The 144,179-nt window shown below is 39.2% G+C and overlaps 4 protein-coding genes and 1 pseudogene across 7 annotated transcripts; 2 read left to right on the top strand and 3 right to left on the bottom strand.

Moving 5' to 3' along the window:
• Positions 1 to 747: 747 nt before the first annotated feature.
• PLEKHD1 (pleckstrin homology and coiled-coil domain containing D1) lies at positions 748 to 45,127 on the bottom strand. Its single transcript, XM_043988432.1, has 13 exons — positions 44,494 to 45,127; positions 34,106 to 34,199; positions 33,467 to 33,556; positions 32,509 to 32,585; positions 30,989 to 31,080; positions 29,973 to 30,025; positions 19,226 to 19,320; positions 12,132 to 12,225; positions 10,635 to 10,813; positions 10,085 to 10,217; positions 8,947 to 9,091; positions 7,679 to 7,828; positions 748 to 7,181 (listed from the first exon to the last, which is right to left on the bottom strand). The coding sequence occupies exons 1-13, from the start codon at positions 44,640 to 44,642 to the stop codon at positions 7,012 to 7,014; spliced, it is 1,521 nt and encodes a 506-aa protein (XP_043844367.1). The 5' UTR covers positions 44,643 to 45,127; the 3' UTR covers positions 748 to 7,011.
• A 17,659-nt stretch (positions 45,128 to 62,786) lies between these two features.
• Positions 62,787 to 108,815, bottom strand: SLC39A9 (solute carrier family 39 member 9). Of its 2 annotated transcripts, XM_043986108.1 has the most exons (7): positions 108,085 to 108,815; positions 83,169 to 83,277; positions 78,766 to 78,963; positions 72,097 to 72,165; positions 71,250 to 71,335; positions 70,164 to 70,298; positions 62,787 to 66,835 (listed from the first exon to the last, which is right to left on the bottom strand). In XM_043986108.1, the coding sequence occupies exons 1-7, from the start codon at positions 108,178 to 108,180 to the stop codon at positions 66,605 to 66,607; spliced, it is 924 nt and encodes a 307-aa protein (XP_043842043.1). In that variant the 5' UTR covers positions 108,181 to 108,815; the 3' UTR covers positions 62,787 to 66,604. The 2 variants fall into 2 exon arrangements, with proteins under 2 accessions (XP_043842043.1, XP_043842044.1); XM_043986109.1 differs by lacking the exon at positions 108,085 to 108,815 and having other exon boundaries at positions 83,152 to 83,277.
• A 186-nt stretch (positions 108,816 to 109,001) lies between these two features.
• On the top strand, positions 109,002 to 125,611 carry ERH (ERH mRNA splicing and mitosis factor). Of its 3 annotated transcripts, XM_043986110.1 has the most exons (5): positions 109,259 to 109,396; positions 114,559 to 114,614; positions 116,488 to 116,575; positions 120,456 to 120,576; positions 125,133 to 125,611. In XM_043986110.1, the coding sequence occupies exons 1-5, from the start codon at positions 109,264 to 109,266 to the stop codon at positions 125,233 to 125,235; spliced, it is 501 nt and encodes a 166-aa protein (XP_043842045.1). In that variant the 5' UTR covers positions 109,259 to 109,263; the 3' UTR covers positions 125,236 to 125,611. The 3 variants fall into 3 exon arrangements, with proteins under 3 accessions (XP_043842047.1, XP_043842045.1, XP_043842048.1); XM_043986112.1 differs by lacking the exons at positions 109,259 to 109,396; positions 114,559 to 114,614 and adding an exon at positions 109,002 to 109,244; XM_043986113.1 differs by lacking the exon at positions 114,559 to 114,614 and having other exon boundaries at positions 109,278 to 109,396.
• A 4,670-nt stretch (positions 125,612 to 130,281) lies between these two features.
• LOC122743468 lies at positions 130,282 to 133,072 on the top strand (annotated as a pseudogene).
• Positions 133,073 to 133,955: 883 nt separating this feature from the next.
• LOC122744328 (40S ribosomal protein S23-like) lies at positions 133,956 to 134,330 on the bottom strand. Its single transcript, XM_043989779.1, has one exon. The coding sequence runs from the start codon at positions 134,328 to 134,330 to the stop codon at positions 133,956 to 133,958; it is 375 nt and encodes a 124-aa protein (XP_043845714.1).
• Between the last annotated feature and the right edge of the window lie 9,849 nt (positions 134,331 to 144,179).

The raw sequence follows: 144,179 nt of genomic DNA, 5'->3' as shown, positions 1-144,179 counted from the left end.
AAGTGTTAAGTGTCTGAGGCTGGATTTGAACTCAGGTCCTCCTGAATCCAGAGCCGGTGCTCTATCCACTGCGCCACCTAGCTGCCCCTTTCAAGGACTTCTCACTCCTAGTCTAATACCTTGGATTGATTGGTTGATTCAATAGAAGTGTTCTCGCTTAAGGTAGTTTCTTTAAATGGGATGGAGTGATTGCTAGTGATTCATATGAACCCTACCATTATATTTACACCAGTAAAATCACAGTTCTGGACTAGAAAAAATAAAATAAAATAAAAAGAAACTTTCCTATCCCATCTAGGATAATTTGTCCTGTGGAATTTTAGTCCATCAACTCCTGCTCAAGCCTTTGAAATCTGCTAGATCTTTTGAAATTTGGAAAGGTCAACACTGACCATTACTACAAACAAGTAAATTTGCTCAGTTGCTATTTACAATGAAATGAATTAATTCCAAGTATTGTCATAATATTTTAGTCACTAAGTCCCTGATGAATGCTTTGTTTGTCCATTTGCGGTGTTATTGTTGACTCACTAAGTTTTCCTCTTGTATTGAGGCAGAGTGGGACAATGGAAAGAGAGCTGAATTTAGAATCAAAAGACTCTACCAGTTACTATAGGGCAAATCATTTAAGCTCTCTAAGTCTTCATTTTCTCATCTACCAGTCAATCAATAAACACTAATTAACATGTGCCAGGCACACTGTCAAATGAGGAGACTGGGTTAGATGACCTCTAAAGTCCCTTCTGGGTCAGTTAGCTGACACTCTGGATAGAGTGCCTGGCCTGGAGTCAGGAAGACTCATCTTCCTGAGTTCAAATCTGGCCTCAGATACTGTGAGCCTGGGCAAGTCACAGTTTCCTCATTATACTTTTCCCAGATAAGTCTCATTTTCCCTCCTGACTGGAATTAAAAAAAAAAATCTAGAGAAGTAAATGGCAAACCACTCCAATACCTTTGCCAAGAAAACCCCAATAGAACCACAAAGAATTGAATACAACTGAACAACGACAAAGTCCCTTCTAGCTCTAAATCTGTATAGTCATCCTTAGCATATCACATTCCATCTCTCATCTCCCAGCATTCCCAGCTTCTCTGAGGGCCAGAGTGCAGATTCCTACAAGAGTCCTTGCCTCTTCCCACCCATTGCTTGTGCCCTTTTCCAGCTTTCTCCCCAGTTACTTTATATAGATTTTGTATTGATCAGTGTATTGATCCTTCCCTCTCCCACAGTAGTAAGCCCTTGTGGGCAGAGACTGTTTCATTTCTTCTTTGCATCTCATGTCTAGTACATCATAAGCACTTGATGATTATTGAATGACTGAATAAAAAAAAAAGCTAATGGGCTCTTTAAAGGAAAAGGTTCTTTCTGCCTTGTTGCCATTGAAACATTTATGAACCAGTGACCCTCTTTTCTCTGGTCTCTAAAGTATTTAAGCACCTCTGGTGTGAGGGCTTACTGAGAGCTTTTCAGGTCTGCTCATCCACCTTTGGTATCTGTGTACTGCCCAGCTTTCACCTGTGGCTCCAAGAAACAGTAACTTGCACAGTGGTCACACACCAGTAAAACCCTCTCAGCAGATGGGTTAAACCAGGTTGAGGGTAACCAACAGGCCTCAAACCAGTTGGTGAGTTAGGGAGATGTCTACCCCGAGCGTGTGAACACTTATCCAAATGGAAAGGGCAGATGAAAACAATTTGTTCAAAGGCCATGAAGGCTGCTGAAGCAGGCGCTATGGAGCACTTAGAGCTTGGTCAAACATAGAAGACACCAAAGAAGACACATTGCATCCTGGGCCATCACCAGTCTTCTTGATTCTTGTCTTGCCACTGGCTTTGATAACTTGGAAAGGGAGAGGGAGGCTGATGAATTTGTGCAACTCAGCGTAACTTAAATCCAATTCACTGGAAAGTCCAGCTATCACCTGTGATGTCATTGATCCTCTTTGAAAACAGAGGACAAACAACAACCAAGCTACAGTCAAATTCAAGCTAACGCAATGGAAATAGACCTCTGGGCTTGATTTCAAGGCTTAGAGAACCTACTATTGAGCATATTTTTTATTGTCAGGATAACAGAGGCAGCTGGGACTTTGTATGGGAGGCAAGCACAAGATTCTCCTGGGAAGACAGAGACAGAGCTGAGGGGCATGGCAATAAGTCTGATATGCATGTGCAGTGAGCCCCCATATGCTTCTCCCTGTGAGCTTAGAGGAGATAGGCTGGCATTTTGATGTATGCACCTGCTCACTAATGCTGGGCTTTTTGCAAAGAGATTATCAAGCTGTGTCAGCTGCCTTCAGGAGTTGGCTGGGAAGAGCTCCTTGCCATCCCATAAAGCCTTGGATCACCCAAACCTCTCTTGGCTAACCATTAGATAACACTGGACAGTGCTACTATATCCAGAGTTAGAATGCAGAACAACATCTAAAATAATAAATATTTATTAAGTGCCAAATTTTTCATACAGAGTTCTATAGTGACATTAATTAATTTGGCCCCTAACCAGGTTTCCTGGGTTTTGGCAAGGGTGGGTAAGAGGTGCATGGGGAAGGGAGGGGCTTCCTGAGCTATACCCTGATACCTTTATATCAACAGAATGGAAGAATGGGGACTGCGGTTAGATTTGGAACAACAGAGCTGGCAAAGTTGTGTAGGAGTGGAACAGCCAAGCAACCAGCATTTGGTCAAATTGATCACAGATAGATTACTTCCTACTAATATGCTCATGACTTTTTTTTAAAAAAATTTCTGATTTTGGTAACCTAATATGAGAGCCAGTTTTAGGGAAGAGAGCAGGAAGAGGGGATATGAAGAAGATCAGTAATGCCAGGATGAAAAGTTTGTAACTGCATTACTTCCACAGTCCCCCAGTCCATTGAAAATATTGCATGACAAGGATTTTTCCCATTGAGGTCATTCCCAGGAAGATAATAGAGCTCCACTGGGAAATGGGAGGGTGGGGTGGAAGGGACGGGAGGTTAGCTTCTACCTATACTTGGAAATGCAGCCATTGAACCCTAGGGGTTTCAGTGTCTCTCTGTTTAGCTAGATTAAGCCTTTCTCCAAACTGTGCTGCTCTCCAGTGGCCAAACAAAGCAAAGCCAAGATAATAGCTGAATTGTGACTCTACATTGGAGAAGGTGCACCCAGAATCACGTGCACTTCTGTCTCTGTCTGTCTGTCTGTCTCTCTCTCTCTCTTCCCCTTTAGATGTCATATTTTGATTTACAGACTTAGAGCAAGAAGGGACTGTAGAGATGATCTAGCCCAGCCCCCTCATTTGACAGATGAGAGATTACTCACACCACAACAGCCAGTGAGAGAACTGAGTTGCAAAGATACAGTTTAACCCTCACTTTTGGAGGCAGAAAAAGTCATTACAATTCCCTCAGAAGAGCAGCTTGAGAGCATGTTAATGCCACTTTGTGATTATATCCCATCTTTCTTAAGGGTTCCCTATGCATTACAGTTCCATTACTTCATTCAGGTGGGGAAAGAGAGGGAGGCAAATACCAGTGACTATTTCCCCATGTTCAGGGTAATGCAAATCAGAGGCAAACATTCCACACCCCTGGTAGAAATGGGAAGAGAATTCCACTCCTGACATTTTCCACTGTCAGTTTTCCCTATCTATATTTTATTTGTAGAGTTGTTTGCATATTGTTTTCCCTTTTAGACTGTTAGCCCCTTGGGAGCAGGGGCTGTCTTTTGCTTTTTTTTTTTTTTTATCCCCAGTACTTAGCACCATGCCTAGCACATGGAAGGTATTTTAATAAATACTGTTGACTTGTTCACTTATCAGAACAGGTTAAAATAGGGAATTGAAATATCAATGGCTAAAAAAGCATACCTCTGCAAAGTCTGAACCATTCTGGGCTAGAGCCAGCTCCTGAAAGAACAAAGAGGACAACAGTCCCTCTCCCACTGAGGATGGAAAGATCCCAAATTTGGGTATTCTCTGTTTTCTATAGTGAATGTCTCTTTATGCCAGGTGGACACCAGTGGTGCTCAGATACCATGCTGACAGATAGGTCAAACCTTTCCCTCTGGCCTTCTCCCTCATTGGGAAAGATCCCTGCTGGGTACCCTTCCTGCACAGGGACATCTGGGACCTCAGGGACTGGGCACAGATAATGAAACTAGTGGGAAGATTAAATGAGACAGAGTTCAAAAAAGAGAAAGTGCCAAGGGGCCAGCCCAGCACTGGACTATAAAATATAGGCATGGACTTCTGAGAGATATTTGGGAGGGCCAGGTTTGCGTGTAGCCTGCAGAGAGAACCATTCTTCAAGCAATCATCTGACCATTTTTTAGTACTGCTTTTTTGGCCAAGAAATATTGTTGCTTTTAAAAGTTAAAAATCAGTCCAGAATGCTCTAACTAGAAAATTTTTTCCCCAGAGAGGTTGATTTTTGCTCTGTTCCCATAAATACATGTAGGTAAGTTGATTGACTGAACAGAAGAATTCCTGTCTGACTTGGACAATGGAAAACACACACTGCACATAAAAAAATAGGGTAGAAAAATAAGTAATAAGGCTGGTTCCCAAGCACAGACAAATTCTTTCATTTCCCTTTATGCCCTTATTGCTCTCTTGCTCAGAAAAAAAAATTCATGGGGAAATTTCCAAAAAGTATACCCCTATGAGCATTTATTTAACTTTTTCAAAATTTACCCCCCTTTTTCTCTATTAAAAAAACCAAAACCCAAAACAACAAAACAATATCCTTGCCACCACCATTTTCAAAGCCCACTCACCTTGAATGGGACATGTGACAATTTCAGGTATGTGCAGGTTTAAATCTTACATATAGATTCTTTCCAATACTCTTTGTTCAGTTTATTTCTAAGCTAACCCCTGCCAGGAATTCAAAGAGGCTGGCTAACTCCCCATCACAAAGAGAGAACTGTTTGAGTTAGCCTAACCAATTAACACTGAACAAAGGAGAGAAGGAGCCAGATACCCTGGGCTTTATCTAGACCAATGGTGGACATGTATATGTGACCGGAAAGTTGGTTTTCTGATGGAGGAAAGATTCTGAGATTTTCTTGAAGAATAAGAAAATAGATCTACGTTGTCTGTTTTGGCTGTTATAGTACCAAGGTCTGACTCCTTGGCATTCAGCACATAAAATACTAACTCCTCACTCAGTGATTCTCAATACCAGAGATTCTGTACCTAGACTATCATCTATCTTCCTGATTTCTTGGGTCCTACTTTATTTGAGGGACAAGTACAGTGGCTGCAGACAAATAATTTGGAGGGTGATCTTTGAAAAGAAGGAGCAGGACAGAGTTTCCTATACAAAGATGGAAGAAATGAGCCCAAATACTTTGTTTAATGCTGGAACTGCTTCTGGGTAGGTAGTATCATGCAATGGAATCTGTAATATCAGGCTTTAGACTCTTTTGGACAACAAATGACACATTCTGGCCAAGGACCTTTGTCACTGGCATAGTCTCCCTGTCTTCAAGGGCTGATAGGATCATTTTTATGGGACCAGTCTTTATGAGCCAGAATCTATAAGGAAAAGAGTCCCTACAGTTTGGGTTATATTGCAGCACACTGGAAAAGATCATTGGCTCTAGAGTCTGGGGACCTAGGTTCAAATCCCACCTCCAATACACAACAGTGTGGCCTTGGACAACTGACTTAACATCCTGGTACTCAGTTGGACTAGTTGCCCTCTGAGGTCACTTCCAGCTTTATAGTTATGATCCCATGAGTCAAAAAGGCATAAGCAGGCAGAGAGAGAAGTCCTTGTGATCCACATAGACCTGGCAGTTTAGACAGCTGATCCAATGGAATCCATGGCCCCAAGGAGTTTCTTCAGAGACCAGCCTTTACAATTCAACTTTCCAGTCACTTTACTCAGAGGCAATGAAGGGGATACTTCCTCCTGCCTCCTGGGTCTAACTTCCTCTTATAGGGGCCCCTTTTGCTGTTTCTGTATTCAACGAGAACATTGCTGCCCCCTCAGTGTACGAGGTCAAGCACTGGTTCCCCTGGTCATATCATCCTGTGGAACTCAGACCACTCTAGAGAGCAATAGTCTAGGAAGTATCCTGCTGGGCTCAGCTGGTGAGTCAAGTAACACAGGAACCACCATGGAGGACCAACTACCTACCTGTAATCCTTGAGTATTTAGTGAGAAATGATTCTATGCCTGAGGACATGGGAATGAGCTGAGATCCTCAGAGGCCCCTTTTTGGCATTTATGGCTTAGAGTGAGGGACCAAGGGCTACAGGACAGTCAGCCCCTGGGTAGGATGGGGTGTTCCCCATCTAGCACCAGGAAGCATTAAAAGTGGCAGGGAGCCCTCACTGAGTTAGAGACAAGGGATAGAGCCTGGGACAGAAGCAAAACATGGACACAGCATGAGAAGGACAGCATGAAGAGAGACAGAGGAAAGGAGAGGGAGAGGAAAGAGGACACAGGAAGGGTATATGTACAGTACAGAGAAAGTATAGGAATAGCAAGCTCCTGCATGCCTGATTGAATATATCTGAGCAGCATGGAGGCACCATGGGGCTTCACTGAGCATAGTGGGGAGGTAGACAGCTGATAATGGTACAATTCCTTCACTTTTAGTCAGCAAGTGGAGGAAAAGGGAACATAGACATATATATGTGCATGTATACATACATGCACACACATGTACATGTTTATATGTATATCAAGCCAACCATCCTTACCAAGGCTACCTACCAGCTAATGTGTAGATTGGTGCCCTTAGGGAAAGAGTTAGTAGGGGTAGAAATCAGATCAACTAATCCAAGATCAGAAAAACTGACCTGGGGGTAGGAAAGACTTGGGGGATGACACACATGTATACCATTGTCCTTTGTGGGGAAGAGTGACGTTACTGATGTAGAGATTTCCCCACAAAGAGAGAAAGGGGCTCCTGAACAAAGTGGAGCAAGGAGGCTGCCCTTCCTGCCCCGACTTCCACTCCTGGGGTGGGAGGTGGCAATAAGGGGGATGGGATGCCAGGAAGGAAGACAAGCGATCACTTCCCTCCCCGGGGAAGGGCAGGAGCGGGTCCGGGCTGTGACGCCATAATATGGTAGATGGACTCCCGGAAGCGCTGGTCTCGACTCAGCCTCTTGGCCACCTCCTTGAGCTCCTCGATACTGTTGGCCTCCAGCTGGGATGTCATGAAGGACTGGGAAGGTTTCACTGAAAAGATGGCAAGACCCGTTCAACCTCACTCTTGCCAATATATTCTTCTTCATTGATTCTACTCACTATTCCTACGTTTGTTTCTTTCAATTTAAGATAATTATGCCGGCATTGTAATTGCATCTGTATTGGAGAGCTCAATTCAAACCTACATGTGAAGGCCACCTCTGAATTCTGAGTCTGAAAAAGCACTCTTCTAGGAATCCTTTTGTCTGGGACAAAAACAGTGTGTGAGGGGGTGAGGGGTGAGGAGGAGGACGGGGAGGGGAGGTGCTCTGGGAGACAGGGCAACCTTCAAAATGTTAGGGATTTGAGGGGGAGGCAGTTCTATGAGAGGGATGCCAAAGTGACAAGACCGTTGGGGTGGGTTGGAGTGAGAAGGCAAGGTGTTTCCCCATACTATATCACTGAAGGCCAAAATATGATTGAGCCTTCTCTCTTCTTCCACCCCCACCCCTGCCCAAACCCAACAGAGGGATCTAGAAGGTGCTTACTATCATTCCAGGATGTGCTAGATCTCCTGCGGTGGAAGCGACAGCTTTTGATACGGCGGGTAGCGGCCTTGTGAATGTACACAGAGTTCTTCATGATGACCGGCATCTTGGCTTCCAGCTCAGCATTCCGTATACACTCCTCAAAGAACCCTGTGGGGAAAGGGCAATGGCAGAAATTGATGAGACATCCCAATACCCAGAGCCTCCTAAAGAATTCCAGGTTAGTCAGATTAGAAAATCAAGGGTTTAGGGGAAGCTAGGTGGCACAGTGGATAAAGCACCTGGCCTGGATTTAGGAGGACCTGAGTTCAAATCCGATCTCAGACACTTGACACTTACTAGCTGTGTGACCCTAGGCAAGTCACTTAACCCTTATTGCCCTGTTTAAAAAATTGTTTTTGTTTTTTTTTTAAATCAAGGGATTCCACTCCCCACTCCCCTAAAAAATTCCCCCAAATAAGAATGAAAAACCCCAATAATACAGAGAACTAGGGGAGTCAGTGGTTGGTGATATAGATAATGGCACTGGGTGCTTTGGAAAGAGGAAAATAGGAGGCAGTTAGGTGGCACAGTGGATAAAGCATTGGCCCTGGATTCAGGAAGACCTGAGTTCAAATCCAGCCTCAGACACTTAACACTTACTAGCTGTGTGACTCTGGGCAAGTCACTTAACCCTCATTGCCCCACCGGAAAAAAGAAAAAAAAAGTAGGAAAGAGGAAAATGGTTCAATCCTACCCTCTACCTTATCAGAAGGAGGAAGAAAAGACAAAACTCTCCCAAAGAGCAAATCTTTGATCAGGACACAGCAGAAGGGGGAGGAGGAAAAGGGGAGGCAGCAAAAGAGGGAAAGGAGAAGGAGGAATGGGATGAGAAGCAAAAGAAGGGGAGGAAGAGAGCAAGAAGGGAGGAAGAGTTAGAGGAGGAGGAGGAGAGGTAGGAGAAAAAAAGAGGGAGAAGCGAGCCAACATGTATTTACACAGGGACGTAAGTTTTCCAAAGCACTTCACATACATAATTTCATTTGATCCTCACCATAGCCCCATGAGATAGGTGCTTACAAGTATTATTCTCATTTCATAGATTAGGGAACTGAGGTTCAGCCAGCGACTCTTGGAGGTGGAATTTGAAACCTGGCTCATCCTGACTCCAAGGTCGGTCAGTGCTTTTTCAACTTACCCTACCAGGTTCTAAAAGGAACTACCTAGTGTTTCTTCTGGTCAGGTTTGGGATCTGGGTTAGCCTCAGGGTAGAAGGAAAGGAGACCTACTTTTCAGATGGCTGACATCAGCCCTCATCTTCTCTTCTTTTTCTTTGTTTCGAACCTTGGAGTTGAGCCCTTGTTCCAGGCTCCGCAGGGCTCCTTCTGCCTCCCGAAGCCTCCTCTCAAGGTCCATTCGAACTTTGACCTCAGCCTGAAGTGTGGGATTTGGGAAGTAGGAGAGAAACAGGTGTTGAGGAAGCACATCCTACCTCTTCCATGAAAACTTCTCTACTCTCCCTTGCTGGAAATGATACCTCTTTCCTGAATTCCTCTAGCCATTATTATCTGTGCTTATATGTGATACATCCCTTACTGCTGTGTTGCCATTTGTAAATATTCCTCATTTCCCTTACTAGACTTTAAGCTTCTGCATGGTCACCAAGCCTTGTATACAGAGGGTATTCATGAAATATATGCAGCTGATTAAGGCAGGATGCTTACTGAATTTGCTAACAGAGATGGAATCTCCTCCCCACACTGTCAAATAACCGTAGTTAGGAGGTGGGGCATTTTCTGTCATCATCCTAGACAAACACAGGTTAGTTCCTCTGCTCAAGAACCTTCAGCAGTCCCCTGTTGTCTCTAGGATAAAATATAAATTCCTCAGCTTGGCATTTAAAGTACTTCACAATCTGGTGCTGGCACACCTTTCTAGGTTTATTTCATATTATTCCTCTTCAGACATTTTATGTTCCAGCCAAATTGATCCACTTTTTACTCCTTAAACTTCCCATTCCATCTCCTACCACCATCCTTTTGCACAGGCTGTGCTCCTTGTCAGCTCTCCCTTTTACACTCCTTAGCTTCCTCCAAGGCTCAGCTGAGGTGCCACTTCCAAGGAAGCCTTTTCTGATTCCCTTAGTTATCGGTGTTCTCTCCATACTCTAATGATTAGGTATATCCATGTCTTCTTATATTGTCCCCCACTCTTGTAGGATGTAAGCTCCTTGAGGGCAAGAGCTCTCATTTCATTTTTGTATCCCCAGTACCTTGCGTATAGTGTACAACAAATCTTTTTAGATTGGTTTGGGTTGAGATGGGGAAACCCACATGGGGAGAAAGGAACACGAGAGAAAGGTCTAGTACACACATATCCCAAAGATAATTTGGGTGAAAAAAGGCACCTGTGGCCAGGGCTTAGCACCTTGAGGTCCCTCTCAGTCTGCTGCTTCTCCTCTGTCAGCTCCTGCAGAGAGTTCTGCAGGGCCTGTGACTGGGTGGAGTAGAATTCCCGCTCCTCCTCCAATGCCCGAGATCTTTCTTCATTTTCCTTCATCCTGTCCCAAGGAGGAGAGGCTTATGACTATCTCTACTCACCCAGTTCACTCCTCCAGGAAGGGAGTTAGGGAGGGCACTTCAGGAAATGACCCAGTCAGAGCACAGCCCTGGAAGGGTATGGGTGTGTTTGGGGGGAGGGAGGGGAGGAAGAGGTGTCAGAAAATGTTCCCAATCCTTTGCACACCTGCTTGGAGAAGCTCTATGACCCATAGATGACTTCAGCACCACAATCTTCTATTCCACATTAACTGTCAACTAGTGGAGACTATTTTTACCTCCATTTTATTGGTTGGGAAACTGACTCAGGGAGTAAGGAAAGTTACTCATCCATTTAGCAGTATAACTCAAGTGTCCTATTTTCCAGCTGAAAGAAACTCTGATTCCCAGATCCCCTTGCCAATCTTGTATTCTTTTACCTCTTCTCTGCAAGGAGTTTCTCCTCCAGAAGTTGTTGCATCTTCTCCTCAATTTGCCGCAGGTTGCAATGGAGGCCCCCATTGGGGTGTGGCTGCTCACTCTGATTGGCCAGAGCATCTGACTGGTTCTCATTCTCCTGCAGCATCTCCAAGGTTCTTTTCTTCTCTAAGGAGAGTTCCTAGGGTGGGAATGGAGGGGAAGGAACATAAATGAGGCACAACCCTTAGACTGCTAAGTAGTGTAGTGGAGAGAGAGCTAACAATGGAGTCAAGAAAACCCAAGTTTCAGATTCATTTGGGCAAGTCATTTAACCCTGCCTAACTCAGATTCCTTATCAGCAAAATAATGGTAATAATACGACCTACCTCCCAGGGCTGTTGTGAGGATAAAATGAGATAATATTTATAAAGAACTTTGCTCTCCTTTCTCAATATCATTTAAAGTCTCTTCTTTTTTTCCATAGAAGAAACTATTTCATCCTAAATGCCTTTTTTTCACAACCATCCAAAGTTTAATGATTTATGGAATTGGGGCAGCTAGGTGGCGCAGTGGATAGAGCACTGGCCCTGGATTCAGGAGGACCTGAGTTCAAATCCAGCCTCAGACACTTAACACTTACTAGCTGTGTGACCCTGGGCAAGTCACTTAACCCCAATTGCCTCACCAAAAAAAAATTTTTAAAGTCATCTAGTCTAACCCTCTCATTTTATCAATGAGAGAAATTAAACAATTTGCCCAAAGTCACATAGGTAGTAAGTAGCAGAGCTGCGCTTTGAACCTGTGACTCACATTAATCATACGTTCCACTGCCTCCATCAAGGACCATTTCAGGGAAGGGGTTTTGCATATTGTTCCATACAGTTTCAGGGGAATGAAAGATATTCTCCTTAATCACAACCCTTTCCCCCAGATTTCAGTGCTCACTTGGAGAAAACAAGGAGCAATAGAAGTATGGTCAGAGGGTAAGATTTTAGCTAGGACTTGAAGAAAGCCAAGGAAACCAGGAGGTAGAGCTAAGGAGGGAGGTCATTCCATGTGTTTGGAACAGCTGGTAAAAATGCCAGGAGTTGGGACATGAAGTGTCTTACACAAAGAACAGAATACTTTGCAGAATACCGGTGGTGGGGTTACCGCTTAACTTCTCTTGATGCACAAGTTACTTTGAGGGAATGTATGTCAGGAGGAAAGTGACCAGCAGACTTTTATCACTTTTATCCCCACTTAGTCTATTGGATTTTTGGATTTCTACTAAACAATATCATAACCAAGGCTGTTGTCCATTTCTACAAATTCAGAATTTGTAATAATAAGTGGATAGCTCCATGGGTTCCAGGAAGTGGAGTAAGCCAGTATTTTGGGCCCTGTTGGCTGGCAAGGGTTCCTGCAGGCCAATGTTCAAGAAGAGCTCTCAGAGCAAAGGCCTTTTCTTCTCCCAGTCCCCCTCACCTATTTAAATGTCCAAGTCTCAGTTTCTAGGATACCAGCCCCTTACTTACTTCCAATGTCTGCTGTAAGGACTCAGTGAGGTTCCTCAGTTCTTTCTTCTCTTGCTCCACTCCCTTGAGGCATCTTGCCGTCAGCTCCAACTCCCTAATGAGACAGATAATTTTATATCAGTAACCAAAAACTTAAACAAATATAACAACCAACTCAAAGTGTAAGTTTCCTGAGGGCAGATGGCATGTGTTTTACTTTTTTCTCTTTCTTCCTGGAATACCAAGTATTATGGTGCCATTTATACAACTCACAGAACCCATTTTGTAGCATCTTGAGAAACTTTATGCATGATCTGAAACTTCAGAGACACCTCCAGTATAAATTTATATGCAAATACCCAGCTTGTTCCCATACAGTTCTTTTTTTTTTTTTTTTTTTTTGGTGAGGCAATTGGGGTTAAGTGACTTGCTTCGGGTCACATAGCTAGTAAGTGTTAAGTGTCTGAGGCTGCATTTGAACTCAGGTCCTCCTGAATCCAGGGTCAGTGCTTTATCCACTGCGCCACCTAGCTGCCCCGGCCCCATACAGTTCTAAAATATGGCAAATCAGTGATCAGCTAGAGCAAATCAATATTCTGGAAGATCTTCTGTTTCCACATCCAAATGCTTTCAATCTTTCAATATAACAAATATTTGTTCAACATCTACTTAAGGGTTTACGAGATCAAGATCGTAGGTTTCGTTAAATTTAAGATGCTTAAAAAACACACTGTACCTAACAGAAATTCACAGTTCTTTAAAAAAAAATACAATCATATTTTTATATATTGAAATGTTTGAACTTATTGATAACTGTCAAGTTCACAATGCTCCGTATTCAATGTATTGATCACAATAATATGATCTTGTCAATTTGGGAATTCCCCTGAAGATGCACATGGCAACCTGTTCATCCTGCACAACTCTCATCCATATCCTTTCAAAAGTTGGCCACTGGGGGTCAGCCCAACATATTGAAACATTTTCTTCTGACATCAAAAGGATACCAGTGGAGCACTCTGACCATACTTCTATTGCTCCTTGTTTTCTCCAAGTGAGCACATTATTTTCTCTTTTTGTCAAAGTTGCTTGATAATATCTTTTACTTAGTCTTGTTATTCTCCAGAGTTTCTCATTTATTATATGTTGCAGCCTATCCACAGCCACTACACGGCTTTCCATTGGCCTCTCTGTAATATTCATCTTTAATTCTTTATAGACAGTGCTAGTCCATGTCTCTCTGCCATCCAGCGATACTGGTAAAATGTTTGTATTGAAAAGATGGCATTTTGATGTTATGGGAAGTTGTTGCGCCGTTTCAGTTGTGTCCAGCTCTCTGTAACCCCATTTGGGGTTTTCTTGGCAGAGATACTGGAGAGGTTTGCCATTTCCTTCTCCAGCTCATTCAACAGATGAGGAATTTAGGCAAACTGGATTAAATGACTTGCCCCGGGTCCCAGAGCTAGGAAATGTCTGAGGCTGGATTCAAACACATGAAAGATGAGTCTTCCTGATTGTGCTACCTAGCTGGGAAGTTAGGAGCCAGGTAAAAGTGCCTTTAAAAAATATTTCCTGAAAGAAATCTATCCAGCTCCCCTAGTCATTTTCAACTCTGGATCCAGCTTACTGTCAATACATATTGTCTGTTCCATATCTATATCTATATCTAAATCTATATCTATATCTATATCTTTATCTTTTTGGATAAGTTCTATTGGGTGTCCATTCATCTTCATGTTGAAATCTGGGCAATAGACATTCTTCACCCATTTGATCTTTCCTGTGTAGAAGAACAAGCTAAACTCCTTTGAGTGATTACATATCTTTTCCAGGAAGCTCTGCAATTCTTTAAGACTGGCCACAATCAACATGATGCTGTCTATAAAAAGGAAAATCTAGAGAATTACCATTCATAGGGAATTCTTCTTCAACCTGAACTCAGCACTGAGTCTCCTCTATCATAGTGGCAAATACTTTTAGCAGGCATACATCTCCATGTTTTATGCCTCATCTGACATTTATTATCAGAGGGTCATTGAAGATAATTACTTCTGAGAAATCCTAAATTATCCTGATATATGCAGACTTTATGAGTCTGTAAGGCAGTGTTTTATTTTACTGAGTCTAAAGCTTTTTTATAATAGATGAACAATTAACACAATAGGATCTTATATTTTCTACATCTTTTAGTCAGCAGTGAGATAATAACACTGTGGTCCATTTGCTTAATAATATTGCTTGGGAAAGCCTACTTGTTCCCTGCCAATGTCCTCTGTTCATGTATAGGTGATCCTCATAAATATTTTGTATGGATGGAAAAGTAGGTAGATAGATAGATAGATAGATAGTTATTGATGTTCTTTAGGTTGCTTTTTTATATAAAGGGAGGGGCGTCATTTTCTAAGTGTTCTTTTTTAACCAGGGCACACTAAAATTTCTCTAGGGGTCCCTGCAGCATAGGAAATCCCCTTAGAGGGCCACACATTTTATATGGGTCCTTATTACAAAGATCACCTGAAATTTCCCCATAATGAATCCCTGCCCCTGCAAGGGCAGTCCTCCTGGAATTCTAAATTACTCAATAACAGGACATTTAGGCTGAATTGGAGAAAATAGGAAAACAAAGTCAAGCAAGCCCAAAGATGGGCTGAGCTTCAGATAAAAGGAACTAAACACTAAGAATTGGTTACTTAGGGTTTCTAGGCACACAAAGCAAATCTTATCCTATGGACTTGCTGGGCACATAGTTTTTACAATAAATAAGTATTTTGTTGTTGTTTAATCATTTTTTAGTCATGTCTGACTTCATGACTCCTTTTTTGAGTTTTCTTCACAGAGATACTGTTTGCCATTGCCTTTCTGGCTGATTTTACAGCTGAGAAAACTAAGGCAAATAGTATTACATGACTAGCCTGGGGTCACACAACTAGTAAGTGTCTGAGGCTGGATTTGAACTCAGGTCTTCCTGGCTCCAGACCCAGAACTCTATCCATTGTGCCACCTAGCTGCTCCCAAAATAAGCATTTTAGATTTATTTAAATTAAGCAAGAAAACATGAGCATCTGAGCAGGCACCAGCATTTTATGATTCAAATGCTATACTTATCAGTAAGTAGCAATACTTAATTATTGAACAAATCAACAAATGAAAAATTGAGCAAAATCATCTCAAATGGGGCTGACTTGCAGGAGAACACATAGCAGAAAAACCAATTTTAAAACTATAGTCTTTTTAAAGAAATTGACAATCTCCCTAGGATTTTGTAAATTGAAATATCCAAAAAATGAAAGCCAGGATTAGAGAATCTCTATAGGGGTCCCCCAAATGTGAATGACTCAATTTCATTTCAAATGAGACACCACATTTAGCAAGGGTGCTCTGGGCCACTCGCCCAGATTCAGGTAGATATATTAACCCCTCAGTTCCCTCAGGGTTGGGGGTATCTCTTTTCTATTGCCATCAGCTACAGCCTCAACAAGGCAAGAATAAAGTAGAAACTTCACCCCCTACCCTAACTCCTAAGGATACTCTGTTTCCTATACCACCTTTATCTCTAGGAAGAGCAGGCTCACTTAGTACAATTTTTTTTTTTTGTGGGGCAGTAGGGGTTAAGTGACTTGCCCAGGGTCACACAGCTAGTAAGTGTCAAGTGTCTGAGACTGGCTTTGAACTCAGGTCCTCCTGAATCCAGGGCCGGTGCTTTATCCACTGCACTACCTAGCTGCCCCTCACTTAGTACAATTCTTACAGAATATTGGTTCCACCAAGTTCTTATCTAGACCTTCAGCTTTTCTACTTATCCAGACATTCCAAAGGTAAGCCATATTGTTCTTACATTGGTATTAATAACATTTGAGATTTTTCCATATTTTTGGTATGTTCCCCTCCTTTTGTATCCATCTTTCAATTGCATGGCCTCCAGTATATCCACTTGGAAGTATATACTTTTTCCAGGCTTTGTTCTCTTTAGTGCTATTTCTACTTACTCTATAAACACCTCAGGGAATGTAAAGTCAGAGTCCAAATGTGGTGGTTCCATTATCCTTGATGGAGAAAACAATTGGTTGAAATGGATTTTGCCAATCTTTTCCATTTTTCTTCTGTTTAATATTCTACTTTCCATTTTCATCCTTGGATGCCCTTCAGATGACTTGATTTACTTAGCTATCTTGCCACCCTTTCTTTAAACTAGTTTCATCTTCCACTATTTCTGCTTTATGAGAAAATATTGTTTATCACTATCAATTATCCTTCTTTATAAGATTTTTGTTCAGTCTCTTTTCAGTCTTTGTGACCCTATTCGGAATTTTCTTGGCAAAGATATCAGAGTGGTTTGCCATTTCCTTCTCCAGATCATTTTACAGATAAGAAACATGAAGCAAACAGGGTTAAGTGACTTGCTCAAGGTCACACAGGTAATAAGTATCTGAGGCCAGATTTGAACTAAGTTGAGTCTTCCTGCCTCCAAGGCCTGACACTCTATCCACTGCACCCTAGATTTTACATATGAGTCGATATTCTAACCCAGTGTTGTCTTTGGCAGCCATCTCTACATTCAACAAGTGGTCAGTTGTTTACTAAGGTGCTCTTTGAGCTCCCTGGGTCTTCCTGTTGTAACAATTAATTTACATTTGTTCAATTTATGGATGAAATTATGATCCTAGGTGTAGATGTCATTTCTATTATCTGTTTCCCATTTTAAAATTTTCAATAGTTTGTCTAAATGATTCAAAGGTAAATGTTAACTATGTGGGTTTATCTTTTTTCTCACAACTGACCTTTTTCTTTCTTTCTTTCTTTTTTTTTTGTGAGGCAATTGGGGTTAAGTGACTTGCCCAGGGTCACACAGCTAGTAATCCACCTAGCTGCCCCACAACTGACCTTTTTCATCATTTATTTCAAATTCTGACCTCACTGTTGATAAACTGATGTTCTGTCTAGAGACAGCTGACTCAGGGATAACTCCTTGGCAATATTAAGTCTTTTCCTGTCTTTTAAAATATTAATTTCATCCTTTATGATGTTATTTGGTACTCACCACGTCTAGTACCTTACTGATTTTTTAAAAGAAAATATTCATGATATAGAGATCTGAAGCTTCTGTATAAGCTGTGTCTTTGACTTTTCTCTCTTATTTTTCCTGATCCATACATTTCTACCCAGGTGTATGCTGGCAAATATTTAATAACCAGACAATTATTAAGTCCAGGTGGTCCTGGTTTGTAGCAATTGCTTCTCTCCTAGGTATAAATGCTCATACTGAAAATGTTAACTACCTGCTCTGAAAGCCGACTGGAGTCGGCTCCAGCACACTCCTGTTTCTACCTAGCTTCACCTTTTCCCACATTTGCATTGAAGTCATCAGTCTATGTTGTTTTAATATGGAGGGTCTCATCATGGAATTTCTCTACTGTCCCATCTTCAGCAACTGATGGTGATCTAGAAGCTGCAATTATTTTCATTGTGGTCTCTTTGTAAATACTTACCATTAGCAGGGGTGTAGGGAATAAATATTTATTAAGGACCTACTATGTGCCAGGTACTATGCTAAGCACTACAATTATGAACTCATTTGATCCTCACAGTAGCCTCTCAAGGTAGGTGCTGTTATGATACCCCATTTTACATTTGAAGAAACTGTGGCAGACAGAGGCTAAATTTTTGCCCAGGGTCCCAAAGCTAGTAAGTATCTGAGGTGTGATTTGAAGTCAGGTTTACCCATTGCACCACCAACTGCCTATAGGTGATCAAATACCCCCTGGCAGATAGAGATGAATGAGTAGTACTCTTTAAAACACATTTATTGTTTTTTTATTTTATTATTATTATTATTATTTTGGCGAGGCAACGGGGGTTAAGTGACTTGCCCAGGGTTACACAGCTAGTAAGTGTCAAGTGTCTGAGGCTGGCTTTGAACTCAGGTCCTCCTGAATCCAGGGCCGGTGCTTTATCCACTGCACCACCTAGCTGCCCCACTTTTATCGTTTTTAAAGCAAAGATTAGAAATTCTCCCAATGGTTCCTGGGCATAAGATTAAGTGTAATGGACCAACTAGGTGGCTCAGTGGATAGAGCACCAGCCCTAGAGTCAGGAGGACCTGAGTTCAAAGCCAGCCTCAGACACTTAACACTTACTGGCTGTGTGACCCTGGGCAAGTCACTTAACCCCAATTGCCTCACCAAAAAAAAAAAAAAGATTAAGTCTATAAACATTGTTCAGGTATGGGATCGAATAATGGATTTTTTTGTTATTAAATAAGTTTGATTGATGCCTATTGTTTTAAAAAAGTACCTGGGTTTGAATTTCTACCTGCTATTCACTACTTGTGAAACCTTGGGGAAGCCTCTTAACTTCTGTGGGCCTTAGTTTCCTCTTTTGTAATATGAGGGAGATGAGGGGGTGATCACTAAGGCTACTTCCATCTCTGAGTCCTACGAACTTACCAGCTCAGCCCTGGGTATTGTCAAATTGGGGCAATGCCCCAGTATAGTTATGAATTAACGTATTGTTCTTGCTACTATTTTTTTTTTTTAGTGATGCAATTGGGGTTAAGTGACTTGCCCAGGGTCACACAGCTAGTAAGTGTTAAGTGTCTGAGGCCAGATTTGAACCCAGGTACTCCTGACTCCAGGGCTGGTGCTCTATCCACTGCGCCACCTAGCTGCCCCCTTTTGCTACTTTTTTTTTTTTTTTTTTTTGCAGGGCAAAGGGGGTTAAGTGACTTGCCTGGGGTCACACAGCTAGTAAGTGTCGAGTGTATGAGGCCAGATTTGAACTCAGGTACTCCTGACTCCAGGGCTGGTGCTTTAGCCACTATGCTACCTAGCCGCCCCACATCTTGCTACTATTTTTAAGGCAGATAATTAAAAAATGGAAGATACTCAGCTATGTCAAATAGGCCCTTCTCAATACCCATCTATAAAATGAGGAGCTTGCCCCAGAGGATCACCAAGGAACCTTCCAACTCTAGCCATCTGTGAAGCCATAGGGAACTAGGCCAGTTCTGTCTAGAGTCTGAATGCTTTAGGTCATTCAGGGGTGGGGACCTGTCTCTCGCTCCCTCCTCCCATCCAGGCAGGTTCTTCCTCCATCCCCTTGGGCACTACTGTGAGTACCTCTTGATTTGCTCCTGCTCCATCCTCAACTCCTGAACTACTTCCTCAAACTGTTGCTTCTCAGCCTCCAGAATCTGGTTGAGCCGCTCGAGTTCCTGAAGGGAAACAAAGAGAGAAAGGGGAGTTTCTCAGCAAGTTCTTGCGGTCAAGTTCTTGCTTTCCTTGATCCACTACAAGGAGGAGATGAGCTCTCTCTGTAGTATCACCAACTCAGGAGCTGTGGAACCTTCTATGAACGGGAATGATACTGCCAGGATTGGCTTGTCATCAAGTTGGGCCATTCCTTCTTGGTCTCTGTCTCTCAGTCAATTGGTTAAATAGCATCTATTAAAAACCCACCATGATACATGCCAGAACAACATCATATGCAGATTCTACCTTTGTTACAGAAGAAAAATAGTTAATAAAAATCAATACAAGATTCTGTCTGAATAGTTAGTCTCCTGCCTCTCTGTTGAGAGAAAGGAAATAAATGTTTTAATATCTGTTCTTCTGTATCATTTTTCAGTTTTTCAGAGTTCAGCTTCTTAGAGAGGTGGAAGGGGACTTAGAGATCATCTAATCTAACTCCATTTTATTTATATATTTTTTAAATAAGAAAAATTAATTAACAAAACCCAACTTTCTCTCTTCCAGTTCTCCATAAGAGGGGGTGGAGGTGCGGTAGGCCAGAGGGAATATAAGAAAAATGAAACCCTTAAAAAGATATGCATCAATTCCTTCATTTTTAGAGGAACTAATGGAATCCCAGAGAAGCAAAGTGACCTTGCTTAAGGTCACACAGCTAGGACACTGTAAGGGCTGAGCCAGGCTTTAAAGTCCTCTGACTCTAAATCTAGAACTCCTCTTCACCATACTCCCCTTACAAACAGCCTGTACTCTCATTTGCTATTGTTCTTACTCTGGCCTCTGGCCTTACAGAACAGTGCAACATGTGTTTTTTGTTTGTTTTTTTAAATAACCATTAGAGTGTTTTGTATACAATTTCTCATGTAAGTAGTTAAAAGGAAATACTAATCCAAATGTCAGAGACCCTCCAAAGACATCAAAAAAGGAATAAGCCAAAAAGACCTCTTAGGATCTCAGCTTTCATGTTCTTTTTGTTTTAGTGAGGCAATTGGGGTTAAGTGACTTGCCCAGGGTCACACAGCTAGTAAGTGTTAAGTGTCTGAGGCCGGATTTGAACTCAGGTACTCCTGATTCCAGGGCCGGTGCTCTATCCACTACGCCACCTAGCTGCCCCTGCTTTCATGTTCTTTTGCACAGAAGAAGCTTGTTCTGAAGCAAAGGGGAATTAGAAGATCTAGAACTGGTGACTAAAGAGAGCCTGAGCAGTAACTTCAACTATATCAATTAATCAATGGGTGGCGTCATAGCGCACAGAATGTTGGTTTTGGAGTTAGGAAGATTCATCATCCTGAGTTCAAATCTGGCTTCAGACAGTTACCAATTATGAGACCCTGGGAAAATGATTTAACCTTGTCTGCCTCAGTTTGTCATCTGTAAAATGAGCTAGAGAAAGAAATGGCAAATCAATCCAGGATCTTTGTTAAGAAAAATGGGGTCATGGGGGCAGCTAGGTAGGACAGTGGATAAAGCACTGGCCCTGGATTCAGGAGGACCTGAGTTCAAATTCGGCCTCAGACACTTGACACTTACTAGCTGTGTGACCCTGGGCAAGTCACTTAACCCTCATTGCCCCGCAAAAAAAGAAAAAAGAAAGAAAAAGGGGGTCACAAAGAGTAGGATACAACTGAAACAACTGAACAACATTTATTGAGGATCCCCATGTGTTCAGTTGTGTGTTCTCTAAAGCAGCAGGTCCTCAAAGTGTGGTCTACCTAACACCCTTTCAGGGGATCCGGGAGGTTAAAACTATTTTTGTAACAATACTAAGATGTTATTTGACTATTAAAATACTCTTCCCTTTTCTAACTACCTATCTTTGTGAGGCCGGATTTTCTTCATAGACTTCAGCCAAAACAACATATCACAACAGATTAAATGCAGAAGCAGATATGGGAATCCAGTTATCTTCTATTAAGACATCCATTAAAGAAATTTGCAAAAATATGTAAAACAATGCCACTCTTCTCACTGAATGTTATTGTTTTGGAAAATATAGCTATTTCTCATTAAATGTTATTAATGTTGACATGTAATAGGAGCATTATCATTTTTTTAAATGAATAAATAAATATTTTTACATTTTTTATCCATTTTAATTTTTAATACAATAATTATTGATAGATATTGCTCACATAAACAAAAGCTATTTAGGGTTATTTATAATTTTTAAGAGTGTAAAGGAGTCCTGAGACCAAAAAAGGTTGGACATGGCTCAACCAGAATAAGGGAAATCCAGAGGAAACTTGAGGGAAGCTTTATAGGAACACAGACCCAGAGCTGGACAGGACCTTAAAGGTAATCTATTCCAAAGGTCTTACTGTGCAAATGAAGAATCTGAGGCCCAGAAAGAAATGAATTGTCCGAGTTCACATGGGTATTAAGTAGCCATGCAGAGAGTCAAACCACAGTGTCCTGACTCTCAATCCAGCATGCCTTCCACCATGCCGTCCCTCTGTGTAGTGTTCTGAGGCATTCTGTAGGGATTATTAGGCATTCTGTTTTTGTAAAAAGGCTTCTTTTTAAAATTACCAGTATGTATATTGTTATTTCTGAATTCAACTCCATTTCTTCTAGCTTTAAATTGTGCTTATTTTTAGCCTCTAGCAGGATATTCCTTCCCCAAGGTATTTTAAAAGGCCTTTGCTAGAGAGAAAAAAGTATAAATTTTACCACTTGATAAGGAGAAACAGAAGTAAGGCTGAGGCCTGGAAAATTGACTTATAAAGTTGTTTCCTGTTTAGGTTGAAGGCTTTAAGGTTAGGAGACAAGGAAATATAAAGAAAATTTAAAGAAAAAGTCCTTTTATATGTAAAGCAAATATTCCACACCTTAGAAAAAGTCTGAAGTCTGAATATCTCAATTACATATGATGAAGTCAACAAGAGAATGTACTTTTCCCAGGACACAGACAACTTTAAAACCTCAGTTGCCAACCAATCATCTGCATAAGACCCATGAAGAATCTGGGAAGTAGAACTTGACTGATTATGGTAAGTAAAAGCAGACTCCCATTTCTGAGAAAAACCACCTTTGAACCCGGAAGCACTATACAACAAAAGAGGCTAAACCTCTCCTAGGTCCTCCTTGAAGGTGACAAAGCTCTAAGACAGGGCTTCTAAAATTTTTTCTACTCATGACCCTCTTTTTACCTGAAAAATTTTTACGCAACCCTAGGTATATAGGTATATACATAACCCTTTATTGTTTATTTTACTTTATTTTAATTTTTAGTGAGGCAATTGGGGTTAAGTGACTTGCCCAGGGTCACACAGCTAGTAAGTGTCAAGTGTCTGAGGACAGATTTGAACTCAGGTCCTCCTGAATCTGTGGCTGGTGCTTTATCCACTGCGCCACCTAGCTGCCCCCATAACCCTTTACTGTTGCCAATTTTTTCAATACCTCCACATTCAATTCCTTGACCCCATATGGCATTGCAACCCACAGTTTAAGAAGCTAGGCTCTAAGAAACTAAAAGAGGAGAGGCTTCTGCCATTCCTAGGTGAAAGGAGTGCTATAATAGTTGCCATGAAAAGGGCCAGGGGATGAAGATGGTAAGGACTGCCCACCAAAAAATGATCCCAGGAAATCCAGCAGGATGACTCATCTCTTAGAGAAACAATGCCTTGAGAAGAGCAATCTGGGGCAGGGCAACTTATCTGCCTGGTCCAGTCTGGCAATGGTCCAGTGGCTAAGCAACCTGCCAAATCCAGTTCATTAGCTGCTTACCCTGGTGAGGAAATGCTTTATAACTATTGTTCTTGCTATAGCATTTGAGTAAATGCTTTATACTAAAGAACTACTTGGATCTACAGGGTGATTCTTTTTGTTTGTTTGTTTGTTTGTTTGTTTTAGTGAGGCAATTGGGGTTAAGTGACTTGCCCAGGGTCACACAGCTAGTAAGTGTTAAGTGTCTGAGGCCGGACTTGAACTCAGGTATTCCTGACTCCAGGGCCGGTGCTCTATCCACTGTGCTACCTAGCTGCCCTGGATCTACAGGGTGATTCTTAAAGGAAAGCACACCAGTTGGGGCTAATGAGCAATAGTGTTAATGGGATAGCCACACAAGGTTATTTCTAGGACCCTTGAGAGTAATGGCATCTACCTTCTAGAGACCCAACTGAACAGTCCAAGTGCCAGGGGGCAGGTAGGTGGTGAAGTAGATAGAGCATTGACCCTGAAGTTGGGAGGACCTGAGTTAAAATCTCACCTTGGACACTTACTAGCTGTGTGACCCTGGACAAGTCACTTAATCCCAATTGCCTTAAACATCTAGGGCCATCTCCAGTCATCTTGATATATAGCTTGCTATTGGACCCAGATGTCTCTGGAGGAGAGAGTGAGGTTGGTGACCTTAAACAGCCATCCTTCACTTAAATCCAATTCACTGCAAAGTTATGACATCACCCTGATGTCATAGTCCTCTTCAAGAATGAAGGACAGGGGGGCAGCTAGGTGGTGCAGTGGATAGAGCACCGGCCCTGGAGTCAGGAGGACCTGAGTTCAAATCCGGCCTCAGACACTTAACACTCACTAGCTGTGTGACCCTGGGCAAGTCACTTAACCCCAATTGCCTCCAAAAAAAAAAAAAAGAATGAAGGACAAACAACCAGTGCTGGGATAGCCCTGAGAAAGCATTACACACATAAAAGGGAGAGAAATTTCATGAGAAATCCTCCAATTTCCATCTTCAACATTGCTGTCCTATTTTCTTTTTTTCTTATAATCAGTAATAGTATTGTTATAATCATCATTTCAGATTCCTGCCCCACTTTACCCTCTCCCCCTACACCCCCACACTGAAGCCTGGATTGTTGACTATGAACTGATATAAATTGTATTTTATCTCTACTTGCCTCATAAATTTCATCTAAAAAATGAAACACGAGTTAGCAATATCATAGTATCAAGGTCTCACAATTTTCTTTTTATTATAAAGTATCAATGACTTCAAAAATCCCTCTCTTGGAACATTCGGGAGAGCTGATAGGAGCAACAACTGTAACAAGAAAAGCAGCAACATTTCTCAGTGGCCTCAAACTCTCCAGACAAGGATGGAGTTGGCACAGTTAGCAGTCTGAAAGAGATCTGAGGGTTGAAGGGAGTATAATAAACTCGGGATGAGTCAGAAGGACAATATGGCAGTCAAAAAAGCTAACGTGATTTGGGACTGCATTAAGACAAGCACTGTTTCCAGAGTTATGATGGTCCTGCTGTATTCTGCTCTCATCGGACCTCATCTGTTGTACTGTGCTCAATACCGAGCACTATGGCTTAGGAAGGGCATTGATAAGCTAGACGGGGTCCAGAGGAGGGAAACCAGGGCAGTAAGTCTATGCTATTTGAAGATCAGTTGAAGGAATTGGAAATACTAAGTTTGGAGAAGAAAAGACTCAGAGGGGACACAACAGCTGTGTTCATATACTTGTTCTGTGTGGCACAAGAGGACAGAACCAGGCACAGAGTGTTGGAGATGCCAAGAGGCAAAGTAAGGTCTGATGTCAAGGAAAACTTACTCATGATTAGAGTAGTCCAAAAGTGGATTGGGTGGTGGCTCCCCCCTCCTTAGGGGTCTTCAAGCAGAGGCAGATCACTTGTCAGATATGTTTTTTTGGGGAAGGGTGGGAGGGTGGCAGAGATTCCTTTCATGTATAAGTCAAACCAGGTTTTGTGAAATCCCTTCCAACTCTAAATCCTGTGATTCTTCCCAGCCCCCCATAACCATTTTAAAAGCTCTTAGAATTCACAAAGATGCACTTACTAGCTGTGTGACCCTGGGCAAGTCACTTAACCCTCATTGCCCCACAAAAAAAAAAAAAGAATTCACAAAGATGAATTGGCTATTCCGGGAAACCTTGATGCTGGGGCAAAACAATTTGGGAATAGAATAAAATTCTAGAACCCCAAAGGGCAGTGAGGTGGTGCAGTGGATAGAGTGCTGGGCCTGGAGCCAGAAGACTCACCTTTCTGAGTTCAAATCCAGCCTTAGACACTTACTAGCTGTGTGAGCTTGGGCAAGTCATGTAACTCTATTTGCCTCAGTTTCCTAAGCAAGTCAGTTACCCTGGTTTGCCTCAGTTTCCTCATCTGCAAAATGAGCTGGAGAAGAAAATTGCAAACTACTCCAGTATCTGTCAAAAAAACAACCCATGGCCAGTTGAACACAGCTGGACAACTCAAAAACAACAAATTCTCCAATAGTGTTTGACATTTAGTAGCCACTTAATAAATGCTTTTTGATTTAATTGAATTGATCATAAAATAATGCTTTTGTTTTAAGGCAGTATAGCTAGCATAGCTGCCCAGATCCCCACTTCCTCTAGTTTCCTAGCCCTGAAAAGAGGCAGCTCCCTCAAATAGGCTCCCTTTCAAATAGATAGTCCAGTTTCTAAACCTTTCTCCCTCATTTAGTATACTGCTAAACTTTGTGACCCCATTGTGGTCACAAAGTAGTTAATTCTTTGAAAACTAAAATGTGAAACTATCCCAAGTCATAATGGAAACCAACCAACACAGCTATTCCAACTATGGAAAGAGCTGCTTTAGGTGATAATCAAATCTTTGTCACTGGAAATGTTTAAGGAAAGCCTGAATGTCAAGAGTATAATAGAGGAAACAGTTCAGCTAGGCCCTCATTAGGGAGAATAATGAATTCCCTGACGTGGTTGCATGAATTCAAATTGACACTATTCGAAGTTATAATTATATAAAAATGATGGTGCTTAGTTCCAGCCCAATGGGGAAATGCAGCGCTAATTCTAATGTGACCATGTCAGGGATTTCTTCTCACTCATTGGGACCTGGCTGTAACTCTCTTTTGTACAGTGTTCTAACATATAATCACAGTGCAGTGTGGCAGAAAGAAAGTACTAGATTTAAATCAGAGGACCTGGGTTGGAATCTTGGATCTGCCATTTCCTACCTTTGAGATCATGGGCAAGTATATCCTTGAACTTCTCTGGGCCTGGATTTTCTCATTAGTCAAATGAGAGAGTTGGACTAGATAATCTCTATGTCCCTGTGAACTCCAGGATTCTAAGATTCTAACCCCTCCTGCTTGGATGTTTTCAGTTCCTCTATTTAATCTGTGCGTATTTAGGGAGGTTAGTCAGTGTTTGCTTTTACCTTCTGATTTCTCCTAATCCTAGTGTCTTCCTTCTGGTAATGATCTTTAATTTATCCTGTATGTTGCTTGTTTGCACATGGCTGTTTGCATGTTGTCTCTCATTTTAGGCTGTAAACTCCTTGAGGGCAGGGACTATCTTTTGCCTTTCTTTGTATTCTCAGCACTTAGCACAGTGCCTGGAACAGAGTAGGCACTTTAATAAATGTTTATTGACTGATTGACTTCAACAACTGTAAACCCTCATGAAGAAATAGAAAAGCAAACACTATACCCTTCTGGTGATGGAGAGGGAATACAGATTGTGAACATTTCTCAGCATACTAAGGCTCACAGAGGTGATGGGCAGTGATCCCAGAAATCTTCTAAATGCATAGATGGGCAGATGAGGAATAAGAAAATATGTTTCTATAGCACTTCAGGGTTTACAAAGCCCTTTTTCTCCATGACAGCCCTGTGATGTAAGCGGTGCCAGCTCATTTTACTGAGGAGAAAAGGAAGGCCAGCAGGTTAAGTACCTTACTCAAAATGCAAGAACCTAAAATCAGATCCAAGTGTCTTGACTGCAAGTCCATTTTTCTTTCCCCATATCATCTTCTCATTCCATTTTTATAACTCTAAACACATCTGTCCTCAGCTCAACTTTCCATGTATATACCATAAGCCAGTTTCTTACCTTGTACCCTGAATTGCAGGACCTTTTCTGTTTATGGAAAGGAAATTTGGGCAGCTAGGTGGTGCAGTGGATAGAGTGCTGGAGCTGGAGCCAGGAAGACCTGAGTTCAAATCTGGTTTCAGACACTTACTGACTGTGTGACCCTGGGCAAGTCATTTAATCCTGTTTGACTCAGTTTCCTCATGCGTAAAATGAAGTGGAGAAGGAAATGGCAAACCACTCCAGCATTTTTGCCAAGAAAACCCCAAATGAGGTCAGAGAGAGTTGGATACAACTGAAACAACTGAGCAGCACATAGATGGAATATAAAAATAATATTAAGGACTGGAATCATTATTCATTCATTCCTTCCTTCAACCTGTATTTATTAAATGTTTTTTTATGTGCCAAGCACTGTTCAAGGAATTTTTTTTAATACAAAGAACAAATGAAACAGTTCCTGACACACACAAAAAAACCCCAACCCTTTCTTTCTTTCTTTCTTTTTTTTTTTTTTGCAAGGCAATGAGGGTTAAGTAACTTGCCCAGGGTCATACAGCTAGTAAGTGTCAAGTGTCTGAGGCCAGATTTGAATTCAGTTCCAGGGCCGGTGCTCTATCCACTGCACCACCTAGCTGCCCCCCCTCCCCAACCCTTTTTAAAGATTCAAAGCACTTTAAAACAAATTCATCAATCTTCATGATTTTGAGAATGAGGAATGGTGATTTTTAGTATACCCATTCTGCAGGTAGAAAAACTGGGGCACGGGAAAGGCCTTGTTGGTGGGACTCAGTGATAGAAGCAGGAATTGAATCCTTTCTCACTATTCTGGATGTAAAATCTAGAGATCGTTGTCTCCAAGAGGATATAAGCAAGGAAATTTTTATCCATCTCTTTCCTGCCCCAGGATAAGTGGACTCAGAACCTCCTGTGGCACCATCTGGACCTAGGGTTGATATACTTGACATTCTAAGACTACATAATGGGTAGTTCAGTTCAGCCAGGTCTTATTGAGTGCAATATGTCTTTAAATGGGGCCTTTTCAAAGTGGGCCACTGCTGCCCTCATTCTATGGCGTGAGTCCTAGATGTTTTGTCTAAATTTTCCTCCAGCCTGCTGCTGCCCCAGATTTCATGGCTCTGACAGATAAGGCTGTCTCTCCTCTGGCCAAGATGTCTGTATCATACACATCTGCCTGTCAGGCTACTGTTAAACTACCTTGCTTCTTGACCACAAGAAGGAAGGGAATAAGCATTTAAATAGCTCATTACTATGTGCCAGCTCCTGTGCTAAGTGATTTTACAAATATCTCTTTTGATCCTCACAACAACCCTGTGAAGTAAGTGCTATTACTATCCTTATTTTATAGAATAGATGCTATTATTATCTCCATTTTACAGTTGAGGAAACTGAGGCAGACAGAGATTAAATAACTTGTCCGGGGTCACACAGCTAGTAAGTGTGTAAGACCAGATTTGAACACAGGTCTTCTTGACTCCAGACCCAGAACTCTATCCACTCTACCACTTAGCTGCCTGTGTTTCAGAACTCAACAAGGGGGATATTATCTATTTAATGGGTGATACCACCTAAAGCCAGACATTAACCAAGAAACAAATAAGATTGGGTAAGGTATTATCATTAGTCAGACAAAGGCTGAGGGACAAGGGCTGAGCCTCAAGGGGGTTGGCTGAGACAGACATTCTCTTTTGCCTAGAGAGAGGGTGGGAAGAAGAAGCAGAGGAGAAAGGAGAGAAAACAGCAATAGGACCTCCCATCACTGATGGCTTCCACCCATGACTTGGAAGCCCTGTCCCTCAGTGACATCACTTGCATGATAGTGCCAATGATCCTTCCCACCTGGGTTGTTTGAACAACCTCCACAGAGCAGCCAGGGTGAATTCCTGGAAATTTGGCAGTTTCTAGGGATGACCAGCTAGAGATTTTGTAGAGGTCTCAATGAGAAATAGTACAGGTTACTCCATAGGCAAAATGCCTGGTTACTCTCTGAATTGCATCCTGGAAAGATGTCAGAAGTACCCTCAGAAGTCATGTAGAACCAATCTTCTTTCCACTGCAAGAATTAGACCTGTGATACCCCATACAGATTATCATCAAATGCCACCTTCTCTATGAGTCTTTCCCAGAGTGCATCCCTCATCTGAACTATCACAGCTTTTTGTATCTCTCTTAATGCATGTTTACATTCTGCCTTGTATTATAATAATTTGTATACATATTTTATTTTCCCTCTTGGGTCAAATATAAGCTTTTTCACAACCATGTCTCTACCCCCCTTTCTTTTTTTTCCTTTCTTCATTTTTCCCTCCCTCCTTCCCTCCTTCCTTCCCTCTCTCCTTCCCTCCCTCCCTCCCTTCCTTCCTTCTTACACTTAAATATATTGGTCATTAAATAAAAATGTGTCAAATGGATGATTTTGTCTCTTCTTCAATACCTGCAATGATGGAGATCTCCCTCCCTATCAAACCAGCCCATTTCATTGTTGGATGGTTCCAGTCCTAAGAAAGTAGTCTAACCCAGGTTTCTTCTCTCTGCTCCTGCCATCCCCGCCCCCACCTCCCCCCAGCCCCTTGCCAACTCCCAGGTAGTTAATAAAATGATAATGCTGTATCTTAAAAATAATCTGCTAGGGAAGTGCTAAAGACATTTTGACCACAGTCCTTTCATGTGGCTACTCCCCTCTGATGTGGGTTACTGCCCACCTGGAACTCTTCTTAGTGCTAAAAACCATCCAAGGATGGACTTTCCTTCAGAGGTCTTCATGGACTGAGAGGCCTAAGAGAGAGAGGGGAGGATTTTGAGCAACAACAGAAGCCACTTACCTCTCTCTGTTCTCTCTGAAGACACAGCTCTTCTGTTTCTTCCATCAATTTGTCTGCCAAAGCAAGCACATATGCATATGATAACAACACACACTCCCAAACAAAGGTGAGATATTAATGGTGTAGAGGGACTACAGCATCTGGAGGGAAGGGCACTTTAGAGAACATTTTGTCAGGGTTGAAGAAGGCTTCTGAGAATCTCCATGTTCCTCCCAGCCAGAAGGCTAACCAACTCCCATGAATAGCCCCCCAGACCTGGGCATTGAGCACATTCTCCTTATTTTTCCTCATTTTCTCTGTTTTGAACGAGGGAGGGCAGACAATGGATCTAGCCCCCATCCTTTGAGATCAATAATGGGGTATGAGGCAGGGCCAGGTGAACCATTGAGGACCAACAACCTAAGTCTTACCTTCTTCTTCCCAGTATAAATAATGATACCAATAGCTAGCATTTATATAGTGCTTTAAGGTCTGAAAAGTGCTTTGTTGTTAGAGGCCTTGACGTGAGGATCTAAAACCATGTGACTAGATCCTAAAATAGGCCTTAATTTGAAATTGTGGACCAAAATATGCCCAGTCGGGGTGGGATAGGGTCCCTCTCCCTATTTGTGTTTTTTTTTGTTTTTTGTTTTTTTTGCAGGGCAATGAGGGTTAAGTGACTTGCCCAGGGTCGCACAACCAGTAAGTGTCAAGTGTCTGAGGCCGAATTTGAACTCAGGTCCTCCTGAATCTGGGGCCGGTGCTTTATCCATTGTGCCACCTAGCTGCCCCCTATTTGTGTTTTTAAAACAAGGGGAAATCATCTCTTTGCTGCAGGTTTAAGGTGGTATCTCAGTGGATTTTGAAGTGTTCAATGTTAAAGACTGGTCCTTGGGTTTTCTCTGCCCATATAACCCAGACTGTCATTATAGCTACACCAAATATACACACCAAATACACACCCCCTGCGATCCCAACTTGCTGCAGTTATGGGAAACAGTCCAGCCCCAAAGCATTACCATAAATCAATATATCACCTAAATACTCTTGCTTTTCCTTGGCCAACTGCAGGCCCTGGGTCTCTAGACTCTTAATCATAGCTTCTCCCAGCTGGGCATTCTTCCAAGTCCTGGGGAGGAAGAGCAGATGGGAAGGGATAGAACAAAGAGAAATGAGCCCAAGATCATAAAAAAAAAAGACATGCTTTGCATATGTCTGTCTTATTTTTTTTCCAGAATGCCAATTCCAACATATTTTACCCAGCACCTAGGAAACTAGGATATGAGTCCATCATGGTAACTGATGGTAAATCTGTGGCACTGTGTAAGCAACACACGAACACACAGCAAATTGTTCTATAAGACTTTAAGTCATTGTGGTTAAGAAATTCTTCTCAGGCTGACCTCTGCCCACCCAGTGGTGAAGAATTAGGATTGGGAGATTTGAATGAAAGATAGACCTGGAAGCTTGAAAATTCTTTTGAATCTAAGGATGCCAGAGAGGAAGGGACAGTCTCAGCACTAGGGTGTTTCATGGCCTGGAGCTTTTGATTCAGCAAGTACTAACCCTAGTTCTCCCTAGTTTCCAATCTCAAAGCCAAAAGTGTTGAGTAGCTGGGGCTTTGCTTTAATTTACAGAATGTAAACAGAAGGCTCAGCATCTAGTTAGCAAAAATGATTCACAGACTATATTGCCCAATGGTCTGCTATAGTGAGTAAACTGCCTCTCACTAGCCTCTCCCCCCAATGCTCCGTGCTTGAATTCCATGATTTCAGCCTCTCCCCCTGCATGCCCCTCCAAATAACACCCTCCTGGCAGTGACCTTGAGAGGGCATATCAGGATCTCTCTCTTCCCCACCTCCCTCAAACCAAGCCACCTTTTATGCCATTGGGCCCAAGAATCCTTTGTGATGGTGGCCAGAGGCAACATTTTTTTAAAGTCCTGATTATGGGGGCAGCTACGTGGTGCAGTGGATAGAGCACTGGCCCTGGAGTCAGGAGGACCTGAGTTCAAATCTGGTCTCAGACACTTAACACTTACTAGCTGTGTGACCCTGGGCAAGTCACTTAACCCCAATTGCCTCACCAAAAACCAACCAAACAAACAAACAAACAAACAAAATAAAGTCCTGATTATGGCTGTGCATTCACAGGGCCAGAAGGCAGCAGTGTCAGGTTAGAGGGGTTTGCATACTGTGTTCACATTAAATGTCTCTCAGCTCTGGTATCTATTCTTTGAAGGGAGAGTCTCTGAATGGACAATAGAGGACAATCCTCTGCTTCCTCTTACACCTCCAACTCTTCCTGTCTCCTCTCCTCCCTGAGAACCTTTATCTCTCCCTTCCATGACACCTGCCCTCTCCAGCTTCCTGTGAGACTCAGGACCACTTGGCTGAGTTATGAGTGGCAGGGAGGCCAGGTTGAGCAGAGTTGGCTCACAGTGGGCAGATAGATCCCAGCTCCTCCCCCACAAGTCCCTCTGCCTCCCTTCCCCCAAAGCTTTCCTCCCTTCTGCCCGGCCTGGACACCCTCTTCCTCCCCTGTCCCAGATACTTACACTTTGCCGGACTCTCGCAACATCTCCAACCACTGGATCTGTTCAAACTCTGATTCTGCAGCCAGCACAATGTTGCCCTGGGGGAATGACAAAGCAAGGGCAGAAGGAGACACTGGGTTTGGCACATGTGGGTCAGTGCACATCAGAGAGGCTCAGCAGCATTGTCTCCTTTCTCCTAGATCTCCTGGCTTCCATACTGGTGTGGGTAGTTAAGGTCTTTGCATTCAATAAGGACAGTGGCCAAACACTTACAGAGTCCCTTCTCTTTGTTCTATCCCTTCTTGGCAGAAGGGCCTCTTCTTGATTGTAGTCTATGCCTTCCCAAAGGACCTCAAGTCCACATAAACACCACCCTCTAAAACCTAGCAATGCTCCACTATCCATACACAGCTAAGCCTCACCAGTGCTCACACAGGCACAGGCCAACACTTGACCTTTCTCCTGTCTGCCTTCCTGTCCAAAACCTATGTGTGAGGCAGTGGATAAAGCACTGGCCCTGGATTCAGGAGTACCTGAGTTCAAATCTGGCCTCAGACACTTGACACTTACTAGCTGTGTGACCCTGGGCGAGTCACTTAACCCCCATTGCCCCGCAAAAACCCCCCAAAAAACCTATGTGTGCAACAAACATTCTTTGGCCCTCACTCACATCCCTCCATAGCTCCCAAAACACAGGAAATTTCAGTAATGTTGTCTGTTCCCAAGATGGGTCAATGACAAGGCTGGGAATGTTTGGCATCCCAAGGAAGAATGAGAGTGTCATAGTCCTTCCTTAATCCACCAATAGTCCTCAGCTAATTATCTCAGTGGAAAATGACCAAAGAGGGGCTTGATGGGCACCTTTTGAGCAGATGGAGCCAAGGGCACTGCCTGAGTTGTCCCTTATCTGCGGATCAGGGGAGTTGGTTTGCTTATATTCCCCAGCCTGGGAAGCCAGGGAAGAGGAAGCTTCACTCACATGGAAGTCTTGATGAGAGATCTTCATTGCATAGGGCATGTTGGGTTCTTCTTTGGCCTCCACGAGACAGCCCCCCAGAGGTATGACACCCTGAGGGGACAAGCAGAATATATCACCCACCTCAGCCTGGGAATCAGACTGCCTGTTCTAGCCAAACACAGCACCCTACCCTGAGGACCCCAGACTGGAAACCAAATGGAGGGGCCCTTGGACAGAGGATTGGAGTTATTGATGATGGGGGGGTGGCGCTGAGGAAGAAGCCTGATATACCTTCTTTCAGCGTCCTGGTCAACTTCCCTCTCTTAGGAGGATTTAGCTGACCCAGTTATTCCTTAGATCAGACAGACAGGCAGTTCCCAGAGACTCCATGACTTCCCAATCTCAAACTCCTTCAAGTATGAGATCCTACCGAGACCCAAGTCCACTTTACCCATGGCGACCTTTTTTTTATTCTCCTACCCAAACACACCACGACACATGGTTCGGTAAAGGCTACTGGTTTTGCAAAGTCTCATTAAAAGCACATTTTCCTTATTTTGAAGTCAGTATTGTTGTGAAAACCTAGGATACAGGTTCTGCTAGATCCTCTCTCCTCACTCTAGCCCCCCAGCTCCAAGCACGAAAAGCTGAGGGCCTCACCTTAGGATGGATGTTGAAATATTTATTGCTTTCGAAGCTTTTCTTTTCGCTCTCAGAGTAGTAAAGCAGAAAGCTCTCTTTGATGATGAAAAACCTGAAGTGGGGAGCAGGGGGAAGAGAGCCAGGAGAAGGAAAGAGAGTCAAGAAAGTAGCCCGGGTGCAGGAGAATGTATAGGGTTGATGCTATAGTGAATGGTGGAGATCTTCCATTGGCACCATATCCTTCTCTAGGCCCCAACAGTGGCCACTTCATACATTTTGGACTGAATTGGCCCCCAAAGCATCCCTGTGTTCTAGGACCAACAGGTTACTGATGTTTCTACTTTTTACCCTAAGAGACAGCCCTGGGGCAGCACAGTGGATAAAGCACCAGCCCTAGATTCAGGAGGACCTGAGTTCAAATCCAGCCTCAGAAACTTCACACTTACTAGCTGTGTGACCTTGGGCAAGTCACTTAACAGTCATTGCCCCACCAAAAAAAAAAAAAAAAAAGAGACAGCCCTGAACATCTTGGAAATAGTGATTGAAGGAGCAAAATACTAAACTGGAAAATATCCAGCAGAGGACAACCAAGATGGTGAAAAACCTTCAGTCCATGTCACATGACATTTAGCCTGGAGAAAAAATTAATTAGGGGACATGATAGCTATCTTCAAATACTTTAAGTTATCATGTACAGAAGGATTTTACTTTGTTCTGTTTGCCCTCACAGGGTAGAAACCTGGAGTGATGGGTGGAAATTGAAGAGGCAGCTATTTTTACTGCTGATTTAACAGTCTGTTAGAAAGGATACCCTAGGGGGCGGCTAGGTGGTGGCTAGGTGGCACAGTGGATAAAGCACCAGCCCTGGATTCAGGAGGACCTGAGTTCAAATCTGACCTCAGACACTTGATACTTACTAGCTGTGTGACCCTGGGCAAGTCACTTAACCCCCATTGCCCTGCCAAAAAAAAGAAAGTATACCCTAGGTGTGCGTGTCATTTTATTTAACTGCTTGATTAAATATTTTTTGTTTGTTTGTTTTGAACAAATATGTTCTTTGTCTTTTATTACATGACTAATTGGAAATGTGTTTTGCATGCCTGGTTGTACATGTATTATCAAATTGCTTGTCTTCTCAATGATAGGGGAGGAGAGAGATATTGGAAAGGAATTTGGAACTCAAAATTGTAAAACATGAAGGTTAAAATTGTTTTTGCATGTAGTTGGGAAAAATATTAAAATTTTTTAAAAGTTAAAAAAATAAATAAAAATATATTTTTTAAAGTTGAAGAAGTTTTTTAAAAAAGAACAGAAAAAAGAGATGTACATGAAGCCAAGAATCTATTTATATTCAGCTTGGTTTTCCTTTTAAGTATATAATAAATTCAATATGTAACTTTAAAAAATAATTTCATTACTCAAAAAAAGTAAACACACTGGTGGGGGCTTGTGAGTGGCAGTTTTGAACTGATCCACAAAATGCCTCAAATCTGTATGGGCTTTTCCAGGCTACACTTCACTTCTCTTTTGTGTACACATTCATCTCTATCACCATCAATATTCATTTACAAAGTACCTAAGATGTGCAGGGCACCATGCTAGAAACTGTGGACAATGCATGGACAAAATAAGAGAATTCTTTCTCTCAAGGCACTTGCAGCCTATTAGGGGAGTCAATACAGAGATATAAAAATATATAAGTAATATAAGAAACCGGAGTAGAAAATTTCCTGCCTTTTTGGTTTTTTCTTCTTCTTCTAGTTTGCAAGAGTCAGACACAGGGAGGCAGGATGTGTATACAAAATATACTACAGCCAACTTGGTGTTGGTAGGACAAAAACCAAAACACCTCATTCTCCAAAAGTTTTGTAGGCCAAAGGCTTATGGCAAAAAGTACCAGGCAGGGATCATTGGGAGGTAAAGGGCCCCTGACATGGGGAAAGAAATAAACAGAAGAACCATGAGAGCTGAGAAGGGAAAAGTTTCCATGTGAAGTGCTGGGCCAGGAGGTGATAAGGGCAGACATGTGGAACTACAGGATTGTGGTTGTCAGCAACAGCAGGTGGCAGCTGCAGAGGGGGCATTATGCAGCTGAGAGAGATAGCAGCTGTGGAAACAGCAATCACCTGGAACAGGTGAAATGGCTGGCAAACCGGTATTTGGAACCTTACATGTCATGAGTATGCTGGAGTGAAGATTAATTGCAGTGAACTCGGGCTGCTAGCGTTTTCTTATTGACAATATGAATTTGTTCCGTTAGTAGATTTGGGTCCAAAGGCCATTTATGACCTTATCTTTTTTGTAATAAATATGTTTATGTTAAAAATGCTTACCAATAATTTGCCTTGGTTGCTAGCAAGAAGGTGAGTTGACTCAGCCATTCTAGAAATAAGCTAAATGATGATAATCTAATTCAGTTCAACAAGCATTTATTAATTATCTGTTATGCAGAAGACACTGAGCTAGGTGCTGAAATATGACAACAAAAATGATACACATGACACTGTTGCTCTTCAGTGCTTTTTCACTAACTGTCCTGGCCCCTTCCCCATCCCCATCCCCATTTCCAGCTTCTTCTAAGTCTCAGCTAAATTCCTACCTTCTCCAAGAAGCTTTTCCTGGTTCTCCCTTTGGCGCCTCCCCTCTTCCCCCCACTTTGGTGCCTTTCTTCTGAGATTCCCTTCTAATTACTCTGCGTATATCCTATATACATATAATTGTTTGCATGCTGTCCTCCACTATCAGAATATGAGCTCCTTGAAGGTAAGGGCTATGTGTTTTTTTGCTTTTTCTTTGTATCCTCAGAGCTTAGATCAGTGCCTGGAATATGGTAAGGAATTAATCAGTGCTTGTTGACTGACAAAGTTGTTTCAGGGGGCCAAAGCATCCAAGTGGACACAGCTCCCCAGCTTAGGGAATAAAAGGTCATTCCTTTGCCCTCAGAGTGACTAGACCTTGGAAATAACCTATGTAAAGTACCTAACAAATCTTAGCTAACTAAATGCTAACTATTATTATTCTTTTCACATAGAAAAGAGGAAGGCTAACCCAGTACGGTATCAAGAGTCAGTAGTAATAAACATTGGCCTACTATATGCCAGGTACTGTGTTAAGTGCTAAGGGTCCATAGAAAGGGATACGCAGTTGTTCCAACTCTCAAGGAACTTGTAGTCTAACGGGGGAGACAACACTGGACAATTATGTACAAACAAGATATTTACCAGATAATCCACAGAGGGAAGGCACTAGAATTAAGGGGGATCAGAAAAGGCTTCCTGTAGAAGGTAGGATTTTAGCTGGGATTTGAAATAAATAAGTCAGGAGGTAGACATGAGGAGGGAGAGAATTCCAGACATGGGGGATAGCGAGTGAAAATGCCCAGATTGGGGGGATGGAGTGTTTTCCAGGAGCAGCAAGGAAGCCTTGATCAAAGAGAGTGTGTGGGAGGGGCATAAGGTGTATGAAAACTGGAAAGGGGTGTGAGAGGGGGGTTGTAGTTTATGAAGGGTTTTGATTGTCAAATAGAGGACTTTACATTTGATCACAGAGGTAATAGGGAGCCACTGGCATTTATTAAGTGGGGTTAACATAGACAGACCTGCACTTGAGGAGATCAGTTTGGCCACTGAATTGAAGATGGACAGGAATGAGGACTTATGGCAGGGAGACTAACCATTAGGTTATTGCAATAGTCTAGGTATGAGGTGATGAGAGCCTGTGTCATGATCGTGACAGGGGCAATAACAAAGGAAAGAAAGAGTCATATGAGACATGTTACAAAATTGGCAGGCCTTGTTCAGTATGAGTAAGTAAACATTCATTTGTTAATAGTTAGATGGTCCATAAATGTCTCATTTCATTCCAAACCAGAACAGATGTATCAGACCAGCACAAAACCCAAACAACACCAAGTACATTTTACACAGGAGCATGCTGGTAAATGGTTTAACAAATAGCTCTCAGAAACAAAAAATGTATGCAGGACATACATTCAAATTGAATCTGCATTATTAATATTTTCTCCATCATGTTCTTAATTCTAGACAATCAACAAAACACTAAATCAAGTCCTAATTTGTATTGTTCCATGGTTTAAATACTTTCACTGAAAATTTAACAATTGGCTGTCCTGAACCAATTTTAGCTGGTTCTAGCACACCCTTGGCTTTACAGTTTACAAAGCATGTGTTCCACAACAAGCCCACAAAGTAAGTAGGGCCAGTATAATCCCCTTTTGACAGATAAGGGAACTGAGTCTCAGAGAGGAGCTGCCTAGGTAACATGGCTAGTTCAAATGTAGGTCTTTCTTCTAACTTCAGGGCTGACTCCTACAGGAGGCATAGTTTCTTGTCTCATCCCACAGAGGCCTTTTTGAGGTTGTATTTACACTGAAGGATCTATGATTTCTGTGTTGTGGTCATTCCCTCCACACTTCAATTCTGGACAGTATTCATCTATGTTTTTTCATATGACATATATGTAGAAAGTCTAGCCAAGCTGCTTCCTCACTTTTATGTATTTTGGGGATATCAATAGATCATCTTTCAAGGTTATTGACTTGAAAGGCAAACTTTAACACAATTAAAGTACTAGTGTCTTAAATGTTGTTGTTGAGTCATTTTTCAGTGGTATCTGACTCTTTGTGAGCCCATTTGGGGTTCTTGGCAAGGATACTTCTCCAGCTCATTTTTATAAATTAGGAACTGAGGCAAACAAGGTTAAGGGACTTCCCTAGGGTCACACAACTAGTAAGTATCTGAAGCTGAATTCGAACTCATGAAGAAGAGTCTTCCTGTTTCCAGACCCAGAATCCTGTCCACTGCGCCACCACCTAGCTGCCCATCTTAAAGCTTGCCTTCTTTCATTTTAAAAGTACTCTCGGAATCCCTAATATCTTATCTCCAAATGGAGGAAATGATAGGCCCAACAGCAGGTCAGTGAAAGAAATATTTTTGGAAAGGGAGCACCTTTTAGCAGGCCCTTCATCAGGCCACACAGACAGGCAATATTACCTCTTATGTGTAAGTCTGACTTGGAATTTAAATGTGACATTGGGGGGGGGGGGAAGGTTAGATAGCGGTTGGAGAACTGAAGAATTCTGTTCTACTCTTTCAGGGATTCTGTAGGGGCTCATAGGACTAGACTCCTCTAGGATTTATCCCTAACTACATATTCATTTTTTCTCCGCCTTAGTTATCTTTGCTAATACCTTTAGGGGTACCTAACCCTAGGGTAGCAGATCCTTTTAATATGGAGAGATTCAAGGGAATAGCAGACCACTGTCCAAAAGGCTTACCTTAGCAGTACCAACAGTGTGACCCATAACAGTGAAATTACCAGAACATAATTCTCAAAGTGGAAGGTGGGGGAGGGAGGTGTCACAGAGAGCAAACCAAGACCACTTACAGCAAAGACAGATATCACATTACTGCTGATTTTTGTTCTTCAGTTGTGTCCGATTCTTTGTGCTCTTACAGACTATCTAGTTCCTGGGGTTTTCTTGGCAAAGATACTGAAGTGGTTTGCCATTTCCTTCTCCAGTGGATTAAGGCAAACCAAAGTTAAGTGATTTTCCTAGGGTCACACAGCTAGTGTCAGAGGCTGGATTGAATTCTCATCTTCCTGACTCCAGGTTCAGTGCTTCATCCCCTGAGCCACCTAGTTGCCTTCTATTGCTGTTAATAACTATCTTCGTTGAGTCATTTTTCAGTCATGTCTTAGCAAAGATTCTAGAATGGTTTGCCATATCTTTCTTCTAACTCATTTTACAGATGAGAAACTGAGGCCAACAGGGTTAAGTTACTTGCCCTGTGTCACAAGTGTCTGAAACTGGATTTGAACTCATGAAGGTGAGTTTTTCTGATTCCAACCCTGGTGCTCTATCCACTGCACCACCCAGTTACCCATTATTAGTATTAGCCATCGTATTAGAACTGCTATGCTCACAAGCCAAATCAAATTCCCAGCTGAAGTTTGCTGGGGGAGGCCAGGTTACAGAAGGTGAAAGAAAAAAATAAGACCCAGTGGCTTCAGAATCAGTTAAGATTATATCCTAAGGACGGGCCAAGGACTTTACAAGAATACCCAGCTCAATATTGCAGCTTTGCTATTTCTCAGTATAACAAATTTCCACAAAGCCCTTTCCCTGGGGAGGAGAACTTTTCACTCAGATGCTACCCCACTAGTGTTTCAGATTAATAAAGCTGATCCCTTTCTGTGTATCCTCAGATAGCTATCTCCTAGACCACAGGAGAAGGAAGAAGAGACTGCTGCCTACCTCGAGGGGAATGCAGAATCAGAGACCTCTGGGAACTGCTTACTCATGAAGGAAGAAGCTGCTTTGCAGCTGGCCCAGCCCCAGCCAGTCTGCTGACTCACTGATTTGGGCTGGGGCTGATCTATGGCTCTTCCTGGGCTTTCTTTACCATGCCACCGTCATTGATCCTTCAACAATACCCACCTCTCCTGTTCACAATACTATGAGCCCACAGGCTCCTAGATTCAGACCTGGAAGAGATCTTAGAGGTCATTGAGTCCAGTCCTCTCATTTTATAGATGAGGAAACTGAAGCCCAGAGAAGTTGTCATCAAGTAGCAAAGGAGGTGAAAATAGGGATTTGAACTCAGGTCCTCTGACCCCCAAACCCAGCAGGAGGTTTTCCCATGCTGACCCCTCCTTCACATGTCAAAGGGTTTGGTAAATGATGCAAACATAAATTCATCATATTTTCAATTCCCAGGGTTTCCTCCAATCCTTCCACCATTTCAGAAATAGTCTCTTACTCTCCTATGAATTGCAAAAGGAACTTATACCCTAGAAGAAATCTCCTTTGCCCTTCTCTTCCAGTCCCCACAAATGTAGAACTGCTTGGGCAGTGATAGGAGAATCTCTCTCTGCTTCTCTCTCTCTCTCTCTCTCTCTCTCTCTCTCTCTCTCTCTCTCTCTCTCTCACTCTCTCTGTTTCCATTTCTTTCTTTCTTTTTATGAGGCAATTGGGGTTAAGTGACTTGCCTAGGGTCACACAGCTAGTGTTAAGTGTCTGAGGCCGGATTTGAACTCAGGTCTTCCTGACTCCAGGGCCGGTGCTCTATCCACTTGTTTCCATTTCTTTTTCACTTCCTTTAGGGGAAGGAATTTAACTTCATGAGCACTCAGTTGCTTTTGTCATGGGTGTGAGTCTTGGGAGAAGATGAAGAAGACACCTTTGAATAGTCAGTCACCTTTTCACTCTAATCTTACTATATCCTCAGTAGCCAAGGAGGAAGACAGCTAGACCAGAAGCAATTTCAGAAAAGATCATGGCTGTGAAGAAAAGCTCAGCCCACCAGATCCATCTTGTCCCATTAGTTATTTATGTTTCCCCTAACATACCAGAGCAATGAACCTTTTAAAGACAAGTGCCCTGTCAAGAGGGCATCGATTGTCCTAATGTACTGCTTGTTGTAGTTGTCTGTGGTCACTAATTAGCCAAGGCCCACCAGGATGAGGGAGGGAAGGGAGGGAGTAGAGCAGCTCCACTTCACAAAGTGGGAGGCTGGATCTTTTCCACATCCCTAGTCCATCCAAACCTGGCAATGTTGGGAATATTTTCATTTCCTATCCAAATCCCAGAAGATTCTATCTATAGATTGGAAACTTTCACTCTTCTCTACTCTCCAAAAACTTAGCTTGATGGGATACTGGTGTCTGTGGGGTGGGATGATTCCCTAGTAGGGTTTGAGTCCTGGGGCAAATCTGTGCTGGGGCCCCTCTTCCCCTGCCCAACATAATGTTGGTGAAATCATGAAGCATTATGGTGCAGTAGAAAGAACATACGATTTAGAGTGTGGGTTTGAATCCCAGCTCTACAACCTGTGTGATCTTGGACAAGTCACTTCTTTAGGCCTCAGTTTCCTCATCTGAAAAATGGAGTTTCCAGTTTTAATCCTATGACCTTAAATGGATACATTTGATATCAGCAGAGGACAGCTGAGATCATTGGAATCTAAAGTGTAAACATGACTAAGGGGCATTGGTCAGAAGGTTGAAGTGCTGAGGACTACAAGCAGCATGAAAGAGTCATCTTTGGAGGGAGAGTGGATGAGATTCTTTCCCTTGCCAGATGTCCTGAGTCAATGCCCCCTTTTACTATATTCTAGGGATAGTTTTGCCTCTGAAGGTCAGAGGAAATATCTAACCCCAGTGAGTACCGCTGCTCAGGCAGCCCATCTAATTTGGTCACTCCACACCCCCAAAGCAGCTAGGTGGTGTAGTGGATAGTGCTCAAGGCCTGGAGTCAGGAAGACCTGAGATCAAATACAGCCTCAGACACTTACTAGCTGTGTGACCCTGGGTAAGTCACTTCACTTTCTTTGCCTTAGTTTCTTCATCTGTAAAATGAACTGAAGAAGGAGATGGCAAACCACTCCAGTATCTTTGCCAAGAAAACCCTAAATGGTGTCATGAAGAGTCAAACACGACTCAGCAACAACAAAAACATCCCCTATTTTTGGGGACAGCTAGGTGGTGCAGTGAATAAAGCCCCTCCCCCAAATCCCCTATTTTTGCATTCAAATGCAAAGAGGAGGCAGAACCTGGCAATAAGAAAGCCTCTTTTTTCTTTCTTTTTCTTTTTTGCCGGGCAATGAGGGTTGAGTTACTTGCCCAGGGTCACACAGCTAGTAAGTGTCAAGTGTCTGAGGCCGTATTTGAACTTAGGTCCTCCTGAATCCAGGGCCGGTGCTTTATCCACTGTGCCACCTAGCTGCCCCCAGAAAGCCTCTTTATGCCATGGAAAAAGCTTTGCTAATCCAACTTGGATATGGTCAATAAAGAGTAGACAGTTCTCTGATTGCCTCCAGGGATCAAAAGGGTCACTTCATTTTAGATCTTCACAGCACTTTGCCTAAACCCCATGTCCAGTTTTCCAAAGATTTCTAACAGTCTTCCCTCATAGTCAAGGTGTGTTTGGGGGGCAGGCTAATCTCAGGGGTTTGTTTTGTTTTGTTTTTGAGAGGCAATGAAGGTTAAGTGACTTGCCCAGGGTCACACAGCTAGTAAGCGTCAAGTGTCTGAGGCTGGATTTGAACTCAGGTCCTCCTGAATCCAGGGCTGCTGCTTTATCTACTGCGCCACCTAGCTGCTCCTAATCTCAGTTTTTATATTGCTTCTCCATCCCAAGTCTTAAAAGCATTACTATCTTTAAAAAATATATTTTTTATTTTTCTCCAATTATATGTAAAAACAATTTTAACATTTTTTCTCAAAATTTTGAGTTCTAAATTCTCTCCTTACCTGCACCCCTCATTGAGAAGGCAAGCAATCTGACATACATGTGTAGTCATACAAAACACATTTCCAAAAAGCATTAGTTTCATAAGCAGACTCCTTCAACTACTGCAGTTTGTTAATATGGGGCATATGAGAAGAGAGGAAAGATTGAAATGTCCAGTTTAGAGCTGAAACTAGAGTGGGGCAGCTTTGTTCCAGGCACCTAAATTGGGAGCACTTCCTCCTTATACTGGTCTGGAGACCACCATCGTCTCCCTTCCCTCCCTGTTCAGAGCCCTCTGTTGACCCATGCCCCTGTGGGGTTTGGAAGGTGAAGTTAGACCCCAGGAGAGGACAAGGCATTGGGGCACTGAGCCAATGGAGTTCAGGAGAAGGGCCAGGCTACCACCTCTCTTAGCAGGACTGTATCTGCTTGACCCTCTCTTCTAAAATCTGTCTGTACTACCCCTCCACCAACTGAATTTGCCAAGGGTGCCAGAATTTCTAGTTATGCCTCTAGTCCAGCCTGTCCTCCATAAATATGGACTTAGCTGGGCATATTGGTGCCTGGCGAGGCTTATGAAGCCAATGAAATCCAGAAGTAGTTTTATAGTGAGGGTCTCTTTCCAACTAAAGAGCAACATTTCTTCTAGCTCAACAAGGAGATGGTGAAATCTCCTCACATCTCCTCCAAGCAGACTGCTGTCTTCCCAGCCCTTTTGTATGAGATGACCCCAATTCACAGCTGAATAAATGTCTGCATTTTGACCCATCCTTGGATCAAAGTACTAATTCTACTTATACCCCCTAAACAAGTCTAATATTCTCTTCACTGTAGTATCTTAGAGCACCTAGGGACAAAAATTGCCCAATGTTGCAACCAATTTCCAGAAGGGACCAATGAGGACTGGAAAAAGGTGATGTCAAGGTCACATAATAAGGCAAGGGCAGAGTCAGTTTGAAATAAGTCAAAGTGTCTTGACTCCCAGTTTATCGTCTGATCAAGGGAAGCTTTCCTCAGAACCAAGAGCCACTTTCCCCCTTCCCTTCTCTCCCCCTCCCCTATCTCACCCCCCCCCCCCCGGAGAAAACATGCTTCCTTTTCCCCTCCATCATTCTCACTCCGGCGGAAGCCCCCGAGCATCTTCACAACTCACCTTTTGGACCACTTGGCTGACTGCCTTCCAAACGGTCTCTTCCAGAGCACGCCATACAGCTGCACTTTGGTGCTGATATCCAGGGCATCGGCCTCCGTCTGTTCCATGGAAGGGGAGGGAGAAACTGAATTGGATTTGGAAGCGAACATTTTATCTCGGAGGAATCTCCTCCTCCCCTCCCCTCCCCAAAACTTCCCTGAGTCTAGTTGCTCCGGGGAGTTGACCGAAGACAACAACCCAAAATAACGATGTCTAAGATGGCTGGGAGCCAGAGACAAGTGAGGAGAGCCTGCAGATTGGATCAATCCTCGGGCCGTTCAAGGCATAGTCGATACTTGTTTCCCGGGTGCAGAGATGAGCGAGGTTTCCTCTCACCGTCTGGTGCATTCAAGCAAAAAGGTCGACAGTCAGCCACAGGGAGACCAGAGCTTTGCAAAGAGCGGAGGGAAAAGTAGAGCAGCCACCCTCCAGAGGAAATGGAGTAAGCCAGGCTCCTTGATCTGTTGATGGGGAAGGCAGAAGGGGAGGTGGAGGGAACGATCCCAAGTGGGAGCTCAGAAGAAAAGATGCTTTTGAGCTTTGTCAGTCCGGTATCCTTCGCACCAAAACAACTCTCCTTTGTCACTACCTTACTCCCCCCCTTCCCCGCCCTCCCCGCCAAGCACACACTCCAATTCTGGTGGCCGTTGATTGGCTGGGAGTAAAAGGTAAGTCAGGGGCAACTTTAGACACTCCAATCAGAGTCCCTGAGCCAGTCTCTGAAGGTCTCTCTGCTCCCACTCTCAGAAGGTCAGAAGATGGATTTCCTTACTTGCCAGCATTCTGAAAATAACTACCCCCACTCAGAGAGCACTTCATGATCATAGGAAAAAAAAAGCTTTTCTCACGACTCTTGAGATAGAAAGTACAAGTATTATTATGGCCGAGAAATGGGAAAATTGAGGTGCGATGAGTGGGAATCAGGCCAATCAATTACTTTGACAAAAGGTGTGTGTGGAGAGTGGGGGGCGGAGAGGAATGTTGTCGTGGGGGAGCGGTTCACCACGCAGGATAGAGAGGTTTGGACAGTTGAAGAAAGAGCCTTTTTTCTTTTCTTTTTCCTTTTTGTATTCACCCTTGTTTAATTTATTTTTTAGTTCATAATTATTCTCATTTTAATGAACATTTTTATTTAAAGTTTTGAGTTCCAAATTCTATTCCTCCTCTCCCTCTCCTCTCCCCTCCCTGAGGCAGTAAGCAATCAGATGTAGGTTATACATGTGCAATTATGTAAAACGTTACCATATTAATCATTTTTCATAAGAAAACTCAAAAAAAAAAGGCGAAAAATAGCATGCGTCAGTCTGTGTTCATTCAATATCAGTTCTTTCTTTGGAGGTGGATAGTATGCTTCATCATTAGTCCTCTGGGATTGTCTTGGATCATTGTATGGTTGAGAATAGTCAAGTCATTCACAGTTCTTCATCAAACAATATTGCTGTCTCTGTGCACAATGTTCTCCTGGTTCTACTCATTTCACTATACATCACAGTTTAGTGACTTTGGGAGGCATAGTTCTAAATTGCTTTCCAGAATGTCTAGACCAATTCATAGCCCTACCAGTAAATTGCACATTAATATAACTGTTTTCCCATAGTCCTTCCAATATTTGTCATTTCTCTTTTTTTTGTCAATGATTATAAAATCTGATGGGTATGAGGTAGAATCAGAGTTTATTACTTAATTTACATTTCTCTAATAACTAGCAATTTGGAGAATTTTTTCATGTGGCCATTGATAGCTTGGATTTCTTCCTTAGAAAACTGTCTGTTCATATCATTTGGCCATTTATCCATGGAGGAATGGTTCTGATTCTTATAAAGTTGAATTGGTTTCTTATATATCTTTGAAATTAGCTCTTTATGAGAGAAACTTTCTGGAGAGATTTTTTTCTAGTTATCTGTTTCCTTTCTTACTTTAGGGGCATTGGTTTTGTTTGTACAAAATCTTTTATATTTTATGTAATCAGAATTGTCTATTCTCCTATCTAGTAATCTGAAAGGTACTTTCGTCCTTGTCCTATAATTTGTTTGTTGTCTCCCTTCATATCTAAGATATGAATCTTTTGGAGCTCATCTTTGTATATGGTGTGAGATATTGATCTATACCTAGTTTATGCAAGATTGCTTCCCATGAACCCTCTCTTCATACAGATATTCTTGCCTTGAGTCCAAGTGGTCTAATAGCTTTACTATTTACCTTAGGATTTCTACACCCAGAGGTATAGCTGCTCATATTTCATAACTCCATTTTTATTTGCCAGTTAAAAAGCCCCTCTATCTGTCTGTCTGTCTATCTATCCATTCATCTATATATGTTTATTGTTTATTCATTCATTCATTCATTTGTTTATTTTTTTGCAGGGACAATGAGAGTTAAGTGACTACCCCAGGGTCACACAGCCAGTAAGTCTGAGGCCAGATTTGAACTCAGGTCCTCCTGAATCCAGGGCCAGTGCTTTATCCACTGCACCACCTAGCTGCCCCTAAAAAGCTTCTTGAAACAAAACTGGGCTGAACTCCTTGTCACTTGTGTGACCTTGAGAAAAACACTCATACTCTCTGAGCCTTAGTTTGTTCATCAGTAAAATAGAGATTGAACTGGATGATTTCTATGGCCCTTTTCCAGCTCTAAATACTATAATGTCATGACTCTAAGGGGATTTGAATAGATAGGGAATAATGACAATAGCATTTATATATTGCCTACTATGTGCTAAACACTTTATAAGTATTATCTCAGTTAATCATAAAAAACCTGGGAAGTGCTATTATTACCCTCATTTTACTGATGTGAAATTGAGGCAAACAGAAGCTAAGTGCCTTGTCCAAGGTTACACAGCTAGTAAATGTCTGAAGTCAAATTTGAACTGATGCCAAGCTTAGTGCTCTACACATTGAACCAACTAGCTGCCCAACAGGGTATGGAATCTCTGGAAGGAAGTTACATTGGGAAATGAAGGTGATATAATAAGAGATCAATAAAAATATTTTAGAAAAGGATTTCCATTCACCTAAATAAAACAGTTTAACTCAGAGGGGGTAGCCTCCTTCAGGGCTTCATAAGATCATAGGATTTAAAGCTAGAAGGAATCTTAGAAATTATTTAATCTAATTTAATTTTATATAGAATGAAACTGAGATCCAGAAAGATTGCTTAAGTGATTTGACTACAGTTACAGAGATAGTAACAGCTGGGTTAGAACAGCTAGAACCCAGGTCTAATAATTCTAACTCCAATGCTCTATTACATGATCACATGCCATCCCTATCCCAACTTCCCCAAGCCATCCCATCTTATTGTCCAACTTTTCCCAACATCCAGGACTATACAACAGACACCACATTTCCCTTGGGTTGTAGACCATTGCGTCACTGCTCAGGCGCAGAGAAAGCTGGATGTGCTGACCCTGATTAGTTCTGCAGGGTGAGGTCTCCATTTCACATCTCTAACAAACTTTCGACATGGGGCACCAAGCCAATAAAATGGAAATCCTCTCATCCTGTGAGAGAAGGGCATTAGCCTAGCCTGTAAAGTGAATCCTTGTATCCAAATGAGCTGTCCCCTTTGTCTCGGTTAGAAAGGTGAACTGGCTACCAGCAGGATGGGGAAAAGGCAGAATTGTATCCCAAGAAGGAAGGTAAGTTCAGTGGTTCCAAAGCATGAAGCTCTCTTTTTCTGTCAAGCTCTAGCTAAAATCCAAGAGAAAACTACTGGCATACCTGGATGGATCTTGATGATTAGACCTGCTGAAGTTGGAAAGGAGTTCTTGGTTTAAAAAAAAAAAAGTTAAATAAAAAAAAAGCAGCCTTCCTCCAAAGACTGTCCAGACCCCTGAAAATCCACTTTCCCTTCAAATGTGTTTGTTTTCTTTTTCTTTTAAAAACATACTTCTTGCTTTTCACTCAATTCATCTAAGGTACCAGCTTATTTAAAATCCTGAAAGCTAATCTGGACCCCAAGATAAATTCTATGCTGAGTAAGTACTATAGCCAAATAGGTCTGGTTTTCATGGCAGGTATGACAAGTCACTGAATCTTGGAGTCACTTGGTTCCAGAGACCAAGAAGTGAGGAGGTTTTGTCACTTGAAGGAAGAGTTTGGAGATCAGTGAAATTTACACTAGACTAAGAAAAAGGTTTTTAATGTAACCCAAGTTGCAAAGTCCATTGGGAGCAAGGTAACTCAGTTCAACTGAGAAAGTCCTATATCTCACCTATGAGGAAATTTCCCAAAGTCTCTAGTGTAGCTAGCTGGAGATAGGGACATGATGGAGACTTTTGGCTCCTCCCAAGTGTTCCCAGAGTCTTTCCCTTTAGAAACCTGAAATGGAGTTGGTCTTATCCGTCTTCCCTTTGGGAGCTGGAAGCCAGAAGTACTCAGAGAGACTCAAATGACATCCTCAAGAAGATTGGAGAACTCTCATCTTTTTTTGAGTCAACACTGCTTTCTCCCTCATGTAGGGGCTGGACATTCATCTCTACCAATGAGGAAAGAGTTCCTTACCATGTAACACAGGAGTATCATTGTGTGACTCAAAAGGAGGTAGAAACTACATTTCTGCCCTCTTTTCCTCCCACCCTTCACAAAGGAGATTTAAATTTCTTCCAGGATCTACTCTGACTTTGAGAGCAAGTTATTCAGGAAAATGTTAGGCAAATGCCTTGGCAGGTATAAAAAAGACTAGAACTACTCCTTACTATTCTCAATGAGACTCACAGCTCGACATCTTAACTGAATTGTTGAATATATTGGGAATTTGAGATGAGAACAGAAGGCTTGGTGGAACTAACACGTCTCATTTCTAGTATGATCATACAATTCCATCAGGAACAGTGCTACACACATACAGCATGTATACCATACCTGCTCATATTTGGACAAGAACCATGCCTGCCTGTTAACTTGAGTTTCAGTACCTCAGATGGAGGTGATACAACTATTTACACTCAGTACATCTCTTAACTGAAGGAGAAACTGAGAAATGCCTCCCAGTTAGCCACAGCTTCAGTTCAGGAGGTCTGTGACAGAAACAAAAGACATTATGATACCAGAGTATGGTGTTAAGACCTTCAACAAGAAGAGTTCTGTTGAGGAATGGCCTTCACGGCACTCACAAGTTAACTGATTGATGGAATGCTAACCGCTACAAAGTAATTCAACTCATCTGTTTACAAACGTTGCCTATTTAGCCCCAGAGAATGGAGGGGACCCTATCAGGACTATTCACCACAACCACCACAGAAGAATGAGCTGGACTTTTTACTGAGTAGGTAGAGAGAAGTGATGGACACTCACCAAGGAAAACAGACAGTCCACCAATTGCACAAAAACTTTCTGACTCAGATAGGAGCACTGAAAGTGATGCATCCAGTGAAGGAAACTTTGTATTATCACAGGGCAGGAGAACTGAACCCTGAGGCAACTCCTTTCATGCCCCAAATTGTTACCAAGATTCAGTATACAGATTCAAGCCACCGAACTTGAAAATACTGATAGCCAGACCGCACTGGCTGCCAGCCCAGGTATAAACACACAAATCTGTAATGATCCCGAGTGGTGCTCTATACATTGAACCACCTAACTGCCCAATGGGGTATGGAATCTCTGGGAGGAGATTACATTTGGGAAATAAAGGTGATGTAATAAGAGATATCAATAAAAATGTATTTTAAAAGAAGGATTTCCATTCACCTAAGTAAAACAAAGTTTAACTCAGAGAGAGTGGCCTGATGGTCAGCCAATGCTAGCTAACTACAAGCTCTGCTATATATAGAAGCTGAGAGATCAGTCAGTGACAGGAAAACTAGGTCTAGTCCCAGGCCATTCCCAGCTAAATTATGTTACGGGTAAACCTGAAGATATACTTACACATGTCTCTATGCAACAATACTAGAGACTACCCATGTAAAATGTGCCTTAAATATAATTGCACATGTTTCCTGTTGTTCCTGTATGTTTGTTGAGTATGCTTTTATTTTGCTGGTATATTCACTTGACTGTATTTAGAGTTATGGAAATGTCTGTTGATAGTGTTATTATTGTATCTCACTAGCCAGCATTGCTCTGTTAGTTAACCGTGCTAATTGCTTTTGATTGGTTACTGTTTATCATGAATATGTGTGTACATTCCAGGACTGTGTATTATGGAGATGTACTGAGTGTAAATACACACACACACACACACACACACACACATATAATTATGCTGTTGTATTCTGAATATTATTAGTTGTATGCTGTATATTATGGATAGGCATGTTATATATCTGGTATGTAGTTAGGTATGTAAAGAATTAATTGTTATTTGAGGTTTTTACGACCCCATCTTTTGGCTAGAATGAAAAAAAAACCCTTGGCTCGAGCACTGGCCTCTGGGGCTCTGCAAACAGCACAGTGCTCCACCCACTGGTTGTAGCCATTGCCATGGTGCTGGCACCTTACATCATCACCACTCGCTGATGCCTACATGGCAAAATTATAATGATTGGAAGCCCAGTGAGGGCAGTCATGTGACTGTCAGAGCGGCCAGCCAATTGGCTGGGGGCTGTGTGTGGTCAGCCTGGGGTCTGCTGGGAAGAAGGGAGGATTTTTTCGCCATTCTAGCTTGAAGCTGGAAGGCAACAGGACTCTGCTGTGTGTTCTCAGCTGATTCCTGGGCGGTAGTGTTGTTCAGGTTGCATAATTTCCCTTTCCCCAGTTTATTTCCTTTCCCTTAATCCTACTGATCCTGTTTGTGTTTTTTTTAAGTTCGTTTTTGTTAAATAAATCCTGCTCTGTTTAACTGGGGAGTGTTAGCTAAGCGGCTTGCCACAATATTGGGGCAAGGAAGGAGACCGACAGCCTCCCTCAAAACAGAGTGAAAGCAGCAAAGGAACATTAACGAAGAAACAGGAGATATCACATACTGCTACCACCTCAACTACCACTGCCTCTGATGGAGCTAGTCCAGGGCTCTTAATGCAAGAATTCTGGAGTTACAGTGCCCTCCCCTCCCACAAACACAAGCCCTGATTCCAGCTTGGTCCCCAAAACTATCATTGAGGGGAATAATCCCTGTGACTAAAGGGTCTACCACCAACTGACCATCCCTGATGAGCAGGTAAGCCTAAGAGCCCCAGGAGAAGATACATGTCCCCAGACTTAATCCTGATTCTTGGCCAGCCCCCAAAGTATGCAAGAGGTCTGGCCTGGCAACTGTTTCTGTGGAAAAACACAGCCCCTTCCTCACCTTCCTCATCAATCACAGATACTGAAAACCCAGAAAAGAAAATTCTTGATAGCAAAGTCCTTTGTCAAATGTTTCAACACCAGAAACTGATGTAATTTTACCAGCAGAAACAATATTAAAGAAAATGCATTACCATCTGCTTCACCACTTCTCCCTAACAACCACGGGATCTTGTAACCTGACTTGCAGCAGAGAAATTTTCTCCCCCATTAAAATTGTCTCCCCCATTAAAATTTGAAAGATCTTTGTACTTAGAACTTGAGTTTCTTGAAAGTAGGAACTGTCTCAATATTTCTATTTGTATTCCTAGTTCTTAGCAGAACTCTGCACATGGTAAGAGATTAATAAATGCCTTTTCATCCATCCATCCATCCATCCATCCATCCATCCATCCATCCATCCATCCATCCATCCATCCATCCATCCACTCAGTAATTTTGATTGATGACTGGGCTTAAGGTATTTTACTCACATTCATACACTGACCCAGCCAGGTTCTCCTCCCTCTCTCTACTGAAGAGAAAATGGGACAAGAAGGAACTCTTAAAAGATATAATTGTGTCCAATTACCTAGAATGTCAGCTCATCTCCAAAGTTTTCCTTCTTATATAGGACATCAGAGCACTTGGGTGGGAGAACCAAAAGAGAGAAGGCTGTGGGCACTGAAAGCCTTTGACAGCTTTACAACATTGTTCTAAAGCACTGTCACTACAGCCAGACACTCTCCCTGCCTCAAGCAATACATGTCAGTGACATCAGCAAATAATCAATCCAAAAATTAATTCTATTCATTTCTGAGCCATTCTCTTACAGCTCAGTGGAGATAGTTCACCCTTCAAATATTGGCCATAAGCCTATCAATAATCACTTGTAGCCAAAGGCTGAAACAGAGAAATGCAAAGGCTATAGTTCTTTTTTTGGGGGGCGGGGTGGGGAGGGACAATGAGGGTTAAGTGACTTGTCCAGGATCACACAGCTAGTAGGTGTCAAGTATCTGAGGCCAGATTTAAACTCAGGTAGGTACTCCTGAATCCAGGGCTGGTGCTTTATCCACTACGCCACCTAGCGGCCAGGGCTAGGTTCTGCAACCTCATTGCCCCATAAGTTTACTAACCACTTAACAAAAGTAATAAAAATTAACAGCTTCTTTGCCTGCTAGTGCTACTAATCTTGGATGAAAGACACATTCAGGGACAGGGGGATGCTTAGAATGTATTATATATAGTTTATAAAAATATAGTTATATTTTTTATATAATATATATAAAAATACTTACACCTGTCCCTCTCTATATATAGTTATATATATAAACTATATATAGTTTATAAAAATGAGCTAATATTCAGAGCTGGGAGGACATTGTGCATAGTGACAGCAGTATTGTTCAATGAGCAATTGTGAATGACTTAACTACTCTTAGCAATGCAATGATCCAAGACAATCCCAAGGAACTAACGAGGAAGCTTACTATGCACCCCCATAGAAAGAACTGATAAAAACAACACTTGTGGATTGTACATATATAACCTGGTTGTGATCTTTGTGGAGGGGGGAGGAAAGGGAGGAAGGGAGAAAAATTTGAAACTCTAAATCTTATGAAAATGAATGTTGAAAACTACCCTTACATGTAACTGGAAAAAATAAAATAAATGTTTGTTGCTAAAAAAAAATGAGCTAATATTTAATGAGGGGCAACTAGGATAGAGTTCTGGGCTTGGAGTCAGGAAGACTCATCTTCCTGAGTTCAAATGCCTCAGACACTACCTGTGTGACCCTGGGCAAGACACTTAACCCTGTTTGCCTCAGTTTCCTCATCTGTAAAATGAGATAGAAAAGGAAATGGCAAATTTCTCCAGTATCTTTGCCAAGAAAACTCCAAATGGGGCCATGAAAGATTGAGACATGACTGAACAGCCCACCTCAGGAGAATGAACACATACTTAACAATACTCTTTGCAAGCAGATAATTTCTGTGCCAGGGCTTCTTAAACTTTTTCTACTAGTGACCCTTTTTCTCCTGAGAAATTTTTATATGACTCTGGGTATATAAAATAGGTATACATAATCTTTTACTGTTGCCAAATTTTTCTCAACCCCTACATTCAGTTATACAACCCCATATAGGGTAATGATACCTTCGTATAGTATGCATTTTACATGGGGCCTTCAGTCCTATGGGCCCAAGGGATTTTTATTATTTGGATTTATTCACTCAACAAGGCAGAGAAGGATCCACAGAGTCTGGTCTCTGCTAGAACCATAGAATCTTAGGTTTAGAAAAGGAGTTCTTCCTCAGTTCTTCCTTTTGCTTTATTGCTTTGTTAACAACTTAACCAACAAAAATTAAGCACCTACTATGTAGAAGGCACTGTACAAGATACTGGGAAAAACAGAGAAAGTGAAAAGCACCTGCCTCAAGGAAACTACATTTCATTAGAGAGGATATATCATAACATATAAAGAGAAGTAAAGGGGAGGAAGCAGAAAACACTAACCAGGAAGATAGAAGGGCATCATGGAAGGCATAGACAAGCATTCTGAGAAGTAAAAATGAGGAGGAATTTCAGTCTGTCTGTTTCTCCTCATTCAAGTCCATGGGGCATAATGGTGCATTTTGGGTAGTAAAGGAAAAAAAGAAAATCCAAACTCCAGAAAGTCCTTTTACAATGTTGCTGACAAGTGGGTCCTTAGGGCTGTCCTCGAATGTGTCCAAGGATGCCTTTTAAAAGACAACCCATTCTATTGTTGGACAGAACTAATTAATAAAAAGTTCAACCTTGTGTTGGTTTTAAATCTACCTCCCTGCAACATTGGGCCACTTTGTTGAGTTCTATTTCTGCCTCAACCCCGACCCATGATACCAATTGTCATCTGTCCTGACAGAACTATCTCTCATGTAGGTGGAAGAGGAGGCTTATCTGGAAGGACAGAAGGGTAGATCCCCACAATGGCTAAAATACTTGACCTATGATTATCTGACTTTAATTGACCCTTATTTAATATTGGCTCCTCTGATTCTTTCTGACATATTGTAGACTAGGTCCATACCTTTCGCTTTCGTCTTTCTTTCCCACAACCCCATAAAACTCTAATCAGATAATTGTCATCTTTCTGTTCCCATGACCCATCTTCATCTATTAACAGATTAACTGACCTCCCATTCTTCTACTGGCTCCAACAGCAAAGAGCCCAGTGGACTTCAGTTAGCATCACAGAAGACTCTCACCCCAAAAGGCCCTGTGCTGGGGTTCTGAGCACAAGATAATAATAGAATAAATTTCCTCTTTTAAAATTATATCCCTTGGGGGCGGCTAGGTGGTGCAGTGGATGAAGCACCAGTCCTGGGATTCAGGAGGACCCGAGTTCAAATCCGGCCTCGGACACTTGACACTTACTAGCTGTGTGACCCTGGGCAAGTCACTTAACCCCCATTGCCCCGCAAAAAAAACCAACCAAATAAATAAATAAATAAACAAACAAACAAATAAATAAATAAACAAATAAATAATATCCCTTAAAATAAAAGATCACTATTATATTTTTTCATTTTTAGGCTAAACATCTCCAGTTACATCGACCATTCTTCAAATGAGATGGTTTGGCAGACCATTCATTATCTTGGTGAGTCTCAAGAGTCTTAGAATGACCTATAATTTGTTCCACCTAAAGTGTGGCACTCAGACCTGAAGATAATGCTCTTACTCACTGTTCTTTGGAACTTTACATCATAGCAATATTAGCAGCAGACTTAGAAATGGAATCTGGGTTTCTAGTTTACTTATTCATCTGTATCCTATCTTTCATATATTTATCTCAGAGATAGCCTTATGGAAGGATTTAATCTAGAGAAAGGCCTTTGTATTCCCTACCTCCCTCTTGACCTCATTTTTACTGACTTATCAACCATTTTTCTAACCCAAATCTCACCCAAGAGTGTCAAACACAATACAAGTAAAATTGACAAATGGCAAACTAGGATCATACCAGCCCAAAACTCTTTCTTGAACATGTTCTTGAAAAGTCAGCAATTTTCAGTCAGAGGGGTCTCATATTATTGAGGGGTAAAGAGAACCCTACATAGTAAAGAGCAGAAAACCAGCAGGGGATTTTACATGGTAAAGGAGAGGGCCATCTGGGCATTCAGGACTAAGGATATTACAAGTCCAGACTCAGGTGCCCTTGCAGAGTTAGTATAACATCACATACCCAGGTTGCCTTAGACAGTCACTGATGAGTTAATGGGGAAAATCTTCATCTGACATAAGCAGAGGCATATTTTTAAATACTTAAGAAATTGTCTCTACCAGTCTACCAAGAGCAAACAACTACTTCCTAAGGCATTTTTTTCCCTCCTTGGTGGTATTTTATTTTGTTTTCCAATCACATGTAAAGATTGTTTTCAAAATTCATTTGTGTAAAGTTTTGAGTTCCAAATTTTTCTCCTTCCCTCTCCTCCATCACCTCTCCTCAAGACTTAAACAACTACTTCCAAACTGGTGTTACCACTTGTAGCATGTCCTTTATAGTCAGACAGAAAAGGAATTATTAAGCACTATTATGTACCTTTTGCATTGGGGATACAAAGAGTGGCTTGCTATTGCCTTCTCCAGCTCATTTAACAGACAAGGAAAGGGGTTAAATGACTTGCCCAGGGTCACATAGCTACTAAGTGTCTGAGGTCAATGAGATCACTGAATAAATGGAGAGAAGAGGACCCAGGACTGAGCTTTGGGGTGACAGCCACTCTTGGGGGTGGGTGATCACCTACCCCCAAGAATGGCTATCCCCCATCTTGTTGGTTCCCATGGATTTAATGATCATTTCTATGCCAATGACTCCCAAATTTATATTTCCTAATCTCTCTCCTGGAGAGAGCTCCACCTTGATGCTCTCTTAGCATCTAAATCTTAAAATGTTCAAAACCTAACTGATTATCTTTCACCTCTAAATATAACCCTTCTCCCAAGGCCATCCAGGATTGCAACTGCCTGTCTCAAGGCTTTCTCCACTCCAATCCATTCTCCATTCAGCCACTAAAGTGATTTTCCTAAATTGCAGGTCTGATCATGTCAACCTCCACTACTCAATAAACTCCAGTGGCTCCCTATCATCTCTAGGAGCAAATACAAAATGGTCTGTTTGGCATTCCCACCCCTTCATAACCAACCCCCTCCTACCTTTCCAGTCTTATACTTATTCCCCAACATGTACTCTTTGATCCAGTGACCCTGACACAGGCCTCCAAGGTGTTTCATGAACAAGATACTCCATCTCTCTGGCTATCCCTCATGCAATGAATGATCTCCCTGGCTTCCTTTAAGTCCCAACTAAAATCCCACCTTCTACAAGAAACCTTCCCCAACCCCTCTTACATTTATTGTCTTCTATTTTTAAATTCACTATTTGCCTGGCATATAGTTTGTCTAAACTTCTTTGCAAGTTGTCTCCCCTGACTGTGAGCTCCTTTAGGGTAAGGAATGTCTTTTGCCTCTTTTTGTGCCTCCAGTGCTTAGCACAGTGCCTGGCACATAGTAGGCCTTAATAAATGTTTATTGAATATATAAGAAAAATAGAACATAATTAACAAAGGGAACGCACTAAAATTAAGAGGGTTTGGGAAAGGCTGTAAAAGGTGGGATTTTAGTTGGGACTTGAAGCCAGGGAAGGCAAGGATGAGGAGGGAGAACATTCTAGGCATGGGGGCAGCTAGAGAAAATGCCCAGAGTTGAGTGATGGAGTATCTTGTTTAAGGAATAGCCAGGAGGCCAGTGTCATGCATGGCTCAAAGAAGAGAACATGGAGGGGAATAAGGTCTAAGAAGATTGGAAAGGAGAAATGCAAATTAAAACAACTCTGAGGTATCACCTCACACCTATCAGAGAAGCAAATATAACAAAAAAGGAAAATACTGGATGTTTGTGGGAAGCTGGGATGCTAATCCACTGTTGGTGGAGCTGTGAAAAGGCCCAACCATTCTGGAGAGCAATTTGGAACTATGCCCAAAGGGCTATGGAACTGTGCATACCCTTTGATCCAGCAATACCACAGCTAGGTTTATATCCCAAAGACATCCCCCAAAAGAGAAAAAGACCTATTTGTACAAAGATATTTATAGCAGCTCTTTTTGTGGTGGCTAAGAATTGGAAATCAAAGGGATACCCATCAATTGGGGAATGGCTAAACAAGCTGTGGTATATGATGGTGATGGAATATAATTGTGCTATGAGAAATGACAAGCAGGATGACTTCAGAAAGGCCTGGAAAGACTTGTATGAACTGATGTATAGTGAAGTGAGCAGAACCAAGACAACACTGTGCACAGAGACAGCAATACTGTTTGATGAAGAACTGTGAATGACTTGACTATTCTCAACAATACAATGATCCAAGACAATCCCAAAGGACTATTGATGAAACATATTATCCATCTCCAAAGAACTGATACTGATGTAACAGACTGAAGCATGTTATTTTTCCCTTTCATTTTTTTCTTTTAATCACGTTAAATGACAAATTTGTCACGTTAATGACAAATATGGTTATGCTTTACATAATCGTACATGTATAACCCATATCTGATTGCTTAACGCCTCAGGGAGGGGGGAAGGGAGGGAAAGAGGGATAAAAATTGGAACACCAAACTATAAATAAAAATGTTTATTACAAAAAAAAAAAAAGAGGACGAGTAGAAAGGTAGGAGCAGGTTTAGGTTGTAAAGGCTTTGAATGCCAAACTTAGAATTTTATATTTGATCCTGGAAGTGGTAAGGAGCCACTGGAATTTATTGAATAAGGAAGTGACATGGTCAGACTTGCACTTTAGGAAAATCATTTTGGCAGCTGAATGGGGGATGGACTGGAATGGGGAGAGACTTGTGGTGGGCAGATGTACCAGTAGGCTATTGCAATCATCCAAGGGGGAAGTGATGAGGCCCTGTACCAGGGTGGTGGCAGCATTAGAGAAAAGGGGAGTATTTGAGCGATGTGGCAAAGTTGAGAATGCCACCTAAGTGGCAGGCCTAGGGGATTGGGAGAATGATGGGTATCCTTGGCAGTAATAGGGAAGTTTGGAAGGGAGGAGGGTTTAGGGGGAAAGATAATGATAAAGTTTTGGACATGTTAGTTTAAGATGTCTATCTCCTGGACATCCAGTTTGAGATAGTTGAAGATAAAAGACTGAATGCCAACAGAGAGGTTGGGGTAGTATATAGGCATATACGAAAATCATCAAAATAGAGATGAAAATTAAATTCATGGGAGCTGATAAGACCACTATGTGAAGTAGGACAGGAGAAGAGGGCCCTATGGGTCACCTATAGATGAGGATCCAGCAAAGCAAACTGAGAAGGAAGTGGTTTAATAGGTATGGTATGAGAACAAGGAGAAAGGTGTCCTGCAAATGAGAGAGGTTGATCAATAGTGTCAAAGGCTTTAGAGCAGTGAATAAGCATGAGGACTGAGAAAAGGGCATTGGATTTGGCACTGGTAACCTTGGAGGTAGCAGTTTCAGTGGAATGATGAGGTGGAAAGTTAGATGGTAAGGGATAGAAAGTGAGGGAACTGAGGGAATTAGAACAGCAAGGAAGTGAGTGAACCACACTGACTCCATGTTGTGACTCAATTCTTGGAGCTAGTTCAGTTCCCTTTCCTCAGTTCTTTTTAATTATGGGTCTAGTCCAATTTCTGTCTTGTGAGAAAATCTTAATCAATTATGGGAAATTATGCATACCTTATAGAAAACCTTATTTCATTGTTTGAACTTAGCCCCGGGTACTTTGAGACCCTTAACTAAGGACTTATGTTATGCTGACCTTAAACCAAGTCAGATCCAAAGACTGATGCAAGGAGTTTTCTCACAATTGTGTATCTTAAGCAACCCATGTTTTATCTGAAAACTGGCCCCATATCGATCAACCAGTTGTTTCTTTGACTGAATACAGACACTTTAGAGGAGTGGGATACCTTTCTTTCTGATTTGTACTTGTTCATTCTTCCCCTCCCAACTTGGAACATCTCTAATCTTTCCTTCAGGTATAAATCAGATTACCTCCTAGTTGTTTTCTTTTAATTAATTGGTCTTATGATTGTTTTTAATGTTTAAAAAAATCTTGTCTTCCCTTCTATTGGGGGGGGTGCTGAGGCAATCTGTTGGAGCTGGGATAGAATGGGATTATTTGTGTAGGTGGAATGGTTTGCCTTGGTAAGAAATAGGGCCATCTCTTCATATGAGAAGGCATTTGAGTGATGGGGAAGAGAAAAGAGGGAGCTCATAGCCAACAATTTCAAGTTTTTCTGTAAAATATGAGGCAAAGCGCTCAGCTGAGAGAGAAGAGGGGGAGCCATGGGAAATTTAAAGACGGATGAAAAGGTTTATTAGAAGCCATTTTAGAGAGTGAGATAGTGAGTTGATAAGGGAGGTATGGAAGGATTACCTAGCAGCAGTGAGGACCCACTTAGGGTTATGTATATAAATGTGTAGTAGACCCAGTCAGAATGGTTATGATTTTCTCCAACTTAGTGTAGGAGCAAAGGTGATGAAGGAGAAGGGGACAACTAGGTAGTTTAGTGGATAAAGCACTGGCCCTGGATTCAGGAGGACCTGAGTTCAAATCTGACCTCAGACACTTGACACTTACTAGCTGTGTGACCCTGGGCAAGTCACTTAACCCTCATTGCCCCGCCCCCCCCAAAAAAAAAGAAAAGAAAAAAAGAAGAGAGAAGAGGAACATGTTAATTACGGAGTGGAGGGTACCATTCCTCTGCCCAGAGAGGGCTAGATATTAGGCAGGAGACACTCATAGTACAAGCACATGACCAAATGGGATATTCTACTCCCCTTCTCTTCCCTCAGAAGGCTGAAGATTAGGCAGATGGTGGTGCAGGGAGATAGAATTCTTGTGGTCAGAAGCAGGGGTCACCCCTTTGCACCTGGAAGCTCTCCTCTTTTACATACTTTCCATTTCCAACGCTAAGTTTCATCAATTTTACCATCTCTCACATTTACGTCTTTTCCTTCCACAGTCACCATACTGGTTCAAGCCTGGCTCTTATCACCCTCCCTTGGACTGCTGTGATAGACTTTATTATTTTATTTTTCTTTCTATCATCTATTTATCTATCTATCTGGCAATGAAGGTTAAGTGACTTGCCCAGGGTCACACAGCTAATAAATGTCGAGTGTCTGAAGCCAGATTTCAACTCAGGTCCTCCTGAATCCAGGGCTGGTGCTTTATCCACTGTACCACCTAGCTGCCTGTGATAGACTTTAGTTGGTCTCCCTACTTCCAGCCCTCTTCTCAATACTCAAATGATCTGAGATCTTACTGATGTCAATATTCCCTGAAATTCAACAGATCTCAACCCACCAAGTCTGAATATCCCTGTTCAATTCTTGTCCCTATCTTCCCATAATTTGCCACACTAGATTCATCCGCTAGGGGGCTTCCTTACCTTTTCTTGAATACTAGTTCAAGCACATGGCCTAACCATTGGTCATTCCTTGCTCTCACATGACCCTCCCATCTTTTTCACTTAGACATTTGAGGATATCCTTTACCACATTTCCCCCTCATAATTCCTTGTTTGTGATCTGTTATTTATATCCTACTCATACCTAAGTGGTCTTCCACTACCCTCTAGGTGATGTTCTTTTTCATATCCTCAGTGACTGTCACGTTCCACATGTTGGAGGTATATAATATTGCCATCACAAAGTCTACTCTGCTGCCTCATTGTGGCACGAAAGAGACCCCAAGGTTTCAAAATCTATGCAAGCTGTGGCAAGTTCCCCCTTGCAACAAACTGATTGCAAAAAACCTACCCTCACTGAGGCTCACTGTGGGCCACTTAAGTGATAAATCTTTTGGCCATGATGGCTTGAAAAAATGAATCCTTCACAAAGCTGCCAAAATCATTTTCCTTGATCACAAGTCTGACCATGTTAGTTAGTCCCTTGCTCAAGAACCCTCAATATTTCTGCTGCTTCTAGAATAAAATATAAACTCTTCAGTCTGGCTCCAAATTATCTTTCCCTGCTAACTTAATATTGTTTCCTACTTACTAACCTCTGCATTCGAGGCAAAGTGGACCATTAATTCTTCCCCTAAATTCAACATTCTCTATTCAGTCTTTGTGTATATGCACAGTCTCCCATGCCTACAACTCATGCACTCTCACATTTGTCTGTCAGAATTCAGATCATTCTTCAGGGCTCAGTTCAGGTGCCACCTTCCTCAGTCCCCCCCAATTTAGTGCACTTTTCTCCACTAATTAGCTTGTATTTACTTATGTGTGCATCTTATTCCAACTCACCCCACCCACTTCCAGCAGGTGATTTCTTTGAAGGCAGAAACTCATTTTTGTCTCTGTATTATGAGTGTGTAGCACAAAGGCTGAACTGTTTGAACTGATCCAATGCTTTTTAAAATTCCAACGCTGCTGTCTGCACACTTCTTTAGGATATCCAGAATTTCAGCACTTTCACAAATTCTACTTCTATTTCTGGGACTCATTGTTAATAAGCTGTACAAGTACACAGCAATTCTGTTTTACTTGTTACTGACTTTGCATTAGGATTTGTCAAATCTTTTAAAAATATTACTTGGGGCAGCTAGGTGGCACAGTGGATAGAGCACTGGCCCTGGAGTCAGGAGTACCTGAGTTCAAATCCAGCCTCAGACACTTAACACTTACTAGCTGTGTGACCTTGGGCAAGTCACTTAACCCCAATTGCCTCACTAAAAAAAAAAAAAAGAAAGAAAAATATTAATTAATAATGTCAAGGAAAAACAAAACCTCAATTTCATTTCTATCTGTATATAGGACACTTTTTCTGAAGTCCACTGGGTCTGTGAAGCTAAAATATTTTAAAATCTCCTATCACATGGCCCTGTCTTCTTGACCTACAGTATCTACATCTTCCTACTGTTTTCATTCCTTTTCTTGACAGTTACTTGTGGTTCCATGTCTGGTCCTTAGTACAGAATAATATATTTACTGGGACAAGTGAAGAGCCACTCACGTAAGTAATGCACTAATAAAAATTTAATATCATAAAACAAATCAAAAAACAGCAACTTTGTTTAAACTGTTCACAATTAAAGTGGAAAAAGACAAAATTATAAGGCAGCCATCCATGGAATGATTTCATGTTTACAAAGGATTGAGAAGAGAGACATTTAAAATCACTGTTCAAGCCTCTGAGTCAGGAGAACAGCAATGTTATCCCATAGAAATCTAACTTAATAAAGATGCTGCCAGAAAAAATAATTAGCCAATCTTCTTGTGTTCAGCACTTGCATTAGGCTGAGTAGAACTGGAGAGTTACCAAAATGTTCTATGTTCCCTTCCCACAAATAATTACTTCCTTCCAGATCACCTGAGGTTGATATCAATGAGCTGAAGGAACAAAGAGGGTAAGTAACATCGCTGACTTGATTCACAGCATCTCTTACTTTTTTTGTGAACAGTGAATATACTGTAACTAGGCACATATTTACTACTGCATGGAGGATTCCTGTAAGATAAAGATAAAGGGTTCCTCCAATTCAGCAGTTATCAATAAGTGTCCTAAGTCTCTCAAGAGATTAGATTGATACACACAGTAAGTAGGAATGTTCTTTGGGATTTTGTGTTGAGACAGTCATCAAAATCCTGTGCTCAGCATCTCCCTACCAACACGTAATGTATTTCAGCTGCTTAAGATAGTCTGATGCTGGTGTGTTGTTCTTGCTAATTCTCATCCACTTGAAAGGAAAAACCAGGCAGTTTATTTTTAGGCTGGTGGGGAAAAAAAAAGAAGAATACAGTTTTCTCTGTTACCACAAGGAACAGATATTCTAAGCAGCCATTTTTCTTCCTTTCCCAATGACTGAAAACACAAAAATATAGCAAAATGGCTGATGTGGTGAGCACAGAGTTAGGGGGAAAGGGAGAAGGGCAAGAAGAAGGAGCATGTAGCCTCTGAAGGTAGTGCCTTTCCCAACTCTCAGTGTTCCAGTGCAGAACCTCTGCCTATACTAAGACAACCTAGCAATGGAAAATCAAAGCAAAACCAAATTGAGCATCAAAGGATCAATCATACTTCAAAAGAAATGGCAATTGATATGTGGCTACCTGAAAATACTTTGAGGTGTGATCTAATTTTGATTCAGAGACTTTTCGTTTAAATTGCTAGTCAAGAGAAAATCCTGGATCTGAGCAAAGTCTTGTACCATAAAGGGAGCCAGATTGAAACTAAAATGAACTCTGGCTACTGAAAAAAGCAATGCTTTTCATTATAAGTTGTGTATCTCTTTGGTAGCCAAAAATTCCATCCAAAATCATGGCAGCAACTTACATATCACCAATGATGTAATACCTATTATAGAATTAAGGCATCCACATTTAAAGAGGCAGGTCTAAACAAGGGAAAAACAGGACAGAAACGTATCATTAAGTTACAATCAGTATGGCCTCTCCCCCAGTGCAATATGTCACATTAGTATAGCTTTTTTCTTTTTCTCTTTTTTTAAACCCAAAGATCTTGGTTAAACCGCTCTGCTGCGTGGAGAAGTGTTTGAGCCCTACAAATTTATTATGGCTATTTTTATCTGCTGACCTTGAATAAAGACAAGGAATTCCTGGGGCAGAAAAAACCAAAAGTCTAAGAAGAATTACAGACAATGCTCTTAGGAACTAATTAGTCCTGACAGATTGGCCTGTGATGGTGAAGTTGCAGATGAAGGTAGATCTGGAAAATAGTTTAATCCTTGTTAGTGTCCAAGGCCCTGCATAGCAAGATTCTAGCCAAACTCATAAAGATAATGGCAAGGCACTGCTGAAAGGGTCTTTGGCCAGCAGAGTAACATCTATTCACTGCACAAGAGCTAGATGGTAAAATTCCCATCCAAACCAAACACCAAAATTGTGCAATTTATTTGACAGCAAAAGTGCAATGTTAGATAGAATTCAAGGCAACCAAGTAATTTTGAAGGGCAAGATGAAGCCCCAAATCTATCTTGTCTGGCTAAGAAAGTCACATATTTTCTATACAATATCTTCTGTATATCTTAAGTACAAGTGATGCAATGGGAAGGTCAGGGGAAGTAACTTACTATTTAGCTTTGGTCTGCAGCCAAGAGGGCTTGCAAATCTATAGCTAATAATGATAAATTAGTAAGTAATCACAGGCATATTACAGCTTGTGTGTCACAAATAATTTTTATGGGATAAGAAAATCTATTTACTGGAGAAAGATAATCTTGTTCCCCTTTATGTGATAACATGTTTGGAGCTGGGATTAAAAAAAGTAAATCAAAAGTTAAAACTACAACATTTATTTTTCAGTCCCATCAAAGGGTTAACAGGGACTCAAAACATCCAGAGCACTGATTTGGGAAATGTCAGGGCTTAAGAGTAGAAGCTCACTGAGTATATATTGAACAGGTTTACAACTAAAAAAAATTTCTTCGAAAAGTAAAAGGAGGTCCAGCATTTTAACTATTGTGACAAATTTCTCCTAAGAAGGTAAGTAATTTAAAGGCTTAGACAATTTGCACTGGATGAAAATTACCTAGTTAGAAGAAATGGGAGCTTCAACATAATCCAAAGAGTGGGTGTCCTGATGAGAACTAAATCCTGTAGAATTTATTAGCATCCCCACCACCAAGTTGCCTACGGGAAGAGTAGAGAGGAGAAAAAGGGAATGATGTGTATAAAAGCTTAGAGGGAAAAGTTTTATCTCAGAGGCAAGAGGGGGAAAAATCAGGGGACATGATTTCAATTACAAGGAAAACACTTCTCATTTATGATATAGCATGACTTTTCCTTACCACAAAAGATGCTTACTGGAAGCATACTTAGCATTCCCCAAAATGCACCACTTATTTTACCAAAGGGATTGCTGTTCTGCCAACATTAATACTTTTTAAAAACAAGAAAACTCACAACATGGAATTCAGTTATTCTAACTTTAAAAATGATCCAGAGACCTCTCTCCTTAATATCCATAATTTGTTTCCAGTTTAGTATCTCTTCATTTCTAAAGATACTCTGCAAATCTGAGTCCCTGGAAATGGCCTGAAGCTGTGGTGCTGCTCCATAGGAATATGCTGAAGGCTGGAACTCTTCCAGGGGAAACTTAGAGAAAAATATTTTATAAAACTAGTCAGTCATCTCTTTAGAAAGAAATTTCCTTATCTTTAATTTTCTGGGATTTTACCCTTTCCTGCAGAGAAGCAGAAGCAAGTACTTCATTCCTTCCTAATCTGTGCTACCCCAATTGTTTCCTTTTTGTGTACTCACTCATAATTTTTCTTCTGTTTTCAACAAACCCAGACTCAATCGTCTTTCAGCATATAGTCCAGGCATGGGACACAGATGTTAATAAGCACCAGTGTCAAAATGGCAAAGACCAAGTTAAAAACAAAAACAAGTTCAGAGATCCCTTAAACTAAAGAGGAGGGAAGTTCAATATGTGTCAACCCAAGAATGAAAGATGAATTTTGAATACTATACTTCAATAATTATTATTTTAAAGTGAGCAATTAAGTCCTCCACTTTACCTTGAAATCTAAATTTCATTTTTCCTGAGAAGAGGGTAATCAAAATCCTAAAAACTCAAATGTGAAGGGGTCTTTTAAAAAATGTAAAATAACCAAAGAATTTCTATAGGCATATGTAATATGTTGTTATGCTAAAAAGCATTTCTAGTACTCTGAGTTTTACATCACAATCCTCACTGGGCTTCTGAAATATTGGTGGAGCTAGGCAAGGTAAGACAAGAGACAGGAATTGAGCAGCTGTAATGTGCTATCCACATCAGACTTCTGAAAGACCAAGGACAGAGGCTGGGACCTGAACATTTAATGCTGGTGTCCAATCGACAAAATGAGTGGGATGAGGCAACCCCAAACCAGAGCTGCCACCTCCAGGCGGCTGAGTCCTTTTCCTCCAGCAGAGTCAGGCTTGTGACTGTGACCTAGTCCTCCCACTTCAGGGAGGACATGCACTGTTGCAACATAGAGAAATGTCCCAGCAGAGAAAAGCATGGCCACTCCAGTGGCATTGACCTCTGAAAGGGCTTCTTTGCTGCTCTGTGAAATTTAAAACAAAAAGAGGTTTAAGAATTAGAGCTAAACTTATGTATAGTCAGACAAAAATCACAGTAAGAAGTCAGTAATCTTTCACAATTAGCCCTGGCTGAGCCAGATGACCAGATGATCATGGATTAAATTACTAGCCCAGTCATATAAAAGTCTCCAAAGCAGAATTTAAAAGCACACACTATCCATAGTTTTTTCTTTTTTTTGGTGGGGCAACTGGGATTAAGTGACTTGCCCAGGGTCACACAGCTAGTAAGTGTTAAGTGTCTGAGGCCGAATTTGAACTCAGATCCTCCTGAATCCAGGGCCGGTGCTCTATCCACTGCGCCACCTAGCTGCCCCCATAGTTTTTTAATAAGCATGTATAACCGTTTAGCCTTAAGTTTATATACATTTAAAGACAAAATAGTGACATACATAGGTAGATTTTTAATGCTCCTTTACGAACACAGAAATATCTATCCAACAGTCATCATTGAGTGAAATGTCTCCTAGAGAATTGCAGAGGTTTGGTGTTTTTTTTTAAATTTAAAAAAATATAGACTTGTAGACTAGAACAGACAGCTAAGTGACAGAATACTCACAGTGGATAGAGTACTGGACCTGGAGTCAGGAAGATTGGAGCTCAAAACTGGCCTAAGAGACTTCCTAGCTGTGTGACCCTGGGCCAAGTCTACCTCAGTTTCCTTAAATGTAAAATGAGGATCATAACAGCACCTACCTCTCAGGGTTATTGTAAAGATCAAATTAGATATTTGTAAAGATCTATATAAACATTAGTTATCATTGTTACCAGTAACAATAATATTAATACTACAGGTGAATTAGGCAAAACCCTAGTTGATTAAAGGAATACAGTAAAGATATTTTATTTCTCCTTCTGTATGTTACATATAACAAATTATACAAGGACATGACACAGCAGATGATCTCATCTACTAATGGAAAACTATCTGTTGTCCTTAGAGAAGAACCTTGCCTTCAGCCTTCTCTTAGTGGCTTTTTTAAACCAAATGGACTTCTTTAATAGTCACAAAAGTATTTAGTATTTCTTCTTTCCCATCCTTGAAAATGGGACATCTTCTCCTTATGATAACAAATGCTGCCAGTTGCATTACAAATATTTCCCCCCTTTTTTCCTTTGAATAATTTCTTCTTCCTCTACTACTACTTCTTTTTTTTGTTTGTTTGTTTTTGTTTTTGTTTTTTTAGTGAGGCAATTGGGGTTAAGTGACTTGCCCAGGGTCACACAGCTAGTAAGTGTTAAGTGTCTGAGGCCGGATTTGAACTCAGGTACTCCTGACTCCAGGGCCGGTGCTCTATCCACTGCGCCACCTAGCTGCCCCTCTACTACTACTTCTAAGAAAGGTTTTATTTATCGATCTTGAACTGCCATAGAATGCTGCTGAGAGGTTCTTAGTAGGCCTTAAAAGGTATAAAAACCCAATCTGTACTCTGAGAAACTGAAGGTAATACAAGGTTGAACAATCCTCATTAACATGCGAATACATATTTTTCTTTTCAGTTTGACCAGACATTATTTGACACTCCCTCCTCCCCTTTCCCCAGAGCAGCAGATTCAATTGGTAAATGACATTCCCCTGGGGGCTTCCAAGAACACAGCCTGTAAAATTCCCCAACAATACCATGTTTAATTACAGACAAATTTTCTTTCCCAAGCAAAGAAAAAGTCATAAGTAATGAAAGCAACAAGAAGATTAATAAAAGTTTATTAAAAGTTCTTTGGTCTGCAAGCTATAGAAATAAACTATGGAAGTATTATGTAGGTTTTCTAAATGACAAGGGACAGGGGCTGGACCTGTGGTTTCAATGGTACAGGGAACTCTCAGAGGAAGTTCCTTCTACCAATGTAGTCAGTACTTTCTTTGCAACTTCTAGTCTTATAAGAGTTGCTTAGAAAACAGCCAGTATCATAAGTATGTGACATAGGTGGGACTGGAACCTAGGCCTTCCTGACATTATTCATTATACCAGGTTGCCTCTCCTTTTTTGGTGAACAGAATATAATGCATGGCTCCCCAGAAGTCCAATTAGCAAGAATTCAATCAACTAGAATTCTTAATTGATTACCCAGGCAGTCCTATCCACTACCCCAAAAGATACCTATACTTTCTGAAAAAAAGCAATGACTGAACAAGATTATAGAAGATTCATTCAGTTTAAAACCAAACTAAACATCAAGCATTCCAGGCCACTGGGTTCAGTAAATACTGAGCTCAATTTTCTAATCTATCAAATAAAGAACTAATTATGCTCATTATACTGTTAATAAGGCCCCAAAAAGGTGAACTAAATGGATTAATGCTGAGTTATAAAGCATACTGATTCATATACTTAAGACATCTATCCTGTAAAAATAATGAAGATCTAGTATTTCTCACTCTCTGTTACCAAAGCCTTTTGATTTCATCTTTGCCATTACTCTTCTCTGCTCTGACACTGTCATCATTAGTGCAGGCTTTCATCACCTCACCCCTGGATTACTACAATAGCCTGCTGGTGGGTCTGCCTGCCTGCAGTCTCTCTCCACTTCAATCTATCTTCCATTTAGCCACTAAAGTAATTTTCCTAAAACACGGGTCTGATCACATCACTCCCTCCCCACTCCCCAATAAACTCCAGGGGCTCCCTGTTATACTTAGAAGAAAATACAAAAGGCTCTGTTTGGCATTTAAAGTCCTTCCTAACCTGGCCTCTTTCTACCTTTTTCAGTCTTCTTACATCTTGCTCCCTGATGCATACTCTTCAATCCATGACTGGCCTCCTGGCTGTTCCTCAAACAAGACATTCCATCTCTCGAATCTCTCAACTCTGGGCATTTTCTCCAAGCTGTCTCCCATGCCTGGAATGCTCTCCCTCCCTGGAAACCTTTCCCAACCCCTCTTCATTCTAGCACCTTCCCTCTGTTCATTATTTCCTATTGACCCTGTACACAGCTTGCTTGTATGTATCTATTTGCTTCTTGTCTCTCCCATAAGACTATGAGCTTCTTGAGATCAGAGACTCTGGCCTCCTTCTGTATCCTCAGTGCTAAGCACAGTGCCTTGCACATAGTAGGCACTTAATGTTTATTGACTGATTAACTAAAGCACCATATTAATGTGAATTATTATGATCAAAGATTTTTTTTCCCAACTCTTAGTTCTGACCAGGTAATTTAACTTAAAAATTACTCCTTGGGAAATCCGGAGCAGCATACTACATAGTTTGCAAGTCTTCCTAGATATAACTGCTGACTTAAGTCATAAAAGAATTATACAAGTTTACATAATGAGAAGTAGAGAGGAGGTGCACTTACCTTGCTTAGTCCTAAGTATGTCACCATGGCCATGACAGGTGCTGCCAGTGCAAAGACCAACAAATGCTTTCTGATCCGGTTTCGTTCCAGTCCAGCATGCATTAAGAAGGAAACCAGGCCAAAGGCAGCTGGTGCCTGGAAGAAAAATACCAGTTACTTACTAGTCATTTTATTTCTCTGAAGTTCTGCTGAAGTTTTTGTATGACATTTAACAGAGACAACCCTTCCATCATAAGGTTAAAAAGCCATCTAAAAAACCTTAGGAAAACCGAATAATGAGTAAATGAAGAAGCCTGTTTATGCAAACAGGAATGACTATAAAGTGATATTTTATTCATTAATTAATTTAAATATATCTACAGTTATCCTTTCCACATCAAAGAGGGTTAGGGGCACAATGCCATCCCTGCAATCTGGAAAATCTGTGTAAAATTTTTGGGCCCTCCCTTCATCCCTGAGAAGTCTTCTGGCTTCACAGATTTCCTTTCCTTTTTTATTGGTATCACATAGTACTATACATATATTTTTTGAGTTTCTGAATTTCTTAACTTTTTCTGTGTCTTCTGCAGTTTCCACAAAACACCCCCCAATTTCCCATTTAATTTCTTATGCTGACCCAAGATATATCAAAATCACAATGAAAAATGTGGAAGGGATAACTGTAGTTACTAAGTTTAGTTATATTGCTATTCAATATTATTTTTAATATATAATTAAAAATGTATGTATTAAAAGTTATGATACTATAGAGAATCAAAGATTATATAACATTTTTATAATTTTCTAAAAATTAATGGCTACCCTACCACTGCCACTTAAGTTTCACAAATCAGAGTAATTGATGTTCCTGGGCAAAGTAATTTTAAATATAAACTCACTTGGATTGTACATCCATAACCTATATCAATCAGATTGCTTGCTGTCTTGGGGAGGGGGGAGGAAAGGGAAAGAGGGAGAAAAAATTGGAACTAGAAATGTCATAAAAACAGATGTTGAGAACAATTTCTACATGTAATTAGAAAATAAAAAATATTTTTATGATTAAAAAAAAATCACTTGATATCAGCTCTCACTCCAAATGCTTACCTTATGTAGCATTATTGCCACAAATACAATCAGCTGGACACTAGTTTGTGAAGTAGAAGCTGCTGCTCCCAAAGCAACCCCATCAGCTGAATGTATAAAAATGAAAGAGTCCACAAGTCAGTCCCAAAACAATACATATATGAAGTATCTCAAGTGAAGACTTTCCTTTTTTTTTTTTAGATAACAATTGGGAAAACAAAGTTAGCCAGCAGAACTTCAAATTCTTTATTTCAGCAAAAGAACATCTCACTGATCTTTAAACATTAAATCAGTGTGTGTGTATGTATTTTATTTTTTTTACACAAGATCTAAAGTGTATAATAATGGGAATTAGTTTCCATTTTTCCACAAGGAGTTTGGCAAGTTGGAAAGCTCGAGCATGAAGGTTCTCCCATAAGCCTTCTGCCTCTCACCTGCCAGGAAGGGCTTCACTGCAAAGATTCCCACTGTACTGCTTCAGGTTATGGTCCTAAAGTAATACCAGGAAAAACCTTATGGTTTCCAGTCAGGAGCATCCCCCTACTTCAAAAGAAATACTTGAGTCTCATAGACACTATCAGGTCTCTTTCCGAGAAGAGATTCGGATGTATGGTGCTGAACTGCATAGAGGCTTTGTGCATCTCTCTAGGGTAGGCAGCTGGAGGACATGAAGAAAAGGGTGAAGGGAGGAAAGACCTGTAGGTCTTTGTACATGATCTGGATGGTGGCCTCTGATAAACAATATTTTTCCAATGTTTGCACATGAGCAAATGTCGGTCCCTGTAAACTGAATATTAACAAACTGAAAACTGGGCCAGTGACTATCAGTATTCCATTCACACATAGGAGCCTGGTGGTTCAATCCTACCTGCAGCATGAACTACAAGGCCCAACGTGGTAGTGATTTTGGAATTGTTGGAGCGTGCTGCTTCTGGATCTGAAAATGAAAATGAGAATGACAGTTCTTAAGGATGATGAACTATAAGCTGATAGAACACTGGTTTGGAGATAGAAGTAATTATTTATGAGAAGAGCTAATTATACTCTCTTCCTTATAATATGGAAAAGTATACAGTATTAGTTTTGACATTAGAAGATCTGGGTTAAGTCCAGGTTCCAACACTAAATTAAATGTGTAGCCTTAGCAAGGTACTTCATATTTCTTTCAGAAGCCAGATTTTTCCTACTTGAAAAATAGGAAGAGTAATATTTGCAGTACCTGTCTCACACAGTTATTGTGAAGAAAGCACTCTGTAAGCCTTAAGCCATTATTTATCTCCACCGATTCCTTCCCTCTGCTTTCAAAAAATGTTGATCTCCCCTTTCCTTAAACACACACACACACACACACACAAATTTCCCCTTTAACTACTGTCCTAGCTCTCCTTCCTTTGATAACCAAACTCTTCAATTAAGTCATCTCATTAAGAGCTTCTATTTTAATACCTTCCTCTTCCTTATTTTATTCTCTCTCCACTCTTTTGAAAAATAGTGTCACCAATGACCAAATGAAGAATCGTTTAATTTTTTTCATTTTTCATGACCATTTTTTTTTTTTTTGGTGAGGCAATTGGGGTTAAGTGATTTGCCCAGGGTCACACAACTATTAAGTGTTAAGTGTCTGAGGCCGGATTTGAACTCAGGGATTTTGACTCCAGGGCCAGTGCTCTATCTACTGTGCCACCTAGCTGCCCTTTCATGACCATTTTTCTATATTTGGAGCTTCTTTAATTTTTTAAAAATCTTAATAGTATTTTATTTTTTTCCTGTTACATGTAAAGATAGTTTTCAACATTCATTTTTATAAGATTTTGAGTTCCAAATTTTTCTCCCTCCTTTCCAGAGTCAGCAAGCAATAGGTTATATATGTACTCTGATGCTTTTTTTATTTTTAAATTTTTTAAAAAATAAAAGTATTTTATTATTTTCCAGTTACATGTAGAGATAGTTTTCAACATTTGTTTATATAAGATTTCCAATTTCAAATTTTTCTCCCCCCCCTCCCTTAGACAGCAGGTAATCTGATATAAGTTTATATATATATATATATATATATATATATATATATATATATATATATATATATATATATATAAATAACATTAAACATATTTCTGTCTGATGCTTCTTTAAAACCTCTCTTAGAATCAAAGAATGTTACACCTGGAAGGGAACATGGAGACCATGTGGTTTGGCTCTAACTAATCTCATTTGCTGACTCCCGCTTTTTCCTCCGGCCTCTAACTATTAGCATTCTTAATCTTTGGCACCTTTCTCTTCTACTTTAAAAAGGCTCACTGTTTCAATCTCAATTTCATTTATATCTCCATCCCCAGGCCTGACTGGTTACCTGAATTCCTATTCCATAATTCTAAACACTTAAAGGATACCTTTTTCACATATTTGTCCCACAGTCATCTCAAACTCATTCAATATATCCAAAATTGATCTTCTTTCTCCAAACAGCTCTCCTTTCTAATTTCTCCATTTCTGTCAAAGGCATCCTATGCTCCTGGTTACCCAGGCTCACAACCCTGGGGTCCCTTTTTACCACTCCCTCTCCTTTGTCCCCTACCCCACAGACAATCACAAAATACTACTGACTTTTCTTTCAAAACGTCTGTCATATTTGTTTCCTTCTTTGCATTCTCACTGCTATTATGCTAACTGAGGTCCTCATTATTTCACAATTGGACAACTAACCAAAAGAGTTCCTTATGGGTTCAATTCACCTGACAGAGTGAATTTCAGAGACTACCTAGTCAAACCATGTCCCACTTCTACCCCAAATCTCCTCAATCCCACACATTTCTGTCATATTCATCTTTCCAAAATACCTCTTTTTATTGCATCACTCCCTTCCTTAATAGACTGCAATGGATTCCTAGTATTTTTGAGAACTAGTTCAAACTTCCTGGCCTAGCATTCAAATCCTCTATTAAACAGCCACATAATTTTTACTACTTATTACTTTTTTTTACTACTTTCAAATTCTCTGTTCCAGTCATGATAAGCTCCTTGTCATCCACTGAACATGTTGTATGTATTCCTACCCCCATGTTTATGTTCCTGCTTCCCACCTTTCCTAGAATGATTTAACTTTTCCTTGCTGTCAATCCAAAACCTGAATTTACTTCAAAGGACCACTTCTACTATTAATCTACTATTAATCTTTAGATGTTAATCTCAGGTCACGATGATTTTTTTTCCTGGCATCTTGAAATCTAGCATGTGGGTTTAAGTTTTTGTAACAGGGGTTCAGAACTGGGATAGGGTTGGGGGTAGTGTTCTATGCTAGGTGTTAGGAAATGGCATTTAAGGGGTAGCTAGGTGGCGCAGTCGATAAAGCACCAGCCCTAGATTCAGGAGTACCTGAGTTCAAATGTGGCCTCAGACACTTGACACTTACTAGCTGTGTGACCCACTTAACCCTCATTGCCCTGAAAAAAAGAAAAAAACAAAATGGCACTTAAGAAGACAGAAAGCCCTTTAAGGCAAAATGAAGTTTGATCTGAAAGGCCAACACTTAGAATTGGGAAACCTGGCTTTGTCATTTGGATGTTGGGCCTCAGTTTCCACATCTATAAAATGAGAACAATATATATCTCAATTTATAGAAAAAACGTTTTAAACCCTACAGTATTACATATATAGGACTTAATATATAATATTATATATAATATTAATAGATAATTATTGTATCTATAAAAACATGCTACATAGTATATTAGCAGGTACTAGGCTTTATATATAATTTTATGTATAATTATTGTATATATACATAAAATTATATATAGCCTGTATTAAACTTAAACTCTCTAAGAGATTCACATATATATCATATTGTCTAACTATATATATATAATATATATCTATATCCAATACAGATATAACTATATACATAAAATCACTTCAGGGAAAGATATATCTTTTTTTAATATACTGAAATAGATGCTTACTAAGCACTTGTTGAATAATTTTCTTTAAAAAAATCAGTATTTTTCTTGACCATATAATGACTTTAATAAATATTAACTATATAATAATAGCTAATATGTATATACCACCTACTATATGCTGGGCACTGTGCTATATGCTTTACAATAATTATTTCATTTAATCCAACAAACCTGGAAGTTAGGTGTTATTACCTTCATTTTACAGATGAGGAAACTGTGGCAAACAGGTTAAGTCCTGTGGTTTTTTTTTTTTCTTTTTTTTTTTGCGGGGCAATGGGGGTTAAGTGACTTGCCCAGGGTCACACAGCCATTAAGTGTTAAGTGTCTGAGGCCGGATTTGAACTCAGGTACTCCTGACTCCAGGGCCGGTGCTCTACCCACTGCGCCATCTAGCTTCCCCAAGTCCTGTGTTTTTTTAAATAATTACTGTTATGGGCCCAGGGCACCTCAGAAGTTTCCTGGGATAAATCAAGGAACCTTCTCCTTGAGAAACTAAACCAAAGGACAGACACACCTAAAGAGATGAACAGCACAGGATCTGAACTGAGATAACTCCAGGACCACCACCCTTCATTCCAGTCCCCCCCACACACACCCCAACCTGGAGAAATAAGATTAGGTGTGGTGGCTGCCTTTGGGGCACTGGCTGGAGAGATATGGAGCCACCCCTCACCCAACTTCCCTCAGCTACCACCAGTGGGGATGGTCCTCCTCCAATAAGGGAACTTTCTCATAGTCAGAAGACTATCCCACCTAAAAAGGTGGGATATAAAAGGATTTGCTAGTCTCCTCCTGGAGATAGGTATCTCAGAGAGCCATTCCTCTGTGCCATGTCTCCTCCCCAGGAGGAGTCCAAGGAGCTCTCTCTTGGTTTCCTTTCCCTAGCACTTAAATAAACTATTATTTTACTCTAATTGGATTTGTGTGCAGGGGGGTTTAATTCTTTAAAGAGGAATTCCTAAGAACCCCTACCCTAAACCCCCATGTGAGAAATGGGTAGTTGTCTCCTCTCAATGTGGATATAACAGTCAGTCATACTCCCCCTGACCTGTTTGTAGGACTCCCCCTCCTCCCCCTCAGGTTAGCAAGGTCACAGGGTTCAAGGAGCCCTGGTCTCAATAAGGTCCGCTCCAAAGTTGTGTCCATATAAGGAAGTATAAGGTCCACTCCTGAGTCACGCCCATACAAGGAAGAGGGGTGGGAATACTGCATTCCGATTAGCTAGTTTTTGCTCGTAGATTGTAACCCCACCAGTGATGAAAAAGGGGAAGGCCCATTAGAATTAGGGACTAGGATATAAAACAGGGCCTGTGAGCCCCCTTTCTGGGCACCCACTAGCTGCACACTAGGGTGCCTCCTTCTCATGAGAAGAAAATAAAGCCTTTGTCACTTCGATGCTGAGTTCCTGAGAATTATTAAGAAGAGGATGGACCACGGGTCTCCCTAATTTCTCATGGTGTCAGGCATCGTGGCAGAGAAGGCAGGGAGAGAGCTTCAGCAAGAGAACTCACAAGACCTACAAAATCTATGCTGTCCTAAAAGAGAGAGCCAAGAGAGCCTCTGTGGAGCCTACCAAGGATTTTTATCCTCTTTTGACAGAGGCAGGTCATTATACATAGATCAAAGCTAATTGGTTAACAACATTCAATTCCATTGGCTGACATGATTTGAAGGTGGTCCACATTAAAAAGAACTCTACAGATGACATCAGGGAAAAGACCTTCAGATTGCTTAAGGCAAAGTCCATTATCTAGGTGTGGTTTGATCTCATCAGTCCTTCACTAAGCTAGACAAAAGAGCCTCTCTCCATTTCTTTTGTTCCCTTAGGTTTGTCCCAGAGAGATTTGAAGTTTCTGGATTTTGTGGAGTAGGGGTGGGTAAGCACTGTGAAACTGATCTCTGGGTCCCCCCAAGAAATCCATTATTAATAATTATTTTCTCACAGTCCAAAGTCACCAAGATGGTAAGTGTTTGGGGCCGAATTGGAATTTAGATCTTCCAGCACTCTAATCAATACAGATTAATTTGTTTCAAATAGAAAAGTCAGATTACTTTGGAACCAATTAAAATGACTAAAGAATGCTCAAGTGACATAATAGAAATGGGTTAATATCAAAATGCCAGATCAGAAATAGGTTAGGGTCAGTAGTCAAAGATGCCAAAATATTTATTTCTTTAAGATATAACACAGGAGGGGCAGCTAGGTGGCTTGGTGGTGTAATGATTGGAATGACGCCACCTGCTGGATACTTACTGTAGAAGAGTTCTGCCCATGAAGGGAAGGTCTTTGAGGGCAAGACCAGGAGTCAGGAAGTGACGCGGGCTAGTGGGAGGAGGAAGGAAGAGACTGGCGCTCAGTCTCGCTCTCTTTCCTGAGGACGCTGGCGGAGAAGGGAGCTAGAAATGTGCTCTCCCTTTAATAGATAGGAATCTAGGCCTTTCTCTCTCTCTTTACCAAATTCTTATTCTCCTTAATAAATGCTTAAAAGTCTAACTCTTGCTAAAGCTTGTAATTGATTGGCGACCACTCATTAAATATTTTAGACAGTTTAGCTAGAATTTTAACCCTTAACAGTGGATAGAGCACCAGCTCTGGATTCAGGAGGACCTGAGTTAAAATCAAGTCTCAGACCCTTGACACATTAGCTGTGTGACCCTGGGCAAATCACTTAATCCCAATTACCACACGCCCCCCCCCCCCCCAAAAAAAGATATAACACAGAAGAAAGCAAGGAAAAGAATTATGGTTAAAAAAGGACCATACTTCATTACAGTCAATATTTAAACACTTGATTGAAAGACAACATGGTTAGTAGCCTAACCTGTCATTAAAGCAATAAGTATCTCAAATTCATTTCCAAACAGTCAGAAAAGAATCACCTTGATATGCTTTGCTTTAAGTTACTCCAGCCTCAATCTTTATGTTTGATGTTTTTCCAGTTTACATTTTTGGAACAAAAAATAATAATTTGCTTTTAAAACTGAAAGCTTTCCTCCTTTACAAACCTGTACGAAAATTTAATCTTTTTAACAGGTATCATCAAATCTGAGGAATTAATCTGTAACGACTTTTAAAATTCAGGAAAACTCTTATGAGGGGGTGAAACCAGGTGACCATGCCTATGAGAATTAATTTGCTAGGGTCTAGTTTAGCCTCTTACCATTCTACACCAGTCCAAGACACCACCATATATGAATCACCAAACACAATATTGAAATATTATCTATCTATCTATCTATCTATCTATCTATCTATCTATCTATCTATCTATCTATCTATCTATCTATCGAACCCTGGTTCAAAACACTTGTTCTAAACCTTAGAAGCACCTTAACAATGTGATGGTTTTAATGTAAATAAATAGGCCAAAGATTTGTTCTGCTACTATGTCCCACTTCAACAGCTCTCCCCAAAAGAAAAGATTTCACTGGATTCAAAGGAAGATAATGATGTCCTAAAAGATTTTCTTAGGAACCTACAGAATAATGTAATTACACAAGCCAGGATATTTAGTTATTTGTGATTTTCCAACCCAAGTTATTTAGACAGTTTCCAAGACAAATCTAGGGTCACTTACCTTCTGTAGAATGCATATGAGAGCTGCCAATCTGGTCCACCAGAAGCATGAAGACAAAGCCTAAGACGAGGGAAACACCAATATATGCATGTAGTCTTGTGTGATCATGGCTGTGCTCATGTTCATGTATAAGTGGTTTTTCTACTGCTTTGTCTGATGCGATCACATTCTGTGCCTCACTGGCCTGGTGGTGTTTTCCTAATGCAGGACAAATCAAAAGTTGGAAGGAAAAGGTACAAAAGAAGTCTTTATTTTGCTGTATTTTATTCCAAAATCTGTCCCCAAAAGAACTTATTTTCTAATCTTGCAATCATCTAAACATAAAGATGTTTAAATTTTCATGTTTCTTCTACTACTGAAATACAATTCTGTTTGCCCACAGTATTTCCAAAACTTAGAATAGAGAAGCAGACTTGCAAGGGAGAAAGGAAGCCATAATATTTCCCAATAGCCATAACATTCAAGATCTGGACCATAAAATTATGCTAACATCTGGTTTAAAATTATGGAAAGCTTTACTCTGATTGATCTGCCAGTGAAGAACAGAGTTAATTAATAATTATCACTCCTAGGTGACATAAAAAAAGAAAAGCAAATGACCTTTTTTTTTTTTTTCTTCAGTTTTCAGCTTTAAAAGCTGTAACCTTAAGGGAATCATTTAAACTCTTTGCACCTATTTCCTCATCTATACATTGGAGAATGATCTCCCACGGTTCTTCTAGTTTTAATATTGTGTACCATTCGTTAGCTGAATACACGAATAAAAAAGGCAGAGAAATATCCTCCAGATCAAATTCAATCCTTTCAAGAAACATTTTCTTTTTTGGAGATTTTGAAATGCAGCGAATCATTATAGTGCAAAAGCACTATCTTGTAACTTGGATGCAAACTCTTCAAGGACTCATCTTTACTTAACTTCATTAACATAGGCTAATAAAATGGGCAGTTACAAGAAGGTGCAATTAGCTAGTCTTTATATCTCCAAGTGTTCTTTTTAGGAAGAAGCAAAAGAAGTAATGTCAACAAATATGAGACCTTTATATTTTTGTAATTCAAAAAAAAGACGTGGAGATATATTCTAGGCTGCTCAATGAACATCCCATAAATACATCATGAAAGCTGAGGAACTTTACAGGTGGCCAAATAACACACAAAATACAGATTAAGGCCCTAACAGGTTTATAATCTTTGGTAAAACAAAAGTTAAAACTTAGATATGTATATGTGTATGTATCTATATTTCACTTCATAGAAAAAGTATACTCAAATACAGAATAAGAGGCTGTCATCATAGCCTGCAACAGCATTACTATAGGATGGTAATAGATTAGTTTCTTATTTAATGCTCAAGATTTCTGAATCAAGTTAATTATAATATACATATATCACTAAAAAACCCAATTTGAGGATAAAATTCTTGCATACTTGTCCTGTACATCAATGAAGAAGTAGAAAGAAAAAAAATCCTGCTTTATATCAACATTTCTCTAGCTATAGAATACATATCTTTATATTTTTTATCTCATGGACTCATGGATTAAGTAGCAAGGGCAAAAAAGGTGCAAATTATTTTAAAAATTTCTCTTAACAATTGATTAAAAATCTTCTTTTTTCCTAAAAAAAAAAAATGACAGTCATATTCCCCTAATAGGGACAGGTTCATAATTAGTGGTCATTTATCTGATTCCTACAAGGGTAAGTAAGCCACCTGTGAACACATTGCTTTGTGTTCAAGTTATTGTTATTCTAAAAACATCCTCTTTCAAAATTCAAATATGCTTGGGAAGATTTAATGTTAATAGTCTTCAACATCAAGTTATAATTATCAAGATTAAACTCCAAGGGTAGGTTATTGTGTGCTTTGGTAGATTCGCAGATATTTTATAAATTTTGCAGTTATTTGGAATGGGATTTACCTTTCTATTGCTTCTGTTTTTTTTTTTTTTGGTGAGCCAATTGGGGTTAAGTGACTTGCCCAGGGTCACACAGCTAGTAAGTATCAAATGACTGAGGCCAAATTTGAACTCAGGTCCTCCTGACTCCAGGGCTGATGCTCTATCCACTGTGCCACCTAGCTGCCCCCTTTTCTATTGCTTCTGGAAGATAACTGAGTAAAATCATTTTGGGTTTTGCATAAGATTTTATCCTTGTTTTATATGTTTATGTGAATGTTTTTGTTGATATTTATTAAATTTATTATTTAAAAATTTTAAGGTGTAACAAAAACATTACAGAAAAAAACAATTACAAAGGGGAAACTCACTGTTTCAAAGAATACAACATGGTTATAAAAACACACCTGAAAAGGTGGTAAAACACACTGTGACAGCCTATACAAATTATTCAATACTGAAGATATATGTGTTATTCAGACTGTCACGAATGTCAGACTTCTGTGACCTTGGCTTTAGATCCAACCTAGATTTTATTTACTTTAAACTACTGAGAAGTTCTCAAAATTTTGCTACTTTGAGAAAACATTTTTCTTTTTTTCCAGTTTTTTAAAAAATTATTTTTATAGTATTTTATTTCCCCTCAATTACATGTGAAGATAGTTTTCAACATTCATTTTTGTAAGATTTTGAGTTTCACATTTTTCTCCCTCCCTTATTCTTCCCAAAACAGCAAGCAATATGATATAGGTTATACAGGAGAATCATGTTAAGCATATTTCCACATTAGTCATATTGCAAAAAAGAAAAATCAGAACAAAAGGGAAAAATCACGAGAAAAACAAAACAAAACAAGTGAAAATATGAATGCTTCCATCTGCATTCAGACTCTCTAGTTCTCTCTCTGGATGTGGAAAGCATTTCCCATCATAAGTCTTTCAGAATTAATTGTCTTGTATCATTGTATTGCTGGGAAGAGCTAAGTATATCATGGTGGATCATCACATAATGTTGTTACTGTGTATATAATGTGAAGACATATTTTTCTTACAAATATAAAGACTATGATCTCTAAGGATTAAGTAATTCTGTTAGAGTTATAATTGTAAAAGGGTATCTTGTAAGTTTCTGTTTATATTCATAAAATTTAGTCACTCTTTATGGTCACAAAGCACTGGGATGGGTCTATCAGTAAGGTATTCATGAGCTTCCAAAATATCAAAATATAATGTCTAGAGAAGGAACACTGTCTGTAGGAACAGATAACCAAAGACCTTTTTAAAAATCCAAACGAACACTACTGTGATACATAAGAATTGAGAATATAGTGAATTAAACCTATTCTTTCTTCTTAGCACTGGTCAATCTAGAAACAAACTGCTGGCATTGAGGCATGTGGGAAATTTAGAAAGGAAAAGTCACAATGATGTTTAAAGGCTATAAGGTAAGATGTATGAAGAAAATTTAAATTAACTGGGATTATTCACTTTAGAGGTGAGAAAAATGGAGTTTTAACTGCTGACACTGAGTCAAAATCATTTTATAAGTGCATCTTGGACTGCATAAAATCTAATGAAACTAAAAAAAGATAAGAGATTCAATAAAAAGAATATCATCTAATATAAAGTAGCACAACTTATTCCTAGGAGTCCTTAAGAGTTGCCTTCTTTTATTCAAAAGATCCTGCAGGAACAAAGATGACTAATTACAATCTTTTTTGGTTCTTTTAAGTCATGGTCTGAATGCACTCTTGATTTGTCTCATCCCAGGTGGTCTCTTGAAATCATTATCTTTTTCATTCTGAATTTATATCATTTTCTATGTCTTCAGTTGATCGCACTGTAACCAAACCCCAATCCTCAGATAAAAAATATTAAATTTAACTCCTTTGGGGGGAGCTAGATGGCGAAGTGGATAGAGCACTGGCCCTGGAGTCAGGAGTACCTGAGTTCAAATCCGGCCTCGGACACTTAACACTTACTAGCTGTGTGACCCTGGGCAAGTCACTTAACCCCAATTGCCTCACTAAAAAAAAAAAAAAAAAAAAAATTAACTCCTTTGGATCAGCATTGTTTTTGTTATAATAGTTCATTAACAGTTTTCTCTAAATACTATCAAGCCCTCCAGCCCTTAATCACAAAACACAGGAGCATCTCTCACTCAGCAAACAATCTGTAGATGAGGCTTTACCTTTCTTCCTCCAGGTGAGCTCTATCAAAATAATTATTACAATCCATTTAGTATGCTAGTAAGACATCTGGAGAATAATTAGTTTTATTTACTATTTTTTCTCCAACTAGAGGTTTTTACCTAAATCTGGGTGACAGATAAGCTCCAACAGATCAGATGACTTGTCCTGGGTTATACTGACTTGATGCTGACCCTCTATCCATTATACCATTCTGCCTTTCTATGACAAACTTAGATAGTATTTACTCTCAGTGAGTTTCTACCTCACTAACTCAACAAGCCAAAATGTATCAAAAAATGAGACCTTATTTTCTTTCTCACCCTCCAGAATATCTTCATAAAGTGCATGTACTCCTTCAGGTACAATGACAGCCAATGCAGTTCCACAGAGAAGCCCGGCACCCAATACAGTTATCAGCTTTAGTCGCTCCTAGAATCAAACATAAGTACTATTAGACCATTGTATTAAGAAGAGAGGGAAAGAGGGTGAAGAGATGAGGAGGAAGGAATTTGAAATATTTATAATCAAGGTTCTTTCTCAAAGATCCTTGAGGAAGTTGAATGGTTCATTTAAGACCAGGCAAAATCTAGACATTTCTACTGTCTGATCTTGGGCTAATGAAAAGCTGGTTTGGTTTGTGTATGGCTTAATGAGAGTCTTGTTATTTTATAGTATCATTCTATACTTCATTCTTCTGGTTTAATTTCTTCATCAGTACAATGGAAACAATTCCAATTACTCCATTATCTTGGACATATCTAATTAGGATATTAAGAAAATGAATAATATATGGAATATTGGATATTTCTTTAAAATAAATAAGATAAATGCAATAATAATTGACATGTAATAGTACTTTACATAAATTATGTTGTTTGATCAATATGATCCAAATTAATTTTATATGACTATTATTTGTTACAAGGGATGGCTTAAATAAGGGAAGAGAGAATACTGTGTGGATAGTGATGCAAAAAGAAACATGGAATGGGTTACATATCCAAGAAGAGAAAAAAGAAAGTTCTGAAGAGAACCCAGATAAAGGCAATACTACTATTTTAGAATTTATGAAAATTTTATTTTAAAAGACTAAAAGAATTTATAAACTTGTTGAAAATAAATGCAAAAAGAACCAAATTTACAAAGCAAAAAATGAACAAGATAAAATGACAACTAAAAAATGTATGAGATATGAAACTTGTCTAGTAAGTTTTACAGCGAGATCTTGTATTATAATGAATTATTAAATTCAGTCAACAAAAACTTTTTAAGTTCCTACTATGTGCTAGGCATTATGTGCTAGAGACACAAAAAAGGGGAAAAACAAACAAAAACATAACAACAACCAAAAAATTCCCTGCCCCCCCCCAAACTCTAATATATGCTCTCATGGAGCTCAAATGGGTAAGACCATGCAAAAGTTCTGGACAAAGGGGTGTGTGTGTAATTAATTTTAGCTGGGACTTGAAGAAAGACAGGGAAAGTCAGGAGATGAAGGAGGGAGAGATACAGGTATGAGAGCAGATAACGAAAATGCACGGAGCTGAGAGATGAGTATCTTATTCAAGGAAAAGCAAGATGGCCAATGTTACCATATTACAGAATATGTGGAGGGAAGTAAGGTGTAAAAAAAAAAAAAAGATGGGGAAGATAGGAAAGAACCAGGTTATGAAACCAAACAGAGGTAGATCCTGGGGCTTATTGAGGAAGGAAAGCATCATGGCCAGATATGTGCCTTAAAGGAAGATCACTGAAAGCTGAATGGAAAGGGACTGATTGGAATGGGAAAAGATGTACTGAGGCAGGGAGACCAACAGAAAGCTATTGCAATGCTCCAGGCATAAAGTGATGAGGACCTGCACTAGTGTGGTTGTAGTGTCAAAGGACAGAAAAGGGTACACACCAGAAATATGATGATAGAATTGATAGGTATTGACACCTGATTCTATATGAGGGATGAGAGATAGTAAGGAATTGAGGTTGGCATCTAGATTGCAAGCTTGGCTGCCTGGGAGAATATAGTAGTACCCTCAACAGTAATAGGGAAGTTGGGAAAAGGAGAGGATTTGGAGGGAAAAGATTTTGAGTTTTGCATATGTTGAATTTAAGATGTCTATGTGACATCTCATTAAAGATGTCCAGAAAGCAGCTGGAGATGTGAGACCAGAGGTCAGAAGAGAAATTAAGATCTGAAAATCATCTGCATAGAGACAATAATTGAATCCACAGGAGCTGATGAGATCATCAAGCAAAACAGTATACAGGGAGAAGAGAAGATGTCCTAGAAGATATACTTGGGGGAATATTCATTGTTAGCTGACATGATCTGAATGAAGATCTGGTAAAAGAGACTGAGGAGCAGTAGGACAGGTAGAAAGAAAACCAAAAGAGGGCAGGCAGTGTGTCATGAAAACCTAGAGAGAAGAGAGAGTATCAAGAAAAAGAAAGTGATTAACAATGTCAAAAACTTCCAAGAGGCCAAGAAGGTGAGGAGAGGCCATTAAATTTGGCATTAAAAGGCCAATACATTTGGCAATTAAGAGATCACTGGAAACGTTGAAAACGTTTCAGTTGAATGATAAGGTTGATCCAGACCATAGGGTTTAGTGGTGGGTGATAAGAAAGGAAATAGAAGCATTGAGTGTAGACTGCTTCCTCAAGGTGTTTAGCAACAAAAGGTATGAGAGATACAGTATGACAACTAGTGGATATGGATGGATCACATGGACTTTTTTTTTAAGGATATGGGAGACATGGATATATTTATAGTCAGTATAGAAGCATTCAACAGAGAGGGGGAAAATGAGGATTAATAACTAAGTAAGGATGGGAGAGAGGGCAATCTGCTGGGGAAGATGGGACAGGAATGGAATCATTTGTTCATGTAAGGGGTTGGCCTTGGCAAGGTGAAGGGCCACCTGTTTATGTGAGACAATGGTGGAAGAGATAGAGGTAGAAGCCATATAATTTTGAGATGAGGAGGACAAGAGAAGAGGAAGCTCTCAGTGAACAGTTTCAATTTTTTTCAGTGAACTATAAGGTCAAGTTCTCATGTGAAAGGGTTGAGGAGGGAAAAGTGACAGGTTTGAGGACAGGTAAAAAGACTTGGAAAAAACAGAGGTGGTTACAGGGAGAGTGAACTGATTAAGGAGGGATATAAAGACTCCATTGCTGCAGTGAGGGCCGAGTTGAGATATATAACAAATTTGTAGTGGACCCAGTCAGTATGGTTTTGTGATTTTCTCCAGCTTCATTCAGCAGCAGCAGCAGCAGCAGCAGCAGCAGCACATGAGTAGGAAGGAAGACAGAATGGGGAATAATCCAGGGCTGAGGCTTGGCAGGGCAAGATCAGTCATAGATAAAAGAGAAAGAGAGTTGAGAGAAGAGTGTAGAGTTGAACTGGTTCACTGAGGGATTATGGGGAAAGGAAAATGGAGCCAGTACAGGGGTGATGGCCTGGGAAAGAACTGAAGGGTAGTGTGATTAGAAATTGAAGAATAGGGGGCGGCTAGGTGGCACAGTGGATAAAGCACTGGCCCTGGATTCAGTAGGACCTGAGTTCAAATCCGGCCTTGGACACTTAACACTTACTAGCTATGTGACCCTGGGCAAGTCACTTAACCCCCATAGCCCCACAAAAAAAAAAAAAAAAAGAAATTGAAGAACAGGGTTAGGGGCTGTGAGGCAGAGGGAGAAGTAGAATAACAGATTATGATCAGACAAAGAAAATTCAGAGTTCATGAACATGGAAGTAGAACACTTGTGGGTGAAATCAATGGCATAAAAATCTTTGTGTATAGCTGAGGTGGGGTGGAGTTAAAGGTCAGGGGAAATAGGAACTGGGGAATTAGGGTGCTTGAGGGACATGCTGAAGTCCTCTAGTATTAGGGCAGAAATTGAGGAGTTCAGAAAGCCAGAGCCAGGCACTGAACTCGTTGAAGAAAGTGTCCTAGAGATAGGTAGATTACAGCTACCAGAATCTTGATTAGGTGTAGTTACAGATTGAATTAATCTCAAAAGAGAAGTTATTAAATTATGGTGATAGAAGGAAAGCCTAAAAGCAGGGAATATTCCAACTATCCCCTTTCTCCTCCATGGCTCTAAGGTATGAGTTCAAGTGCAACCAGTACTTAAAACAGTGGCTAGTAAACTGTGATGAGAGAGAGGAGAACCAGGTCTCAGTGAGCACAAGAAGATGGAAGAAGTGAGAAAGAAAAAAGTTTATGATGAAAGCAAGTTTGTTATCTATGTGGCAGGCATTCTAGAAAACATGGTGGAAGGGTTAATGGCTTTAGAGTGGGATATTGGGGGGGGATGATTGAGAGGGATAGGAATATGGGAAAAATCAGTGGGTAATGTTACACAGAGAATAGGGTTTGGACCATGCTAGCCAGGGGTTCAGAATCATTGGGATTTGGGGGAAAGCTCTGAGGAGTCACTGCTTCAGAATCACTGGGATGGGGAAGGCATGATGTAGCAGGAGAATACTGATAAAGGGATGAATTCTGGTAGGTTATTATAGTCTCTAGGGGCTTGACTCTGGGAGGAGGCATTGGGAAGTGGTGTGTAGCTTGACTAGAGGGCAGAGGAAAAGAGGGTACTCATAGTTGTAGAGTTTTAGGTATGAAGGTGTACAGGACTTTAGAAAAGGATACTAAAGAAAGATTTCATGAATAAAATGTCATTTAAGTTCAGTTTTTATATGATAGGTAGAATTCAGTAAGGTAAAGAGTACTTCAGAGAGAAAGGACACAATGAGTAATGACAAAGAAACAATAAAGCACGAGGCATGTGGGAAGTGGGGGGAGGGTTAGCAGCTAAACCTTTCTCTGAGCTCCTCTCCAAACTAAGAACTTTCTCCATGATGACACAATAGACTTCTCACCCTGGAAGCTCACTCTGCTCTTGCAGCTTCCCCCACAGTAAAGCTTCTTGTGAGCAGAGACTGACTTTCTGTTTGTATTTCAAGCACAGTATAAGTGCTTAAAAAATGCTAATTCTTATTACTCTGTTGTAGTACAGGGTTCATGTAATTAGAGATAAACTGGAAAGTATACCACGGGGTATACAAGAAGCCCCAAATTTAAGTTCTAACAGTTGTGTGTGTGTGTGTGTGTGTGTGTGTGTGTGTTTAATGAGATGAGGGGGTAATTGTTTAAAACTTGAAAATTATTTTTCTGAAGAAATAATATCATAAGGAAGATCTGAGTTCAGATCTGACCTCTAACACTTACTAGCTGTGTGACCCTGGACAAGTCACTTTTTTTAAAATCATAAAAGTATTTTATTATTTTCCAGTTACATGTAAAGATAGTTTTCAACATTTGTTTTCATAGGATTTTTAGTTCCAAATCTTTCCCCCATCCTCCCTTCCCTCCCTGAGATGGAAAGCAATCTGATATAGGTTATATATGTATAAACATATAAAGCATAGTTCTGCTTGTGAAAGAAGAAGCAGAACACAAGGGAAAAACCTCAAAAAAGGGGAAAAAAACCAGCCAAAAAGTAGAAACAGTATGGTTCAATTTGCATTCAGAATCCACAATTCTTTTTTCTGGATATGGAGAATATTTTCTATCATGAGTTTTTTGAAATTGTTTTGGATAATTGCACTGCTGAGAAGAGTTAAGTCTATCACAGTTGATCATCACACAATGTTGCTGTTACTGTGTACAATGTTCTCCTGGTTGTGCTCATTTTGCTCAGCATCAGGTTTCTCTGAAAGCCTCCTGCTCATCATTTCTCACAGCACAAAAGTATTCCATTACAATTCATGTATCAAAAAACCCCACAAAAAAACAATTAATGTATCACAACTTGTTTAGCCATTCCCCAATTGATGGCCATTCCCTTAATTTCCAATTCTTTGCCACCACAAAGAGAGCTGCTATAAATATTTTTGTACATATGGGTCCTTTTCCCTCCTCTATGATCTCTTTGGGATACAGACCTAATAGTGGTATTACTGGGTCAAAGGGTATGCACATGGACAAGTCACTTAACCTCTATTTGCCTTAATCTACTGGAGAAGGAAATGACAAACTACACTGATCTTTGCCAAGAAAACTCCATGGATTGTATGTTCTGTAGGGTCACAAAGAGTTGGATATGACCAAGCAGGTTAAAGAGTGTTTAACAAATCTGATTTGAGCCTCATAACGCAATAACATAAGTAGTTCAAATATTACTACTGCCATTTTAAAGAGAATTTTAGAATTGAAATGACTTTCTCAAGTTCACACAATTAGCAAAAATATGACTCATAACTGATTCTTTGGAATTTAGTGGTTTTTTCTACTATCCTACTGATTTTTGGCACAGTATTTCTCATCTGGCCCTTAAAACCCAGAATACGGCTGAAATAAAATTAATATAAATTTCTACCTGTGAGCTGATTTATGACAGCAATGGAACATTATCTTTTTCTCTTCCCTTGATTTAGTACATTATGGGTTGCAAGTGCTTTTGTGTGCTAGCCTTAGAACTTAGCCAACACTTTAAACATTATTTCTATGGGGGAATTTGGGGTCTGAGTTCAAATTCAAAATACCAGATGGTCTCCACTCTCAGCTGAAAAAAGGAGATGCAAAATCCCTTATTAGATATCATATTGCTTGCCTTCTCAATGTATTGGGGAGGAGCAGAGGGGAGGGAGAGAATCTGGAACTCAAAATTTAAAAATATAAATGTTAAAAAAAAAAATCCACCCCCCCCAATCTTATTAGAGGTTGGTCAAAATAATAAAAGGAATATTTTCCACAGCTTCAGTGCAAGCTATCACCTAGAATAATGACTCATATTTTTTATAGTGCTCTAAGGTTTATAAAACATAAAACAATATTATGAAAAAGTTACTGCAAATATTATTTCCATAAAAATAAGAAAAAAGGTTCAGAGAAGTTAAGTGAGGTGTTCAAAGTTAAACAGTAATGGCACAGTAGTTAAGTGTCACAACTAGGACTGGAAGCCAGCTGTCCTAAGTCCAGCATTCTTACCTATATACCATCTTACCACATAGTCACTGTGCTTGCTTAACTTCTGTCAAGGAAGGAAAGTCATCTGTACTTTTAGTATCATTCACATTGGTTATATAGAAATACTTTTAAATTGGGAGCTGCCACAAACATTGATTCACTAGTTAAATACAAAAGTAGGAGAAAAACACTTTGAAGAGGAAGTAGGAGATATAGAAGGAAGTTGTAGAGAGAGGGAGGAAAGAATGGAAAGAGAAATGAGAGCAATGCAGGAGAGTCATGAGAAAAAAGTCAACAGTTTGAAAAGCCAAATGGAAAAGGAGATTAAAAAACTGCCTGATGAAAATAATTGCCTAAGAATTAGGATTGAACAAATGGAAGCTAGTAGAAACCAAGAAGAAATGGAAGCTTATGAGAAACCAAGACACAGTAAAGCAAATCCAACTGAATGAAAAAATAGAGGGCAATGTAAAATATCTCCTTGGAAAAACAGCGGACCTGGAAAATAAATCTAGGAGAGATAATTTGAAAATCATTGGACTACCTCAAAACCACGACCAAAATAACAGCTTAGACACCATCCTCCAAGAGATTGTGAGAGAAAATTGCCCTGATATTCTAGAAGCAGAAGCTAAAACAGAAATTCAAAGAATCTACCAATCACCTCCTGAAAGAGATCCCAAAAGGAAAACCTCCAGGAATATTATAGCCAAATTCCAGAGATCCCAGGTCAAGGAGAAAATATTGCAAGCAGTTTGAAAAAAGGAATCCAAATACTGTGGAGCTCCAATAAGGATAAAGAAAGATCTAGCAGCTTCTACATTAAAGGACTGGAGGGCATGGAATATGATATTCCAGAGGGCAAAGGAACTAGGACTACAGCCAAGAATCATGTACCCAGCAAAATTAATCATAATCTTTCAGAGGAAAAAATGGGATTTCAACGAAAAAGCGGTCTTTCAGGCATTTGTGATGAAAAGACCTGTACTGAATAGAAAATTTGACTTTCAAATACAAGACCCTGGAGAAACATAAAAAGGTAAACAGGAAAAAGACTTAATGAGGGATATTAAAAGATCAAACAGTTTACATTTCTACATGGGAAGATAATACTTTGAACTCATAAGAACTATCTCAGTAAGGAATTCACAGAAGACACAAGTCTGAACTGAATATGAAGGGATGATATCTGTAAAGCATTTATGTTTTGTTCTTTGTGGGGCAAACAGGGTAGGGTGTCTTATGTCTGGCATCAGATATGGGCTTGGGGACTCCTGGGTCCAGGGCTGGTGCTTTGTCCACTGTGCCACCTAACTAACCCATGATGACATCTTTAAAATAAGGTTGAGGTGTAGGAGGAATAGACTGGGGGAGGGGGAAGGGGAGAGATGGTCTGGGGAGAGGTAGTTCACATGAAGGAAACAAGAAAAAAGCTTATGGAGGGGAGGGGAAGGGGGGAAGGAGTTGGGGAGTGAGTGAACCTTAATATCATCAGAATTGGCTCAAAGAAGGACTAACATACATACTCAAGTAGGTATAGTAGTATATTTTTTCCCTGAGGGAGGTGTGAGAGCCAAATTGGATATATGGAGCATTAATCTCCCCCATTAAACTTTCCCTTTTATATATATATATATATCTCACAGACCCATAAGAAAAAGGAGCCACTGAACTTTAATCTGTGAGGGATCAGTTTGTTTGTTTTTTTATTGCTTGGGAATTAATTAGACAACAAGAGCTGAAACCAATTAGGGAAATAAGGAAAGAGAAATATAAATGAATAATCTTAGATCTAAGCTTAGTCTATTCCTTTATAAAACTCACTGAATCCCAAACTGCCCGCCAGACTGAGAAGCCCTGAAAAGACTGAACACCAAACCATGTGCATTCCTTTCAATCCTGCTCAGTCACTGCTAAATTCGCACCAGAGAGAGAAAACTTCCATTCCTGCCCTCACTTTTAAGTTCCTCGTGTTCTCCTCCCCAAAAGGGAGGTCCTTCAAAAGCTGCTTCAGTAGCATGCACAATCTCTCAAATAATTCAGTTAAAACTTCAGATATTAATCTTTACCACAAATAATTTTTACCACAGAGGGGAGGGAGATGGGGGGGGGGAGGGAAAAGAGAGAAGGGCAGATTGGGGGAGAGAGCAGTAAAAAGCAAAACACTTTTGAGGAAGGTGAAGATGTTCTGCATTACTGCACAAGTATGACATATTGAATTGTTTGATTTCATAGGGAGGGTTGAGGAGGGAGGGAGGAAGAAAAATTTAGAACACAGAATTAGCTCAAAGACCTTAATCTCATCAGAGTGGACTCATGAAGGGAATAACATTCACACCCAATTGGGAGGAGTAATATATTTAACCCTACAGGAAAGTAGGAGGGGAAAAGGATAAGGTGAAAAAAGGGAGTGCAGAGCGGGGGAAGGGACAGTCAGAAGTAAAACACTTTTGAGGAGGAATAGGTTAAAAGAAGGTAGAAAATAGAGTAAATATCATGGGAAGGGATTAGGATGGAGGGAAATAGTCATGATGATTGATTATAATGGCAAAACGTATGGTACCTACTTTGCTGGGCTATTATGAAAAAAATTCTCTGTCAAGTTTAAGGTACTATATACAGGTTATGATGAACAGGATACTATCAGAAAAACCTGGAAAGACTTACATGAACTGAAGCAGAGTGAAATGTACTGTATACAAAATAACAGCAATAGTGTAAGATGATCTGCTGGGAAGCATGTGGTTATTTTCAGTAAGGCAATGATCCAATATAACCCTGAAGGACTTATGAAAATTGCAACCCATCTACAGAGAAAGAACTGATGGTATCTGAAAACAAATAGAAACACATTTAAAAAATTTTTTTTTCCCTCTTTGACAATTCCTTAATCTGAAGATTTTTTTTTTACTGTTTTCTTTCACAACCTAGCTAATGTGGGAATGTTTTCCATGACTACTCATGTATAACTTATTTTGAATTGCTTGAGTTCTTGTGGATGGGGGGTGGGAATGGAGGGAGGAAGAGAAGTCGGAACACAAAGTTTTAAAAAATTGATGTTAAAATTTGTTTTTACATATATTTTGGCAAATAAAATTCTATTCAATACCAAAAAAAGCAGCAGGAAAACAATTTTAGTATAACTGTTTTTTACTTCACGACCAAACTGTATATGTACACAAACTTTCTTCTTTAAAATGGGAATAAGACAGAGTTATCTGTGTCACAGTACTCACAAATGTTAGGGAAATGAGTTATGCTATATGAAAATGCTTTCATTTCTTTGGGTGGCATGCATTCAATAAACCCAAGATATTTTTATTTAATGCTAAGTATACAAAGAAATGTTATTCTAGGACTACAGATGTCTTTCAATTAATCAACCCATATCCCTTAAGAATTATCAATTGTTTGACCTTGGGCAAGTCACTGAACCCTCATTGCCCTGCCCCCCCCCCAAAAAAACTCCAAAAGAATATTATCAATTGTTAAAATTTTTTCTCAACTCTTCCTAGGGAAAGGTAAACGATAAAAGATAAATCCCACAATTTGATTTGAGAGTCTTGGTTTCATAACATTACAATGTAAAAAAAAAAAAGAATAAATTACCAGGGCAGAAATTTGTTCTGTCAGCATCTCTAGCACATTCAATAGGAAACAGAAATGAAAGCTATCTTTTGCTATGATAATTAAGAGGAGATAAGAAGCTATCAAAAGGAACATTAAAAAAATAAAGCTGTATTATATTAGCTACATTAAGTACCTGGGATATAATTCACTCAGCCAGCAACTTTGAAAAGAGATCCTAAATGAAATAAGGGTTAAAGGTTTCAGTGTGGTACTCAAAAACATTTCCCAAGATCTCCCAATAATAACCATTTCTAGAACTTGGCAATTACTTGCACTCTATCTACATATCTGTCAATAATAAACATTTTTATCTAAAAATTTGAGTTCCAAATTGTATCCCTCCTTCCCCCTCTCCCCTCCCCGAGGTGGTAAGCAATCAGACATAGGTTATACATGATTTGTACTTTATTTAAACATATTCATTGATATTTTAAATTATTATATAATAAAAATAGCTTATAGATTTATATGTTGCTTAATAGTTGCATAATATGAATCAAAAAAAGCAGTGGTGATCATAGTTCTGAATTAATTTCTCAGTAGGTATTTACTGAGAAGGAAAGAAAGAAGAAAGGAGGGGGAGGCTATAAGTTAATTACTAAGATCCTACTATGTGTCAAACACTGTGTTAAGTGCATTACAAATGCTTATAATACTCAATGCCTTCACCTTAATTAATGCACACTTAATGTGTACTTAATTTAACCTTCATGAAATTGGAATAGGTTTGTAAGTGATCAGAGGAAAAAAATTTTCATGACTTACTTTAAACTTAAGGTATAAGAGAGACACTATCACCATAAGAGTAACTTATGAGTATATATGTGTACCACACACTAATAATTTTCAACTTATGATGAAAGTTTTGATATAAAAATTATTTTAAACACTAAACATTCAACTGTTCCCCATAGCTGCAAGATCTAAATTTATTTATAAAAGCTATTGACAAAAATTTTATAATTACCCCAAAACTCAGACTAATAGCCAATTTAATTTCAGTGACATTGTTATGACAAAGCCACTTGCAAATTTCACCTGCTAGAATTCTAAATGTGAACATCTAAATGGTGTGAGAAGTATGAATAGTTCTGTGATCCATATCTCATATAACAGTCTTATTTTTTAAATTATTCAACATTTATTTAGTGTCTGCTCTATGCAAGGCACTGCATACTACATACAAGATACAAGATACTAGATACAAGGAGCAGTTGACTCTGAGACACCATAGGGCTACATAATGAGGAAGATACAAAGATAATTATACTACTCTTGAGAGGCTTACAAACTACACCATAAAAACATGTTCAAGGGATATTAGCTACTAAAGCTACATATTCACATAAGCATGGAAATTTAGAGAAGAGACCACAGGTGAATTATTTAATACAATTTCCTTTTTTTAAAGATAAAGAAACTGAAGCCCAAAGATGTGCCCAAGGTCAGAAAGCTAGTAATTCATTAACGGCAGAAGTAGGACTAAAATCCAGGCAACGCTCTTGCTACTCTACCACTTGGCCCTTCATAATAATATTAAAGTAGATAGGAGGATTAATAAGGTGGAGAGCTTTCAGAGGTCATTGACAGTCAGTGACCAAGAATGCAAAGGCGCTAGACAGTCTATGATAATCAGTTAAAGGAATGAAAAATGTCTAAAACTGAGAAGGTATAACAAGCAGAGAAGGGAGATATGATTATAATAAAATATTTGAAGGGTTTTCATTTGGAAAATGTTTGGCACCAGAAGAAACTGCAAGGAGATAGACTCCAGTTTAATAAAAGGGCTGGTGCTTTATCCGCTGTGCCACCTAACTGCCCCCAATAAGTACACTTTTAAGACCACTAGTAGTTCTCTTCCTATCATTATTATTATTATTTTTTTTGGTGAGGCAATTGGGGTTAAGTGACTTGCCCAGGGTCACACAGCTAGTAAGTGTTAAGTGTCTGAGGTCGGATTTGAACTCAGGTACTCCTGAATCCAGGGCTAGTGTGCTTTATCCACTGTGCCATCTAGCTGTCCTCTTTTCCTATCATTATTAAAAATTTTTAGAAGTATATTTTTATTTATCTTTTTGTTTTAAATTGCCTGAATTTCCCCCATATCCTCCTCTCCCCTCCCAGAGAACCATACTTTATAACAATATTAAAGAGAAGATCAATATATTGAAAAAAATCTGACATCATATGTAATGTTCAGCACATCCATGGACCACCCTGCCCCTTGCAAAGGAGTGGGGAGAGGATATCAATATTTAATAACTACTTTATTTTTTGTTTTTAATTTACAATACCATAGCATCACATATAGTACATATAGGAAATGAATTTATGTGTGAAAAATGGCAAAATTGTAAATGGCAAAAAAGAAAGAAAAATAATTTTCAAAAAATCATTAAAACATCCTGACTTCTGTACATACAGATATAGGTTATATAAAACTACAGAAATGTAGTTACATTACAAAATTCCCACTATGCTCTTAGTCATACTATAACCACTAGAAATGGAAAGCAAAATAAAAGATAAACAAAATATAATAAAACTTAGCATGGTCGGGGAATGTCATTCTGCAAAGTTTTTTGGTAGCATATCTATTCAAGCACCAATGTTAAATTTAAAATCTTTCTAAAATAAATTATACATTTCCTTTTTGTCTTACTGTTTGTCCTTCATTCTCAAAATGAATTAGATTTAAGTGAGGGAGGGCTGTTCAAGGTCACCAACCTCACTCTCTCCCCCAGAGTAGTCTGGGTCCAATGGCAAGATATATACTAGGACAACTGGGGACAGTTCTGGATGTTTAAGGCAACTGGGGTTAAGTGACTTGCCCAGGGTCACACAGCTTGTGTCTGAGGTGATATTTGAACTTAAGTCCTCTCAACTTCAGGGTCAGTGATCTACCAACTGTGCCACCCCCTTATTTTCTTAAACAAAGCACAATGAACATACAATTTAACCTTTTATGAATAATTCAGGGACACAATTATGATAGTGATCATCTTCTAAGTCCACAAGAACATGAGTGGCTGTTTCTCTATTAAATGACTCCAGGTAGCTGAACTTTTTTTTTTCTCTTTTTTTCAATAGATATCAAATCTCATTATTGTTAGTATAACTAATAAGCTATGACTTTGAGACCAGATAATAAAGCTGGCCCAAGAAATTATTCTATGATTAAAAATACAGGAACTTTGTTGTATCAACTTTGCTTTTTATTTTAGGCATTCAAAGTCTTTTTTTTTTTTTTTGGCTTACATTTGAAAACCAAAAATGAGTTCCAGATATTTGAAATGTAACTCATATGGTCCTAAATCCACTATTTAGTTCATTCTTTCACCATTTGTGAGGCACATAGTAAAGCTCTTAATGTTTGTTGCCCTATTGCTTCTCGATGTCTTAATGCAAAAATTGTAAATAATTATTTAAAAACAAACTCTAACAAGCTTTGGGAAGCTAAAATGTGATTTTCTTTTTTCTTTTTTTTTTTTTTTAGTGAGGCAATTGGGGTTAAGTGACTTGCCCAGGGTCACACAGCTAGTAAGTGTTAAGTGGCTGAAGCTGGATTTGAACTCAGGTCCTCCTGAATCCAGGGCCAGTGCTTTATCCATTGCACCACCTAGCTGCCCCAAAATGTGATTTTCTAAGTCCATGGGAGTCTACTACCAGACTGTGCATTTGTATATACTGTATACTATATAAATAGCTTGACATGGTCAACTTACATAATTTTCTGGATAAGTCTAGCCAAAAAAAGTTTGAACAAGATTGAAAACCCTTTGTTACACTTTTGGAGGCAGATTTCCATTAACTACAGGTTTTTTTTCAAGAAAAGGTTATCTCAGACTTCTCCAGTCTTTTATTTTTGATGTCAATAAAATATCAGTGATACGATCTGGATTTTAAAGTTGTTATACTTAACACATATTAGAATTGCATGGAGAAAAATGCCTTTAAAGTATTGTCCTTAGCAAAAAGTTAATCAAGCATGCCAAATTGTCGACTGCTTAAACTACAGAAAGTGTCAAATATTAAAAGAGGCAATTTAAAAATTTCAATAATTCATCTTTTCATTTCTTCTAAAATTATCATCAGAAATAGTTTACACAAGTTTTAATTCACAGTCCAAAAACCTTTATCCATTTAGGGGTAAGAAGAGATAGGGACTGGACTGTGATTTTACTGGCACAGGGAATTCCTGGGTGAAGAACTATCTCTATCAGTGCAGGTCTGCATCCTCTCTGCAATTTATAGCTTTAGATAGTTGCCTAGGGCACTGAGAGGTTAAGATTTACTATATTCAAATATAGTTACAACAATTAAGGACTTATAAAAATGTCCAAAGTTGAGAAAAATCTAAGCTACTGACTTTCATCTCCAGATATACTACTGGAAAATACAAAGTTTAAAAAAAAAATCAGTACTTTAGAAATGGATAAAAATCTGTGATACCACATAATTACATGAAATAGTGCAAAGAATATAAGTTTTACTTTTTCACCAAACAAAAGAGCTCTTCAGACACAACAAACCTTTCACTTTGTGCTGACTGAATCTCTATGTCCCAAATGCAGTTATGGAAAAGGGCCAATTGTTATATTCAGATACATTCAAAACTTTATTGTTAGGGTCAAAAGGGTTTAAGAGGGTGGGGGGAATATTACTTTTCTTTCTTTTTTTTTTTTTTAAGTGAGGCAGTTGGGGTTAAGTGACTTGCCCAGGGTCACACAGCTAGTAAGTGTTAAGTGTCTGAGGCCGAATTTGAACTCAGGTCCTCCTGACTCCAGGGCCAGTGCTCTATCCACTGCGCCATCTAGCTGCCCCGGGAATACTACTTTTCATCAGCTTATGATGGAAAATTTCAAGACATTTACACTAATAGAATCAATTCCAAACTCAGTGTTTTTTATGCTAAAATGGCAAAATGATACAAAAAAAAAAAAAGAATTTCTGCTTTCCAAAAACCAAATACACTGCCACTGCTTTTTCATATCTCCCTTACTGGAAAGATCTAAACCAAAGTCTTTGAAGGGATTATGCTAATGTACTCTCTTCTCTAATTGTCTTGTATTCTTTCCTTGCAATTTTATTAATCTCTTGATTTTCTGAATTTGTATTTTGGTAATCTGTAATTTTGTAATTTGTAGTTGTGGTTGTTTGATTTGTCTTCTTTTCTTTTAGTTTTTGTCTCATTCATTTTTTTATGGTTTTTCTATGATTTGTTCTTTGACCTAACCTAACATTTTTTCCCTTTTTATTTTTGTTTTATTCTGAACTTAAACATCAAATAATGAGTATTTCCATACAAAGTACAGAACAACAATGTACATAAAACTGTGAACCTCTATTATATACAGTTTGCTTTTCTTTTTAAAGCCTATATTAAAATTAAAATATAATTTTCAAAATTGTTCTGTTTACTGGTGATTACTTGGGGTCTTTTGTTTTCTTCTAATTTTTTTTAGGGGGGCAGTGTTTGCAAATCTTTATGCCTAGTCCCCTCATTCCCATCTCTTCCTATGGGGAGAAAAAAGAAAAGTCAAAACCCTTGTAACAAATATGCATTGTCAAGCAAAACAAATTCCCACATGGCCCAGGTAAAAAAAAAATTGTCTCATTCTGTATTGAGTCCATTGTCTTTTTGTCAAGAGAGATCCACAGTTGCTATAAGATTAAATTATACTCTCCAATCAATTGTAATGCTTTCTTCAAAGGACCTTTATTGAATATAATTTTTTATTGTTGTTACGATCAATAAAGGATATGTTTAATATTTCTGCATGTTTGTGAGGTTTTTATGCCATTCAATTCTGCTAATAGTACAAATACTCTTGGTTATAACAACATTCCTTTCTAGTCCCATTTGGCAAATACCAGAGAGCTATTATAGCTAACATTTCTAAATTTATATTTGGGTTCTTAATTTATTTCTTATCTTTTTGTTAAATTTGTCTAGATTTAAAAGGGGTATATTGAAATCCATTATGATATTGATGTTTATTTCTCCTTGGAAATTACTTAAATTTTCACTTAAATATTTACATCCTGTTGTATTCTGTGTACATGACTCCTTGTATATGGTACCTTGAGGGATAATGTAGTTTGCCTGTTTATTTGAATTCACTGTTGCATATCCCTGTTTTTCTGAATAAATATGAGGCATAACAAATTTTGCCTCCGCCCATTATTTTACTGTGTGAATATTTGTTTCAAGTCTATGTCTGCATTTTTTGAAAACACCTTTGAACATACCATTCCTAATTAATTTTGCTATCCTTTTCTGTTTTATAGGTGAATCTATCCCATTTGTGCTCATAATTATGACTGTGTATTTCCCTCCACTCTTCTTTTTCCTGTCTACAGCTCCACCCAGTTCTTTATATGGAAGAAGTGATAACAGGACTGTGTTCACCACTAGAGATCCATACCTGATAGAATCTACTTCTGCTGCCAACCTTTTTAAACTCTTTCCCTTTTCCAGAATCTGGAATTACCCTTTTCCCCTTTTAAGGAGGTTTTATCCTTTCAGGATCAACCCAATGACACTTGTTTGTTTTGGTTGTAACTAATCCCTCTTAATTTACCTTCTCTTTTACTCCCCCATCCCAATTCCCAGCTGAGTTGAATATATTTCTACACCAAACTTTATGTCTGAGAATGTTTTCTACCCTTTTTTATCTGCTTCTGATGGAAGTAAGGTTTTTGTCTCCCTCTCCTTTTATCCTGTTCTCATTGATTTCCACATGTGTGTGTGTTCAATCCTTCACCTCTCCTTCCCCCATATATATATATATATTTTTTGCGGTGCAATGGGGCAATGACTTGCCCAGGGTTACACAGCTAGTAAGTGTCAAGTGTCTGAGCCTGGATTTGAACTCAGGTCCTCCTGAATCCAGGGCCAGTGCTCTATTCACTGTGCCACCTAGCTGCCCCCTCCCCTATATTTTAAAAGTTTTTTTCTTCTCACAAAATGTAATGGAGATTGTTCTAACTATTTCTTCCCTGGGATCTTCTTTTTCCTCTCTTTTCTTTCTTCTCTCAAGATAATCATGTAATGGAATTTATTAATTTGATCATTGACAATGCTATGCTAAGGTTTAGTAAAAATACAGCAATTCAAACAGTTGAAGAAGAGAATCCAGCTTTCCAGACCAGAGTCCAGAATCCAGTTTTTCCAGACCAGAATCCAGACCAGAGTCCAGAATTCAGTTTTCCAGACCAGAATCCAGTTTCCTCCTGATGACATCTTACCATGACAAGAGAACTCAGAGACTTTATATGAACTGTTTTGCTTTATTAGTTTTTACTATCTCCTTTCTGTTATAATATACACTATCTGTAACATGTACTCTCTGCAGAGGCTCTCCCTTTGCAAGAGTAATGTCAAAGCGTCGGTTCATGAGGAAAAAAAAAAATCGCCCCTCTGGACAAAACTTTCCTCTCTTTCTTTTCTATATTGTTGTTCACATATTGTTAGTTAGCAATAGTTATTATATTATTTTTACTGTTCCGTCAAGGAAATATTTTGTTTCTTGAGGAACAAAAGGGGGGAATGTGGTAAAAAGTTTTAACGGGTCGGTTAGATAATGGAGAGACGCCAGGTTTTTTTTAGGACCACCCTTTTGGGGAGGAGACCAACAGCATAAGCTACGCACGCCAGATTGCCTGCTGAGCACTCGACTTCCGCGGTGCGAGCTTAAAAGGCAAGGAGAGAACGGAAGTGGGGCCTTTTATCCTGCTCCGCTGGTCTCCTGGCTGCGCTGCACAGACAGATGCGGACTGGAATATGACTCGGCCCGGCTCTCAGTTAGCAGCATGTGCTTGACTTGGTCTCTTGCCCCAAAGGTGGCCTTCCGCTTTTGGTGAGTTTTATACGGAATATAGACTAAGCCTAGACTTAAGATGATTTGTATTGTATTTCTACTTTCCTATCCTTCTAATCAACATCACCTTGTGACTACCATACAATAAAAGCTCTATCTAGAAAACCAGAAGCTTCTTCCATTTACTACTCTGGGAGATAAATTAAGGGAAAGGTTAAGTAGGGTAGATTTATGATCTAATATCCAATTTTAATCTCGCAATCAAAGCATAGCAAACCACTTCCAGGCCTTCATCTTATTAATAAATTCCCTCTATAATCTTTGATTATAACAAAGCTTTAAGGTAACAGATTTTTTTCTCTTGCTATTGGGGTGGAAGGTGGGAGGAGAAGCAGAAGGAGGGATTAAGCATTTATATAGTGCCTACTATGTGCTAGGCACTGAGCTAAGCGCTTTTTAAAAATATATCTCATTTACAAATTATTATCTCATTTGATCCTCACAACAACCCTTCGAGGCAGGTGATATTATTATCCCTATTTCACAGTTTGCTGAAGCAAACAGAAGTTGTGACTTGCCCAGGGACATACAGCAAGTAAGTGTCCTAGACTAAATTTAAATTTAGATCTTCCTGACTCCAAGTCCAGCAGCCAACTGCCTCCAATAGAATATAATAACACTTCATCCTTATATGAAGGATATGTAATTCTATAGTCACCTTATAGTTCCTTTTAATTGCTCAGTTGTATTTACCTTTTAATGTTTCTCTTGACTTTTCTGTTTCTTTTTCAAAGTTTCTCTTCAGCTCTGGTCTTTTCATTAGGAATCCTACTGTTTTCTATCAGGAAGTCTTATATTTCATTAAAGGCCTATTCCCTAACTCCCCACTGTTCATAGGATTATACTTAGTTATAGAGGGCTGAGTTATTCTTGGTTGTGAGACTTTATCTTTTCAAGTATCAGATTAGAAGCTCTCCTCTCTCCCTATACTGGTACTACCAAGTCTTGGGTGATGCTGAGTGTGGCTCTTTGATACTCAAGCTCTTTTTGACTACTTGCGGTATTTTTTCTAAGACCTGAAAGCTCTGAATTTTGGCTCAGGACACAAATGCTGCATTCTACTTATTTTCACATTGTACTCAAGTTCTAAGAAAGCTAGGCAGAATTTTCTCAGTCCAGCAAGCTGCTGCAAACTTTCAGCACTCTAAGGTTTGGTTGCTGTCCTCCTGCTCAAAGAGTTGAAGGTTGACAATCTGAGTTTAGGGTATGGGTGCCACAGTCACAGGCTCATCCTTCATCAGAGCTCCCCAGTAGATCACTGCTAGCACCAATTACCATTATGGAAGGCTCCACTAGTTCTGATCAATAAAATCATAGGCTTGTGCCTGGTCCTTACTCCTTGATCTGGGCACATAGTTTTAGGCCCTAGCCCTGGTTGGAAACCTCTACCACTCTGAGTCTCAGAGTTGAGCAGAGTTGAACTCTGAGCTGAAAAGTCTACTTTGATCCAAGTTCCCTATCCTGTACAGAGCTACAGGCCATAGCCATAGTCTGCATCTATCTATAAGACCTCTGTACCAGTGTCCCTGTACTAGCTCCCTCCCAAAATGCCCATAGGCCTGTCTCCTCATGCTGGAAAAGGCACTCACTATTGTTTTTCCTTGGCTTTACCAATCATCACTTAGTCTAATATTCTCCCTTGATCTTTGCTGAAGTAATTGTGCAAGAAAAGTTGGGTTCTATTGCCTCCCTCTCTGCCATCTTTTCTGATTCCCAAAGACATACATTCACAAAAGCTATTCCAAATGCAGTTGATGGTTAATCCCAAATTATTTTTCAGTCTATATCAGGGGTTCTTTATCTTTTTGGTGTCATAAATCACTTTTGTAGTCTGGTGAATCATGTTTTTAAATCCCAAAAAGGAGAAGAAATTTGCAAAAGAAACAAATTACACTAATCGTTATCAAAATATTTTTTAAGAAAACAAGTTCACAGGTCTCAGATTAAGAATCTCTGATCTAGATGTATATTTTAAACATGCAATTAGGAAAGGTCCACAATACCTTAAAGTAAGCCATTTATTACAACAATAACAACTAACATTTATATAGTGCTTACTGTGCGCTAGGCACTGGGCTAAGCACTTTATAATTATTATCGAATTTGATTCTTACAACAACCCTGGAAGGTATGTACTATTATTATCCCCATTTTACAGAAGAGGAAATGGAGGCAAATAGCAGGTAAGTGACATGCCCAGGATCACACTGGTAGACATGTAAGACTACATTTGAACTCAGATCTTTCTGACTCTAGGCCTAGTGCTCTGTATACAGCACTGTATTTCAGAAGAGATCAACATTATGTTATCCTAAATTAAAATTTGTACATGCATGCACTTAATATTATTTTATAAGGAAATGACACTTAGAAGCATTGCAAAACAAAACAAAACAAAACAAAACAAAGACCTGTGTAACTTCTAGAGTTACTGGTTTTATGCTACATGCTAGAGCAAGAAAAAAAAAAGCTATACACAAGTCATTACAGAGCCAGTTTTATACTAGGTAATAATGATTTCAAAATCCTGAAGTTGTTGGTTTGGTAATGCTAAACAGAGACAATAAGAATAATCATTAACTGAATCTGAGTAATAAGACTGCTATTCTGAGATGGTCCAAATCCTTTTGTAGGGAGGGCTACGTTTATCTAACTTCTAACTTTTATACTTACAACTTTTATTCCCTTATATTTTTTCAGTAATACTTATCCTACTTGAGTTTGCTTGTAGGAAAAATATAAAGAAATCGGCACTAACAAAAGATTTTTTAAAAATTATTTTTAAAGGAGAAAAGGACGGCAGATGGTATTTCATTTTGGGGCCCAGATTTGGGTGATAGTATTCTTTTAAACAGGGCAGAACAATGAGTACCATATTAAAGCCATTGAGGTACAGATTTCACATATAGACAGAAAAGTGACCAACAGTCACAACTGAACAAAAGTGGGATGGGTTGCATTATGCTTTATCATCAGAAGAATTCTTCAAGCAGCAGCTAGATTACTGCTTATTGGGGACATTATGGAGAAGATTTCTGTTTAGGCATCTGAGGTCTCTTAAACTTATGAGATTTTGCAACAAAAGGTAAGATAAATATCAAGAATATTCTAGCAGAATACAAGTTCCTTGAGAGTAAGAACTTTCACTTTTTAAAGTGTATCTCAAGTATATCCCGTGCCTAAGACATAGCAAGGAGGTACTTGGTAAATTCTTGTTTATTGAGGGAACATCAAGAGCAACACAGCATGTGATAGGTGCAAGGGACTAGAGTACAAAGGTCAAAATCAATGCCACATAGGCTTGAAAGGTAGAATATGGTAGAAAGGTATCATACACATATGATTAGGAAACTGCCCTTTCCTACCAAAAATGAACTTTCAACTCTTATCTTGGCTCCAACTCAGAAAAATATAAATAACAGAACGAGAAAGTTAGATTATAGACACAAATATAATACAAACATAAGTTAATTGTACTCAAAGATCTCTCATCAGTAAGACAGGCACTGAGAAAAGATGAACTTAATAAATATGTATTAAAAGCCTTTATATTCTAAATACATATGTTATGGAGCCAAGGATGCAAAAACAAACAGTCCCTATAGTCAAGGAGCTTATTCTATTGGGAAGACAAAACTTAAACACATATACTAAATATTTCAAGGTGATTTTGAGAGTGGGGATGGAACTGGAACTAATTGCTGAAGAGAATCAGGAAAGTCCTCATAGAGTTTATATTACTTAAGATGCGTTTTGAACAAAATTAGGGCTTCTAAGAATCAGTCCATTCAAGCTGTGGAAAACATCCTTTGTAAAGGCAGTGAAATGGGTCAGTACAGTGTGAGGTACAGAATGAAAGCAAGTTTGGCCCGAACAGCACATGTAAAATGGAGTAATAGAATGATAAAAATAATTAGCTTGGAAAGGTAGGTTGGAGATTTGGAGCCAGGTTGTGCAGGGTTTTAAATGCCAAACAGAGGAGCTTGTATTTGATATTAAAGAGAACAGGGAGAGAGCCACTAGAGTTTACTGAGCAGGGGAGGTCAGATATAGTGCTTTAGGAATATCACTTTGGCAAGCGTGTAGACGATGAAGTGGAAAAGGGAGGCAGAGAGAGAGATCAACTAGGAAGATATTGCAGTGGTCTAGGACAGAGATGATAAGTGTCTGAACTAGGGTGGAAGTTGTGTGAACAGAGAAGGAGACAGGTGGGAGATGCTGTGGAGGTAAAACAAATAAGGCTTGACAATTGATTATAACTGTGGAGTAAATTAGAGTGGGTTGATGACTCCAAGGTTTGGGAACCTGGGTGACTGAGAAAGGCCTCCAACAGAAACATGCAAGTTTGGAGCATGGGCAGATTTGGGGTGACAGACCTCTTTCCCCGCTGCAAGAGGAGACAGGAGAAAATATTCTGCTCTCCAAATGGAGATGTCAATACACACACTGAGATATGGAGTCATAAATATAAATGAACCCATAGAATCTGATGAAGTTACCTACAGAACGGAGCCCAGAACAGAGTTTAGGAGTACACCAAAAGGTAGGGAGTGGGATATGTATGATTGTTGTCGTTTGTCCTTCAATATGTAAGATGAGCCAACAAAGGAAACTAAAAAGCAGCAGATAGGTAGGTAAGTGAAACAAGGGACAGCAAAGCCATAGAAAAAAGTCTATGAAGTTACTATCAGAACACTAATCATTATATAAAGAATTTCAGTAAATACTGCAACATTTTATCTTTACTTTTTTGCTCCTCCTCTAGATGGAAATTTCCCAACTTATACTTTTAGGATTGTTTTCCCAAGGAGAGCTGCACAATTCCTAAGAGATAGTCTGTTAATATCTAAAATGTCTAGACAAGGGTTACAGTTGCCTGAAAATGTATCTAACTGATGTGTTTCCTTTTAACAATTCCGAATGTAAGTATTTCTATTGTGTGTAACAATAATCAGATATTAAGGACCATCATAGTACTTGGGAAGGAAAATAACATTAGGCCATCACTGGAAAAAGGTGCTCTTGTTGTTTCTACTAATTGGATTCACTTATAAGCAACATCACAAACAGAACCTAACTATTTACTTTTACCGTTAATCTAAATGAAATGTCTCCCAGTTTATTATAATATAATCTGACTGATAACTCAGTAAAATACTGAGTTTGAGAAAGCTTTAACTATTGCAGAAAATAACATTTTAATGCTTGTTTAATTCAATTATACAGGATTTATACTTGTAAGTGAAATTATATTTAAGTACAAGTTTTAGACAACCAGAAGGCCTTTTGTTTTGTGCAATTGTGGCTTTTTAACATATTCCCTTTAACATTAGATCTTTTTTTGTGTCATGGACTCCTCATGTTTTTAAATGGATGAAATAAAATACATTACAAAGGAAATCAACTATATCAAAAATTTTAAAATATGTATTTAAAAAATTCACAGACCTTCTTAAATTTGTCTATGGATTCCTTGGGGGGGCTGTGGATCCCAGATTAAGAATTTTATAACACTGCACATATAATACATAGTCTTTGGCTTGAGGGCAGGGTTCCTTGGGAGTAGCTTTTGGCAGTCTAATAAAAACAGGTTTTCCACCAGAGTCCATCTGGAACAGTAGATTTGTCACTCCCAAATAGTACTGATTCGATTCCAATTCCTAAAGGCTGAGCAGTATGGAGGCAGATTGGAAGTAGAGAAATGACATCTTCCTTTTTAGTCAGACTAGTGCCTTTATGATTCTTAAAAAAGGTTAACTTTAATTTCTTCTGACCATTCCTTTGTTCAAGTTATTCTTTTTCACTTGGAATGCACTACTCTTTCCATCGAACAAAGGCAAGCTGAAGTGAAGACCCATCTCTTCCCTGTAGCCATAAAAAACCAGGGCTTCTAAACTTCTACACCACTTTGTACTATTCAATGTAGTACTTTTCAATATATTATCTTGTATTAATTGATTATTCAATGAGCTCATATTTCCACATCTAAACAATAAGCTTCTTCAAGGATGGGATTATGTATAACACTATTTCTGTATCTACATCTCTACCACACAACTGGTACTTACATACTTGCTGCTTTTCTTGTCCCTTTCCTCTTGTATTCCTGTCACAGTGATTCTGCCTAAAGTAGGTCTTTAATAAAAGTTTTCAGATTGAAAAAAAAAGTGACCTAAACTGAAAATCCCATCCACTCTGACCAACCAAGAGCCAATATAGTCTTATCTCTAGATTTTGTAGTTTGTGAATTACACATGGCATTTTAAGAATCTATCTTCTTCTCAGCATGCTCAGGGTCTGAAAAATAAACTTAATGTTTGCCTAAATATTATGGTATAGAAAAGAATGTGTTTCTAAAATAAAATGTTTTCCAAATGCACTCTTTAAATCAGTACTTCTTACCATTAGTAGCAAACTTTAAAAAAAAGTTCTATTTCTGAGATTGAGAAACATTGTTGAGAAAAACCTACAAAAATCAAACCAAACTTTTTTTCTTTTTTGAAGACAACGAAACGCAATGGTTTTAACTATAATCAAACCAATCAGCATTTTAAACAAGTTTCTCGGTGATATTTTTAGGTTACGGTTAGGGATTTGAGAGAAGCGAAGGTTTGTGTTAAATGCTTCTGGCATTTTAAGTTTGTCCAGCATGAGGCCTTTGTTCTGACACCGCTTAGAGAGTCTGCCCATCACAATTCTACTTTAAACCAGCTATCTTGAAAAGTGACAGATAATTGAGAATGTCTTACCTCGGAGAAATTAACAGCCAAGGGGATGATTCCAGCCACGTAACATCCTATCAGCATGGCCAGCGACAGAAGACTAATGGAGATGAAATCATCCATTTTCTTGTCCTTTAGTTACCCCAAAGGACATCAAACTACTATTTCCCGCCCCCCGTGGGGTTTCAAAAGGTGCTTAGTTATTTAAACACTTGTCGTGACTCCAAAAGAAGAAACTTCGGGCGTCAACTTCTCAGATCAGATCTTTGGGCCTCCACCAACAGCAGGTTTATGTCACAGAGTTACTTCTTCCTTGTCTACTTCTAGGGAGAATTACTGTTTCCTGGTAAGAGTATCAGGGAGGGCTTTTGGCGGCCTTATTCACAGCCTTTTATCCACAAATAACAAGATTACACGATTTGTTGTTGGAGAGGGGAGATGATGCTGTGTGGGGGAAGCTTTCTTCAATCAGAAAAGTCACGGCCCTAAAATTGCTGGGATATGGAATGGGGGGCGGGTGAAGGGGGGATACACTGTCTGAAGAGGAAGGGGAGGCAAGAAAACCTCTCAGTTCTGCGAGTGCTCCTGTCCCCTGAGTCCGTCCGTCAGTAACCTCCCCCCCTTTCGCCCCCGGGGCCCAGAGCAGCCCACCAGCACCGGCCAACTCTCCTCCGTGTCTAGAGGGCTGAGGAACGTAGGCCGCAGTTCTCTAACTGGAACCTCGGGGGAGGATTCAGCAGATGCGTGTAAAGAAATCAGTCTCTGGCCTATACCCATGGGTCCCCACGGCTTCCCGGCCTCGGCCGGGAGCCTCCACCTCCGCCGCCATTGCAGCCATTGCCGCCAAGTGGCACCTCCTCCAGACATCCACTTCCGGATCTCGGCATTTCCCTCCCCGCCCCCTCCTCCTCTAAACGTCGCTTCCGGGTCACAACCGTCCTCTCCCTGCCACAACCTACTTTTGGTTCTCCACCACCCGGCCAGCCGCCATCTTTGAGTTGGGCTTGTGGGACTGGATCTCTGTCGCTCCGTGAGCAGCTGATCCCCAGGAATGGATGTCTGATAATAGGAGCCTAATATTCAGCGTCTTAGAGGGAACGAGGTCTGCGCTGAAGCCGAAAGGTCCCCCAGCAGGCTTTCCCCCCTCATCAAAGATGGCCAGCCAGGCGTCAACGACTGCTTTGAAGGTATGAGTCTCTAGTCTCCATGGGGGTGCTCTCGCGTTGCAGCGCCGCCGACTTCCGGTGGCTCTTCTCGCGGGGATTGGTTGTTAGCAGTGTTGCGGCTCAGCTCGTGTGCAGTGGCTGTGGTGGCGACAGCGGCGGAGCTCGGCACGATGGTGAGAGAGGCCTCGGCGGCCGCCCCCGACCCCAAATTCTTACCCTAGGCTGGAAGGGCCGAGCCGGAGGCTCCCCTAGCCCATAGGATTCCATCCTTCCCACGGCTCCGGGGACTGGTCCCCAGCATCACCGCCCCCTCATTGTGGCCGAGCGATCCACCCCCCCACCTCTCGCCACTCACACTCCCGCCGGGGAGCGGCCCCGCGCCTGGCACGGGGCCCGACTCGGAATCCCCTTCCCCGACGTGGGCGGCCTCGAGAGCCGCGGCAGCTGGGTGGGAGGCGAGCGCGCTCCAGCCCCGGGGGAGCGAGGCGATGCGTCAGAGCTGGTCCGCTCCGCGCCGGAGGCCTCAAGATGATGCTGAAGATGAGCCTGCCCCCCCCACCCCCCCCACCCCCACCTGACCCTGAAGCTGCGTCGACGGCTAGGAATGTTTTCCCTCCAAAATCTGTCGGAGGTGTTAGAAGTAATGTATGTGTTTTGCTGGGCAGTCAAGGCACTGACCTTGGAGTTGTAGTTGCCGCTTCCCACGTATAGGTGCTGCGGCTCACTAGTCTCTCCTTACTGTGATTAATTCATCGTTTCCTTAGCACTCTAATTTGTCTTTCTCCTCACCTCGATCCCCTTTGTTATATTCCTGCTCTTTTATATTTTATAATTATCAGTGCCTTTCCTAAATTAGGGTTGAAATATCTAAAGAAATGTATGACTTAAAAGAGTTTGCAAGCCAAGTGAGCTTATATTCTTAAGGTGTTAAATAAATGTCGTTTATTCTGCATCCCTTGAGTTTTAAGATTTGGAGGATCTTGGTAAATAAGTGTAAATGAATCCTATATGTATAGTGCCTTGCAAATAGTAGGTAGGCTTGCTAAGTTGGAGGAAAAAAAGAAAGCTTCTCGACACTGGATAGTATTTACATTTTTATGTGAAACATTTTCAATATGTTGATCATGTCTTAAATATCTGTTGTGTTAATAGAGCAAACTAATTAAAAAGTAAAGGTGCTCCTGACATAACACATTGGAGTCATCTAGTGTTTTTTAGTCTGATTAGAATTTAAAATGGAAATCAGTAACGAAATTGAATTAGCTTTGTACTGAAAAATATTTGCTTTTGCATTTCGTTGGCTAGATTAAACAATTTTTATGTTTTTAAATAATTTTGAGAGGATTTTCAAATAGTAATACAGATCTTCTTGTTCAACCGAATAAGCTACGCAGTTCTATAATCATTTCAAAAGCACCTACCCTGTCTGCTCGGCACTCTGTAGGGGGTGGGAGAATAGGGCACCGCACTGGATTCAAGCTGTGAGGTCTTCGAGTTGGGTTTTAAAGGATAGTAGGAATTGAAGATACATTTGGAAACTAAAATAAAAGCAATTTAGATTTTTGTCATATTTAATTATATTTGGGAAGGGAAGGGTCACAAATTAACTAGCAATGCCAGAATAAATTAGATTACCTAGAATTGTAGATGTTGGGGGTGGGGGGAAATCATTCAGAGTGAAAATGAAATTTTCCTAAATTCCTTAGGTATCCATTTATTTCCTCAGATTTGGTATTAGCATATCTTTTACTGTAATTCATGGTAAAAAGATACTACAACTTTGTGTTGGTTAAAGGCCAAAAAAAGTTCATGAGGAATGCTGGAGAACAAATTTGGCTGTAGAAGGAATATAACTGGATTTGAGACTAATGCAATTGAATTTAAAGTGAAATACCCCCAGAAAGCTCTGGTAACAGGCTTGGTATGAGGAAAGAGTAAAGTTTAAAACAAAACAAAACAAAAGGTGTGTTAGTATCTTAAGGTACCGTGTTTCCCTCCCCCCCAAAGAATCTTAACGATTAAAATAACAAATCTGTACTATTTTTCTCTTAAGTGTATTTAGACAGGTTAAGTTCCATGAGTGAAAGTTGGATAGATCAATAAATAGTCTTTAAGCAAGAAGTTGTCACATTTGCTCAAATCAGTATAAGCTAGGCAATGATAAATACTACAAGATTGGTGCAGAGTATTGTAGAGGTTCAGACCTCAAACAGTCTGGGGGCTGGGATATGGAATGGGGGGATAGGTAGGAAGATAATGGGAAGGGGGAGGAGCAGAGAACATGTCCAGTGTTTGGGGAATGGCCTTTTTATCTAAAATATGGGAAGTGGTGAGAAAAGAGGGTGAAGAGACAGATTGTAGTAATATTATGTAATGTATTGAATGCCAAGTGAATTGAAAATATTATTTAAATTTAGCCTCTTATTTTAAGAGTAGAGATCATGAACAGCAAACCACTAGCACTGTTTCAATCAGTAATGGTCCTAATTACAGTATCTAATAAATAGGGCAAATCCATATGCACATCTTGTTTTTTGATCTCTTGTTTTTATTTGTCCATCTCATCCCCATCCCACATTGACATTTCCTTTATGACAAAAGGGGTGGGGGAGTTAAGGAAAACAAACACATTGGCCATATCTTATATTTCAGCACTTCTTGAGTGCATGGACTTCCCAAGATCCCAGAGACTCTTTCAGGAGAACCATGAGGTCAAACCTATTATAACAATGTTAAGATTTTATTTGCCATTTAAAATACTTTTTCCTTTTCCAGTTACCTTATCTGTTCAAGGCTGGTTTTTGTTCACATATTTCAGCCCAAACAACATCTCTCAAAAGTGTGAATGCAGAAGCATTCAGAGAAGCAGTAGAGAATCCAGCTGTCTTCTATTAAACCAGACATTAAAGAGATTTGCAAAAATATATAAAGTAATTACATTCTTAACTGTTTTTTGATTTTTGGAAAGTATAGAATTTTTTTCCATAAAAAAGCTTTATTATTAGCGTGTGATGTTTGGTTTTTTAAGGAATTAAATACTTTAAAACTCATCAGTTTTCATTTCTAATATGGTAAATATCAAAATTAAACAGGTTATTTGTTCTCAATAATTTTTAAGAATGTAAAGTTTGGGGCAGCTAGGTGGCACAGTGGATAGAGCACCGACCCTGGAGTCAGGAGGATCTGAGTTCAGGTTAGGCTTCGGGCACTTGACGCTTACTAGCTGTATGACCCTGGGCAAGTCACTTAACCCCAATTGCCTCACCAAAAAAAAAAAAAGAATGTAAAGTTTGAGAACTGCTGGTACAGTGTATGCAACATCTCACATCCCTAGTCCCCTACTACTCTTCTGCAGGACCAAGGATTAATAATTATAATTACATAGGGTAGAATTTCATTTTATTCTTTTGGTTTTTGTAATCATTGTACTTTTTTGCTTATGATTACTTCATCAGTTCTTATGTTTTAGCTAGTCTCTCTTAATTTCTCTTATCATAGGCCAAAGGATGTAGATAATTTAATCACTTTTCACATAATTCAAAATTGTTTTCCTTGATGGTTTTTACCAGTTCATAGCTCCATTAACATTGTTAGTGTGTATGTCATCCCACAGCCCTTCCAACGAGAAGTATGTCTGTCATTTGTCATCCTTGGGAATCTGCTGGATATGAGATAAAAATTCAAGAGTTATTTTGATTTACCTTTTAGTAATTTGGAGCAGTCTTTCATATAGTTGTTAATAGCTTGCACCTTCTGTTTTGAGAGAACTTCTATTCATATTCTTTGGCCACTTTTCTACTGGGGGAATGCATTTTGGTTTTATACTTTAGTATAAATTCCTTCTGTTTAAGTATCAGACATTGGGCAGACATAATTGATGCAAGGTTTTTCTTCCCTCCTAATCAACAGTTTACTTTATCCTAGCTTCATTGATCTTGTTTATGCAAAAACTTTCTATTTCATATAATTGAAATTGTTTATCTTATCAGTTTCTTGCTTAAGATTTTCCCCCTAGTTTTGATTGTGAAAGGTGTACTGACTTCCATTTTTCTCCATTATTTAAAATGATGTGACCTCTTACATTTTTATTCTTTAGGCCACAATCCGTTTGGAATTTGTGTTATAGATGTATTAGATGTGTTCATCTAAACCTGTTCTTTGCCCAATTTATTCCCCTATTGTGAAGTAGGGATTCCTTCTCTAAGAAGTTTATCTTGCTTTTATCACTCCACCAAACCTACTTTTATGACCTTGTTATTTAACTTAGTATCTATGCCAGAGGAATAAAGTAAAGAAAGATAACTATTGCCACTATCACTAATGAATATCTAAACAAAAAGTTTAAGTAAAATCCTGACAAAAAGACAATATACCCAAAAAATTATTTGCTGGCAATAATGGATTTATGCCAGGGTGCAAGGATGGTTCAAAATTAGAAAAGGAAGGACTTAACCTGAAAAGTCATGTTAAAAACAAAACCACACTATTATAACAAAAGATGCAGAAAAATCCTCTGACAACTCAAATGCCAGGAACTTTTACAAATATAGACAGGAAAAAGATTGTTTTTATATATGTTTAAAAGTATTTACAGCCAAAACCTAGCATAATTTGAAATGAAGACACCAAAAGCCTTTCTCACTAGGTCCATAGGACTAAAACAAAGCTGTCCTCTGTGGTTATTTGACACTGTTTTCAAAATGTTGTAAGACATTCAAAAAGAATTTGAAATCATAAACAGTAGCAAAGGAGCAAAATTATTTGTAATTGCAGGCAACATGATTTGTTACTTAGGAAAACTTAGAAGAGTCAACAAAGAAACTAATAGGGACAATAAAGTAAAGACTAAAAATGAAATTGACACACACACAAAATCAACAATAGTAACAAGGTCTAGGAGAAAACAGTAGAAAAACAAAAGCTTTTTGAAATAATTACAAAGTCCAGGATTCAGTCTACTCTAACACCTTCAAGACTTATAGAATGCTTCAGAGAAACAAGGGATGACTTAAATAATTGGGAGGCTTTTTGTTGCTCACAGTTGGGCTGTGATAATATAAAGAAAAAATGATATTGCTTAAATTAACTTGTAGGTTTAGTGTTGTATCAAACTACTTAGAATGTAATTTGAAAGGAAAAAAAACCTAAATACTGAATACTTATCAAGAAATAATTATCAAGATTGGTTCTTGAGAGTTGAGAAATTTACTTCTTTCCCTCTTTTCAGAGATGGGGAGCGATGGGTATAGAATATTGCATATCCTGTCAGACATAGTTAATGTGTTGGTAGATTTTGATGGACTGCTTTTTAATTAAATTTTTTTTAAAATCTTAGTTACAAGGCATGACTTGTTGAGTAACGAAGGGAGCGATTTACATTTGGAAATGAAGGTGATGTAAAAACAAAAGATGTCAGTAAAGATAAGATTTTTTAAAAAAAGTAAAGCCCATAGCATCAGCCAAAGGAATTATTTAAATATTAGCTTCAGTAAAGTAGCAAGATATAAAATAAATCCACAAGTCATTATTATTTTATGTTGTAATAACAAAAACCACAAAGAAATGATAGAGAAATCCCATCCAAAATAACTATAAAATACATGATATATCTGGGAGAGTTCATCTATCAAAACACTAACGACATATAAACATAATGAGAAAACACTTTATAGAAATAAAGGAAGACAATAATTAGAGATAGGCATTGCTTATGTTGGGGCCATGTCTATATTAAAGTTTCAATTTGCTTATGCTAATCTTATTGCTAAGGAGTTAATTTAGAGAACTAGACAAAGGAATAAAGTTCATTTGGAGAAAAAGGTCTAGACTCAAGGAAAATAATGACAAAGTAGTAATAAAAGGGAGAGGAATAGCACTCCATACTTTGTACTATATTATAAAGCAGTGATTGATTATCAAAACTCTTGGGTTCTGGTTAAAAATTAAAAAGTAAATTGATGGAACAGACTAGCTAAATCTCTACTGCTGGTGGTGGTGGTTGTCGTCGTTATTAATTGTTCTTAACTCGTAAGGAAGTCCTTTTTACCGATGCAGTTCAAATGTTCTGCAACTTACAGGCTTAGAGAGTGTGTAGGGGACTAAGGAATTAAGTGACTTGTATGAGTATTTGTCAGAAGCTGAATTTGAACCCAGGTCTTCCTGACTCTGAGACACACCGTTCTGCTAGTACATTTGATCTGTGAGCATAGGGAAAGGACATCTTTTCTTTCTATCAAACTAGCCATTTGCATTATTACATAGATAAAAACTAACCTTTCCCATCATCATAGAGTTGGAGGGAAAAATTGGCCATAGGGATTAATAGTCAGTTTACCAACATTAAACATCTCCTTTATGCAGAAAAATGCTTTACCAGAGATATGTGGGAAATACAGAGATAAAGAAAAGATGGTTCCTGGCCCCAAAGAACTTGGTCTATTAGGCAGAGTATGATATACAGAAATAATTAATACCAAATGAATAGTATCTAGGTGGTAGAATGAGGTGTGGCTGGAAAAGATGAGTTGATAGTAGACTGCAGGGCTTTGAAGGTTACACAAGAGTTTGAACTTTATTGAGTAAATCAGAGGTCAGCAAACTTATGCCCAAGGGCCAAGTCTGGCCTTGCCTGTTTTTGTAGAACCTTTAACTAAGAATTTTTATATTTTGAAATAGATTGAAATTATATTTAAAAATGTAAAAAACATTCTTAGCTTACAGGTGGGCAGAACATGACTTATTGACTTCTGCTGTAGACCTTGGGGAGCCACTGAAGGTTTTTGCACATAAGGATGATTTGTGAAAGGTAGTAGTTTAGTTTCCTAAAATGTGTGCATAGGATGAATGGGGACCTGTGAAGAACTGTAGGTGGGGAGTCTTTTGTAACTTGCTAGGTGATAGGCTATGACTTGGGTTAAGGTATTGGCCAGAGAATGAAAAAGAAGGAATGTGTATGAGAATTCTTTAGGAAAGAAGAAAAACAAGATTTAAGCTTCAGAATTCAGAATCTAATTTCAAGTAATGATTGGTGACTTTTATTTTCTGCCAAGTAATTGTCTCATGGGATTTTTAAAGAGAATCCAAGACAGTATGAAATGCCTAAATCTTATGTTTATGCAGTTGCATAAATATTCAGGAGATGAACTGTAACACTCCTTTATGTCTCGGTAATAGTTGTTTTAGTCTTGAATATGGGTTTCAGATTATACTTTGATCACTCACATTTTGCTAAGAAACTATATTGAATTTCCTTTTTCTTCTGCAGTCTCATACCATTTTGTTGGTACAGCCTACCAAGAGGCCAGAAGGCCGAACTTATGCTGATTATGAATCAGTGAATGAATGCATGGAAGGTAAGTTAGTACTAATTGAGAGGGGTTTCCCCCTCTGCAGAAATTACTTCATATACACAGGGTGAAAAGTCCTGAAACTGATTTTCTTTTTAAAATATTGTTACTTAAATCTTTTGGTTTTACATCCTATATAATCCCTCCTCTCAAAGAACTATCCCTTATAAAAGGATTTTTTTAACATCAAAAATAATAAAGGAAGGGGAAGCAAAATCAATGAATACATTGAAAAAAAATCTGACCTTGTATGAAATGTTCCCCACTTATGGATTGTAAAGTTGGGGGTTGGTGGGGTGGGTCTTTTCATCTCTTCTTTGAGGTGAGATAATTTCTAAGAGTCAAACAAAAATATAGTAGCACACATCATAAGTTCTGGTTAAACTCATGTTGATATCTTAAAGCATGTAGCTCAGGCTTTATGAAATTCACTCCCAGCCAAATGGTCTATTTTTTTCCCTGCAAATAATAATCACAGGCTTTGTTATGCTATCCATAACAATGCTATCTAAACAAAACAGCCTACAGGTGAGAATAGAGAATACCATAAGCAAAAGTTCGATTTATATCATAACCCTTTTGATGTTAGGATGACAGCCTCATAATGAAAACTAACAAACCTCATTTAAAAATTTTGATGAACCATTCAGAGCACACACAGCCTAGATCTAAAAGGGTTAGTATGTATGTAATAGAATTCATTGCTAACAAGTCAGGCTTGTCAGTGGTTCTTACTTAACTTGTCAACAAATGATCTGTTTCTTATTCCTCTTAATAAAACTATAAAATGGACAACGGCATCTTTTAACCATAGGGCCCCAACTCTTACCCAAAATGCTTGTGATCTGTGGAAAGGGATTCAGGTTAATTGCTAGTCCTCAAACAAAAGTTTTGGCTACTAGTTGGACACTCCTAAAGTAGACTATTTGATTAATCACAACCATAAAAGCAAAGTGTGTATCAAAGATGCATATATTGGAATCAGTCAGACTCTTAGGTTGAACACATGCTCCTCATTGCAGCTCTCTACTCTTATGTTGTCTTGATTACACTGGCTCTAATGTTCTGCTAACAGAAACATAAACTTTGCATATGTTACTTTTTTTTTTTTGGAAAGAAAATGTTCAGTGATTAGCATTACTGAACTTAATACTTAATTATTGTTTTAAAGATCTGTGGATTCATTGGTACGAGTACTCCCTCAACCAGCAAATCACAACCTTACTGAATTTGCAGATAGTCTTTATGAATCATCATGGTGATTTGACCAGCCTGTCAGTGAGCCTTTCAGAATTTTTCTTTGGTTACAGTCAACCTGTTGCTCAGCCAATAAATGAAGGTCTTACAGCTTGGTAGAACGTTCAAGAGCTTATGTTCTGCTGGCCTAGCCTTTAAGATCCTAGAGGTCACCATGCCATGATAAGACATCAGAGAAGGATCTTACTTTCTAAAATAGTAGATTGTATGTTTTGCTTTTTGAGAGTCTTTTAACAGTTAGGACTTTGCCTTTTGGTGGATTGTTAGTTGAATGATCTATGCAAGTTGCATTGTAGCAGGAGTTGGCAAACTAGTGGCCTTTTTTGCAGCACATTATTTTCTGACTCCATTATAGTATTGATGGTCATGAGCATATTAACCATACTTAAGCTTAAGACTTTTGCAAGGGAATAAGAATATGACATACTTTTTCCCAAATTGCCAGCAGTGTTAGATTCATTTCAATAGAATATGAGCTGCTTTTGGTCAAGGACTATCTTGTATTTGTACCCCCAGGGCCTGGGCCCTTAATATTGCTTGTTTATTGAGTTTATTATCCCTTTACATTAAAGGAACTTTAGAAGATAGACGTTAGGAGTGGGGGGGAAATCTTGTTTTCCCCATTATAGGGATGAGGAAGGCTTTGAAACCCTACTTCCAAGGTCTTGTTTTAATGAATATCAAAATTAACGGGGAAGCTACATGGTGCAGTGGATAAAGCACCGGCCCTTAAGTCAGGAGGACCTGAGTTCAAATCCGGCCTCAGACAGTTGACACTTAACTAGCTGTGTGACCCTAGGCAAGTCACTTAAACCTCATTGCCCCACCCCCCAAAAAATTAACAAAGATTATGGGTAATTCTCTAATTCTGCTAATTGACCTAAGCCTAACTTTATGATGAGAAGTGCTTTCTAAAGTTTTTTTAATCTCATAACATTTAAAAGCAAACCAGAACCCCAACTGTCAAGCATCACTGTAAGCACACTATATTTTTTGCCCATATAGTAATAATAGCTGGTATTTATATCACACTTTAAAATTTGCAAAATACTTTACATACATGCCCTTTTTTTTTTTTTTTTGAGGCAGTTGGGCTTAAGTGACTTGCCCAGGGTCACACAGCTAATAAGTGTTAAGTGTCTGAGGCCAGATTTGAACTCAGGTACTCCTGACTCCAGGGCTGGTGCTCTATCCACAGAGCCATCTAGCTGCCCCCAGGATTGTCATTCTTGTCTAATAAAAGTGCATGTATGGGGGCAGCTAGGTGGCTCTGTGGATAGAGCACCAGCCCTGGAGTCAGGAGTACCTGAGTTCAAATCTGGCCTCAGACACTTAACACTTATTAGCTGTGTGACCCTGGGCAAGTCACTTAACCCCAATTGCCTTACTAAAAAAAAAAAAAATGACAATCCTGTCAGGTATAGTTGCCATTATCCTTAATTTTACAGATTAGGAAACTGAGGCTTAGAGGGGTTGTAACTTGTCCGTGGTCACACACCTAGTAAATAACACATGTCATATTTTTCCCTATTAAATGATTTATTAATGCTCTTTTCTTCTACTGCTATCCCTTTCCAGTGACTCTCCATATCCCCAACCGTGCCATTGGAACACACCTTTTCATTCAAACAAAAAATAGCAAACCACATTGGTCATGTCTAAAAATATATTATAGTCCATCTCCTCTACCGAGAGGTAGAAAGCTTGCTTTATCTTTGGTTCTCAGAAGTCACAATCTGACACTATATTTTTTGATCAAAATTCTGAAATCTTTCAGTGTTTTCCTTTACCTTATTATGGTTGTCATATAATTTGTTTTCCCACTTCTGCCTATGTAGTCTGCATTAGTTCTTTCTTCTTTTTTTTTTGTGGGGCAGTGAGGGTTAAGTGACTTGCCCAGGGTCACACAGCTAATAAATGTAAAGTGTCTGAGGCTGGATTTGAATTCAGGTCCTCCTGAATTCAGGGCTGGTACTTTATCCACCGTGCCACCTAGCTGCCCTATCTGCATTAATTCATACAAGCCTTTCCAAGTTTCTTTGAATTTATTCTATGAGAATGAGAAATTCATAATTTCTTACAGTACAGTAATATTGCATTGATATACTACGGTTTGTTCATTTGATAGACAACCATTTTGTTTCCAGTTTTTTGCTATTACAAATAGTTCTGGGGTTTGTATGTGAATATTCCCACACGTGACCTTTCCCTCTGCCATCTCTGATCTCCTTGGGCTATGTACCTAACTGTGGTATCTCTGGGTCAAAGGATATATGTTCAGTTTAGTGCTAGATATGTCTTTAGCAGTACAACTCATTGTGACATGGGAGGATAAAAACCAGTATTCCAGGCTGCTCGATCAACTGAATAATGAATGAATCCTTTTACTCAAATCCTATTCCCTGAACTCAGGGGTAGTAAATAAAGATGTTGCATAGGTAATAGCAATGTAATTTGTACAGTTAAAACTGATATGTGTGTGTGTATGTATGTATGTATATAGTGCAGAGCATTGATAAACCCAACACCAACCAAAATAAACTCAAAATATCCTAGGTTCTTTGTAAGCTTTACATTCACTTAAGTTCAAACCCAGAATTTGTATAAGATTTTGTTTCTCTATTTCTAGGAGTTTGTAAAATGTATGAAGAACATCTGAAGAGAATGAATCCCAACAGTCCCTCCATCACATATGACATCAGTCAGTTGTTTGATTTCATTGATGATCTGGCAGATCTTAGCTGCCTTGTGTAAGTATCATCTGCCCATGTAAATGATTAATTTTTAAAATTTTCTCTAGTTCTCCTCTCCCCCCCCCATCACTGATACAGTTTAATAATACTGTAATTTTGTGCATTATCTCAGTCCACCATTTAAGTAAGGATTATCACCCCATTTTATGCGTTAGAATTAGAGGCACTGAAAGTTTTTAAAGATATCTCCAATGAATGAGTATGCAGAGAGAACTCACATTAAAAGTTAACATTCTCCCCATTTTTGGTTGTGTGTTGTCTTAGGGTTTACCAAAGTTTTTGTTTAAAGGTATTCTGAGTTACTGTTGGTGAAAATTATATTATTCTTTAATACTACATAATTAAAGAATAGATTAAAATGTATAGGATAAAGATAGAATTTATATAATGTTATCATTAGCAGCCTCTTGCATATGCATTTTTTTCTAATAGCTAACAAGAAGACATTAGAAAATATTGATCTTGGGGGACAGCTAGGTGGCGCAGTGGATAAAGCACTGGCCCTGGATTCAGGAGGTTTTGAGTTCAAATCTGGCCTCAGACACTTGACACTTACTAGTTGTGTGACGTTGGGCAAGTCACTTAAACCCTCATTGCCCCACCAAAAAAAAACAAAAGAAAAATATTGATCTTCTGGACTAGCAGTGCTATCTCTCCCATAGAGTTCTACATATGGTAGGTACTTAATAAATTATCTGTTAATAACTGGTAATATAATTTCCTTTGTCTTTATTCCTGAAGATTTCTTAAACTTGATAAAGTTGTATTGTTAAGTGTACACTGTTATCTTTGTGTTTTTTCCCCCCACTTAGACTTTACTATGGATTTATTAACCCATACAGCATTTCTCATGTTGGGTGTGAATGATAGCTTCATTTTTATAGAAGGGAGCCATCATATGTAAGATAAAGTGATCTTTACAAGAACATAGTTATCATTGACCAAAGCAAGATTTGAACCTAGATTTATCATTTACTCCTCAACTCCAACCCAAACCTACACCCTTAACTTGATATAATTGCCTCAATATAAGTCACTCAGTTCAGCAAAATTAGCCAACACATCAACTAAGTCTGACAGTGTTATTGTGTCTATCATTTGCAAATGAAAAAGATTTTTTTTCTTATTTAGTGCCAGACTGGATCCTTTTTTTTTCTTTCTTCTTTTTTGGGCAGGGTAATGAGGGTTAAGTGACTTGCCCAGGGTCACACAGCTAGTAAGTGTCAAGTGTCTGAGGCCAGTTTTGAACTCAGGTCCTCCTGAATCCAGGGCCAGTGCTCTATCAACTGCCTCTAGATGCTTATGTCTTAACTAATTCAAGTTAATTCTCCCTACACTAAATATAATGGGATGATAAATGTATTTCCCACCCTCACAAACCCTCCCTTCACAGTAGAAGGTATGCTTCTTGAGAGTAAAGTCTTTTTCTCATCTTGAAGTGTTCTGCATATAGTAGGTGTTTAATAAATGCTTGAGGAATTCAAAAGCCAATGTTTTTTATCTTCTCCATTGCCTAGCACAGTGCATTGCTCATTGTTGTCACCAAGATATTTGAATGTATGAGAGTATGTAGAATACTGAGAGATAGGGATAAAAAGGTTTGGGGAACATTGGTTAGTGAGTGTTGAGTTTTAGGGCTTGAATGTGATCTTTTTGGTGGTTAGCCATTGAGGGTGGTTGATCAGAGTAGGGGAGGGTGAGATGACAGAATCAGAAGTATACTTTAGCAAAATTAAAATGATGGGTTATCTTTAAAATGGGTCAGAAGTGGGAGAAACTGGTGAGGAAGCTGGAATTCTCCAGGTGGTGGTATCTTTGATAAGGGAATAGATAAAAGATTTTGGAGGTAATTTGCACAGGATTGGCATCTGGTTCCAAAGTTTCAAGCCTGAGTGAAAGAAAGATGGAACTATTAATAATAAAAAGAAAAGTCAGAAGAAAGGAGCTATTTTTGAGGGAGATATCTTCAGTTTTGGACAAGCAGGTATGACATCCACATAGAATTGTCTGCTAGGCAATTGGAAATGTAGGACCAAATTTGGTGTAACGATTGGAATGACGCCACCTGCTGGAGACTTACTGTAGAAGAGTTCTGCCCATGAAGCGAAGGTCTTTGAGGGCAAGACCAGGAGTCAGGAAGTGACGCGGGCTAGTGGGAGGAGGAAGGAAGAGACTGGCGCTCAGTCTCGCGCTTTTTTTCCTGAGGACGCTGGCGGAGAAGGGAGCTAGAAATGTGCTCTCCCTTTAATAGATAGGAATCTAGGCCTTTTTCTCTCTCTTTACCAAACTCTTATTCTCCTTAATAAATGCTTAAAAGTCTAACTCTTGCTAAAGCTTATAATTTATTGGCGACCACTCATTAGATATTTTAGACAGACTAGCTAGAATTTTAACCCTTAACATTGGGAAAGAAAGTTTGGACCAGGGAGAGATTTGAAAATCATTTGCATAGTGATAACTATGTGATGATAACACCACCAGACATAGAACCTTGAGAACTGTCTGCATTTCAGAGAGTAAAGAGGAGTCAGTAATTGGAATAGACGCTATTCAAAAGAAGGGAAGTCAGATCAATAGGAAGAGAATCTGATTTGTTTAGGGTGTTATAGAAGCTGAAGGAGGATAGAAACAAATACAAAAATGTTGCTGTGTAGTCTCTTAACGGGTTTTAAAATTTGTTCAAAATTTTTCCCATATGTACAGCCCTTAGAAAACTACATCCACCAATTAACAGCACTTACTAAATGCCTTGTGTTTTCCAGGCACTGTGATAGGCAGTAGGGTTTACAACAACAAAAATAAAACAATCCCAGCCTTAAAGAGCTTACATCTCCCCATTGTCTTTCAATATTTCCTTTCCTAAAATGTAACAAATTGGGTTCATATACTTAGCATAAGTTCCAAAGGGAAGAAAGAGGATATTTTTTGAAAGAAACAAAAAAGATTGGAGGGTTAAAAATGTATTTCTCTAGGTAAGTCCACATGCTCTCATGGCAAATTTCACCTTTCTGCAGATCTATCATATTCCCACCAGATGGTGCACATTGCTTGTGAGATGCTTATTCTTCATTACATTCATGGATACTCCCTTGTTGCCTAATGGCTGCTTTTTACACTGTGACACTAAATATAAATTAGCTGTTTCAGTTAGGTTTCAGTTTTAGGTCAACTTAAATGTTTCTCCCTGTTCTTGGAGATTTCCAAGGCTCTAAGGGGCACCTCAAGTTTTAATAACTCTCTTATCCACAAGTAGGACATTACTGCTAATGATAATCCCTATCCCTAATATTTTTCCCTTTGTAAGAGCTTTTTTATTTTAATATTTTATTTTTTCCTTAATTACATGTAAAAACAAATTTTAACATTTGTTTTCTTTTTTATTTTATTTTGAGTTCCAAATTCTTTCCTTCCCTTACCCTTCACTAAGAAGATAAGTAATTTGATAGAGGTTATACATATGCAGTCATGCAAAACATTTCCATTTTAGTCAATGTTGTAAAAGAAAACACAGACCAAAAAATAAAAAAAACAAACAAGAAAAATAAAGGTAAAAAAGTATGTTTCCATCTGCATTCAGACTCCATTAGTTCTTTCTCTGGAGAGGGATAGCATCTTTCATAAGTCCCTTGGAATTGTCTTAGATCATTTCATTGCTAAGAATAGCTAAATCATTCACAGTTGATCATTGGATAGTATTGCTGTTACTGTGTACAGTGTTTTTCTGGTTCTGCTTATTTTCATCATCAATTTAATTGCATCAGTTCATGTAAGTCTTTCTAGGTTTTTCTGAGAGCATCTTGCTCATCATTTCTTATAGCACAATAGTATTCCATCACAATCATATACCACAGTTTGTTCAGGTATTCCCCAACCAGTTCTTTGCCACTTCAAAAAGAACTGCTATAGTTTTGTACATATAAGTCCTTTTCATTTCTTCTTTTCCATTCTTTTCTTTTTTCTGGGATACAGGCCTAGTAGCTAGATCAAAGGGTATGCACAGTTTTATAACCCTTTGGGTATAGTTCCATATTGCTCTGCAGAATAGTTGGATCAGTTCACAATTCTACCAAAAGTGCATTAGTGGCCCAGTTTTCCCATATCTCCAACATTTGTTATTTTCCTTGTAACCCTATTTTCCTGTTAGCCAATCTGATAGGTATAGAGTGATACCTCAGCTGTTTTAATTTGCATTTACATATGAGCTTTTTTAAAAAATGGATTATAGATTCTTAGTTTTACTACACCAGGCACTATCTAGTTCTTGAATCTTTTATTTGTCAAGGTAAATGCTAAAATCTGGTTCTGAGGTTCATCTACACTTTTAAAGGAAAAAAACATTGTCTACAAAGGATATAACATGGCCATTTTGGAGAGTGTTCTTAATACTAAATGTGATTTATAAATAGTTTGCTGCAGATTACCTTGCTCATTGTTCAGTTTCACTGTTTGTCTCTGCTGGCCTCCATCAGCTTGATTTACTGGCTTTATTTCTTTTGAGGGTGGGAGAGGACATTAACCACAGTAACCCCAGATTATTGCTTTCTCTTCCCCAGGTACCGAGCGGACACTCAGACATATCAACCCTACAACAAAGATTGGATCAAAGAGAAGATCTATGTACTTCTCCGTCGGCAGGCCCAACAAGCTGGCAAATAATCTAAGTGGCAGCCTTGGGGGGATGGGGGGAGGGCTTGGAAAACAGGTGTGTACAGCGTTCTGTAGTGGAAGCTTTGTATTATTAAAGTCCTGTTTCCATTTTGTTACAATCTAGTCAAGGTCGAAAGTATTAGGAGATTTTTGTCTTGTTCAATCTGAAGCCCCTGTTCCTCCCTACTTTCTTTTTCTTTTTTATTAAGAAGTAGCTGAAAATTTCTCTTTGGTCAGTTAGCACTTGGTTACAATTCTTCCTGCTGTTCATATCTGCTTCATAATGTTCACTGTACTTACCCTTCTGTGTGAGGGTTTTCCAGAATTTAGTTGTCTTCAGAACTCAAAGGCTTAGTAGAGAATACAATAAATGCTCTTTAGTTAAGCTTTCTCTGAGTGCATTTTTTGTCTCTGAGCATGCATGCCTATAAAATATAGCAATTTTACAGGCTACATTAAGGAAAAGTTGCACATTGACTGAGCTGTGAAAGTACATCTTGTTTAGCTTTTATCATTTCTCTGGCATAGTAAGTAAGTAGCTATAACTTACTGTTCTGAATCTCATGATTCCTAGTGAAGTAGCCTTTATGCAACAACAACCAATCCACGTTTTCTGTTTTTCAGCTTTGTTCAAGTGTACTTGCTATGAACGAATGTCCTGACTACACAACTTAAGAGCTTTCAGCATTTCAGCACTAACTACCTACTGGTATATAGAAAATGAGAAGAGCAAACTAACAATGAAAAGAATAAGTGAAATTTGTCATTTTCCTAGACTTAACCTGAGGAGTGCCTACAACTGTCAATTTATCATTCCTTTTCTCTTAATATCCACATTTTCCTAGTTTTCTTTCCAAATATTAGAAACTAGGATGACTTCTCTCTATATCTGCTACATTCTTTTGACCTTAATTGTAGTCAAGTGGCAACCTTGGGGGATTACCACAAAATCGGTAGCTAACAGAATCTTTTTTAACATCTTTGTAGGTTAGGGGTCAACAAACTTTAGCCTGGTGAGCCACCTAAAAATGGTTTTTATGTTTTAAAATAAAGTTTTATTGTGTTGTGAGGACGAAATGAGATAACTATAAAGTACCTAGCGTAGTGCCTGCCACGTAGTAAGCACTATACAAAATGTTAGCTGCTATTGTTTAAAAATTAAAAAAAAAAAACCACCATTCTTAGTGGATTTGACCCTTGGTTTGCCAGTCCTCTGTACTGGCTGACTGGCTTATGAATGAATCATTGTATGCAAGTGACCTGGTACTTAATTCACAGAGATTTATGCCATGTCATTTTTCTGCATTAACTGTGCAAAGAACCAAAATGTGCGAGTGATAATTAACAATAATTCTATAGGAAATCAATGTGCTAGAGCAGTGGTGTCAAACGCAAATAGAACCAGATTCCTGCAGGTCACATATTGATTTAGAAAATCACAAACATGTATTTTTGTTTTCCCAATTAGATTTTAATCTGGTTTTGGGTCCCATGCTGGGAAGTTTGATACCTCTGCTACAGTGATTACTCAGAGTTGCTCTGAAGTCTAATGAATTCATATACCTGCTTGATGTTTTGCCATGGTCAAAGTTAAAAATAAACCATACATGGGGCAGCTAGGTGGCACAGTGGACAGAGCACTGGCCTTGGAGCCAGGAGGACCTGAGTTCAAATTCAGCCTCAGATACTTGACACTTACTAGCTGTGTGACCCTGGGCAAGTCACTTAACCCCAATTGCCTCACCAAAAAAAGAAATCAAACCAATCTAAATGTTTTTTAAAAAAAAAAAGTGCTTTAAAAACAATACATTTTAATAGATGAATAAACCAGATATCTTTTTCCTCTAGTACTACCTATAGGATAACCTTATTTATTTCCTCAAGTGGTCTTTGTTTTTTTTGTTTTAGAACAGACTTGAGATCTCAGATCCAGAAGGGTTTAGATAGTTTGATTCAATATAGATTAAAGGCTAATTTCTTTTTGGTAGAGCTATCAAACACATGGCCCACAACACTCTGTAGTGTAGTCTGAGTCGTATTGAGATGTAATTGGGAAATATTTAACAAAATAATAAAAGTAAAGTAAAACCTAGATGTATAGATTAATGATCCCTATTTGAGTTTTATACCACTTCTTGTTTCCAAACTATAGTAGTATCCAGTTTTTTTTTAACCTAAATTACCTAATTCCACATGTATACTATTCATAAAGCAATCTGTATAGATAATTTTATTTGAATAAAATATAAGCTAAAAAATTAAGAATTCATTATTATTTTATAACATCAACATTTTTTCAATGGATTTATATTGTTTGAAAATTAAAATAATTATCCATAACTAATTCTTGAGGTTTCAGGGTTTTTTAACATTCTACTTTTTTTGAATCATTTTATTTTGTTGTGTAATTACTTAAATGGCACTAAGAAATTTAACAGACATGATACTTTTAATTTTCATACAGATTATACCCTTTCCACTCTTCAGTGCACCAAGCAGCATTCAAGTCATGAGCTTACATTGATTGATAAGCTGGCAGATCATTTCCACACTTGATACCATCAACTCATTTGACTTCATTTATGTGTGCACTTAATTGATCAAATAGACTGATAGTCTCACTTTGTTGAATTTGATTTCAACTTTTTCATTTAAAAAAGAAGATGCATTTTATTGAGGAGTTCTTATAGAGCTAGAAAGGCATGTTAAGAGACCAACTCTAATCCAGCTTTTTCATTTTACAGATCAAGAAACAGGCCTAGAAAAATTGTGACTTGCCCAAGACCACATGAATAGTAGATGGCAAGATTTGAACTCTGGTCTAAAGCCCATACACTTTCCAGTAGACCATCCTTATCTGCCCTTCTATCTACCAAATGCATACTTCCTTTTCTTCCATGGGTGTCCATTCAAATATGTAAACCATACATCATCCTAAATCCTCCACTGCTTTCTCACTTTTCTGGGTTCATTGCGTCCACATATCTTCCTTTTGGCTTTCAGCTCCTTTAATTCAGTGTTTTCTTATCCTGATTCACCCCTACAGTTGTCCCCCAGATCTATCCTGTTCTCACACTTTCTCTAATCTGCAGAACATACTGCCCCTGATCATGTGCAAAGTCTGTATGGGGCTCCATTGAAGGATCCCCTGGGCCAGCAAAGAACCTCTGGCCCTGCACAGTGTTAAGTTTAGCACTAGTAACAAACTTATCCCATTTGTATTCTCTTGACTTTCCTGTCTACTTTTTGTTACTTTTTGATGATATATCTATCATCACCCACTAACTTCTTGCCAAATAGGAGCCTTCTCTTTTAACAAATAAATATAACCAAACAAAAATGAATACATTGTACCTGAAAGTTGATGTCTCATGCTGTGCCTCTGGTCTATCACCTTTACAGGAGGTGGGTAATGATGCCTCCTCTGCAGTCTTCCAATCTTTCCCAACCAGAAAGAAACTGACAATTGCCTTAGTTGCCCTTCATCTTAAAGAGGCTCCATCTCATAAAAAATTTTAGCTATTGTTTTGACTTCCCTGCACCCTGGGTGGGGTAAGGTGGAAGGGGAGGGACTAGAGAAGACATCTCTTCTAGTTCTGCTCTTAAGACATTTGGGGGGGGGGGGATGCTGTTTGAGGTAGGACTTGAGTCAGGCTGATCTGGTAGTTTGTTGCAAGTTGGAATAAAAGGAAATACTAGACAGTCTAATAGTTGACAGAAGGAAGTTTACTTAACCATTGTATGTTTTTTTTGAAGGGTTTTTTTTTAAGTGACTTGCCCAGGGTCACACAGCTAGTGTCAAGTGTCTGAGGCTGGATTTGAACTCAGGTCCTCCTGAATCCAGGGTCAGTGCTTTATCCACTGCGCCACCTAGCTGCCCCCCATAGTATGGTTTTGTTTTGTTTTTTTGTGAGGCAATGGGGGTTAAGTGACTTGCCCAGGGTCACACAGCTAGTAAGTGTTAAGTGTATGAGGCTGGATTTGAACTCAGGTACTCCTGACTCCAGGGCCAGTGCTCTATCCACTGCACCACCTAGCTGCCCCCATGTTTTTAAAAAAGAAGTAGCATGGATTTAGTTGGACTTGATTTCACTGCCTCTACATTGGCCATGCTGAGGTATCAGTCAAATTTTTGCCCTTTTAGAAGTTTCTGCTAAGGGACTGACTGTCATTCATGGGGGCTGGGTAGATGGTTTACTTTACCCTGGTTGGTAGAAAACAAGCCACCTACCTCCAGAGACAACTACTTCCAAGCCCTTTCTGAGCAATTGTCTTATTTACTTCCAGGTAATGTACTGGCATTGTGGTGTTAGTTCCAGGCTACAGTAAACTAAGGGCTTCCTTTAGGATGTGCCTTCCATGTATTGCTGCCCACTCCAGCACATCCACATCATTGGGACCTTCGTTGTTGCTGATTCTGCTTGAGGTCCACACTGCTACTTAATGCCAGTAGGGCCAGTAATATTGCTTACTGTTAGGGGGCTAACAGCTCCTGTGCTGGAGTCTGGCCCAAGTGTGTGGGCCTAATGCTGCTCCATTAATCTGGGACCAGAGTGCTACCCTCTGCTAAAATGTAGCAGTTGTTGGGTCCTGATTTCTGCTGCTCTCCTGGAACACAGCACAGCCCTTTTTCAGAGCCAAACAAATGTCTATCTCAACCTTCCTTTTAATCCCTGTGCTTTAGGTGCCTTTTAGAAGCTGCCACTTCTGCCAGGATTGGGGAGGGCATCTGGTACCCTTTCAAGGCCCACTCCCAAGTCCTTGCACACATTCCTCACTGGAAGTTCCAGGGAAAGAGGGAAAAAGAAAGAATTCACAGTATTGGAGAAGGGAATAAGTGCCTAACATGTCCCAGGCTCTGTGCTAAGCATTTTTAAAAATAGTGTCGTTTTCTCCTCAAAACAACCCTGTAATGTAGATGTTATTATTAGCTCTATTTTACAATTGAGGAAACTGAGCAAACAGGTTGAGTGAGTTGCCCAGGGTCACAGAACTAGGAAGTGTTTGAGGTCAAATTTGAACTCAGCTCTTCCTGACTCTAGGCCCAGCATTCTACCCAGCACCAACTTAGATTATGCTTAAGATTAGTTAATAAAATAAAAGCACAAGATATGGAAATCCTTGATTGTGTTATTGGTACTAAGAAAACACAATATGACAGTGCCGTATTCTGAACTCTGGGTTTCCTTGAATTAAAGCCCTAATCTTATTTCTATTAGAAGACGACTTTTGGCCAGCACCGGAAATGACAGTGCAGGCTGCAGCAGTGACGTCAGCAGGCTCATTCCCCAGGCTCCCGGGATCTGGGTCTTCTCTCAGTAAGATGTCCTGTAGACTTGGATTTCTTGCTTGCTGGCGGTGGCCTAAGCTGGTTTTCCAAGAGCAAAAATGGAGGGGAACATGAAGTTGGCAGTAGTGGAAGATGTGGTGAAATACCTGTTTTTGTTACTAAAAGCACCAGAAAAATGCGAAGAAGTGCTTCAGAAGGACCAACAAGAACAACCCAGTAGGCACCTCTGCTGGTCTCTATCTGCCACAGTTTTTTAACCTCAGACACAAACCAAATAAAGATAGCATTCCTGTGCATCTTGGTGGTGTAACTAAGTTTGGAGATAACATTGAGGATAAGTGGTTTATTGTTTACATAATAAAGCATATTACAAAGAAGTTTTGAGAGTTGGCAGCCAGGTTTGAAGATAGCAATGGTGGATTCTTGCTAATAAAAGGGGCTGAATTTTTCCTTAAATGGATGGATCTTGATAATAGCACCCACAGAGTGTTTTTTCACTGTGGAGAACTGCGTGCACCACAGAAATCTGCTGAAATAGCCTGGTTTACCTGCCACACCTCCCACCATCAGTCGGGCACTGGAGATCCATAATCGCCAGGCCCCCTAAAAAAATCCTTGCCTTGAAATCTGTACAGGCGGCAGTGAACAAATGAATCTAAGGGTACCCAGAAAAAGTTCACACAAGCCTTCATCAAGCACTGCTTCCTCTTAGACGCTGCTGTGGCAATTTTGAAGCAATGCTGCAGCTGTCCAGGCCTTTTACTTACTGGATGCTATTGAACTGCAATCCCGCCAAACTTTCAGAATGTTGTGCTAGAAACACGTGTGATGGCTTCGGGCACATTCCCAAAGTGTTTGTATGGCAGCTGGTACAACAGAGGTTTGTGCCAGACCTCCACAGTGTGTACAGTCGGCCTTCCTAGTCCCACCCCCAGCACCAGGCACATGAACTGGGCATGAAACCAGCTCATGGCTTTGAGATTTTGTGTGCTAAAATTCAGACCACTTTCTGACTCCAAAAAGTCTCTAATGACCACCACCTCTCTTTGGAATGCCTTTCTTGACAATCTGAAACAGAATAGCTATCAGAATAACAGAATAGAGGGAGATAGAAGGCTCTGCTAAATGCCTGGAGAGACTACACAAGAGAGGGAACTCTTGCAGCAATCTGTGAATAGGCCAGAAAGCTTTCTTGACATAAGTCTGTGGGAAGGAATCTTAACCTTATTATAAATAATGGTCTTTGATCTGGAAGAATGTAAGAAAGAAGCTAATCTCCCCTTAGAGAATGATGACCCCTGGTTTTATCTCTCACCAGATCAGCTGGACCAGATTCTGCAAGAAACAGTTGGTAAATACAAACTAGAACTCACTCCCAAAGGGCAAGAGGAGCAGACCTATGACTTAACCAAAGTAAGAGAGTGTGTGAAGGCCTTTCTATCCAAAGTCTCAGCCCATGAAGGAGCAGAGCTGCCTTGAGAGCTGAGGTGCCTGTCACCACTGATACAGATTCTTTCCTCAATTACTTTGATGAGACTTTGGGCCCAGATTCTGGTGAATTATGGGGGTGGTGAAAATTTTGGCAACAGTAAAAGGTTATATATGCCTATTTTATATACAGTTGTGTAAAAATTTCTCTGGTGAAAAGGAGTTGAAAGTGGAAAAAGTTTTTTAAGAAGCCCTGACTTAGACAATGATCTGAATGAAGAGGTCTCTGAATGCCTGAATGGCAATGACTCCTTAGACCTTGGAACCCAGTGGCCTGAGGGAAAGATCTCTTCAAGAAAAATTCTAGAGAGTATCAAGTAATACATTCAACTAGCCATACTAGCATCAGAAAAAAGCTTCACTATCTGGAAACAAATGGACAACTTGATAAAGGAACCATCTCAAACTCTTGGCAGTGCTTCAGGTAATGATGAAGCTCCAGCAGATAGTCCCATTCTGACACCTGTGGACCTGGATCCTATCTCAGTTTCAAATATCTTGGAATTCTATTATTCCCAAGCTGGACTGGCAGGACCAGCTTCTAACCTCTGAGCATGGGTATGCAGGTTCATGATAACATAGATCACAGACATACTGGCAAGTAACTGAAAGACTAATCTGATAGCAAATAAAGAGTCAATCTAATTTTTAAAAAAGAAAAGACAATTTCAGTGAGGGATCTTGAGTCCCTGGAACTTCAGGGGCTTAGGCTTCTTTATGGTGGCCAAATCTAGTGGAAATGACTTTTTGTTAACCCAAATAAGAGAGCCGTCCCTTTGTATATCTTTGACCAGTTTGAGGGGTTGAAAGAGAAGTAAATTGGTCCAGGAAGATGATATACCCAGCAAGGGTGTACAGCAACACTTTTGTGCTGTTTAAACAAATGGAAAAAACTATGTGCTTTCAATTTATCTTACTGTGAAATTTTGTCTTTTGTTTCATGATTACCACGAAATATAAGTGGACATTGTTTAGGGCAGAGAACAGTGCCATTAACTGGGAGAGACTACTTTTAGATGTCTTTCCAAGCAGGAACAGTAGTTGTAGGCTTCCACCAGTCTCAGACGACCAGGGATCAGCACCTTGAAGAGCCACAGGCCACAGTGTGGCTGTGCAGTCCCATACGGGAACTGCAGCTCCTGCCACAACGAGGACATCAGAAAACTGCACTCTCTGGTGCCCGTCGGTTCCTGTGCCTCATTCGTTTTTCTTCCTCCCGAGCTTGAAGGCCCATCTCAGCTGCGCACAAGCTGCTCCTGAGTACTGAACTCCATTGGGTGCAGTCCTTGGCCATCTCCTTCCAGCTGCTGATGTCTATTCCCAGAACCCTCAAGTCTTGCTTGCATATTAATAAATTATCTCTCACAACCTTTGGCCATAACACAAAGTACAGTTTTTCTTCAACCCCTGGGATTATGTATTGAGAAAGGCCACATTAAGGAGTTTCCCTGAGCCTACTGGTGGATATAGTTCATTTGCCTTTAGATGAATTATAATTTCCCCCTCTTTTATTGATATCCTTATGTATCACCTTCATTTTTGAACATGTGCCTCCTACCTCCCCTATCTAGCAAAATTTCCCTTGTAACAAAGTTTTTTTAAGAAAGAAGAAGAAAAAAAGTTTAGCAAAGCCAATCAACATACCAATCATGTCTGACTATATATCTATGCATATATTTATATACAGTCTGAATATATACACGTGTATATATTCAGACTGTGTATATGTATAGTTATGTGTATACACACACACATACATATACATACATACATATATATATATATATATATATATATATATATATATAAACATATATACACATATATTCCAAACCCACAGTCTCAAAGGAAGGAAAGAAGTTCATTTTCTCAACTCTTAAGGGGCCAATGTTGGTCATTATTACACAGTGATCAGCCTTTTTTTTTTTTTAAATTTATGGTACAAATCACTTTATGATCTTGGTCTCTCTTTCTTGCCTTTGTACAAAGCCAGAAGAGAAACACTGGCCACTTTGACAACTTTGAATCGGACTCCAGGAATATCACCAACAGCATGGCCCTTTCTGCCAAAGCCAGCCACTAACGCTTCATCATTTTCCTCAATAAAGTTCAAACAGCCATCATTTGGAACAAAGGCAGTGATTTTCTTGCCGTTTTTAATCAGTTGGATTCTCACACACTTCCTGATGGCAGAATTGGGCTGCTTAGCCTCCACACCCACTTTCTCCAGGACGATGTCCTTCTTGTATTGCTTGTCGTGCCACTTCTGGTCCCACCGGTGGCTGTGTAGTTTCCAGGCCGTGCGGAGCCTGCGCCACTTTCCCATCTTGCTGCTACACACGCCGTTCCAGGAGCTGAGTCAGTGATGAGCTTTTGATAGTGCTGAAATGATCGTAAGCACATACATATTGTTTCTTTGTTTCATTTAAAAAGCCAAACATTGCTATAGAAACTCCCCAAAGCTATTACCCATCAAGTACTTCTTAAAGCCTACTTTTGTGAAGGTTAAGGAAAAGATACGATAGTATCTGCTCCCCAGAGTTTTAAAATCTAGATTTGGAAACAGGATCAAAGCACATGAAGCATTCAGAATACTTCAAGACTAAACCTAGGGGTGCTGGCTATAAGTTAAAAGAAATGAAATCAGTATGAGCTGAAGTTGGTAGAAAGGTTTCTTGGAACATATGTTTGGTAGGCCTTGGATAGGTAGAGAGGAGAGAACAAGGAAACAGAAGGAGAGAGAATGGCATGAACGAAGATTCAGAAATGACATAGTGAATGAATATTTATGCTTACTATGTGCTAGGTACTGTGCTAAGTCCTGGTCTAGAAAACAATAATTAGGCTAACCTGACTGATCCAGAAAGCACATAGAGAATAAAAGTTAGGTTGAGTGGGGCTAGATAGGTAGTAGGGAACCACAGAAGGATGGCTAAGATAAGAACTAAAAAGGAATATGAAATGATCTTTTGACTTTATACAGATTGAGTTTGAGGGGACTGACTGAGCTATACAAATGATTAGCCCTGGCCATGGAGCACAGATCTGAAGAGATCTAGAGTGTAGATCAGTAAGGAAATGATAGTTGAAGCCACAAGAGTGCAGCAAAACAAAGAGCAAAAAATTAAGGACAAAATCTTGTTAAATAGGGGGCAGAAGGAAATCAGAAAGTGTTTATTAAGTACTTAAATGTCTTACTTTCCTATTTGTGTCCCCAGCATGCTGTACATGCAGTCTACATAGTAAGTGATTAATAAAATAAACAATTCACCCATTTGTTCATTCATTCACTTACTATGTGCCATGCACTCTACTAAGTACAAGGAATTCAAAGAAAGGCAAAAGGGATTCCCTGGCCTCAAGGAGCTTACATTCTAATAGGAGTATATATTAGACAACATATGTATAAATAATTATGTGTAAGATACATCAGAGTACAATAACAGAAGAAAAAGAAATTAAAGGAACTAGAACAGGCAAGGAGGAAACATAACTTTCAGTCTTTGTATATGACATGATGGTATAGTTAGAAAATCCTAAAGAATCAACTAAAAAACTACTGGAAACAACAACTTTAGCAAAGTTGCAGGATATAAAATAAACCCACATAAATCAGCATTTCTATACATGACCAACAAAGCTCAGCAGCAAGAGATAGAAAGAGAAATTACATTTAAAGTAATGGTAGACAATATAAAATACTTGGGAATCTACCTGCCAAGACAAACCCAGGAACTCTATAAACACAATTACAAAACACTTTTCACAAAAATAAAATCATATCTATATAATTGGAAAGATATCAATTGCTTATGGATAGGCCAAGCTAATATAATAAAAATGACAATTCTACCTAAATTAATTTACCTATTCAGTGCCACACCAATCAGACTACCTAAAAATTATTTTATAGTGCTAGAAAAAATAATAACAAAATTCATCTGGAAGAACAAAAAGTCGAGTATCAAGGGAACTAATAAAAAAATGCACAGGAAGGTGGGCTAGTTGTACCAAATCTGAAGTTATACTATAAAGTGGCAGTCATCAAAACTATTTGGTACTGGCTAAGAAATAGAGTTGCGCAGGGCAGCTAGGTGGCAGGAGTACCTGAGTTCAAATCCGACCTCAGACACTTAACACTTACTAGCTGTGTGACCCTGGGCAAGTCACTTAACCCCAATTGCCTTACCAAAAAAAACAACAACCAGAAATAGAGTTGTGGATCAATGGAATAGGTTAGGCACAGGAGACACAGTAGTAAATGACTATAGTAATCTATTGTTTGATAAACCCAAAGACTCCAGCTTCTGGGATAGGAACTCAGTATTTGACAAAAACTGCTAGGAAAATTGGAAGATAGTATGGCAAAAACTAGGCATAGACCAACGTCTTACACTTTATACAAAAATAAGGTCAAAATGGGTTCAAGATTTAGACATAAAGGGTGATACCACAGATAAATTAGGAATAGTTTCTCTCTCATATCTATGGAGAAGAAAACAATTTATATCCAAACAAGAGAGAGAGAATATTATTAAATGCAAGATGGAAGACTTTGATTACACTATAAAATAATTTTTAGGTAGTCTGATTGGTGTGGCACTGCAATGCATCCAAAATTAGAAGAGAGGCAGAAAGCTGGGAAACAATTTTTACAGTCAGTATTTCTGATAAAGGCCTCATTTCTAAACTATATAGGGAACTAAATCAAATTTATAAGAATGTAAGTCATTTCCCAATTGAGAAATGGTCAAAGGAAATGAACAGGCAGTTTTCTGATGAAGAAATCAAAGCTATCTATTGCCATATGAAAAAATGCTCTAAATCACTATTGATTAGAGAAATGCAAATTAAAACAACTCTGAGGTACCACCTGACACCTATCAGATTGGCTAATGTGACAAAAAAGGAAAATAACAAATTTTGGAGAAGCTGTAGAAAAATTGGAACACTAATGCATTGTTGGTGGAGCTGTGAACTGATCCAACCATTCTGGAGGGCAGTTTGGAACTATGCTATAAAACTGTGTACACCCTTTGACCCAGTGGTACCACTGTTAGGTCTGTATCCCAAAGAGATCATAGAAGAGGGAAAAGGACCCATATGTACAAAAATATTTATAGCAGCTCTCTTTGTGGTGGCAAAGAATTGGAAATTGAGGGAATGCCCATCAACTGGGGAATGGCTAAACAAGTTGTGGTATATGAACGTAATGAAATACTATTGTGCTGTAAGAAATGACGAGCAGGAGGAGTTCAGAGAAACCTGAAAGAACTTACATGAACTGATGCTGAAGGAGAGGAACAGAACCAGGAGAACATTGTACACAGTAACAGCAACATTGTGTGATGATCAACTGTGATAGACTTGGCTCTTCTCAGCAGTGCAATGATCCAAAACAGTTTCAAAGAACTCATAATAGAACATGTTCTCAACATCCAAAAAAAAGAACTGTAGCTTATGAATGCAGATTGAACCATACTGTTTCTACTTTGAGACTGATTTTTTTTCCTTCTTTTTTTGAGGTTTCCCCCTTGTATTCTGATTCTTCTTTCACAAGATGATGCAGAAATATGTTTAATGTGATTGCACATATATAACCTATATCAGATTGCTTTCTGTCTTGGGGAGGAGGGAGGGAAGAAAGGGTGGGAGAAAAATTTGGAACTAAAAATCCTATGAAAACAAATGTTGAAAGCTATCCTTATATGTAACTGGAAAATGATAAAATACTTTTATTTATTAAATTAAAAAAGATACATTAGAGTAGATTACAAGTTAGAAGGGAAGGCTCCAGGAACATGGGGAATGGGAAAAGGGGAGGATGGGGATAGGAAAGGCCTCCTGGCAAAGGTGGGATTGGAGTTTAGTCTTGAAGTATTCCAGGGAAAATAAAAGGCAGAAGTTAGGGAGCAGGGCATTCCAGGCATGAGGGACAGACTAAGCAGAGGCAAGGAGATGGAGTGTCATATTAAGGTTCAAATGCAAGTGGACCAGTGTAGCTAAATTGTAGAGTACATGGAAGGGAGGGAAGCATAAGATGACTGGAAAGGAGCCAGTTTATAAAGAGTTTTAAATGCCAGAGGACTTAATATTTTATCCTAGAGGTAAATCCTCTGTTATCTGTTTTATTGGAGAGGATTGCAAATGGAATTATCCAGCTCTTGCCTGAGTCTGGTTTATTCAAATAATTTTGCTGCATATGCAGAATGTTGTTACTAGGACCTCTCCAATACTTTGGAATTGGTTGAAGATTGGAAAAGTCCCAAGCCATTAACTCACTTAGCAAGATCTTGCCCCATTGTATGGAACCTCTTCAGTCATTTTCCTATACTGGCAAAGGGTCCTAAGACATCACTGTGAGGTAGCCTGATCTCACCTAGTTCTGATTACTCTGGTTTTATGAGGTTATGTTGTATATAAAAAATGGCTTTAAAATACAACCCTAAGAGATTGATCATAGCATACAGGGCAGGTTTTGTCCTATAGAGAGACAACTAGGCATAGAAGATAGAAGCTGCACTTGTAGTCAGGAAGAAGTTCATGTTTGACCACTTGACACCTACTGGCTTTAACTTCCAAATGCCCCCAGCCAGCTCTAAGAGCTGCAGTGCTGATCTGCATTGGTTGGAGTCAGCAGGTTTCCAACTTTCTGGTTTTAGGACCCTTTTGTACTCTTAAAAATTATTGAAGTACTTTATAGTACTTTATATAACAAAATTTGGAAAAACAAAGGATCTAGAATATCAAAGGAAATGAAGAGGGAATAGTACTTCTAGACCTCAGACTATATTATAAAGCAGCAGTCATTAAAAATATCTGATACTGGCTAAAGAATGGAGAGATAGATCAATGGAACAGACTGAACAAGGGAGATTCAGAAACAATGGAATTCAATAACTCAGTATTCAATAAAGTAAAAAAATTACCTGGCGGGGGGGGGGGAGGGGGATGGACGGACTTATTTGATGAAAACTAGAAAACAGTCTGACAGATATTAGGCTTAGATCAAGACTTTATACCATATTCATTCGATGAATCACATTTATGAAGTGCCTATTATGTGCTGGGCACTGTGCTAAGCACTGTGGCATGTATTCTAAAATACATTCTAAATGGATACATGACCTTAATATTAAAGACTATGCTGCTAAAAATTAAAGGGCAGCTAGGTGGCGCAGTGGATAGAGCACTGACCCTGGAGTTAGGAGTACCTGAGTTCAAATCCAGCCTCAGACACTTAACACTTACTAGCTGTGTGACCCTGGGCAAGTCACTTAACCCCAATTGCCTCATTAAAAATTTTTTTAAATTAAAAAAATTTTTTTTAAAATTTTAAAAAATTTTTTAAATTTAAAAAAAGAAAAAGAAAAGAAGCACATTATATACTTCTCACAGATATGGATAAGAGATGTATTCTTAACCAAACAAGAGATAGAAGCAATTACAAAAGATGAAATAGATAATTTTTGATTACATGAAACAGAAAATCTTCTGCACAGGCAAAATGAATGCATCTAATAAAAAGAAGGTAAGTGATTGATTGGGAAAACATTTTTGTATTGGATTTTTTCACTCTGATAAGGACTTGGCATGCAAGATATATAAGCAATAAGTACATATGACTAATAGCTGTTCCCCAATGGCCAATGAGCAAGCAGTTCGCAAAAGAATTGCAAAGTATTCACAAGCACATGAAAGAATGCTCTGCATCACTAATAATAAGAGAAATGCAAATCAAAGCAACCTTGAAGTTTTACAAAGTTTGGCAAAGATGACAAAAAATCGCAATAGTCTCTGTTGGAGTGGTTGTGGCTTGATAGGCACATGAATACATTGTTGGTGAAGCCACAAAATAGCACAACTATTTTGAAAAGGAATTTCAAATTATGCAAATAAGTTGACTAAAATGTCCATATCTTTTGAACCAGAGACTTCAATAGATGCCCATACACTGAGCAATGACTAAATAAATTGTGGCAATAGACTATTTCTGTGCTGTAAGAAGTGATATATATGATATATACAGAGTGAAGTAAGCAGAGCCAAATAACAATATGCACAATACTAAAATAATGAAAATGGAAAGAACAACCATACACCAAAAAAATCAAAAGTGAATACAACAAAGTTATGAAGATCAAGCATGACTCAATTGAAGAAATATGAAAGGACTCCCCCAACTCACCCCCTTCACAGCAGTGGCAGGTTCAAAGGTGTTACATATTGCATGTTGGGGGATTTTTTTTTCCAATGGATCGATCAATTGTGTTGATTTTATTTCCTCTTTAAAAATACCATTTGTTATATGGGATGGTTATCAGCAAGGGAGAATAGGAGGGATACTGAGGACAACTATCATAATGTAAAAAATAGAAGACATTAGTAAAAACTTATTTTGGAGGGGGGGCAGGGCAATGAGGGTCAAGTGACTTGCTCAGGGTCACACAGCTAGTAAGTGTCAAGTGTTTGAGGTCATATTTGAACTCAGGTCTTCCTGAATTCAGGGCTGGTGTTTTATCCACTGCGCCACCTAGCTGCCCCCAGTAAAAACTTATTTTAAAAAAATGATAAAGGACTCCAAAGAGCCTTTGTTTATATGGGTTATATCTATCAATAGTTACCACTTTAGAACTTAAAATAGATAAATTTAAAAAATATAATTCATTAAAATTTTTTTATTTATTTAGAATTTTCCCTGTTACATGTATAAAGAAATTTTCACATCGATTTTTAAAACTTTGTGTTCCAAATTTTCTTCCTCCCTCCCTCCCTCTTGACCCCCTTAAGAACTCAAGCAATTCAATATAAATTATATGAAATATAATTCATTAAAAAATAATAAGCCTAAAACATGTTAACAAAATTAATAAATAAATAATTTGTGAAAAATAACTATTTTCAAAGACAAAAATAGTGAGGATAATATTGCTTTACATATTTTTGAAAATCTGTCTGGTTTAATAGAAAAAAGATGGATCTTCATATCTGTTTTTTGCATTCAATTTGTTGTGATATGGTGGGTTTTCTTTTTTTTTAGTTTTGGTGAGGCAGTTGGGGTTAAGTGACTTGCCCAAGGTCACACAGCTAGTAAGTGTCAAGTATCTGAGGCCGGAATTGAACTCGGGTCCTCCTGAATCCAGGGCCAGTGCTCTATCTACTGCACCACCTAGCTGCCCCATGATATGTTGTTTTGTTTGAAATATGTGAAGAAAACCCAGCCTCACACAAATAGGTACTTGGAAAAGGGAAGGGTATTTATAGGAAAATAATATCATATAATTATGGAAATTGTTTTGTTCTTGCAGACCCCTTGAAAGGGTCCAAGGACCACTGTTGATGATATCTTGTATATACCTTGTTTGTACAGAGTTGTTTTCAGGTTGGCTCCCCTATTAGATTGTGAAGTCCTCAAGGGCAGGGACTATCTTTTGCCTTTCTTTGTATTCCTAGTGTTTAGCACAGTGCTTGGTACATAGTAAGCTCATAATAAACGTTTACTGACTGAGTTTGAGAACCACTGTCCTATGTGAAATCTCTAGTCCAGTATGGGCTCTTATTAAAAGAAATTAAATTTTATTTTATTTTCATAGATGAGCCTTTTCTCTTCTCTCCTCCCCATCCTCTATTAAGAAAGCAAGGGAAAAAAAAAGAAATCTCTCTTACAAGTATGTATAGTTAAGCAAAACAAATTTTTGCATGGGCCACATCTAAAAAAAATATTTCTTGATCTGCACTCTGAGTGCATCAGCTCTGTCAGGAGGTGGGCAGCATGTTTCATCATGAGCCCTCAGGAATTGTGGTTGGTCATAGTGTTGATCAGAGTTCCTAAGCTGTTTTTTCTTTTTCTTCTTTTTTTGTTTTTGTTGATTCTCATAAAAGTATTTTATTATTTTCTAGTTGCATGTAAAGATAGTTTTCAACATTTATTTTCATAGGATTTTTTAGTTCTAAATCTTTCTCTCATCCTTCCTTCCTTCCCCCCTCCCTAAGATGGAAAGGAATCTAATATAGGTTATATATGTACAATCACATTAAACATATTTCTGCATTAGTCATCTTGTGAAAGAAGAATCAGAATACAAGGGGAAAACCTCAAAAAAGAAAAAAAACCCAGCCCCAAAGTAGAAACAGTATGGTTCAATCAGCATGCAGAATCCACAGTTCTTTTTTCTGGATGTGGAGAACATTTTCTATCATGAGTTCTCTGAAATTGTTTTGGATCTGATGAGAAGAGCCAAATTTATCACAGTCAATCATCACACAATGTTGCTGTTACTGTGTACAACGTTCTCCTGGTTCTGTTCCTCTCCGTTAATATCAGTTCATGTAAGTTCTTCTAGGTTTCTCTGAATTCCTCCTGCTCATCATTTCTTACAGCACAATAGTATTCCATTACATTCATATACTACAACTTATTTAGCCATTCCTCAATTGATGGGCATTCCCTCAATTTATAATTCTTTGCCACCACAAAGAGAGCTGTGCTAAGCCATTTAAAAAAATTTTGCTTTAATCAGTTAACCTTCTCAGCATTCTATTCTATCTCCTGTTGAGAGATAAACAAAACTTATTACAAACACATTAGCTATGTCTTAATAATATTTGTCTCATTTTGCATTCTGAATCCCTCATTTCTCTGTGAAGAGGTGGGTAGCAAGTTTTATCATTAGTGCATTAGTCCTCTGGAATCCTGGTTGGTCATTATGCTGATATTGCTGGTCACATGCTGATTTTGTAGTGATGAGTTCTGCACAATAGTATTCCACCACATCCATATACCATAACTTGTATATTCATTTCCCAATTTATGGGTACTCTCTCAGATTCCCATTCTTTGTTACCTCAAAAGAGTTTTTTGTATATCCTTAGAATTTGTTTTGCTTAAGACTAATCCCTCCTTTAATATACCCTCCCTCTAATTCCCCTTCCCCCTTCTCTTTTTTTCCTGTTTCCCTGTTGAGTGAAATGTATTTTTAAACATTTAAATACATTTATTATCTATTTATCTTTAATATTAATTTTTCAACTTTTTGAGTTCTGAATGATCACCCTCCCTCTGCTACTCTCCCACCCATTGAGAAAGCAAGCAATGTGATATCAAATGTATGTGTGAAATCATACAAAACATATTTCCATTTTAGCCATGTTGCAAAAGAAAAGCAGGAAAAATAAAATGAACAAATTAAGCTTCAATCTGCTCCTAGAGTTCATCAGTTCTCTCTCTGGAGGTGGAAAGCATTTTTCATCACGAGTCCTACAGAATTATCTTAGATCATTGTATTGATCAGAGTAACTAAGTTTTTTACCACTGATCATAGTTACAATATTGTTGTTATTGTGTACAATGTTCTGGTTTTGCTCACTTCATTTTACATCAGTTAATATAAGTCTTCCCAGGTTTTTTTCAAACCATTCCCCCTCATAACTTTAATAACACAATAGTATTCCACCACAGCTTGTTCATCTATTCCCCAATTGAGGACATCCCTTCAATTTCCAATTCTTAGCTTCTATAAATAGTTTTGGACATTTAGGTCTTTTTCCTTATTCTTTGATCTCTTTGGGATACAGATCTAGTAGTGATATTCTTAGGTCAAAGGGTCAGTTTTACAGACCTTTGGGCATAGTTACAAATTGTTTTCCAGAATGGTCGAACCAGTTCACAACTCTACCAAGTGTCTCAATTTTTCCATATCTCCTCCAACATTTGTCATTTTCCTTTTCTATCATGTTAGCCAATCTTATGGTCATGAGTTGGTACCTCAGAGTTATTTTAATTTTTATTTCTCTAATCAATAGTGATTTAGAGCATTTTTTCATATGACTATAGATATCTTTGATTTCTTCTTCTGAAAACTGCCTGTTCATATCCTTTGACCATTTGTTAATTGGGGAATGGCTCTTATTTTTATAAATTTGACCCAGTTCCCAATATATTTAAGAAACGAAGCTTTGTCAGAGAAATTTGCTATGAAAAATTCCCCCAGTTTCCTACTTTCCTTCCAATCTTTGCTGCATTTGGTTTTGGTTGTATAACCCCTTTTTAAATTAATATAGTCAAAATTACCCATTTTACTTCCCATGATCCTCTCTATCTCTTGTTTGGTCATAAATTCTTCCCTTATCCAGTCTACCCTGGCTCTGTGGGCAAAAAAGCTGACAGTTGATGCCT

This window comes from Dromiciops gliroides, chromosome 2 (genome assembly GCF_019393635.1).
Source record: "Dromiciops gliroides isolate mDroGli1 chromosome 2, mDroGli1.pri, whole genome shotgun sequence".
In the NCBI taxonomy this organism is placed as follows: domain Eukaryota; kingdom Metazoa; phylum Chordata; class Mammalia; order Microbiotheria; family Microbiotheriidae; genus Dromiciops; species Dromiciops gliroides.
This window is presented reverse-complemented; position numbering and strand designations above follow the sequence as displayed.

Bases quoted from the DNA above. Each gene is read 5' to 3' on its own strand.
- ERH (XM_043986110.1), top strand. From the start codon at position 109,264: ATGGGGGTGCTCTCGCGTTGCAGCGCCGCCGACTTCCGGTGGCTCTTC. The intron at 114,615-116,487 runs GTGATGTAAAAA...TTTCTTCTGCAG, and splicing joins ATTTACATTTGGAAATGAAG to TCTCATACCATTTTGTTGGT. The intron at 120,577-125,132 runs GTAAGTATCATC...TCTCTTCCCCAG, and splicing joins GCAGATCTTAGCTGCCTTGT to GTACCGAGCGGACACTCAGA.
- LOC122744328 (XM_043989779.1), bottom strand. From the start codon at position 134,330: ATGGGAAAGTGGCGCAGGCTCCGCACGGCCTGGAAACTACACAGCCAC.
- PLEKHD1 (XM_043988432.1), bottom strand. From the start codon at position 44,642: ATGTTCGCTTCCAAATCCAATTCAGTTTCTCCCTCCCCTTCCATGGAA. The intron at 34,200-44,493 runs GTGAGTTGTGAA...TCCCCACTTCAG, and splicing joins TCAGCCAAGTGGTCCAAAAG to GTTTTTCATCATCAAAGAGA. The intron at 10,218-10,634 runs GTAAAAGAATAC...TCCTTGGGACAG, and splicing joins AAACTCCTTGCAGAGAAGAG to GATGAAGGAAAATGAAGAAA.
- SLC39A9 (XM_043986108.1), bottom strand. From the start codon at position 108,180: ATGGATGATTTCATCTCCATTAGTCTTCTGTCGCTGGCCATGCTGATA. The intron at 78,964-83,168 runs GTGAGAAAGAAA...GTCCTGCATTAG, and splicing joins TTATGAAGATATTCTGGAGG to GAAAACACCACCAGGCCAGT. The intron at 66,836-70,163 runs GTAAGTGCACCT...TAAATTTCACAG, and splicing joins CATACTTAGGACTAAGCAAG to AGCAGCAAAGAAGCCCTTTC.